Source organism: Oxyura jamaicensis, chromosome 3, assembly GCF_011077185.1.
Source record: "Oxyura jamaicensis isolate SHBP4307 breed ruddy duck chromosome 3, BPBGC_Ojam_1.0, whole genome shotgun sequence".
Classification (NCBI taxonomy): Eukaryota; Metazoa; Chordata; class Aves; order Anseriformes; family Anatidae; genus Oxyura; species Oxyura jamaicensis.
Window position 1 is genome coordinate 61,409,048 of NC_048895.1, and position 144,179 is coordinate 61,553,226.

General features: G+C 38.0%; 3 protein-coding genes across 14 annotated transcripts in view; 2 read left to right on the forward strand and 1 right to left on the reverse strand.

Annotated features, from left to right (window-relative positions):
• SAMD3 (sterile alpha motif domain containing 3) overlaps window positions 1-22,112 on the forward strand; it is a 31,072-nt gene extending 8,960 nt beyond the window's left edge. For both annotated transcript variants that reach the window (XM_035323222.1, XM_035323220.1), the window contains exons 5-11: window positions 874-1,059; window positions 1,374-1,458; window positions 7,156-7,323; window positions 19,946-20,149; window positions 20,536-20,707; window positions 21,361-21,443; window positions 21,722-22,112. In XM_035323222.1, the coding sequence (XP_035179113.1) occupies window positions 874-1,059; window positions 1,374-1,458; window positions 7,156-7,323; window positions 19,946-20,149; window positions 20,536-20,707; window positions 21,361-21,443; window positions 21,722-22,009 (1,186 nt within the window). In that variant the 3' untranslated portion in view covers window positions 22,010-22,112. The remainder of the gene's footprint in view (window positions 1-873; window positions 1,060-1,373; window positions 1,459-7,155; window positions 7,324-19,945; window positions 20,150-20,535; window positions 20,708-21,360; window positions 21,444-21,721) is intronic.
• Window positions 22,113-24,011: 1,899 nt separating this feature from the next.
• On the reverse strand, window positions 24,012-111,630 carry L3MBTL3 (L3MBTL histone methyl-lysine binding protein 3). Of its 11 annotated transcripts, none has more exons than XM_035322151.1 (23): window positions 110,998-111,106; window positions 102,496-102,556; window positions 101,026-101,137; window positions 87,805-87,916; window positions 85,658-85,817; window positions 84,518-84,656; window positions 82,460-82,544; window positions 80,111-80,202; window positions 75,922-76,026; window positions 74,085-74,220; window positions 69,537-69,628; window positions 68,840-68,991; window positions 60,560-60,636; window positions 58,205-58,290; window positions 55,771-55,881; window positions 54,157-54,271; window positions 49,546-49,648; window positions 41,806-41,952; window positions 40,092-40,262; window positions 36,419-36,510; window positions 29,784-29,947; window positions 28,719-28,781; window positions 24,012-25,937 (listed from the first exon to the last, which is right to left on the reverse strand). In XM_035322151.1, exons 3-23 carry the CDS (start codon window positions 101,125-101,127, stop codon window positions 25,794-25,796), a joined length of 2,448 nt encoding a protein of 815 aa, XP_035178042.1. In that variant the 5' UTR covers window positions 101,128-101,137; window positions 102,496-102,556; window positions 110,998-111,106; the 3' UTR covers window positions 24,012-25,793. The 11 variants fall into 11 exon arrangements, with proteins under 11 accessions (XP_035178042.1, XP_035178045.1, XP_035178046.1 ...); XM_035322154.1 differs by lacking the exon at window positions 110,998-111,106 and adding an exon at window positions 110,341-110,395; XM_035322155.1 differs by lacking the exon at window positions 110,998-111,106 and adding an exon at window positions 109,950-110,164.
• A 25,027-nt stretch (window positions 111,631-136,657) lies between these two features.
• The window catches only part of TMEM244 (transmembrane protein 244), an 11,939-nt gene continuing 4,417 nt past the window's right edge, over window positions 136,658-144,179 (forward strand). Inside the window, exons 1-3 of the mRNA XM_035320809.1 lie at window positions 136,658-136,690; window positions 142,811-142,896; window positions 143,428-143,501. Of these exons, the coding sequence (XP_035176700.1) occupies window positions 136,658-136,690; window positions 142,811-142,896; window positions 143,428-143,501 (193 nt within the window). The remainder of the gene's footprint in view (window positions 136,691-142,810; window positions 142,897-143,427; window positions 143,502-144,179) is intronic.

Below are 144,179 nucleotides of genomic sequence, written 5' to 3' on the forward strand. Positions count from 1 at the left end.
TATTTCTATAAGTCTCTTAGTTGTCTTCAAATTATTCTCTGCAATTTAAATTCAAGCAAACATGAATTGCAGTTATAACATAAAAGTCCTGTTATGTGTATGATATCTTTAGTACCTCCCATGTGAAATTTCTAATTGGTTCCAGGCTACTACAATCTGGAAAGCTGTCTGAGGATGCCACAACCACCTTTTAGTTGGCTCTTGATTGACTCCCAGCTCTGTTAGCCTCTACTTTACCTTGTGTTCCTCCAGCATTAGGGTTTGGCAGGTTCTTTCGAGGAGAGAATCACTTCAGATAGCTAGTGCTGATTTCCAGTCTCAGGCTCACACCGCCTGGGGTGTGACATCTGTAACTACTGCTGATGGCCCTACTTAGGGCTGTAGGTGTGGGTACTTACAGGCTGTTTGTGCTTTGTTTCCACTCTTTGAGTTGATTAACTGTCCTCATTCATTCACTGTTTTCCCCTTTGGGAGGGCAATCTTAGCTAATATCTTGTATAATAACTTATTCTATTAAACTGTTTGGTTTACTATCACTAGTAAATTAGCAGGACCACAGGAAACACTGCCAAAGGAAGATGCAATATTGCAATGGTAACAAGTCCCTCGTGACTTCTTCTGCTTGCAGTTATTGACCATTTTCTAGCATTTCATGCGATGTTTACTGACTATAACATTTCGTGTTTGCCATCCATTTTTAATTCCATATGTTTTGATCGCAGCTTTTGTAGGTAATTTTTATGTAGAAACCAAGAGAGCAAGCTTTGAATAAGTATAGCAATAAATTTGTATTGATTTTTTGTTTGTATTTGTCTTTCCTTCTTATTTGCTTTGCCATAGAGGAAGTGTTCATGATAATATAATATTTTTCAGAAGAAAGCCGAAATCACATTCTTCAGGATGTAAGATGTTGCACTGGACAAGTTCTTACATTTTGCCAGCTTTTCCTTATGATGTCAAGATTTTATTAGCAGAAAAAAAATGCCCTGATCACAGTATGAGAATAAGGATGATTGAATGTTTGCAAGCAGACATGACAAAATACCTAGCAGGATCGCTGTAAGTAAATATTGTTAGGTTTATTTTGGGGGCATTACCAATTGGCTGCAGAAGTAAATTTTCAAATCAATGTAATGCTTTTCTCCATTATATGCTTAATGAAATAGAGGAGGCTAAAGACTTTAAACTTGTTGATGCCAACAGTAAGATTTGCATGAAATCTTGAAGCTCTTGTTTGGATGGGAATTGATAATCTTAAAAATAATTTGGGAACATTCAGTTGGTTTAATATGTATCAGTGTGGCCTCTGTACACTCTTGAACACAATCAGTAACACCAATTATTTATTTTACATCCGCGTCTTGTTTGCACAGGTATCCGAACAGCCAGCAATACAACTTCGTTGTCAATGCTTTACTGCAGGCATATCCGTTTCTGGATGATGATGGGAATGGCTTTGTAAGTACTGTAAATAGTACTCCATCTTGAAAAATAATGAAATAACTTCCCCCACCCCCACCCCCCTACACATGATCAATTACAAGAAAATAACAGTTCAGAGCAAATAAATCAATATCAATTTTTTGTATGCTGTTTTCATTCAGAGCTGTAAGCTTCACTTTGACGTGCCTGCCAAATCACATTCTTATTTCATGGTATTAATTAAAGGTTCATTCAGCTGTATCCCACTCCTCAAAGCCACGCTGAGACTGAGGACCACACTTGAGGTCCCTGGTTGCTCACTGGTTACAGCTTCTTTTTGGCTTAATTTTGCCCAAAGGATAAATTAGAGTAAATGTGATTTTGTTTTTCTTTCTAAAAGCAAAGATAAGCCAAACCTCTTAAAAATAAACAAACAAAAATCCCTGTTTCTATGGGACTAACTTAAGACTTATCGTCTTGCAATGCTTTATAATCATTTGTGCATTAGATATGCAACTAAATCATATAGTGTTTCTACCATTCTAGGTACATCAGCAATCTAGTCATTGTTTAAAAATTATTATTATTATTGAAACTTTAAAAAACATTGATTGGGATCTTGGTAGGGACATATGTGAAAGCAGTGGAAGAAGATGACTAGTAAAACTGAACCACATTTTTTCCCCTACTCCTGTGACTTAGAATACATATCTTGGTCTCAAAGGACAACGTTCACCTTCTGACTTCACATCATTGCTTTGCCATGTGATACTTTTATAGCTTTTTGTAAAAGATTGTGAGACTCGGAGGGCATTGTTAGCTTGAAATGTACATAAACATATCTGTGCAGTTACTGCAGAAAGCAAAACAATTTTGAGAATTAAAAAGTATGAGGATTAAGTAGAGGTTATTCAGATGAGACTCTGAGGTCAAGCATTGTAAGAGGGAAGGGAGTAAAGAAAACAAACACTCCAAAAGGAGAGGGGGAGTGGAGGAACAAGAGCCGCAGCCCACCCTTGCTTCATTCAGAAGACCTCTCTGAATGTCCCAGTGGGAGTCCCCTGCCTGGGTCTTGGGTAATGTTAAGGCTTCATTTGGCATCCTTTGTGAAGGCTGGTTGGAACCTGCTTCTGGGTGTTTCCAAAGTCCTTTTCACAACCTTTAACTTTTTAAAAACTGTTTTTAAACAGGTTTGTAAGCTGGGCTTTCAAAGGGCTTTCACTGCAGCAAAAGCATAGGCTTACTGAAGCCACCTATAAACACATACTTCAGGAAACAGCTCGTCACTTTCCAGTTATCAGTCCCCAACGTGGTGCTGGCAGAAATTAACTGCACGGTATAGCAGAGATTTCAGAGTAGTTGTTCTATGTCTTTCGATATTTCTTTCACACTTACTAGAAAGTGAACCTGGAAGACACCACCGTTGGTAAGCCAGGCAGCTGGAATTGTTCTCAGTATCGTTAGCCTAATTCTTGTGGGCAAGCCTCTCTCCATTGCCTTGCTTGAGGTAGGGAAAACATACATTAGAGGTCTTTATAGCAAAGTTTGGAGGAGAGGGGAAGACAAATTACTTTTTTTTTTTTTTTCTCGACATACTGTTAGACACTTTTTCCACCTCTGCAGTCATGGAGACTATAAATACTTTTTTATTTATTGGAAATAGCAGCAAGGGCTTAAAACAAACCTTATCATATGCATAACTACTTAGTGTGAGATTTGCAACAAAACTGATTTGAAAATCCTGGATTCATAATACTTTTAAAGAAATAAATGAACAACAAAAATCCACTAGATAACCACCACTTGCGTATCAGAAGAGCTGTCTTCAGCTGCTCAGAAAGTGAAGTGTCTGTAGGTACTTCACTTAAAATTGCCTCAGGCTAATAAAGGAATGAAAGCATCTGAGAAAACCATCAATAAAATAATTAAGGGGTGAAGCATAAAGCATGTTATTTGAGGACTGATAGCTAGAAATAGAAAAAGAAAACTGTAAAATGCGAACAGAATTCTAGGCTAGAAACTTAGTTATGTATATGTTAGCTATGGTATTAAACTTCAGGAGATGCAACCTATATAATGTTTTAAGTTCCTACATTAGGAAGAGAGGAATCACACTGCAAGTTCTTGTTCTGAGGACTACAAAGGGAGCTGTGAATTGATGTCTGGGCTTGATAGGGCAAACCCCTCCTTTTGGGGTGTTGTAAGGCTGGATAAAGGGATACCAACCATAGCAATTCAGCCAGGCAGGTCTCTGGGAATACCTGTTTCCAGGGCCAGTAGATTAATGAAGTTCTTTGAGTTAATTCAGAATACTGACAAGCATGTTGTCAAGTATTGACTTATAATTTCTTGATAAAGTTGCAAGAGGGGGGTTGGGATTTGCATGTACTTTTTTTTTTTAAGAAACTGAACATACTCTGGAGTAATTACATTCTAGTGTTCCCTCACTGTATTGTTAATGAGGTTAATTTACTGTCCTTTATTTATTGCTGTGGTATGTCCCAGATCATAGATTCAGTTAAACTCTAAATTCATGTTAAGAGGAACCCTTTGGGCTGGAGGAAGTACTTCTGGAAACCAGGCTCTGTAAGCGTGGCTGCAGCATCTGCTGGGATGTGCAAGAGGCTGTGGTAGTTCTTAATGCCATACACTGAGAAAGTTTATTGGGGCAGGTTGTTATTTTTAATACTTAAATGGGACGGTTTGGAGCCCTTTACCAGAAATAGATGTGTCTCAGTTGCTGGAATGATGCAGTAGAAACTGTTCTGGGTTCCTCTTGGAGGATATGCACAATTATGTGCATATCTTCATGTCATGGATGAGCAGCAGCAGGCATGATTAGTCATGAGATTAGATTACTGGATTTGTGATCTATAATATAACCAAAGTAATATTTTCAAGTAGTTACAGGAAAAATAGGCTTTAATATACAAAACCAGGTTCATAGTTGCAGCAGTCAGAAGAAAATTGGTGTGATATTTTCTTGACCTTCTGCAAGATGATATTGTATTTATGTTATTCATTTTATAAGGATTACAGACAACAGTTTGGAAGGAGTCACTGACTTTATTTCATTCTGAAATTGTACAGTTTCTAGAACTGCTTTTATCATGAAGGCAAAAGGGGGCTAGTAAATCCTTGCTCCTGTATAAGACATTCCCTGGAGTTCAGCAGTGCTGTGATCCTGGTGAAACCCAGGATCACATTACTGACACGCTCGATTATGCAACTGCTGCATGCAAAATGATTATTCTCTAGTAAATTACTGTTTTTAATCTGCGTGTAATCCATTCCCTCCCATGTCAGATACACACAAACTAATCCTTGTACTCCCTTATAAGCATGGTAAACCTTCCTGTTACTTTTTTTTTTTTTTCCCTCTGGTATTCATAGAAAATAGTTATTGGCTCACAAATGCAACAAAAACATCCTTTTTAGAAGATGTTACCTGTTAGGGAAACCACATAAATATGTCTTGGCAGTCCTGCTCATGAAATAGGTATGTGAGAAGGGCCTTATGAGAATCCTATTACAGAAATAGATTTAGTTAAAACTCTTGACTTATCTGAGGACAGGAGGCTGAAACACCTGAATGTTTTGAACTTTGTGAGGTATTTAAAGCACTTATACGGAAGAACAAACTAAAATATCCCCCAGCTTAACAAAGGTTTTCAAAAGACAAAACGGCACAAACATCGCATAAGAGAATATTTAATTTGTCAGCTGTTAATGCCGTCTGAGATAAAGTTGTTAATGCAGTCTGAGATAATCATGTTTTAAACTATTTTAAAATATCATTGAATATTTCAGAGAAGCATTACACTAAGTTTTTGTTTGCTTTTAATCAGCCTTAAAATAAATACATTCCAAATAAATTTAGCTAGGTATATGATTTTGGTGTATTTGCATCAAATTGTAAATGCATAGGATCAGAATTAGAAGAGCATTCAAGAGCCTTAATGAATGGTTCAGGCCCACACCAAGTAGGGTTTCCAGGGCATGTAGACATCTTACTGGTTTTGAGAATAGTGCTGGGTCATAATACTCAACCTGAAGCTGCAAATGCATGTGGTGAGAAGACTGCTGTTGTGCTCCATTTCTAGTCATTAAGTTTCGGTTGGTGAGGACATGACTTCTGTTCTGCCAGATTCCCAAGTCAGAAGTTTCATAATATAAATACTGGTGGGTTTATTTGCTTTCTAGTTCTCAGATGTTTAATTGTGGCTGATGGTGAGAGGATACTTTCTGTGAAAGTCCACATGTGGGTGGCAGAAAACATCTTGTCAGAAATGGCACTTCTGCCTTGGTCTGCCAAAGAAAAGCTGAGGTAAAAAACACAGGGCTCAGATCCGATAGATGTGCTGCTGTGATTTTTTTCACCAGTCCATGGGAGAGAAAGGCTGGCATGTCAGACTCCTGCTGCAAAGAAAGATACTGTAGTACTTGGTGTAAAATAGAATTTAGTAGAAGTAGACTTATCCTTGCTTAATAAAAAACACCTATTTGGTAAGGAGCGTGGAGTACTTGTTTATTTTGTTTTTAGTGTGTCAGTAAGTATAGGTTCAACTTGGAGTCAATTTCAGAGAATGAAATGACTATCTGAATTTCTCTTGCCACATCCTATCACTTTTTTGTTGTTGTTTTGTTCCCTCTGTCTTTAAAAGAAAAACAAACAAACACCTCAATAATCCAAGTAATCAGTTGTTTTGCCAGATCCTTGGGACGTTTTCATTACTTGTGATTGCAGGCTTTGCTTGCAGAAATGTCTAACAGCCTTTGCTTTGTAACATCTTCCCTGCATGTCAGTAGTTAGCACTGCTGTGTCCTGCTGTGGGACACCCAGCTGGGCAGCTGTCTGTCCATAAGGAAGTCATGCAAGTTGCCAACCATCCAGCTATCACAAAGCTGCTTGCTGCTTCTTTTTCTGTTTCCAAGTGAAAAAGACACACGTGCAACAGAAGCAGGGAGCACATAGACTCCATCTTCAGCTGTTGGTTCTGATGAGTGGTTCCATTAGGCAGGAACTGCATCCACTTGAAGAACTGCCTTTAAGCTGGAATTTACACCCTTTAAGGCATCTCACAGACACTAGGACCTACTTAGCTGATCCTCTTACTTCAACAGCTCTAAGTTCAGTTTAATAATGTTTGATCCAGTGTTTTACTGTGACTCCCTTCAAAAGGAAGATTATTGCAGTCTTCCCCTATAGACTGTGTCTATATCTAACCCTTGTGCTAGGTATAATCATCACACAGCTGCACAACCAGTTAGGGGAAAATAAACTAGTCAAAAAGCAGTAGTTTTCTGTGGCATCTGTGGGCTAATCTGTTTCACCACGTAGTTTTTTGACCTGATGTCATGCAGGGAGTGTCCAAAAGTAAGAGGCAGAAAAGGAAAGTAAACTGTGGTTTTACTGACAACCCTGGTGCAATTGGATAAATCTAACCCTTAAACTGAATTACTGTGCTCCTTGAGGAACTGTGCAGGTGCCAGTAGCTGTGCTGTTTAGTAGCTATGGAGCCATGTAATCACAGGTGCTTGTTTCCTTCAGTCCTGAAGCCACCAGTATGCTGATGCCACTGTATGAGCTTTTTAAAATTTATTTAGTGAAAAACTATTTTTTAAAAATATAAAATAAAGTTAGATAAAACAAAGTAACCTGCTTTAGGAATTGACAAATTATTGGAATATACTGGGAATGACAGATTTTTATTAATTTCTTTAATTATGCAGTTGCTATGGAAACGGGCTCTTAAAGATCGTTTCAAATATGTGCGGAGAGCTATTGAAGATGATGAGCAAGTTCTAAGGAACAAATGCAAATTTGGCCACAGACGAGGACAGAGGAGGAAATCTTCATCTGCTGAGATAAAACCTTCAGACATCAAAGTGCAGAAAGAGGTAAGATTGGTGGTGCTTGTCTTCAGAGTCCTGGGCCATTTGGCTCCTGTGGTGCCCGTAAGGCTCCACCCAGCAAAGGAGAGGACACCGATGATCTCATCCTATTTAAATTATTCTCAGATGGTTTGTTTTGTAGCCAGACCCCAGATTTTTTCCTTTCTGGAGAGCTGAGTATCAACAATGGAGCTAAACCCAATCAATACCTGATGTTTTGGTGTTAGTTGTTGTTTATAGCTGTCACTAATTGGATATAAAACTGTTTTGTTTGTTTGTTAATGCAATATTCCCATTCTGCTTTAGGTTATATACCTCCAATTAGAGTGAAAAATGATAGAGGTTTACATGTAAGAGCTGAAACCTCTGTACAAATAAGAATGCAAAATGACGTTTGAGATTGCAGAAAATTGCCATATCACAGAATCACCGAACTGTAGGGGTTGGAAGGGACCTCGAAAGACCATTGGGTCCAACCCCCCTGCCAAAGCAAGTTCCTCAGAGCAGGCTGCCCAGGTAGGCGTCCAGAGAAGGAGACTCCACAACCTCTCTATCAGCCTGTTCCAGTGCTCCGTCACTCTCGCCGTGAAGAAGTTCTTTCACATGTCGGTGCGGAACTTCCTGCGTTCTATCCTACTGCCACATTGCACTTTGTTATGTAAGAGCTATTTGTGTTGATGCACAACATACACAGGGTTGCTTATGAATGTATTCGTGCAGATGCTGTATTTCCCTTTAGTCAGAGAAATCAGAAAGAGCTATCATTGCCCAGTAAGTTTTTGAAGCACCCTAATTAGTTTATATGCTTTCATAAATATCTTAAGGTTCCAGTTATGCTTTGCCAACACACCTCACGCTTCTATTAGAGCTGCAATTAAAACATGGTAAAACTTCACATATGTCCATACTGCTCTTTACAGTATTATAAGCCCCTGTCTTTAGGAGAAAAAGAGTGGTTTACTTCATACATTTCTGCATAAGTCATACCCTTGTGTTCTAATGTAGCTGTAGTTTTCTCCCTAAAAAGCATGTATATATTTAATAGAAGCTTCAGTAATTTCTGTTTATCCCTTCTTAAGTAATGTGTGCAGGAATAAACGGTTCACTCTTTTCGCCCCTTTCAGTTGAAAGGTTTACAGAATGTGTGATATAAGAAACCTTTATTTTTGGTGCAAAACAAACAGCCTTGCATGAGGTAAAAGAGAAGCAATAGGCTCCTATCATGTATGCATTAAGTCAGCCTTCATTAGTCTGCTAATGCTTGGAAAGGAAAAATGTAGGTTGTGGGTGGGTTTTGTTTGTTTGTTTCTTTTTGTCACACCCGCTGCTTGAGAAGGGCTTTGCTGTGATCCTGCAGGGACTACATGCTAGACTTCATTTTCCTATAGAGAAGGTATAACTGCAGTGCGCTGTGTCTGCACTGTAAACTGGGATTGCTGTTCCCTTTAAATGCTTTGCCTAAGGCCATTGCTGGCCACTCCTGGTTTGCTCTAGAAGTTGAAGAAGGAAGCACATTCCATCTCACATCTCACCTCCTTTTAGGCACTTCCTGCTGTCTGTAATGTCATAAGTGGATAAGGGTGAAACTGGAGGAAGGTGAGATGATGCTGAGCTCTCCCTGAACATCCTCAGCTTTTTTTTTTTTTTTTTTTTTTCCCCGTATCCCAGACAAGGAGGAATAAATGTAAGGATTAACACTTGTGGAATTCATTAAGGTTTAGGAATGAATCCCACATAACTGGGAATCGTAGCTTAGTTTTAAATACATTTCTACATAGAAACCAAGTACGCCTGGTTCTGAGAGACCAAGTTTTGTCACTACAAGTGGCAAATGTGCACACCTGAACAAGGTGGTTGCTTAGCATTCTTTTAAACAAATTCAGTGTGGAGTTTTTCATTTTGTATATTTAGGAACATATGTAAAGGTACCTTACTGCCAATCCTTGGCACTAAGTACTTGGTGATAAATTCAAAATGCTAAATAGAAAGTCTTAACCTCAAAAAATAAATATTTGGTCTAGAAGTCAGTACCACAGGCAAAAACAAATGACTTTCAGATTATCATTAGTCAGATCCCTTTGCCTTAGTCCCTTTTACAAGCCTGGAGAAACAGACCAGCCATATGCCGACGGGAAGGCAGCCCATCAGGACTATTTAAAGTAAAAGGGTGGGAAATGGATTCCAGGCTAAGGAGACCTTTGGAGAACAATTAGTCAAGGATTTATCACCTCAGCACTCTCCCTTAGATAGGCAGAGTAGGACACTTAGTGCATTATAAGTCAAAACCAACTGGCAAACAGTGCAGATAAAAGAGCACATCTGTTCCCAGTGGATGACCTGCTTACCAGCCACACGGCTTTACTTTCTGAATAGTCATAAAGTGCAACTCCATGCAGCGTGATTTGTGTGATAATCTTGAATCGTTAATAGTATGAAGGTGAATAAAAGATTCTTTACCAGTGAGGCATTTCTTATTAGTATAGCTGCCATTCTTTTTTACATAAAAAGTAATAATGCTACTAATAAATTTATCAACTGCTCTTATCTCATCATAAAAAAACAACAACAAAACATATTCAGTATATTCCTAGCTAGCATCACAAGAAATGTCTTGAGTAAGGGCAGTTCCTAGGTCATAAAATGGTGGTAAGTACAAACATAAGCTAGTGTTGGAGTTACCTGTCACTGTAGCCCTGAAGGAGGTTTTGCTTAGACTGATACTCCCCACAAGTGTTCATCAGGTTGAGCCACCATTAGAAAGAAACTTCAGTTGTGCCTGATACGGACATTAATATGAGTTTGCATGTTGGAAGGGAAAATTCTCCTGGATTTGGACAATCCTGAATAAGTTTTCTGGCTATGGAGTGAGAATCATCCACAGTCATTTTGCACAGTTGTGTGAATATCCTGGAGCTACAGTAAGCTAGGGGAGAGTACATTGTAATGCTAACAATCTTGATCTACTGCAAAAGGAAGGCACTTTTTATGAGGGGGTCATCACACTAAGAAAGGCAAGCCAGTCTCCTCTCTGCAGCCAGGGTGTGGATGCAGTTAAGACAGCCATACAGTGATTGACTTCCTTGTTCTCTTTTGACTGATCTCCTTGTTTGTTTTTTAGTATCAAATTGGCACCATGAACCCCTTCCCCTGCTCTAAGAAAAAAATTGGTTCATGGTTCTTCAGTCTATGAGAGAAACCACATCCTGCCAAATGTAACTGCAGGAGCCCTAGACTGGGGGGAGTCAGAAGGGTGAAGACAGAAGGAATAGGATAATAGGACGCGTGGTGTGCATGAATAACAGGTATGAATGTTTGGCCAGAAGATTTTCAAAAAGTAAAGGGTGATGGAGAGTGCGGTTAGAGCTGATGATTGGCCTCTACATGTTGAAGGCATGTGATTTGAACACTAACTTATTCATCACAAGGATGGAGAGCAAAGTGTCCCTTTCAAAACTTCCAAGTTTTGAAAACTTGTCAGTGTTGAACAGTGTTGTTCCTGGGATGTGCACTTTCACAAACGAACAAGTTAGCTAAGGCAGGCATAAAGACACCCACAGATATCCCACGTAGCAGTAAGCAGAAGGTGGGTCTCCCATAAGTCTGGTATCGTATCTCCTGCTTTCAGGGATTTCTGGGATACCCTTACAGCACATCACTGAATAGATATAACTATGCACCTGAATCAAGCTCCTTCAGTCCATCCCAGATGAAGTATTATAAGGCCTGTTAGCAAAGGGATTATACAACGATATCTTATTTTGCATGAATTTTAATGGGTTAACAGGCATAAAAAACCATGATCTTAAGCACAAGTGTAGGAGAGTACAGTCTGTATTCTAAGGCCTCCAACTTCCAACATCCTCCAGTAGCCTCTTTGTGAGGTCGGCAGGGGTCTCTGAAGCACACGTGTAAATGCCACGTTTACTCCCCTAAATTTGGATTTGGGTGTGAAAAGGAGAGCTAACTACCGACAAGAGGGATAAGATAGCAGTAGATGTTTGCAGGTACTGAGCATGTCTGCCACACCCAGCAGAGCTGGGAATAATATCATTAAAAAAATTATAAAGGGGGTACCAGCAGGCCATCTCCTTTCTGTGCCTGTGGGATAGTACAAGAAATATTTTGTACCTGACTATCTGGTACTTAAATTGGGAGAAGTGGAAGGATTCTGCAGAAACTTGAGCTTGTATAGTTGGGCATTTGCTAATATTATTCATGTACAGAGAAGATGAACATTAACATTGAAAGTGGTAAATATACAAATCCTATGCCAAGAGGAGCAGATGGAAAACCAGGCATTCAGGTGGAAGCTGAGACATGTGGCACCATAAGAGTTTTGGTGCTATCATGACGGGCTGCATGACGGGCATCCTGAGTTTTGTCCAAGTCCCTGGGTAACCAGAGACAGATTAACTGATGAGGCCTGGAAGCCTTAACTTGCATCAAGTATCTCGTTCAGGACAGATATAGGAAATGGTCCCTGAACCAGCCAGCATGGGGGAGCTGATCATTGAAGGAAGCCAACCATTTACAAGGGTGAAGGTCTTCCTCCTTCACCCTTCCTTAGTCTGTGTAATCTGTTGCCACTTGTCAGATTGATATTGAGGCTGGGTGTCTGCTTGAACTTCTGGGAGTGGTCATAGGGCTGATTGCAGGGAGACAAATGGTAACAGAAAAGTTTAAGGTTTTTGGGTGCCTCACAGAAGTTTACTCCATTCGCTTTAAATTCATCGCAAGCTAGAAATTGTCTTTTCTGATTAAAGAAGTAATCAGGAATGAGTGTTGCCAACTCTGAGATGGAGTTTCTTTTATCTCAGTGCAGTTTTATATTTGAAGCCCTTTTAGACATTTCATGGGGTAAGCTTTTCTTTGAGGTGATTAAGACAAATAACTTCATGTTTGTCAATGAGATTATGCTACTGCAAGAGGCAGTGAACTTGAAGCAAGTTTTCAAGGAATGCAGATAGAGTGGGAGTTGGTAGGAGATCCCTGGGGAAAAGGGAGAAGGTGTGTGTGTGTGTGTGTGTGAAGCATCAGCAAGTGAAAAAGGAAACCAAACAAATCAGATGTCTGTAAGTATCTCAAAGCATAGACTTGCTGTGCATGAGCTACAGAAAACTCTTTGCTCAGCCATGTGGCTGAGGTATGCTATTGGCAGCCACAGAATTAGGTGTCATCTATGCAGAGAATGCTGTACACAGGCAAAGCAAGTGATAGACCTTTTTTTCTAACACTAAAAACTCTAAATCATGTCTTTGGATGTTTGCATGGCCAGAATGTGAAACTGCGTATGCAAATGATTGTTTAAAGGTTGTGTTGACATAACGTGGTTTTACCACAGCAACTTTTATGTACATACATAGTGTGTGTCATTGCTTAGTCAATATTTTAAAATGCTTTAAGGGTCAAATGAGAAGCTTTGAATACAGATTCCTGGTGTATGTTATGCTTCACACTCTTCTTAACATCATTCAATATTCCCATTTTTCTGTGACTTAAAATGAAGGGTGAAGTATGGGTTGTCCCTTGACAGATGAAAATAAATTTAATCCCATGTTGCTTATGCTGTTTTTTCAGTTTGCAAATCAGAAAGCAGTTGTGGTCAGAAATAGACTGACTTATATGGCTTTGAAAGTTTGCAATTAATATTGGCATGTAAGTCTAGCTCTGAAAGTATCTGCCTGGCTCAAAAGGGTAATTATGTGTAATTAGAGCAGAGCTTGCTTTAATTAAACATCTCATTTGAGTAAAAGTCAGTGTGGATCCTGGAGTAGGTTATATGCTCATTTTGCATGAAAGCAGCCTGCCTGTGCTGCTTCATTAGTCTTTGTGTTCAGCTTTTGGACATGAAGGGTGGTGCGGTTGTGATGCCTTCTCAATTCTTTTTCACCCACTGGGGCAAGAAGATGGGTCCTGAGCTCTGCTCAATTTATTGCTTGCCTTTCAGAATCAGACACATTACAGCTTAGTTTGTTTTTCTTTTTTACTTGGTAATTCCTCCCCATATAAAAAGCCTCAGTATTCAGAAGATATGTCTTATATTAAACATCATTATGATGCACTTGAAAGTCACCACAGGGAAAAAGAAAAAAAAAAGACTGTTTTTACCACAATGGTGGTATTAAAAGCACAGAACACAGAAGAGTTTTTATGATGTCTTGTCAATATGTATTCCAGACAAAACAGCAAGACCCACTTTTCAGTATTTGAAGATCAAAGCACAGGATACAGGTTACAATCATGTAACTACTTATGAAAGTCATTTCTCATTCCAAAGAGGTTACAAAACCCACTTAGTGTAAAAGATTACTCCAGGCAATGGTCCCTCACAAGTGTGAGTATTCAAGCATCACATTCTTTGTTTAGGTAGAAAGAAGATCACTGAAACTGCTACTGTCAGGCTTGCTTGCATAAGTACTTTGAGCATTGATGCCAACTCTGATGCACATAGACTCAGCAGTCCAGAAGTGTTAAGCAGCAGCAATGCACTAAGCAATAACATGTCTTGGAGTATGCATTGGTATCTAGTGAGGAAATTTAAAAATGTATTTTCAAAGGAAATATAGCTGTGGCTGCTGGGACCTTACAAGATACTGAAAGCAGCATAAGGAAAGGCAATGCAATAACTATACCAACACTGCTACTTGTCAGCAAGCTGGTCCTAGCATAAAAGAATTGTGTAAAAGTGGAGCTCCCATTCAGTGCTGGCACCATGGAACCTGCCTGTGCAGTTCTCATTGCCATCTAATGGTTTATACCTTTTCCTGCAAGCAAATCAGTGGAGAACCTCAAATGAGTATTCCTAAAGCATCTCAAGTGTGGGGAGGGGAAAAAAAAAAAAAAAAAAAAAAAGATTTTGATCATTACATTTACCATTCAAGAAATGGTATAAGCCCTTATAAGGAGCAAGAGGTGCCTTCTGTCCTCACCAGAGTTTTCATCACTGATTAGGTAGCCATGTTACTTTGGAGTTGACATTAATGGCTTTTAGGATTTATTGTACTGGCTTTCTACAGTAACAGAAAATGTAGACATTGTGTTGTACTTCGTGCATTAGAATTGCTCCATTCTTCCCTGACACTGACTAATAAAGTGCTGCAGAGTAAGGGGAAACTTTGGGAAACTTTAAGAGGGATGGGATGGCAGGACCATTCCTCAGGCAATATCTAGGCTACACTGATGGACAAGTGCTAGATATCCTCTTATACCTCATTATATTTCTTTCTGCATACTTTTGACATCTTTCTCTATTCCACAGTATTTCTTGTGTTTATGATGAAATGGCAACTCATTTTTTTAAAGGTAGAGGTAATTTCTCATGTTTGTTCCAGAAAGATTTTTTTTTTAATTTCACTCTCAATATTTAAAAAGAAAGGAAATTATTCACATTATTCAGTATGCACATTGCCATTAAGACAAAATTCCGCGTAGAAAAAATAAAAATAAATTAAAGACCACCAACTATCATGCTTTTTATCACAGCAAGGGGAATGGATGTTACTGGTGACATGGCTGAAAATCTGTTCAGAGGAAGGATTCTTTATTCAATGGGATAACCTATTTTTTTAGTTTCCTACTGTAAACATACTGAACTGTTAGCCTTGCCTTTATTTTTTTTTAATTGTTATTTTTTGCAGACATTGAAATAATATATCTTTAATACAGATCTGGTTTCAGTCTAGATGGGAATGTTTTTCCACAATGTATTGAAATAACCAAGGATTAAAGTTATTGTTACAATTTTACTGTAATATTGTCATACTGCAATGAGCTTTTTTGCTTTGATAGTTAAAGTGGAGAAGATCTGGAGTCTTCCCAAAGTTTGAAAGTGATAGGCTGAAATACTAGTTCAGTAGCCAGCTTTGTAAATCCACTTTGTTCCTGCTCATACCACCAATGTCACAGTTAACTATAACAGATTTTATATTGCACTTGAAATAATTCTCCAATAAAATTTAAAATAGGTTGCAAAATGGTGTCTTACTGAGATAATTTCTTTTCCCCCAAAGGAAGCCACCTTTCAATTATCTTTCTGCTTCTCTTAAAAATCAAGTTGTCCACAAATTAAAAACTAAAAGGAAAAAATGAAACATTCTACGTGAATCCCACATTCAAGTTTCTCAGTTAATGTTCATTTATCACACTTTTCTAGAAAAAAAAAAAAAGCAAAATAGGAACAAGGTTCAAAGATGATGGGAGTTCAGTTATAAATCAATGTATGCATAGAACACATTTTGCTGCAAACATGGTATTTTAATCAAAACCCTCAGATTTTATTTGAATGAAACTGTGTTTAGAAATCATGAGCAACCTAAAGGAGAACACTTTCTCCCTTTAGATTTTCAGCTAGGCTGACTGTAAAAACAACCACTCATCCACAAACATCGAAGTTTGCTGTTCTCTAATTCCACATTGGTTCTACTAAAGACAGTCACTGCCATTAGGTTTAATGTACCTGTGAGGTCCGTTGCTCTGTTCCGTTCTTGACTGATAAACATGCATCGCTTGTACTAAATCAATTAGAATTAGAAATATGCAATGATGCAGTAAATCTATCCTCCCAATTACCAGCTAATTATAATTATGTAGCATTGTATACTTCATTATATTGTTTGTATAATTCCGTACTTGCAATGAAGTTGTCCAGAGGCAAAAATGAAATTAAGTGCTTAGATATAAAAGGCACAGACCTGTCACTGTATATAGAGGCCCCAAAGTCACAGCAATTTAGGTTGCTAATGCTGACCCACAACTCAGTATTCACTTGCTCTTTCACTGAAAGAAGCATTCTGCACCCAACAAGTGTTTTACTTCATACTTACTGTTGCACATCCTTTAGATACATAAAGTTTACTTGTTTTACTTCTACTGTACTTAACCAAGAAGTAATCTCTGAAATAGTGATGGCATTAAGGCTAGTAGAAAACTTATTAATTTGTATCCAAATGGTGCTAACACAGACTTGGTAGATTTCTGAAGCTCTATTATTTGACTGAAGTGTGCTGCTTTTTCTGGGTATGCATATCTATTATACAGTTTACTAGTTTAAGCAAGGTCTGTTAATGAGGTAAAGGTTAGAACCACCAATAGTTTTCTTCAGCCTAGGAGTGCAGCCTAAAAAGATGAAAAGATTACAAATGGTGATTGCTCTAAGCAGGCAGAACACTGGAAGAAAACCACTCAGCTCTGCTTGTGTTATTTGTAATAGAAGAATCACACAACAAAGTCTGGCTTTCCAACGTGCTTTTTCCTAGTAGGTAATGGTAGCAATTCTTCCTTAGACCACAGCCATATTTCTGTGTGTAGCTTACCACTGATGTCATATGGAATCATTTAGGTAGTTAATAATGTCATTGACTAAACTCAATCTCGTGGACTGAGCTGACTAGATGGAAAGTCCATCAACTCTGTTTGTTTTGACAAGGGGCGTGGAGATAAGCTGGAGTAAAGGTCAAAACTTGTTCTTCTTAGTGTTTGTTCCTGAGAAACAGGGTCCACTTGCCTATGGTTTGTTTTAGCACACGGGGTTGAGTTTGTGCTGCTCTCCTGCTGCTGCAAGCCAGTGTCTGAAGGTGACTGCTGCTCCAGAAATGATCTCTTTCTTGTGCTGAAGACCTGCAGCAGGCTTGGAAGCAGTAGTATCATAGAAGTATCAGTAGAAGTCAGTAGTATCAGAGCTGTTTGGAGTCAGAGACTTCAAAACAGCTCTTGTTCAGAGTAAAAACCATAAACATAATTCTGCATTTTCCAGGTACAGGAGTGCACACAGAATATACCGAATATAAGGGGGGGGGCCCCCCGGGGAGAAGGCTTTGCAAGGATTCTCAGAAGTGGAGTTCAGGAGATCACGTTACTGGGAGCACTCTTTTTAGGCAACTTCAAGGGATATATCTTAGATTGATATGTCAGTAAAGAGGTTACACAATAAGGCACTAAAATGAGCTGTAACAAATTCCCAGGACCAAAGGTTATTTGTGAAAAAACTTAGATTCGTACAAGGATAAAATAGCTAAACTTCCAACTAGGATGTGCAACCTCGCTCATGAAAAATGACACTGGAAAATTGGAGGTAGCTGATTTGATGCCTGTTTCCAGAGTTTCAGGGAAGACTGAAGGAACATATTGACCAATAAACTCGCTATCTTTACAGATCGGATTGGCAAAAACTGTAATGCAGACCAAGAGATGAATAAAATGGGAAAGAATCAATGAAGTTTCTGTAAATAGAAGTCATGCTTCATAAATTTACTAGCTTTCTGAAGTATTCAACTACCCTAAGGTCATCAGAAATCCAGCTGATAAAATTTATATTAACTTCAGAAGAGATTTCACCACATTTTTTTTTTCAAATGCTCTTAAAAGATATAATCTGAGGGAATAAGCAGGAGCTAGGCAGAAATAGTTTTTACAGTGGAAGAGAATGTTTATACTTAGTTTATGCAGTTCAATATATTTCTAAGTTATGTGGAAAAAGGACAATAGTTGGCTGACCAAATTTGCTGATGCAATTAAGGGTAGTAAAGACAAAGGCTGACTGAAGAGCATCGGAAAGACCCCATGTTACTGAGTTAACAGGGCAGAAAAACAGGAGAGAAAAGGTGCCAATAGAGCTACAACAAAGCACAAGGAGAAAACACGATTCTAACAACATCTACAGTGATGGGCTCTGAGCTTATTATTACCATTCACATGATATTTTTATATCATGCTAAACAAAATTTGGCACGATGCTAAGCAGCTATCTAAAGAAGTATATTGATTGCTCAGTGTTATTTAAGGAAGAAACAAAAGAGAGAGCATTATTCCACTGTATGCACCTGCGGTATCCCAGCAACTCAACTAGTATTTTAAGTTCTACTGTGCTCATCTTATAAAGACACTAGTGAAATTAGAAAATATGCAAAGATGCTAGCAGGGGTAGTTGAAAGTACAGAACAGCTTTTATATGTGGAATGATTAGATAACTTAGGGCAGTCTTTGCTTGAAAAGAGGTTACTGAGGATGGAATATCATATATCTACAAAATTACAGGTGAACAGATATTGAATCCAGTATGATAAGCAAGGAGTAGTCAGAGAAAAAAGGCATTTCTTCTGACAGTGCAATAGTTAAACTGCTGAGTATAATGCAGAATGCTGTGAAAGGTACAATTTTATCTGGATTGGAAAAGTGACTGGAAGAAATGATGGAAGAGAAAATTTACAGGAGGCTACGAAATATGACAACATTTCCACTGGAAGCCCAAGGGCCCCAGTTCAGTGGAGTCTTGACAGGACTCAGGGGAAGTGCCGCTACACTGCCATCCCCTCAGCCACTTAGAGGAGGGTACAGGACCAAATCATCTGACCTGCTACCTCTGTTCCTGGGCAGTGAGGAAGAGGACAGGAATGCCCAGTCAGTCTGCTCACAAACCAATGTTACTATGCAATTAAGTCTAAAATACACTATTAAGAAGAGAGCAGACTGGGCTGATACACCACCATCCTATCAAGGGCCAGGGGAGTAGCTGTAGGGGTTATGGTAGTTAACCCCACATTCAGGGGTGTTTTCTTCCCTGATAACAATGGCTATTGAAATGCATGGATGTATAGTTGGAGGGAGACAATTTTTTACTTGTATATCTTGTGCGTCCTATTTTTGGAATTCCACATGTCCAATTTAAAAAAAGGATGTTAACCAGAAAATTAAATTGCACATCGAAAGCAGTTTTGAATGCTGTATGTTTTGCAGTTCAGTCTTAAATGTTCTGGGAAACAAAATCAGGTGTCTCAACTTGTATTGGCTCTGGCCCACCAGCCACCACTGGCATAGATGACAGCTGCGTCAGTGACAATACTTTCGGGAAAAGCCAGTGTAAATGCAGCTTGAGAGTGGTAATCATACTAACAATGCAACTGTATGTTTTCTCAGCTTGTTTCAATGGACAAATTCACTGCTTCCTCTGATAGAAACTAAACAGCCCCAGGCTGCAGCCACAGATGCACTGCTTTGGATAGCCATCCCTCTTCTGAGTAATTACTGTTTGTGGAATTACAGCAGAGACAATATTGATAATTTTGAGGAAAATCATTAATTATATCTTCAAGTATGAAGTAACCCTGTCAAACTAATCAAATAATGCTTTCCATTACGGATTTTCTTTCTCTTAGTTCTTCTGGTCTCTGGTCTCCTTGGGTAAATACGTCAATTGCAGGAATGTGGAAGTTTGTTGACCTGCCTGTATGAGTAAGAAGAAAATACTTTTTCTCTTGGCAATATAGAGCTGATATTGCTAAAGGAGTAACACTGAGGCATCATTAGAAATGCCTTCTAATTTCCAATAAATCACAATTAGGCAAACCAAGCACAGGCACAGGAATCTCATGAATATCCTCTAATATGTAATTTGAGCTTGGGAGACCTGGCTGGTAGCTCTATTACTATATGAAAACAGATATTAATACAGCTATTAGAGCATCAGGGTGAATCTACAGAGCCAGTACTTAAGCCACTTTACAGGTCCTTTCTGCTGAGCCTTACAACACTTTTGTGTAGTCTCCAGTGTGGACTGACATCAAATCACACAGGTCCCACATCAGATAAAAAGGATAGCAGATTTGTTACAATTCTCTCCTTCATTTGTTGATAGGATGATCCTGCTTATCTCGAAGGTGATGCAATGTATGCAAACATTAACTGGCTGAAGCAAGAATATATGAAAACTCAGAGAAACTGGAAAGAAGTGAACGACAGAATGAATGCAACAATACAAATACGAAGGAAGATGATCAGTGATAAGGCACCTTTACAAGACATTCTTAGACTATTTCCTTTCTTAAGATGCCCTTATCAGGTAACAGATCCATACTTAATAATGGCATTGAGTTTAATATTATAGATGTGATACAACTGTGGGCGTGTATCTTAATGGATGTTTCTAGTGAAGTATTCATCAACATTCTTGTATTTAATCTATGGTATTTTTACTGCTAATACCGCTTTAAAAGACTCACCAGTTAAACATGCCACACAAAACAGCAGTGAGTTATTGGAAGTACTTTGTTGATACTTGATGTACTTCTTCCCTGTTTTGGAAAAAAATTAAACTATCACCTCATCCAGTTTATAGATCTTATTTTACTGAGCTAGTCTTACGTTGTCTTCAAAGCATGCATCTCATTTTGTTTTTAGTTTTGATTTTGAGGATTGCAATAATACTTTTTTTTTTTTCTTTTTTAGCTCTTTCGGGAGTTCCAAGTTCTTACACACATGAACGTTTATCAGAAAACAGTTGAGATTTTGGAGATTTATTCAGAAAACATATTATCTTTGTATCTGGTGAAGAATAATCCAATTACCATTATGCTCCAAGAAAATCTGAAGCAGCACACAGAGGAAGACACTCTAAAATGTCAGTACAAATCTTCTATGCTCTGAATATCTGTTCTGGTCTGGATGGGATGGAGTTAATTTTCTTCATAGCAGCTGGTATGGTGCTGTGTTTTAGGTCAGTGACCAAAACAACGCTGGTACCACATTGTAATGTTTTAGCTGTTGCTGAGCAGTTGCACAGCATCAAGGCCACCTCTGCTTTTCACTCTTCCCCCCAGTGAATAGGTTTGGGGGCTTATGCACAAGAGGCTGGGAAGGGACATGGCCAGGCAGACGACACAAATTAACCTTCTGAGTTGGAAGGCACCCGCAAGGATCATTGAGCCCAACTCCAACTGATAACTGGGTAGAGAGGAGTTTGGTGGTGAGCAGTGGTGGCCCAAGGATTATCCAGCTCACAAACTCCACAAGAAGCAAGGCCTAGCATAAGAGAAATTTAATAATAATATTGAGTTCATCAGTGTCATGAATGATTTAAATACTACTGCGCATTGCCAGCTGAGGCACCTAAACCTTTCCTGTGGCACAAAGTACTCTTCAAAAGGGACTAAGCAGCAGTTCCACTGCTGAGCTGTTAGCTATTTCATAAGCCACAATTTGTTTTTCCAGGATGATACCAGAGTGCCAGAATGTTTTCATTTGTAATTTAGTAGAAATCCTTGCCTTTGACAGACATGAAGATGACTGCTGCATGTTTACTTCTGCCAGATGTCTTTGGAGATGACTCAAGTCTGTTTGCTGCAGTAAACGAGGAGGTAGGAGACAGCACCACTGGTTGTGGTCTCTTGCTCATATGAGCTGCCTGGGCACATCCCTTGGCCTTTTGGTGGTTCAGCTTAGTTCCTGGAAAAGAGTGATGTTAGCCTGCCTTTTGGATAAAGAGCAGATACTAACAGAAATTCTAGCTAAATTCCAAGCAGTGCTATTAGGCTTACTGAATTCTCTGAGATGTTACGATTTACAATTCAGTTCACCAACATGATGCTGTGACATCATTTGAAATATCCTTTTTTTTTTTTTTTTTTTAATTTAGGTGAAGGTGTTGACACCAGTGTTGGAAGTTAAAAATCCCTTCAATGTGAATTCACGTGAGTTTGCTCTATATGTAGAAAAGCAAGAGGTAGCCCAGCTTGAGGACTGTACCACAGCCCTGGCAGCACTGGTGGCTGCATTTTACGTGTTTGATATCCCGTGTCCAAACAGAATCTATAGGACACTGAACTTCCTGGAGTCCCTGGTCTTTGAGACGAGGTGTCCAGCATTCCTCCCAGCTCAGGCAAAGAGAGGGCTGGAGACCCCTGTACATCCCAGTATTTGCTAGTGTGCACAGCACTTGTCTCAGGAACATTTTGTCAAAATAAATCCTTTTGTTGTGAAGATGAATCAGTGCCATTCTTTATGGTGGAAGTGTATGTATATTTGTAACAGTTGTGTTTAATACTGCCTTTTTTTTTTTTAAATTGTACTGGCTACTTTTATAAAAATAAAAATCTGAGCATTTTCTTTATTTTAAATGGCGACTCTAGAACAGGCGGGAAGTATTAGAGAAAATAAAATTTTCTAGGTTGCTACATGTGTTGTGTATTTTTTTTCCACAGAGGATTTTACAACCATCAGAATTTTAAAAATATACTTGTGAGTTAGTGAGCACTTTGCTGCTTTAGATGCTAATATATTTAATGTCCTGAAGCAACAGAAATTAGATTTACCTGTTACCACTCTCACTATATTATGATCATATGATCATTGAAAGGACTGAAATAGTTTTGTTTGTTTGTTTGTTTGTTTGTTTGTTTTGTTTTAAAATGCTGGGCCTGATTTACAGTTTTGCAGGATGATGAATTTTCTTTCTTTTCTCCATGCATGAAATGTTCTTTTCTTCTTTCTTTTAATATTAATCCTAAATTTGCTAAATAAGGATTCTGAGATGAGGTCTGAAAGTAGCAAAAAAAAACAAACTTATCTGGGATGCTGCCATGTGCATTTGTAACCACAGCTTTGGCAATGGGGAATGAATGCTTCATTTTCTTTCTGAGTTTGCTTTCCAGAATGGAGCAGCCTTTTCCACATGTACATGTCCCATCTGCCCACACAGAACAGAGGCCCTCTCCACTCCTTTTCCATAACCTCCTCTTCTCCCTTAACACCTCTTAACTCCTTAAGCCCCTTGCATGTCTGGAAATCTCAGAGGATTAGAACCTGATAGTAGGTGGCTTTAGACAGGCTCCTAGTGATGGAAAGAGCAGCTACCAGCAAACTTGACCGGTGCATTAATTAACATATACAGAATAGTAAATAGCATTTTATTAAAACACTACATTCTGCTGAAGAGCTCCATCTCTCACCAGTTCTAAAAGTGCCAATACAGGCAAAGCAGTATTTGTGGTCACCACTATTTTTCACGCCCAAACACAAAGCTTGGAATACTGCAGAAGTTTTCTTAACCCTTGGCTGTGCAAGAGTGCATCCAAATCAGAAATAACAATGGGAGACTGCAGTATGAGAGGAGAATACTGACTGCATTTAATGGCCAGACTCGCTAAAGTCTTTGGATATTCACTTGTCTTCCATGGAAATTGTGGGATATCCTTAGCCCATGTAACTGCTGGGTCACCTCCAATACAACACTGAAAACCATTGCAAATGCCATTTTAAAGATCCATTAGGTGTCCTGAGTATATTTAGTTTCCTAGTGCATTTGTTGGGTGTAGTCTTTGTAATAGAAGTTGCTATACCCTATTACCTCATCACATATTATACAAAAGTGAAGAATGTACTAAGTCCTCGTTAGTGAAGTGATAGCTATAGGAATAAAAAGTTGGGCTCTGCATCATTTAAGTGAGGTTTTCTTCTAGATCTTGTAAACAGTATTAATTTTAAATAATTTCTTTAAACCATAGTACTCTGTACTATGTAACTTAGGAAGTTTTACCATGTATTTAAGTATACAAAAATCTCAGGAAGTAATCTCTGTTGAGTGGCAAATCATTGGTTCTCACTGAAGGCTACAGAGCTGGCATATGAGAGAAAGATAATCACAGAAGGTGAGGGTTCAAGGAAATGAACTACACGAAAGGACAGAAGTAAAGAAAACATAACAATTTGGCATTTTACTATTCTGCATAGGCAACCTCAGCTGTTGGCAGTGACAAAACCCAGGTCAGGTCCATGAATCTCAGGTGACACTGGGTTTGGGGCAAGGTCAGACAGCAGCAGTTGAGCTTTCAAACTCATGGCCACACTGAGATACAATGCAGAACTACTCCATATCACCCTCTGGAACACTTGGGTTCATCTGAGAATCATGGGCACGCACAAATGTAACAGACGGCTCCAATTCAGGTTTTATTTATTGTAGTACAATGAGTGCAATTTGACTGTACAAATATTGAACAAAATGTAAAAATATTATTTATGCAATGCTATGGAAGGAAATTAACAGAGCAATGCAACTTACTTCATACTGACCCTGTTTTACCTCACATTATGGCAGGTACCAGTCCCCAAATGTGATCTGGAAGGGGCACAAAGAGTTCTTGAAATCTTGAGGAACTTCAGCCAAAGAACAGCCTAGCAAAATCTGTGTGAAGATTTAAAATTATCCAAGTTCTGTGCAACAGAAAAAATGTTTGTTCATAACTCTACAGACTGAGCAACTGCCCACCTCAGCGCTAAGGAGAGGGCTGCCAAAAGCTTGATCCAATTCTTCTCTCTCTCTCCTTGCAAAAGCAAACTTCTGGTACAGTCCTCAATATACTGGTAACTAGGCTTTCCTCAATTTAAAGTGCATCCGGCTTACATCTTACGTATATATACCATGTGCAACAACTTTCCCTGACAAATTGTTATAATAATCCTCCAAGAAAGACCGTTGCCTCACTTAAGTACCTGCTAGTGGAATCTGCAGCCTTGCTAATGACCTGCTGAAATCCATGCCTTTTACCTAGTTCATGCCTATGCACCATATGTGTTTAAGTAGCCTTTTCCTCCATGCTTTGGCTTTCTCCCTATGCCTCACTCACTTTTAAATCAGACTTTTGAACTAGAAATTGGTGGGTTAAGTAATTTTCCCACCAATTGTGAAAACAATCCTATGTTGAATATAAAGGAGTAGCAGTCCTAGCTTAGCACACTGTTTTTCTCCACTGTTGTGGTAAGTATACTGGAGACTAGCATGTGCAGACACAAATAAATAAGTTTTTTTTTTTTTTTTTTTTTTTTTTTTGATAATAGTATTACCTCAAAATACATTTATTTTCCTTCATGTGCTGAAGGACTGGAGCACGCTCCCATGTAAAAGGCTGGGGCTCTGTTGTGCAGCATAAATGAAAGTCTTCTATGAAGTCAAACTTTATTTTTCAGTTGCAGCCTTCTCTATACTGATCTTTTGGTAAAATACATTAAAGATGCTGGTGGAAAAACTCACATAACATTTTTGTAATCGTGCAAAAGTAAAAACATTCAGTTATCAAAAAAGCATTATAATTTCAACCCCAACAAGGTTTGTTTTGTTTTGTAACAAGCAAACAGACAGTTTTATAATCTGCAAAGTCATATGCTGTAGCATAAAGTGCCACATATGTAACATTAACTGTTTCATTTTTAAACTATGGCACAAATCTTATTAGCCATAACAGTCTCATCTGGCTACCTGTAGCCTAATTTTTGGCTAATCATTTTTTATTTTGATAGTACGGAGTAAATGCTACTGAAAAGTAAAATGGGTACATGAAGTAGAATTCAAGGATTCTTAGAAAATATTAACGTTCCCTTATATAATACAGCATAAATAATCAATGAAGGTTTTCTTGATGTCCAGAGAGAGTTAAGGATCCTAACCATCCATGGAGAATTAGCGCCATTAGTTTGGTAAATACGACTAGCTGACTCAGTTGTTACACAGTACCTTCTTAAAAGCTTGAGCACTTCCCAGAAGGATTCAGATGTGTACTGGCTCTAGGAGAATATAAATAGTCCACCAGTGCTGAGCATACTTTGCTTCCTTTCTGAGAGTCCTTACTCAACAATTCTAGTGAGTCTTTGTGCTTTGAATAAAACATGAGCTCCAGTGGAGAAAGCTGGCTTGTACACATTTTCCATTATCTTCAAAGTTCATTGTGTGAGTTTTTCTCTGCAGCTTTGAACATCAGAATGGAATTAAAGATTTTTAGGGCTGGTCCCAGTTTAATGCTCATTATTTTGACAATGTCTGATTGGGTCATTAGCAGAAATGCTTCTCCATCAATTTGCTTTAAAAGAAAAACACAAAAAGCTATTAATAGGTCTGACAGTGTGGCAGTATAGATGTTTCAGAAAACATGAAAAGAAATTTCCCAGACATCGTAAAGGAATGGCTGAATACAAAGGCTTTCAAACTTCAGGATAGCTTTGCTATAAACTTCTTAGACAGATTAGCTAGTCAAAAGGAACAGGATGATGACCCTCTTTCTGCCTGAAAATAACTCTGGCTAATTTTTAGCCAACCTGTTTTTATTTTCATACTGACAGTATAAAGTAAAAGCTACTGAAAAGTAAAATAGGTAAACGAGGTGAAATTCAGCAGTACTGTAGCACAGTAACTGTTTTTGCCATCTTAGCTGCTCCTTGTATGCAAGCCCTCATAGGAAAGCTTCTGGATTTTACTCCCAGCTAAAGAACTGGAATCCTCTTCAGGCCGCTCTTCTCTGTTCATTCAATAGCATATTAAGATGAATTTGGTCCTAGATTTTAATGTGGGCTAGAGTAGGTAAATCTGCTTCTGGTACAAATACAACACTTATTTTTTCCTCCTAGTTTAGTAGTATTGCTATTTTAATAAACATTACAAACATTCTCTGTAAGCAAATCATTCTGTCACCAGGGGTGCTAAATCTGAACATGAGGCAAGGCCCTCACTTCCCTGGGCTTCACTGGTGCAAACGCTTCCTTTTGCAAACTTTGGGTCATTTTGGTATCTGTAGCAACTTTTCAGTGTAACATAAGAAAGAACAGCTAGGCCTAAAAGCCAACTATGGTTAAATTAGGAGCACTGCTTAGACTTAGAGATACTAATTTGAGATAGGACTAGTGCAATTAATTTCCTGAAAAAACAGAATGAGCTTTCCAAATCAAGCATGCTGCTAAGACAAAGTGCAAGGTACACCACAGCATACACGGCAGCATTGCAAGCTGAGAAACTGCAGTGAGACCAGCACCACGTAGTTACAACTATTGCTGGTGATTCACGTTCTGCACAGAGCCCAACTGGGTGGGCTCAAAAACAGAACTGTGGCAATGTGGGGGTGCCCAGCTTTTTGCAGCATCTTCATAGAAGCAGGATGAGGGTTCATTTCCAAAGCAGAAGTTTGAACCAACACCTTCCACCTATTGAAAGACCTTCAGTTGCAAGCTGTACTGGGTCTGGCTGGGATGTTAACTTCCCCTGCAGCAGCCCATACAGTGCTGTGCTCTGCACTTGTAGCTAGAACAGCAGTGGTATCACACCAGTGTTGTGTCTGCTGCTGAGAAGTGCTGGCACAGCATCAGGACTCTCTCTGACCCTCCTAGGGGGTGAGCAAAAAGTGAGAAAGAAACATCAGCAGGGCAGCTGACCTAAACCAACCAAAGGGATATTCCATACCATATGATGTCACACTCAGCAATAAAAGGTGGAAAAAGGAAGAAGAGGGGAGGGGTGGGCTCTCGTTGAGAAAACGTCTGTCCTCCTCCCGAACACCGGCTACGTGCGTTGAGGCCCTGCTTCAAGGACGTGGTCAAGCATCACTCATTTGTGGGAAGTAGGGAGTAATTTCTTTCCTCTGCATTTCCACATAGCCTTTACTTGTTTTGTTTAGTTTTTCCCTTTCCCCCTCCCTTTTCCCCTTTCCCTTTTTTCCCTTTAGTTGAATTGTTTAATTAATAATAATATTTCCTTAATTAATTATATATATATATTTTTTCCCCTCTTTAATTAAATCATCCTTATCTCAACCCGTGAGTTGTTCTTTCCTTTACTTCTTCCCCTCCTCATCTGAGGAGGGGGAGTGAGAGAGCGGTTGTGGTGTTCAACTGCCTAGCACGGTAAAACCACCACACAAGCTTGAAAGGGTATTCCAGAATGAACTTCTTTCAGTCCCTTTTGTGAGAGCTAGAGTTAGTAGGTGCATGCAGTATGACTGCCCTGTAAACCATATGGATGCCAGCCAGTCCATGCTGGTTGGTCTCACTGGCAGGGAATGCTCCTGGAGAGATTTAATTTATTACTCACGGACAAATCTTTAGCATCTGAATCTTAAAGAGGGCATGTATTTTCTTACACCTCTGAGAATGAAAGTGTTTAGCATGCATCCATTTCTGTGGCACTTCTCATCTGCTGGCTCAATCAGCAGCGTGCCGGCTATTATTGATCTTTAAATTAATTGGAGAGACATCCTAAGTGACACAGAGGATGAGCTAAGCCTGCATACCTGCTACAACTGTAAAATGCCTAAAGTCTAAGCAAGTGCAAAATGCCTAGAGATGCCATGCATCACTCATTTCCCATGTAACTGTAACAGTAAAATCTACACCCTGAAAACTTCTAACGATGGAGAGGATGAGCAGGGCCATCTGTATACATTTGCCTCAGAAGGTGCATTTATGTTTTGAAGTTTAAGAAGTGATACAATTATTCTTCACTTGACTGTACGGCTCACTTGGGATATTACAGTATCATACTCTGCCCATTCAGGTGGTCTGGCTGAGATAAGCACCTGAACTATTCACTCTGGCACTTTGTGATCAAATAACCTTCTTGGAACTAAGCAGTTACAGAATAACAAACCTCTGACAGGAAAAGCAAGGGTCAATAAAGATTATAAACACCTATTGTGCCAAGAAGCCCTTTACTTCCTACTCCATGAGCTGCAAAATGACCTAATCTCCCATATATGTACTTCTGACTTCAAACATACACTTCATCCAAATAGTTTACATGTGCTTTTAGTGACAAAATAAAATTAATCTTTCCATTAAGCTCTGTACTGTGATTTTTTGAAATAAAATTCACCCACCTCATCTTTAAACACCTTGCCATGTTCCTCACAGCCTGGTAAACTCCGTATAAATTCAGAGACCTGCCACCGAAGAATACAATTACAGATTTAGTAAGACTGGGGTCTTCTCAAAGTAATCTTAAAGGTTGACAAACATTGAAGTAAAGGTTTCTAGCTGCTTTTGCATCCTCTAATTAGATACTTCACATTCTGTCAGTGTACAGAGTCATGCAGCTGGGTGTGTAAGGATGAGATTAATGGCTACTCCCTCACAGTCAGTCAGGTTACTCTACCTATGCACATCCAGAATCATGAATCCTCTCTTGGTGAATCCCTTTGCACAAACAAAAATGTCTGCTTCCTTCCTCTCCTTTTATTCTTTGCAGCAGAGGGACTAGCAAATCTTTTCTCAAATTTCCCTTTTTTCTTCTGAGTAGAGGAGATCCAACTGTTCCATCCACAGAAAAGTGCCTTAGTCATAGTCACTTCTAAAAGTAAAGCAGGGACTAGATCCTCTCTGTCCAAGCATTACTATACACCTGATCAGTGATGGGCGTTTGGTTTTGAAATTAAATATCATAGTTTGACCATAACCATACTATTCGTATACAGACTACACTCTCACCCTCCATAACAGCATGCTAAATCTAAACTAAGTATAAGGAATAGTTCTTGGTCCATGACCCCTAGACCGTTCCCACAAAATGTTTGTGAGGGTGCTAGATGTCATTAGTGTGGACCTTGTGCACATGCTGGGCCACACACTTAGTATTGCTCTTTTCCTCTTTAACCCCAGTGAATATTTATATATACATATACATTTATTTGTGCATCTGTATCATGCCTATACCTGTATGAGTATATGAGTATACCTGTATACATGTATGAGTGAATACTTACTGCTTTTAGGGCTTAATGGCAGCTGAATGAGCATTTTGAGGACCTGTTACATTAGGTCTGGCTGTCTCTAATCTTCTGAGTACTAACGCATTATCAGTAATTTATGGAGTTAATCTATAGCTCTGAATAAACCAAGAAGTCGAGGGTGTTGGCAGTGAGACAAAAGATACAGGGAAAACCTACCTCATCTGTACTCCACTTAGAAACTTTACTGGCTGGGATCCCAGCTACACTTGGAAGGAGCTTGCTGTGCTGTTCCCAGCGCAAGGGTAGGCCAGGGATTTGCAGTTTTGAAGACACAACAACGGGTTGAGAAAGAAGCTTCTGGGTGGTGGGTTCTTCAGTATCTTCAACAGAAAGTAATAAATAAGCATTAAATCCCTCAGTTGGTGATGAGATCAGTCACAGTAAATCACATTCATTTCTATTAATATACATGGGCCTCCCTACAAAAACTGTACAATTTTGCTTACACCAGAATTAGAGTACGATGAGTATTCTTCCACTAGTATGACTGTGATTAGATTGGCTCTGTATAAATGTAACTACTCTTGCAGGGAAAAAAACTCCTTTAACATAACACAATGCTATGCTAAAACAACTGTTGGCATATCACACCATAGGTCACATAATTTTAAATATTTTGATACAATAATTAACACCCACTTTTAACAGTTATACAGTACTACAAGAACTAGCTTAATGCCAGGGTTGAGCTGTAAAACTTCATAAAAACCAGCACGGCACTGCTATAAAATTCCAAGTGAATCAGTTGAACAGTTCCAGCCCACACAACATTTATGCCTCATCCACAACAAAATGTTTTTCAGTTCTTCTGAGAAAAAAACACAAATGTCTGCAAATTCCCTGCTCCCACTTTAACTGAATGTTTTATTTGGAAAATAACATTTAACTCCTTCATGATGCCTTTTTTTTTTTTTTTTTTTTCCCTTTTTATTTTTTGCAAGGTCATTTCCTTTTTTTAACTCACTCATCCATTATGGAAGGAAGGAGGCTCCCACTCCACCTGCCTCAAAGCTAACGTACAGGTGGGAGGGTGGCTTCAGCCACATGCTGCTGTTGCTGCTGCTGTTTGGAGAGCAGCAGTAGTTGCAGATGTGTGTAGGAGGAGAGTGAAGAGTCATGCCTTGAATGATGTCAAACTGCATATGACATCTATATTCATTTAGAGCCATTGCAAATGCAAAAGCAACAAGCCTGCTATGAGCTCAGGCCTGAATGCCTCCCAGTTGCAGAGTAAAACTGTGGACAACCTCTGGAATTCATTTCTGAATGAAACAGTCAAAGAATCTATATCTAATATACAGTCCCTCACAAATCTCTATGCTATTCTTGTTTGGATTGTTCACTTCTATTAAAGCTCCATTCTATTTTCAATGTTGGGGAAGTTGCTATTATTCATAGATCTCTCCGTTCTTACCGTTCTAGTTTTCATACATTTGTGCCCAACAACTAGGGCACAAATTCCTATTAAAGATTTCTGCCATCACAGTGGGACATGTTTGGAATATATAATGTGGCCAACACAGGAAGTGATTACGTTAGTGTTTTAGTTCAGGTTAGGACCGTGTATTTGAAGTAAAACTCCTCATCTCTACTTACCTCACCTTGACTCACAGCATGAAACAGGATCAATTTATTTTGGATGAAACTAAACTAGAAGGTTAAGTTCTAGGAGCACACCTATAGTGCGCTCCAGTCACTAATGGGCAGGTAGTGCACGAGAGGAGTAAAGCCCAAGAAATAATCCACCTGAAACTGGGCTACTGTACATACTATATCTTCACTACCATGATTCATTTTATAAATCTGCTTCTACTGGGTCATATTACTCGCTAATTAATGTAGAAGCAGCAATAGCTGTATTGACCTAACAAACTGCTATGGTAGACTCAGGTACAGGAGTAAAACTGCTTTGAGAACAGTTTCTTTTGGGTTGGGAGAGGGCAGAGGAAGAGAAAGAGATGCTATATTAGTAAAAACATTAGCTCTGCAGACATAGCAGGTACTAACTTGGAAAGTACCCTGCTACTACACTATGTAGGGTATTATTTGCTGGAAAAACAAACTGAAACTAACTCCAACCTTCTAATTCCAGCATCTGCACACCTGCTGCCATTGCTCCTACTTGTAAAGATAAGAAATGTCTCTGCAGAAATGCTGCAACAAATCCAACTTTTTTCACTACGAATTTGGTCTCTTCCACATCAGTTGTCATTTTCTGATCTTAACCAAACTACATTTTAAGCTCACATACTCAGACTGCAGCATGCCTTTTTCACTTCTTAAAACTCCCTTATCCTCTTCTCTCTAGACAATCTTGCAGATTCTCCCAAGAGAAAAAAGAAGGGGGGGGGGGGGGGGGCAGGGGGCGGGAAGGGGGAGGAGAGAGAGAAGTAATTCTCCCTCAGCTGGACCTGCCCTTTCCTTTCACTACATTAACCTAATATTTCTCCTCTGCTCTCCCTGATGCATGCAATTTTTGTGCTCACCTTTTCCCTCAACCTTGCTTCAATGATCCCATTCTACCAAACTCCTTATAACTGCTTTTAATTCTCACTCCCTCTTCCTCCTTCCCTCAAATATTTCCCACCACTATCATGTTGGAAACCTCAACCTATAACCTCAGCATCATCTCAATTCAGACCTTACTGAAGGTGATTTCCAAGCTCCTCCCAGTCTCTTCCACTGGTCTCTCCAAAACACTGCACTATAGTTCTTATCAAACCCAGCAACTCCCCTTCTTTTGTGTTCTTCTGCTCCTCCAACTTAATTCTGGTTATTTTCAAGACCTACCCTCACTTTATATCCATTATTCCAAAGTTTACTTTTAAACCATTTAGTCAGTATTGTCAGTCCACTCATTATATTTTTGCAGTCTTCATTTTTTTCTAACATCATATACTTACTCCTGGAAGTGATATCCTTAAACGTCTGTCTACACTTAGAGATTATTTCTAAAAATCTCAGTGACAACAAAATAGTCTCGCAAGGCAGCAAACATATTGAATGGGAAGCTTGTTTTACCCAGCAATATGTTTCTCATTGCTCCTTGAATCATTTCCCTATTCCTAGCTCAGTATATTTTTTTCTTTCTAAAAAAGTATCTTAAGAGTTGAGAATAAAATTATATTAGGGTATTTTTTTATTTTGCTTTTCATTTGGCAAGCATGTAATACATTATTATGGTAAAATAAGTAACAGACAACAATACTGTGCCAAGAATATTCCAATCAAATTGCAAATATTTATGTATACGTAAGAACGTATAGGTTCAGATGTAGTGAGTGGTAGTAATGTCAGTTAAGGTTACCTATCTATCCCATATGTACCTTATTTTCTGTAGTTTACAGCAGTGTCATATCCTAATAATGCCAGATAAAAATCCTCTATTGTTCATCTGTCCCATGCTATACAGTTGTTGTTTGTTTTTGTTTTTTTTTTTTTTTTAAAGAAACTACAGCAAACACAGTTCAATGAGTTATGAATGACATTAGCAGAAAATAAGTTCACTGATGTGACACTGCATAATGGAATTGATGGAATACAAGGTTTACTCACTCAAAAGCTCTGGTTAGTGAAATTAAAAAGAATTCTGTACCTAATGCCTTTCAGGATGTGGGCAAAAAATGCCTCTGCTTATCAGCCTGTGTCTTATCTCCCTCACACATAAGTTGCACTGCAAAAGAGGAGCATGAAAAGTGCCAATCTATCAACTAGATGTAGGAAAAAAAAAATCCTTCAACCCTGCAGTGGGTATAGTCACATTGCTGGCAAAAAGAAGTTGAGGCTTAGCTGGGGTAACTTCTTGTTCAAGACACTGCAGAGACAGTATTTTGGCTACAATTCCTGTGTTTAAAACCAGACTTCTGAGTTTCTTCATCTAAAAGCTCTACGCACTTCGTGCTCTGATCTTCCTTGTTTTGTAAGCCCTGCTTTCCAGGAAGAGGAAAGTCGAGTTTGTGGGACAGATAAAAGACATGATGTACTCGAAATAAAGTCCCAGTGTGAGGTCCCAATTTGGAGATTTAGGAGAACAGGATCTTGGAGTGCACCGTGTGTTAACCAGTTTCACCTGTAGAGGATTCCTTGCATTGGGTAAGTGAAGAAACAAAATCTGCTTGCCAGCAAGATATTAGAAACACTTTTAATCCTGACCACTGATCTTCTCTGATGACATTCTGCTTGGCATCAATCCACCTGCCCCTACCTTCTTCATTCTTAAGAGGGCCTTGTTACCTTTCTCTCTGAAATGTCTTCCTTACTTCATCTTTATCTTCTTAGTTTGTTCCCTTCCAATAAAATAACCTAAAATTTCCAAGAAGCTAAGTGGCAACTGCTTTTTTTGCATTTATGAGAGACCCCTAACACTGTTCATGCATGTTCTAGCTCCAAGTCTATATCAGTGTTTTAAACACAAGAATTGTATCCACGAATACAAATTAGTATAAAGGGGCTCTGATTTCAGTGGTGCTCTTTAGCTCCAAATAATCCTTTTCCAAAAAAAAAAAAAAAAAAAAAAAAAAGGACGAAAGAATAGTACACATTTTATAAAGTATTAGTAGAGATCTGGTCAAGTGAAGATGGCAAAAATAGGCTGAAGAATAATAATGTAAGTGACATGTAGAAAAATTATGGCAACAAGCGCAGATGCCAGTAGTCACAGTCCACACACATCTGTACTGTTGAAGTCCCTTTAGCTTGGGCTTTCTGTGACTATGATAGCAAGTGCTCACTGATTTATTTCTTCTAAAGAATCTAAAGATTAAGTATTACAGCACATTTACACCAATAATGCCACAAAATTATGTGTTCAGAAAGTAAAGAATCACGTTGTTAAACAATAATACAAGAAATTGTTCTAGTTTTACAAATCTAGTCATGTAGGACCCTCCACAGAAATGCATACTAAGTAGTAAGCAGAGTGAAATTACTCAAATAGTCAATGCTGCCAAAATCAAAATGCTTCATAAAATCAGACCATTTTTCTTAGAATACATAAAGAATTGCATACAATTTAAAACATTCAGATTTTTTTTTTGTTACTGCATTATATAATGCAACATCAGAACAGTATGTTTCTATTCTGCTGAAGCAAAGTACTTCAAATGACCAAAAACTTTTTCATCTGCTTTAGAAAGTCTTCTTTTAATTCTTCATTTTCTCCAGAATTGTGCACTACATCATGTTTCAAAACACTGTAACAACTTGGATTTTTACACCTCTAGACAGAATCTTTCATATTTCACACACTCTTCAGAGTGCCTCTTAGATCCATTTGAAAAGTGCTGCCAGACAAACAAACTTTTAAGGTAAAAGAAATGTATCAGAGGTTAATAATTAAAAATCAAACACTGCCATAAGTTTTATTCTTATGTGATGCTCAGCTAGTCTAGAATAATTTTCAGGTTTTTATGAGGATGAGCTCACTTAAAAGGTAAGAAATGTAGCCCTTAAAGAACCACAGTTACTCAAGTCTTAATTAAGATTTCTGGACAAAGGCCTTACAAATTTTGTGTTGCACAACAAACTGCTGAAAAAAAAATCTAAAAAGTTATGGAATTAAAATACCAAATGAAGAGCATATAGCTTCTCATTGAACTTGTATGAGTTGACATTATTACTGCAGCAAAAGCTGCTCTGAAACAATATGCCATTTCAGTTCAGGAACTAAATAGCCTACTAAGTCTCACTCACAACAAATAAGCGTAAAACTGTAATGTTCTGGTTTTGTACTCCGTTCTTTCTGATGAGGATAAAAATGAGTAATGTACAGCCACCTCAATCTGTCCAGCTGGATCTGTACAGCCAAGAGTTCTGACACAGTGGTAAATGAAACCTTACAGAATCAAAAAATATGTCTGGTCTGTGGACATTTCTACATTCTAGCATAGGGACCTCTGGAGACCCTATGATGGAATGTTCTGTTGATAACAAAGCATTAGACTAGGTTATCCAGGGTCTTGTCAAGCCAAGTCCTAAATATTTCCAGCAAAAGAGATTCCACCTCTTTTCTGGGCAGCCTATTCCAGTTGTTCTCATGGTGGAAAATTTCTTCCTTATATCCAGACAGAACTTCCCCTGAAGCAACTCATGCCCATTGCCTCTTTACCCCACCACTGCGTATCCTGAAGCAGAGGGTTAATTTATCTTCTCTGTAATACCTTTTAGTTACTGGAAGACTCTGACTGAACAAGCCAATTCCTTCAACATTTCTTTATATGTCAAGTCCTTCAACCACCTAATAATCTTGGTGGCCCTTCACTGGACCATTTCCAGTTTTTCAATGAAGTAAAAATCTTAGTCTTCCCTCTCTAATTCATATGAAAAGTGCCCATTCTGGATATGTGAGGCTCAAAACAATCAGAGTGCACCAAAAACTGAGATGGAGCTGAATCGGTCACTTTAACATTGCATTGGAGCTAATATGTAAATGCGGAGCTTTGCATCTTCAACTTTCTTCCAATACATTTTTTAAGCAATAAATGAACATAGCAACTTTAAAACACTGACTGATTTAATTATCTATTTGTAAAAGTCAGTGAAAGGAAACATTTTATACCAGCATTCTGTTTGCACTCAGCTTTACAACTTCAATAGTGTTCTTAGCAAACCCTCTGTTGATTACAAGATAAACACAGCATTGAAAGTGCTGTTGTCAAAAAACTTTTGGACACAAATAGCAAATATGTAAACTAAGTTGTAATGCAGTTTCATGAAGAATTACAAGGATTGCCACACTTCAGTTCTGCAGATTTTTATATCAAGTGTAAATATCAGAAGTACTGCCAGGTTACCTTTAATTTCATTTGAAATGAGCAGCTTGTTTTCTGTCTCCTCTTCCTCACACTCTTTGTTCTTAATGGAGTCCTTTGTCTGTAGTACTCCACTGAGGAAAACAGACATTCATTTTTATTTATAAATAATAAAAATCACTAAGCATGATGAAATTGCTTGCTAACAATGCTAGATCATTAACACACCAGGATACCCACACAAGGGACATTGTATCATCATAAAATATAAAAGGGGAGGATCAAATTTCTGACTTACACAGATGGCGACACTAATGCCTACCAACATGAGTTTTGCAATTAAGGCTTAAGAGTAGTGTAAACTAAAATTCTGCAAATCAGATAAACGTACTTGACTTCATAACTGAAGCTAGAAAATACACAAATGAAGTCAGTGGATGTGTTCATGGCAGAAGATGAGAAGAGTGAAAAAGACATACATACAGCTGCATATCCCACAAAGCCTTACTGGTTATCCAGGCCATTCTCAGGAGCTGTCTTAAACATCAACTTCTTTTTCTCTAACCAACCCTCATCTCCAACCCAACACCTGTGCTGTACTGACACATTGTTATCCAGGTGTTAATGATCCCACTGGAAATATTTTTACTCTTCTGTTATTTCTTACAGAAATGAAGTTTAGATGAGCTTGCTGACATTACGTGTGTATTTGTTTCCTTCCTTTTTCAGTAACATGAGAACACTAGCCAGTTCTTACAAAATCATCACAGAAATAGAGCTCTCAGAGATACTAAGTACATAATGAATATTTTGTTAAAATAGCTGACAGACAGGACGACCTTAAAGTCAAGACCGTAAGAAAGCCCATTACATAAATTCAGGCTTTACTAAGTACAAGAAAAGTAATCAACAAGAAAATAAGAACAACTTTACCAACATTCCACAGATTAAAAACAACAACAACAAAACAACACACAACTAGAGCTAAGAACCCGTTAGGCATCAAGATTAGCTAACTTTAAAATACAAACCCATGGAAGAAACAGACCTGTTTAATTCCATTACTTAAATTTACACCTACTTAATGCAAGTAAGCTTTTGGAATAAATCAGGTAGGACCTGCAAGTTCACTGACATAGAAAGAAATGTATTTAACACACTATAAATGGTGCAAAAAAACACAACAGATCAGAAAATCTAGCCTTTGTAACTACAAAGAACACACATAATAATGGTTTGACAGGCAATGCCAGTAGTACAGAGGTAGCAGTTAGGCCTTCTTATGCCACAATGGACTTCTCCACAGCATCTTTCTCAGAAATATCACCTCTACTTATTTACTGATTTTTTTTTTTCCCTAACTTCCATAAACGCAGAAAACTTCTAAAGAATGATGCTACAAAGTAGTGCAATTAATTCAGAAGTCAAAGTAAGACCAGTGTAACTCAACATAAGGAATAGAGATCTCCATAACCTGTGAGGAAATACCTATCTTCCTATTTTCTCAAGGACAATTTTCACGGAGATATACATCCAGAAATTTTATCACATTAGTTAAATACAAGGATAAATTAAATCTTTTTATGAGGTAGTAGCATTTGATTCCCAAGCCTGAGTACTCATCTTCCTTAACTATAAATACTTCCAGAGTAGAATTTCTATTACAATGAAATTCAATTTCAACTTAAAAGTGAATATGCTGTAGGCATACCGTTTCTATCTTGAATTTTCAGGAACATTCCAGAGGACATACTCTGGCTTTTACACACTTAATTTTGCAAACAAATATTTTCTGGTATAAATAATCATTTGCACACACAAATACCTCTTATTAGTGGGAAAAAATGCAAAAAAACAAACAAAAAAACCAAACAAGCAAAAAAAAAAAAACGAAAACAAAAACAAAACAAAACAAAAAAAACAGAAAAGGAAAGCAAAGGAGGAGATGAGGAGATAGAACTGGAAATAAGCTGAGCACCACTTAGGTTTACCATGAAATAAATCTCATGGTTGGTTGTGTATGTGGTTGGTTTCTCAACCAAGTACTTCTACAAAACAAAATATTGGCTAAAACATGAAGACATACACAACTGTACTGAAGTCAAGCAAAATTAAATCCACACAAGCTCAGCAGCTTAAGAGCACAGAAGTATGCATATCTATGTCTTCAATTATACATGTGTACTTTGAATACACATCTAAAAAGATCCACTGAGCATTGCAATAACCAGATGCTCAATATTTTATAACTCTAGTAGTTCATATATACCTAATTTTCTGAAGATCATTTTTCATACCTTTTAAAAAGGAAGTTTATTCAATTGAAAGTCCTCTCTGACTATGCTGACTACATAAAGAATGTGGAAAGCTAAATGATAAAATGCAAAAAGTCATCAGTGTATTCAAACAGTTAAACAACCTGCAGAGCCTCTGGGCAGTTCAAAGTTCACAGAAGGCTGTTATTCTCTGAATGAAAATGACTCAATGCAGTGAACAGATAGCACACATATCTGCTATTTTAGGGCTTCATAAAAATAACACCCTCTAAAAAAATGAAAGACTAAATAAAGTGTTCTTCAATTAATTTTAAGAGATATTCTGTGAAGCCAATGTTTATTTACAGAAAAAGGTAAATTTACTACAAATATGATTGAAATGATGAACAAGAACTGTTATTTAACACAGGTCATTTCAGAAATACACATGGGAATGTCATTCTGTCTTTTTTTGCTGTTTAAATTCACTGGAGTATGACTAATGAATTATATATATTTGTGATATGGATATATCAAAACTGCTTGTTGATCCTAATAGGTCTTTTTCAATATAGCTTTAATAATAATAGTATCTTGGTTGAAATAATGTGACAGAACATTCTAAAGAAAAGTTGACAGATTTTAAAATACATAAAAAGCTACACGTTCAAAAAAAAAGTTTAATTTTATACTTACTACAGGATTTTTTGGCATAAAGGTGAGTGCATACTAGTTCAAGAAAGAAAGAAAAAAAAAAGCTAATACAGAAGCTTCAGGGCATTTAATTGTGTCTTAATAAAACAGTGAAGTTTCGGTCATCAGCTTTACCATGAGGCATTCACCATATAAAACTAACTCTCCAGTCTCTGAAGACACTATTATTATGAGCATTTACAGTTCATATGTGATGAACACAAGATAGTGTCATTAATGTAAATATATAACAAATAACAATTTTGTTCCAGGGTGTCTTACTTCTATTTCTGTAAGAAAATAGCCAATAAATAATGCACCAATACTGTTACTAATGAAAAACATAGGGAACCCTATTGCCTCACATATCCCCATGCAAACACAGAAGTGCATGACCTTTTTAGTTTCAAAAATAGCCTTCATATACCATAAATATTATTTTCTAATATATTATCCCATGTCATTCTTTGTCAAAAACACATTCCAAAACCTGAGAGTTAAAGAATTGCTTCCAGTAATTCTTCTGTCTTGTAGTATTTTTCCTATCCTTTCTGATATGCATTACTTACTTCTTAAATACATTGTGACACTCCATTCCTCCCCGTTTCTAATAAAGACAACTACTTTCTTCTAAGAAGAAAAACTTTATTCTTCCTCCCACTCCTTCCAAGAGCTCCATGGGTAAAATGCACTGCATTGTATAGTAAGCTACATTTTAGATTGACAGTCTTCAAACAACCCTCACTTTGGAAGGAACTTATAGTTACCTAGGTGGCTTCTTTTCTTTCACGTCACATAACAGGGGTGTCTTCTTGCAAGGAGATGTACTTTCTCCATCTTCCTGCTTAGTTGTTTCTGATACAGTTTTCCCAGATGATCGATTATGAACTGAAGATTTTGCACTTATGTGACATGGGCTGGGACATTTCCTGTCACTGCTGAGAAGAAATTATCAAAACATTTAAAACTGATAGAGTTATTCATTTTATTTTCTTTATGGATAAAGAATCAGTGTAATTGAAGAAATCTATGTGGTTTTCTTTGTTTGTTTTCTTTTTGTTTTTGTTTTTAAGAAATACAAAAGTTTCTCAATTGATAAATTAAAATTGCATACCTGGGACATTCAAAAATCACGATACTCTCTTTCTCATGCAAAGATAAAGCTTACAGACAATTCAACAGGAACAGAACTTGCCTAATGTTATTTTTGTTAATAAACTCCACTTCAAATACTTGTAACACAAAAAAACTTTCAAATATATTTTCCTCCAACCCCAGCTCTTGCAATATACAGCTATGCATTTAAGACCATATAAAATGTTAATCAATCTATCTATTGGGACAGTTAAAAAAGTAGCACTTAATACTGTCCCCATCACAGAGAACACTGGTGAAACTTTCACTGCCTTCACTGGGGCCTTATTTAGGCTAGCTGTCAGAGGGCAATTAGGTCGCTTCAGATTTCTGCAATCCTACACTTTCAAGAAGAATTGAACCAGACAGAGCTCTGTGACAGCTGAATATTTTGTTTTTAAAGCATGAAGCTGAAACTGTTTCCGAGAATCTCATTTGAAACATCATCTATTGAAAATATGTGGTAATTACAGAGAAAACTTGGAAGAAATCTTCACTATATCCATTGACATTTTCATTAATGTACCCCTTGTAAAAGGAATTAAAAGCTTCTCTTTTCCTTCTTAAATTCTCTGTGTATCTCTCTAACATAAAACAAGCACAAGAATCAGTGTCCACAATTTCTGATGGAAAATCATCATCTGAAGAGGCTCTTCGTGTCACATCCATTTGTCTTTTCACAGTATTCCCACAAGAAGCTTCAGCTACAGAATTATCATTCTTGCAGAACTCACTCCCAGTAATTCAATTCTCCACTCCCACAATAACGACAGAATTTATAGCGGCTATTCAAAGAGCAACATTAATTTACAGTCACATCCATAAGGCCACCCCAGCAAACAACAGAAACACAAATGAGAAGCTGTGGATGCCCCATTCCTGGAAGTGTTCAAGGCCAGGTTGAATGGGGCTTTGAGCAACCTGGTCAAGTGGGAGGTGTCCCTGCCCACAGCAGGGAGAGTGGAAATAGATGGTCTTTAAGGTCCCTTCTAGTCCAAACCATAGAATTATGGTTCTATGATTCTATGAAATAAATATTTTTCTTCAGTGAAACTAACAGGCAAACATTTATTTCCAATTAATCACCTAGTAGCCTGCATAGTTAGATTGAACGTGAAACTGAACTCTTGTTAAATCATACACAGTAAAATCAGTATCAGTCTTTGACAGTTCAGTGACCTTTTCAATAAGCATTGATGAAACCATTCCTTCCCCTTAAAAGAAAATGCAGAAAAATAGACAGGCCTTCCTGAAACTTTTCAGCCATTACACAACTACAGATTATGCTACGGAACATTGAAATAAAGCATTGCAGTTAGTCAGAGTCATGATTCTGATCATAATTACTTGATTACAGGAGAGGGGGATCTTTCCCTTGCTTCCACTCTTCTGTTTCTTGGGACAGGAGTGGCTGCAGGCATCTCCCCACTCAGACGATCAGGTAAGAGGCTTTCTTTGTTCAAGTTCATCTCAGAGTAAGGGCAGCTGACTGCACTAGAAGTAGAAGAAATGTCCGCTTATTTCCAGTCACTTTACAGACTTCACTCAGTTCAAATGAAATGACCTCAGAGACCAATTTTCTAGAAGTAGATGGAATCAATTTGCATAGAAAAGATTAGAAAAAATGCAACAAGTAGTCAGGCTTTAAAATGTTAATAAATACACTGACTGAAAACTTCAACCTGAATGTTTTTCGTATTTCATTTCCACAGCATGTAACACAGATTATATTAATTTATATTACACCACACATTCTTGCAAACTGATTGATGAATGTTTAGCCTGCTCTGGCATTCCTCTAATGGTATTTTATATATAATACACAGGATGCCTTTGACTACCCCCATCTCACTCCCAATAACACAATTGTATTCCTATGGTTATTTTTCCTGCAAAGAAAGATATTTTTATTATGCTGTGTCTACAAAGAGACTGCATCGCAAGGGCACAGTATGAGGTATGGCACACTTCCTCACTGCAGCAAATGCCTCAGCTTTGCAACGGAGACTTTTACTCCACTAGAAGTGTACTTCTCACACACCTTCTTGTCATTCAGCGCTCCCCATTTCACTGCACTCCTGTTAGTGACATAATTTGACACAGTGCTTTGATAATGACTTGTAAATATTACTCTAACAAGTGTGAAAGTCATACCTCCCAACATCAGAAAACACTTGTTTGCTCAAGGTGTAGGAAAGGGAGCAACAGCAACACAGAACACACTGGACTGCACTCGGATCTTGTCTTTGAAGTATACATAAATGTATATTATGTATTTGGGATATTATACTTGTTGACTGACTAAGTAGCTGAACATTGCCTCGTGTTCTTCCAAAGATAATCTAGCAAATTCTGAAAGATATATATGCCATGACAGTGAACAACAAAATACTCAGTTTGCAAATCTCTATTTAAGATAAACATGCTTTCTTTGGGGTTAATGAGCTACTACACTAACTATAATCTAAAATGATGCTTTCCTACTCATCTGTATTATTACAAGGAATTCCATAATGTTAAAGTGTTTTAAAAAAATAATAATGTGAGGATTTTATTTGTTTTCTTTCAAGAATACAGCTACCTGTCTTTCCATAAATCACTGCAATGTTTTATTTGTTTCACTGATTTCCAAACAGAACTGATATAAAAAAGTCTACCTCGCCAGCAATATGCCTTGCCACCTCCAAATTACAAAAAATAAACAGAAAAACAACAGCTTTAACTATCATGTTCATTCTACAAAGGACAGAATAAAACAAAAGGCCTTTTATTCAGAATATGCTGTACATCCTCCTTCTCCTTTATCCATGAGGCCTTGGATTCACAGTGAGCATGAATCAACTCTTATCATGAGCTTGGTCCAATATTAGCAATCTAATTTTGGTCTTACCAACATAAACAAAAAGTTGGTGGCAATTTACATTTCTCTCAGCACTAGCATAAAAGGAGAAAATTTCTTAAGGTTACACAGGCCAAGTGAATCAGTCTTTTCTGGGGTTATCAAAACAAGAGTCAAACAGAAAGTCTATTTTTGTTTTTCAGATGGTTCATTTGAACAAGACAATATCAACATTTTTAAAATCCTTGCATAGCTGTTCTGGACTTGAATTATGGAGGAAAAACACATCAGCAGAATGTGATTTCTGCTTTTCTAATCAAGATCCCCACATAATGCCATTCTAAGCAGATGGCGGTCTACCAACACCTTGCACCGTGTTTATAAGGGACACCCATCCATCCCCAGGTGAAATAATGAAACGCACCCAAGTTCCTTCTTTAAAGGAACTGGGTGATAGTCCCAGCACTTCCTCTGAGATAAGGGCATTGAAGTGTTTTGGCATGAAAACTTTCACACCAGAAGTTTATACAGCAGAATGAGCTATAGCCAAATGGGTGGCTAAAGCACTCCCCTTGAAAGAGGGTATTCTTGTTTATGAATTTGTTTTAAAGACTTTGAGCAGCATATACAAAGAAAAAATTAACTTAGAGCATTTGAATTCTATTTCTAATTTCTCTTAAACAGAATTTAGCATTTCACTTTACATTTGTTTATATACTTCTACTTACTTTTATTTTCGTACCTTCTATTTTTTTTAAAAATCTGTTTCAGGACTAGCATCTGTCAGATGTCTTAAAAGAACTAAAAGCCAGGAACTGAAGCATGGGGAAGAAAAGAGGAAGACTAGGGAAGTGGGGAATTTGTTTTATATTCTTAATCCTTTATATTGCTGCATATATCACAATGACATCTTTTTTCCTTTTCAAATGAAGTACAAGCTGAAATATACAGGTTCCTATTCAGAAAACAGTTTAAGGAGCCAATGCCAACAGGATTTGAGTACTGGCTGTGCAAACTCATGCCACTGTGATAAAATATAGTTATGCAAAACTGAGCAATATAATGGTCCATCTCAGTTCTGCTACTGCAGCAAGGTAAAGCATCTTCCTTTGACTCACTGTGCTCACAGGGATGTTTTAAGGCTTAGCATTTTCAAGCAGTTGGAGGGTGTTCCAAGGAAACACTAAACACAAACAAATTGGTATTTAACTTCAGGTATGTATCGTTAAACAAGCCTTACATCACAATGAAATCTGACACTGCAACTTCATCTCCAGCAGATCTTCTGTTTGCCAACATCATTAATATGTTTTAAAATAAAAAGTAAGCAGAAGCCTCAAAATTTAGTTCTCCATTGGAATTTGCATGTTTTGTTGTGCTTTTCCCTTTAGTAGTTTCCAGAAAAGCAGGTGCTGAATGACAATTTCAGTCAACAGAATTTATAATATTAATGAAGTTTTAGAGCACTAAATTTAGATGAGTTTTTCTTTGTAATTAATCCTTGCAGTTGCTGTAACATGTTAAAAAAAAACTCCATGACATTCCTTTGATGTTTCTGTTACTTGAGGCAACAAAAAGAACCCTCATGATTTCCACTGTCAGTTTTGTTTCAACAAAACACAGCATGAATGAACCTGTGTAATGAATTAGGTGGCTTTAGATCAATCAGTACATCCTCCTGAATCTCAATGCCTCCAGCTTTCAGTTCAACATAACTAGCACGCTATAAAGACTAAAAAACTAATCTTGTTACTCATGCATAAAAGAAGTATTTGATTTATGTATGACTAAGTTTTAGAGACAACTCATCTTAAGAGCTCAAAAGTCTTGATCATTAGGTTATTAAAAAAATAAATAAATTAGGATTTTTAACTCTTCTCTCAACTTAAACATGAATTTCTGCTCCAGCTTTTGCTTTGCCCTAACACACTACTTATCCCTTTCCAGAACTGTCCAATGGAACAAATGTGTAGAGGTAGCATATCCCATTTGTGGTTATTCTGCAACTGCTCTTCAATCACTCGCAGGATATATCTCTATGTATAGCTTAACACATATCTTGCTTTTCAAAAGTTCAAGGGTAGTAGGATAAAACTGGGCCACCAATGGGGTGCTTGAAACGTAATTTTCTCCAGGTATCTGGAGATGCTCCAGTCTTCAAGACAGCAGTATGCAAAGTTTCTGAAACACAGAACACAGTCTCAGCTACGTATAATATTGCAAGGGAACTTAGGCCATCATTCTCCCTTATCCTAAAGAAGAAGAGTAAAGTGTTACTCTGACAAAGGAAAGTTAATACTGAATTATTTTTTAATTACATGTATTCTTAGCCTTTATGATTGCTTGGAAGATTTGGCAAAGCTAGGTGAAGCCAGAGACAGCTGTCCTGGTTTATCTGTACTGGTTGCAAATGTCGCCAATTGCAGTCCATGATGCAACTTCCAGGTGCAGGTTATTGCCAAGCACTGTCAAGAGATGAGGTTGTATGGCAGCTCCAGGAAAATTCACACAGATTTGACTGAACTATCTTCCTTGATGGGTCAAACAAGTAGATTGGACTAACTGACAGGTTAGACTTTTTCTAGAGCAGATCAGGCTACACTCAAATGACTGCATCTGCTGGTAGCGATATGCGAGCAGTAAGACATCTTCAGTAATAATGTGATGACAAATTCCTGGGGGATGTATTCTGTAGCCTCAGTGCAAACTCAGTACTCCACTTGGTACTCCAGGACAGATTTGTACAATGTATGCTTTGCAAAGCAGAATAATCCTGAGAAGTATCATGTACTGTTTGACCTGTTGACTGCCCAAAAAGCACAGAAAGCAGCAGAGCAAAACTGTGTTCTTACATTTCACCTGTAGAACTTCTAAGTATTGCTAACATTTTTATGAAATAGCTGTAAAATTATCCCTGAATATTGTCTTTACTTCAGTTGACTTCATGAAAATATTGTTAACTATTCTGCAGAAAATGATACAAGTGTTCTCTATCACAATTTACAACGTATGTTTGTCATTGATGCATTCTTTTTTAGAAAAAGTTCCTTCAGCAGTATAAATCTGAGTCAACAATAGCTTATAATCTATTTCGCTTGGGATAATAACCTTAACATAAAAGAAAATGAAACTGGAGACTGGCATCAGTATCAGATGCGATTTATTTCAGCAGGTGCTAAACAGATAGATAGAACATCCTGCTGAGCTGAGGCTTCCAGTGCTTCTGCACCACAGTTCTCTGAGAACATAGCCTCTATCACAGCACATTCAGTTCACATCCACATAATGGATGTGAAGTTTCTGATAAAATGCTCTCCAAGATTACATTTTGGTCCCTAAACATTTCAAAATATTGTTTATTTCTTGCCATGTTTATTTGATGGTTGGAGCAGGCTTCTAGTTAATACAAGAAGTAGAGTCACTAGTATGAAAGTGGTACCATGCAAATTTTCACTTGTGTTCTTTAACAATGTTTATGCCATTAGTTATGAATTACAAATCTATATTTTTCCCCATTCTAACTCTTGGAAACCATGACAATTAAGAACTGCTGGCTAAAGAAGATTTGATCTTTAGTCATGGAGAGTTGACCCAAAACACTAATGACCTGTTTACAACTGAGTGTTCTTCATTGCAGTTTGGACTTGAAAATTATTGCATGCATTAAACATTAGAAAGCATACAATTCACAATCTATCATAAATATGCAGGTAATCTGCATGATGCTACCAACTTACACATCAGTCTCAGTATCAAGGGCCCAGCACAAAATTCTAGATCAAATGGTGATAGATAGCAAGTCCTTATCATCGACTTTTCCAAAAAGTAAATGCTTTAGCCCCACCACATAATTAATTACCAAGCCTTTCATCTGGTTCCTAAGAAACAAGCTCTCAAAATGCTTTCAGAACTATTTAGCATTTTAAATTATCATCTTTTCTGCACACAGGCATTTATGCTGTAGATAGATGTTGCACCTCATAACGAAAAAAAAGAGATAAGCATGGTTAAATACATTTCAAGGCTGCCAAGATAAAAGAGCCAAGGGACTGCAACCTGATGTGGATAATTATACCAATTTCAAAATGTCTTTGTTAATTCAGGAAAAAAGTAATGGTACCATTGTAGATTTTGGGGGGTGACCTGGACCCTCAAATCTAGACTCCAGATAAACAACAAATTAATGTTTTTCCTCAGAAATGTTCAAGGAAAAAAAAAAAACAAAACACCACCACTAATAAAGTTACAGAAAAAGATATTTATAGTGCTAATTTATTTTCTATTTAACAGCAAATTTCTCTGTCTTATGATCAAAAAAATACCTTAGATTATATTTTTATCCCTTAGAACTACCAGTTAAGATGTAAATAACAGGATTGCTAAGACTATAGTAAAAATAAAGCACAATACATTGCCATGAGTTTATTACTTTTCTCAGTATTCAGTATGAGTAAGTATAATAACTTTAAATAGCACAGAAAGATCTAGTTATAAAAGCAAAGAATACATGAACTAACTAGATATACCTCTTACTCATCCTTTCCCTGTGAAACATTAGAAGTTTTAATGCCAAAGTTTATTTAGAGGGAATCTCACAAATGAAAAACTTTTCTGACACATTCACATACAGTTTCTTTTCTTTTTCTTTTAAGTTTCAGCCTTGGGCTGACTGGTTATGTTCACATGATTTTAAGTAATTGAGATAGCACATGTTAAGGAAGATAATACCCTGAATTTGAAGTTATTGCTTTACATATCAGATGTATTAATAAATCATACAAGACTCAGTCTACTGGAATATGAAATAAAACAAGTTTCAGTTAAGCAACCAGGAACCTTTTTCAGCAACTCTAAAAAAAGAACAAGTACCTCTTAAGCACCGACTAGATTATTTAAGTCTACTGATTAAGATCAACAAAGCTTCTCAAAAGGGAAGGCAGAAAAAATGAAATAATAATAATAATAAAAGAACACGGACAGAAAAAGACAGAAGCAAAAAGGTGAGAATAATCTTCAAGGCAGATATGGTCTGTATCATGATTGAAAGATCAACAACACAGTTCATACTGCAGCCAGTTTTTTTACCAGAGCTATCCTAGCCACATCCCTTCTTGTAGATAAAGGCTGTTCTGCCTCTTAATACACAAGCACAATGCCTCTGCTGTACATAGGAAAGAGCTTCTTACAAGACAAGATGCCCTTTGCAAATTAAACTTGCATACATGCAGGGGATTTTTCTGTCAGTTATCTTAGTTAGGGATGAGTAATGACTTGAACCAGTGGTGATATGCTATCAAAACCTTGTAACCTAATTCTGGCCAGCAGGACATAATTCTGCCACCAAAAATGCAAAAAAGATTGCAGCGCTCTCTCCTGAATCATGGTAATTTGATAATATTATTGAAAATCATAAACAGATACATTAGCAAAGAACAATCCTCTAGCCATATGACAGCAGAAAGCACAAAATGGCATGACATTAGAGGCTCCTATGACCATTTAATGGAAAAAAAAAAAATCCAAGAAAATGTTTGGAAACTGATTTGCTAAAAGGTTCTAGGATGCTATTTATGATATTTAATTTCCAACATGTTGTACTAATTGTATTTCATGTACAGAAATATTCCGTATTCATCTCATATTGTAAATATTTAAAAAATAGTAGCATTTGGACTTTGTAAATATTCCCATTTATTCTGTCCCTCTCTGTCTATGTCCCAATCTATTCTCCCATGCAACTGTGCACTTTGTGTCAACTCTCCTCCAGGAGAGCCTGGGATGTTCACGTTTCTATATTATATTTCAGAAGGTGCTCAACAAAAGGATCTTAAAAAAAAGTAGGTATAAAAAGCAAGTTGTTCAGGCTGTAATTTGGGAACATTAGTTGGAATTTTTATTTTCAGCATTTTTCCAACCCAACAAGCAAATCCTCACCCCTACCAACCGAAGAGAACAAAAACATCCGAGCCATAAAAAAAAAAAAAAAAAAAAAAAAAAGCTGAATCTATCAATTGTGACAAAACCAATGTTTGACAAATCTTATCTTGGCACACCCTGGTGAAATGAAGTTACAGATTGCTAATGTTTATTTCAGCAGGCTCACCATGGCAACTGAAATCATTGCATATTTAGGTTTACAAAATTTAGTACTTTTTTCCAGCTTGAATCTGTTTTCTTGTGATCAGCAATTAGAAAAAAATGTGTGCACACATTACTAAATCGAATAAAATCAGTTTCACAGCACATACCTATGATGGCCGATATGTCTTGCTCTTTTAATGTGCCCAACTCCTTTACATCCTGCTGTGGGACACCCTCCATGCTCTAAAGCTTCCACTAACTCCAAGGGACCTGTATGTCAGGGGAAATTACATATGAAATTACAGAAGTTATCTAGTTTTTAGAAGTTATATTAAATATGCAGGGATATTAGAGTATCATATTAAACATGAAGAAGAAGTAAGTAAACAAAACTGAAAGTAACTAAAAATGCATTTTGCAAAAGCATGATGGAGATTCAAACAATCTATTCCACTGGAGAAACAAAATTACTCCAAATAAGTTTCTACAGGAGAGCTGTATCTGTATAAAGAATGTAGTTATTAAAGGAACTGTAAGACTTCAAATTTATCTTCTATTAACTACCTGGAGCTGGAACCAGGTTGTTTTGCAAGAGCACAGACACTCCATTGTTCTTGAAGACTGTTTTTGAACTGTTCATAATGAGTACCGACCTCCATTTTTAGCTCGATTTTTCCAGTAAGCAAGAGGTGAAAACAAAGGCTGAAAATAATACTAAAAATACCATCACTTGTCACTTGAGAAAAGAGACCAACACCCTCCTCACTGTAAACTTCTTTCAGGTAGTTATAGAAAGCAATGAGGTCTTCCCTCAGGCTCCTCCATGCCAAACAACCCCAATTTCCTCAGCCATTCCTCTTAAGTCTTGTTTTCAAGTCCCTTCACCAGCTTCATTAGTCTCTGCACACACTGAGCAACTCAACATCTTTCTTGGAGTGAGGGGCCCAAAACTGAACACAATATTCATGGAATCATAGAATAGTCTGAGCTGGAAGGGACCTTAAAGACCATCTAATTCCAATCCCCCTGCCATGGGCAGGGACACCTCCTTCTAGATCAGGTTGGGATGTGTTCTCACCACTGCTGAGTACAGGGGGACCATCACTTCCCTAGTCCTGAGGGCCATACTATTTCTGATACAGGCCAGGATGGGACTGGCCTTCTCAGCCATCCAGGCACACTGTTGGCTCATGTTCAGCTGTCTGTCGATCAGCAACTCCAGGTCATTTTCTTCTGGGCAACTTTCTAGCTACTCTTCCCCAGGCCTATACCACTGCATAGAGCTGTTATGACCCACGGTTATGATCCGGCACTTAGGCTTGTTGAATGTCACATAACTGGATTCGGCCCATTGATCCAGCCTATCTAGACCCCTCTGCAGAGCACCTACAGTCAAGCAGATCCACAATCCCACCTAACTTGATGTTGTCTACAAACTTACTGAGGGTGGACTCAATCCCCTCATCCAGGTCACCAATAAAAATGTTAAATAAAACTGGCCCCAGTACTGAGCCCTGGGGAACAACACTGGTGTCCAGTCTCCAAGTGGCTTGAATTCCATTCACTATGACTCTTTGAGCTTGGCTATTCTGCCAGTTCTTCACCCAGTGACCTGTACACTTGTCCAAACCTTGAGCAGCAGCCAGTTTCTGCAGAATACTGTGAGAGATGGTGTCAAACGGTTTACTAAAGCACAGGTAAACAGCATCTACTGAATCCTTCCCTCATCTACTAAGCAGGTCATCTTGTCATAGCAGACCAGGTTAGTAAGGCAGGACCTGCCCTTCATAAACCCATGCTGGCTGCTTCTGATCGCTTGATTGTCCCATGTGTGCCATGTGATGGCACTCAGGATGATCTGCTTCATAACTTTCCTTGTGTCCAAGGTCAAACTGACAGGCCTGTAATTGCCTGGATCCTCCTTCCTGTCCTTCTTGTATACTGTATATTCACTAACCTCCAGACAACTGGAACCTCCAGGTAGCCAGAACTGCTGGCAAATTATCAAAAACAGTTTGTTAAGCAGAACTGCCAATCTTTTTGTCCATGTTGACCTTCTCTCAGCCCAGATATGAAGTAACCTCCTTACAACGAATGACTAAGTAAGGTAAAACACTTCCAACCAGAAACAAAGTAGATAAACAGGAAAATTCTGGAAGAATGGGTAGGTTCAGACAACCAAGCTACCACATGTAGCTTGAAGATATGCAGTCTTGTCAATAATGAGACATAATGTGGTATCACATTTATGTGTTGCTTGTTTACTGGCAGACAGACTGACAATTAGATCAGTTGGGATCCTGTAGAAATAAGTGAAATTGGACAAAAAAGAAAGAAAGAAAGAAAGAAAAAAGCAGTATCCTTATTTGAAAATTCATCTTATCACTTACTGCAGAATTGGAAAATGCATCTGCTGAGTGTTCAAAAAATATTACAGTAACTTCTCCATTCCTATTTGCACATCCAAATACAAAGAATCTGAGCTTCTACAAGGAACTTCTTTAGGACCTGGCTTGTCAAGCCATACTGTCTCCAGATCTTCAAGAAAACTGATCCAAACCACCAAAATATTCCTTCACACAGTCCAGTACTCCCTCATACAATTTTCATAGCAAGACAAAATAGTTCTTCATATAATTCAGAAGTACTCAAAATCAGGCAAGATAAAATTTAGGTGAAAGCAGGAAAAAAGCTTTTTTTTTTTTTTTTTCTTTTCTTTTTCTTAAGAAATCAGTATTATATTAATTTTCCATTTGCTTGTAACCAATGATAATGTTATGCACTCATTCTATGCACAACATAGAAAAAACATGTCCCAAAATACAGAAAAGCTTACTGGAACAAAATCAAAACTTCTGAATATAAAGTACATTCCTCTGTTCTGTTCAATAACTGCACTTAAAGCTGATTTTTTTGGTAAAGAGTCATTGAAGCATAAGAATAATGTAATTAGAAGGCATGTGCTAGAAACAAAATTTCCTTGGAAACAATATTAATATTCTTATGTTATTCTACATTCTATACTATATCGTACAGTAGTAACACAAAGTCATACTGTTGAAAGAATATAGTATTCAGTAATCATCCAAGTCTACTTTGGAAGAATGTATTATTCAGTAATCACTCAATTTTAATAGTATTTCTGCAGTGAACTACTCTTTTTCTGTTTAAAGAATGGTTACTTCCCTTTCTGTCATATTGCCCATCTTCCTTTCTCTTACTAACCTAATATCAAAATACCACTTCCTACAATTGCATACTAGAAGAGATGAACAGTGGCCTCTATTTGACCACCCAGAGGAAACGACATACTTTATGTGAAGGACATTTGCAGTTTTGTTTCTTTTAAAACCTCCAACAAAATGAAGTTATGTGTTTTACACTCTCACCTAGGTTAAAACAATTTTTCTTCAATCACAGGTAATTGAAATGTCACAACCTTATTCATTTTTTTTTGTTGTATGATAGAACTTTTATTTATGTGGCCACATACTACGTTTTCCCTCTGGACTCTTCCTTCATTGAGTATACAGGATGCACATCCCAATCTAAGAAGCAGAGATGCAGCATCCTATTTTCCCCTCATTATTCACTTTGTGTTTTGGCACTTACAGCGCTCTATTCAGACTCTGCTTTGAAGGCAGAATGATTAACTTCCTAACAGGCAGTCATCACTGCACCACTGGAGTGCTCAGAAAACTAATGAATATACTCTGATCGCACTCTTGATAGGAAACATTTCTTCTTGACGTTTTAGAAATGCTGAACTGAGGTACAGAGATTTTCAGGTAATACATTCACACTTTTTGTGTGTGCCTTATCCCTGTTATTTTGCATTCAACTTTTCAAAGTACTTAGCGCCGTTCAGCATTTCTTATTTTCCAAGCACAGCTCTTTCCAATCTCAGTTACAGCTGTGAACACTCAGCACTTATGCAAGCCATACCTCAGAGTCACAAGTCAAGTACCTATAATGTAAGTCCAGAAAAGAGAACTTGGTTTAAAATCATCTGTTCAAAAGTTTGTCTAAAGTGTTTTCACTAACTCTATCTAGAAACACAGTGGCACAGGCTGGATTATCTTTACCACCAAAGTGTCTTCTCCCTGTAACCTCCAGTCTCATTTACTACAGACCGCCCACTTCTTCAACAAGCAAAACAAAATCCACAGAGAGGGCAAGCTGATAAGACAGTATTATTATTGGTACTATGCTTCTGTTTGATTCATCTTCTACATGGGCAGCATTTTGTCTCTTTGCTCTGCTGAAGACGAAAAGGAAGGTAGCTATTTTTGAGAATTTAACACAGCACTTGAAAAGAGCACCCTCTGGACTCATCTGTGCTAAAATCCAGACTGCTAAAAAGTGCAGTCTGGACTCATCTGTGCTAAAAAGCACACTAAGTTTCAAGAGGACACAGACAGAAGATTTTAAGAATAATCCCCTGGCCCTACTGAAGTGCCACAACATTCTCATCACTGGATTCAAGAGGGTCTGGATTTCACACAACAGATCTTTATTAATGCTTCAGGTTTTGACTCTAGTTCTTATACACGCAGACAAACACTGTATTTCGATTATAGTAAGGGCCAGTAAAATATCTATGAAACAGTGATTAATTAGTGACATTTCAAATTATGTTGGTTTTGCACTAAATGTCACATTTACATTACTTTGCATATGCTAGTTGTTACTCTTCCTTGGACAACACTGGCAGAGAAAACATTAGCATGGTACACAGGCCTTTTAACATCTCTACATTATAATATGATTTCTCTTACTAAGTGGGGGCTGAAGAGGGTGTCCCGTTTTTGTACACCAGCCTGCAGGATGGATATCAGGGCTATCTACATCAGTCCAATAATCATAAATATTATCCCAGCCATCAAAATGGACCTAAAATTAAAAAAGAGAACAATGCATTTTAGATGAGAAAGCTGTACAATCAGTTTCTCTGAGTAATCTCTAGAAATGCTAACTCTGTTAGACAAGTTAATTTAAGAAAATTATGGGTGTTACAGAGAAGATACATAGATATTACATTCTAGACTCAGATACACTTTCAGTGAAGTAAAGAGAAAGGTGTCATTTGGTTATTTACCATGTCTTACATCATCAGGCTCAAATCCTTAGAGTAAAGCAAGACAAGTTTAGTTCTCACATCAATACTTAAATTAAACATGAAATTCTGCCTTTTTTCTCTCAATGGCATTTATCCATTTTAAAAATAAATAAATAAATGAACAGCACACAAGTAACAATCTTATTAAAATCAGACCATACAAGACAAGGAGTTGAAGCTGAAGAGAAAACAAAGTGTGTGACATCACAGAAAATCACCAGTACGTGGTATATATCTTTTTCAGATTAAAGCTAAATGTATTCAGCTCTTAACCTCTGTACTCCTAAAAAAATCTGTCACGCATGTGCATATACATGTACACACACTCATTCTCTAACAGAAGTCTTTCAACGTATGCTCTAGAGACAATTAAAAAAAAAAAAACAACACTCAAGATGCTACAAATCCTATCATATGAATAAGCTAGACTTGAGAGAGTTCCCCCCCATTTTTTTTAATGGCCAACTTAATGCTTAGATAGAAAGTGACTTCTGATGACTCCCTACCACTGACTAATTTATGTTCAAAATGGAATGTCAGCTGCATTTCCCGCTTGAAATACAGATATGCCTAATAAACCTCTAGCAACTGCAAACACAAATATCCTTCATCTCCATCTAATTGGGTATCTGGCGTATGCCAGTCCTAACAGACAAGGGCTTCACTGAGTAAACTGCTTTTATACAATAAAACAAAAAATAATTCAAGCATATAACTTCTGGAAAATTGTAGTTTCTTAAAAATACATTATCTGAAATGAATCCAGTCTAAAGTCCATAATTACTATAAACTTCAGAATTTCAGAAGTTACAGACAAGGCACAAGAGATCAGGGTTCATTTTTTATATCTCCCTTGTATTATCTCTCTCCTCTCTCTGGAATTTTACAGAGACAGGTTCAGTTAAACCAGGCCAAATATTTTACCAGTCCTAATACAAATATCATAGCAGCCCTTCAACATTTGTTTATTAAATCATAATTTCTCTCAATAAAATAGATAACTATTTTATATTAACTGTTCCCTAAACAATTTCCCAACATATTCATTTCCTCTCTATTATTACCTATGTCAGCAAATGTAACTTAGAGGATAACAAAACAATCTCTTCCAAAGGAGTTATGTGCATATTAATAAGTGAAAACAATGAACAAAAGCTTAGAAGGACACAGCTAAACCACTCTTTTGCTTAATTTTACAACTATAGGATTTTTTTTTTTCTAAGTACTCATCAGAAACTCAAGCAGGATGGTATAGTAAGACAGAGAAACTTACTTTTATTCTATAGTCATCAGTATCTACAATAGTTGCTACTCTGATAAATACTGGATTTCTCTTGTCAACCACTTCAAGTTTCATATTTTTCTGAAAGCCATGAGAAGGTTTCTAGAAAAAAAAAAAAAAAGAATGATGTGAAACAGAAGAAAAAACTCAACACCCTGATACAATTGTACAGTATGCAAAATCCATAGAAAACTTCCTGCATTCACTTTCTCAAATCTGCCCTTCTCCAACAAATCCAAATATAAAATGATAATTCAAACCAATTTTATTAAACTAGAAAAACAATGACTACTTCAGGATAGCAGACTCTTCATTCAAACCTTCCAATTTTATTTTAAACCAGTTTGTTTGTTTTCCTTAAACCCTCCAGAAAAATTATTCCAGAGATTTTGGTCTTTTGCCATCAGTCTCAGTGCAGTATTGCATGAAACATTACATAACAGCAGACCGAAACTTCTGTGTAATTGTCTACAGGAAACATATTTGTCTTTTTAGTGTGTGTTTTCTTGTCATGGATCACATGCCCTTTTTCAGTCTCCTAGTGAAAACAAAAGTAACCCATAGTATGACAGTAAACATTTTACTCAGAACAAACAGGACCAATACCCATTTCATAATACTATTTTGGCAAAATAGCTGGCTATGCTAGGAGTATCACATTTTATCTTTCTTATATACAGCTATGAAATCTAAAGCAAAATTTATTTCTGTTTTAAAGGAACATATGCACAAGACATGTCAAGGTTTTTATTTTAGATTCCCAGGAAAATAACATCTCTGTCCCTCTAAGACTTTCTATCATGACATTCCAGAACATCAATGCTTTTTTCACAGCTGAAGGACAGAAACTGTTTTCTCCTATAATACAGTACAAAATATGGTGACTGTCTCAGAAAGACTTCACCCAAATTCCAAGCCAATTACCATTCTATTCCCATTAAATCTGCTTTCTTACTTTTATCATAATTTGCATTTATATTAGTACAGGAAGCAGAGAAGGGATTTCCTCTGGCTCTGAAACCAAAAGGCAGAGTATAGCTGATTCCCATACAGTCAAGATCTCCTTCCTCTCCATCCTCAAAGTCAGATGGATAGCCTCATCTGAACTATTTTCTGCAGCTGGTCCTGGAACCATGCTAATCCTCTAAACAATACCCAGTCACTGTCTGTTAGTACAGTTTCTGGATCAGTTTTGAGCCATACCAGCTAGCACTCTCCCAGTTAAATGCTACCAATCCCTGCACACCTGTGTCATGTCCCTGCTTAGTTTCCCAGTGCAGACACAGCCAGCTGGATCCTACTGCATGGAGGAATCTTTGGGCCAGCTAGTGAGGCATTCCCATCCCTGAGCCCTGTGGGGTGAAAATTCCCTGATTGGAAAAGGGGGAAGTTAAAATATGGGTGTTTGGAGAGAAAATTAACAGATTTGCTTTTGGCATGACGTACTCAAGGTCACAGCCCTCCATTGTTTTGCCAAGGACTATTCCTCTCAGATATAATCAAATACCTCCTTAATTCTTGCTGAGAATGTAGTATTGAAACATGTTAATAAGAAGAAAGGATGTGCAGGGACAAACTGCACAAAAAAAAAAATAAGTTTTTGTGAGCTACTGACCCCTGGAACTGCTATAAGCATCACTTTTCCTGCTGTTGCTACTTCAGTCCTTAGCAAAGTGTTATTCAGAATTTGTGTTTAATCTGAAAAAAAAAGCTCAGGGAAACCAACTTCAGAGTGCTCTGAAGCAAGGGGCTCGGGGCTACCAACTACCTGATGCTGGCTCCTATCAGTGATGCCTTCCGCATCCTCACTGAAAATCCTAAGAGCTCACTACTGACAGGGAAGATAGGTGTCACTGAAAGAAAATAGCAAATCCTAGCCTAAAATAAATGAACAGACTTCACAAAAAACATAGTTAAGCTTGGGAGCTGTATCTGGATGCTGACCACATGCCCCGTTCACAAGCTCACAGAAGCTCACAGAAGAAATCTAATAAACATAATAAACTGCCCCATGGCTACTGTGGCAGAGAATGGACTAGATGGCCAACCAGCCTGACCTCCTACAGTCATTTTTATGTTCTCATTGTATTACACCACTTAAAATGTAGGGATAGAAATATGTATGTTCAAGATACAATATGATGACTCAGTAGCTAACTCATTATTTCTAATAGCTAGACAGTAATTTCCCATTGCAAATTACAGTTGAATTAGTAGTATTTTGTAGCATGTAATTCCATTTATAACAATTAAAATAATAAACTAATAGTAATTATTAATAATAATTACCTGATTTCAGCAAGCTTGCATAGAAATAAACCTCCTATAATGCAACTAATTAACATAAAAACATCATATATGTATTCTCTTCTTTAATTAACCATATGCACTTAAAAGCATGAGAAAAAATTAAGTATTTTCTCACCACTTTAAAAGCCCTTGCAGGTGCAGGTAATGAACTGGTTTCCTCCAAATACTTCTCCCAAGAAAAATGCTTTGCATGTGGATAGTCTGGCACAAAAGAAATATTAGCAAAATAAAACATTGCCTTATAAAAAATAATGCATAATGTACAGAATGCCTAGCACTTACCTTTAAAATACTGTTTTGACTTATGCTTCAGATTCATAAAATAATTATAAGAAAGGCTATTCTAAACCGTCTCTGATGCATACACCATGTACATTAAAAAAAAACACACCATCTTCTCCTACACAATACTGAGTGGCTAGCAGAAAGAACAATCACAATTGCTTTGGATTTGAGAATATAAGTAACGTGAACTGATAAAATCTGGCCACCTTATTCAAGAAATTTATTCAAGTATTATAACCCTAATCCTGTATTTTACAAATAATAGTTTACTGGCAAACACAATCTAGTCAGTGATGGCTTTGTACACACATTAGAGCACATCTGACTACTTGCTATGCTTTTAGCAATTTTGTTTTAACAAAATTTCTAAAAAATAGCTGGGACATTTACTATACTAACAATTTATAGGCATCAAAGAAAATGTTGCCCTTCTCAGAAAATGTCATGTTTACAAACACTTTATGCAAGTAAAACACAGAGAGCTTTCCTTTCACAGAACAGGCAGTGCCTGTCCTTCACTAGAAGTTTAATGTGAAGTTTTAACATTCAGATTTATCATCTGGAACAGAACAAAACCAATTCTCATTTGTTTTAAAAGGGATTTCGCTGAGTAATAGGCTGTAATTAACCTTCTGACAGACAGACTGCTTATGACTTTTTAAGATTGCTGGGCATTAGAATTTCTCTCTAAGCTTATTTTAACCAATTAAAATTTTCCATGTCAGACCATGGATGGCAGTTTCTGCTATAGATCCAGAATGTTCAGCTTTCTTCCCCTAAGTCTTCAACTTCATCAGCAAGCTATTGAACTACTTGGTCCAACTCTACAGTTGACCAAGTTCCATTTTGCGGACTAAAAAGGCTTCTTACAGAGTTCAAAGATGGATTGTGGATTGTTCTCTGAAATTCTTTGTTGATATCAGCAGCATGAAAATTCTGAAGACTTTGAATATGATCTTCAGCTTGCCCATCAAGTTAATCATCAAGTTAATGCTTTTTTTTTTTTTAATTTCAACAAAACACTATTTTTTTCTAACTAACCTACTCCAATTAGATAAGAAAAATAACAAGAGAATAAATAAAACAGCTATTTATAATTTCATAAGTATCCAAGCCAGTATAAGTCACCATTTCTAAGAGAAATGGTTCTATTTCCCAACTAATCCTTCCAGCTCACTGTGATAGAAGTTTTATTTGAGTGATCATAGAGTGATTCAGTCGGGAACAGATCTAGCTCAAAATTAATCTAGAAAAAAAAACACAAAGCGTACAAAATTTTTGGTATGAGTGTTGGCCTACATCTTCTTAAACCTGAATTAAATCTTATCAAGCTGTCTGGGGACAAAATGGTGTAAACTTCAGCATACAAATGTTCTGATTTGACAGGCATACAATTGCTACAGCAGTGCTATGACAGCTAGCCTAACCACTGTCAGGTGGGACGGGTGCTGTATCACTTTCCCAGGTTCCAGGTACTAGGCTGTCAGCTGGTTATATTGCTTTTTAAAATCCTTTATGTCTGAAAGCTGTACAGGCACCAAAGGCTAAAGAGATATAAATTGGATAGCAGATATTTTTATAATTCTGCGGTCTGTACTACTACCCACATACCCATCTTCATTTTCCCATGGCAGGGAGAGCATTTAGTTAAATCAGCTACATGCAACAGCCCTGAAAAACAGGGGATTTCTTGTATTTAGGAGTAATTAGTATACTTTCATTCCTCAGAACTTTCTCACTGTTTTCCTCTCTTCCAAAGAGTCCTTCAAAGTTTGACTCCTTGATCAGACAAGGCAATCTTCTCATCCATGCATTATCATACATATTTAGTTCACATTGTTTTTCATACAAAACAATCTCACACACCTAGAATTCTCACAATGTAAGCCTTACAATAAGTGAATACATTCAGCCACTAATACAAACCTGTTCAGATTTCAATGAGTATCTTTTTCTGGATAGATTTATCTATTAAAGCAACATACATGTGCATACTTAATAACAAAAGTCTATTGTACCTCTGTTCTGAGTAAATTATGTCCTGTAAAAACTGAACTAGCAATACCAATTCTTAATTACAGAAAGAAAAATTCAGGAGAGGTAGCAATAAGCTTATTGGAAGACATAATTCTGCTAGGTGGCTGTAACTACCTTAAATCCTTCAGATGTGTAGTATGATACAGACCTGGTGGGGTGATGAGAGTTCTTTTATGCTCTTTACACCATCCAACAGGATGAATATGGGGGCTAGCTGCCTCACACCTGGGGGAGAAAAAACAACACAGTTCTTCAGACATTCTATTATGCTTGTAAACAACATATACTAAAAAGAATTAACAAATTCTAAATAACCTATGATATTCAACTTAAACTGCAAACAGTGAAGACATGAACACATTTAACACAGACTTTGTTACTAACTAAACAAGCATAAAGCTTTATTTAAAATTTCACTGAAAGATCAATAAATCAAGTCTAAGTCAGTGGTAGACCTCTATTGGGAAACTATAACGCTAGACCTGAAAATTTCCAACTCTTGGTAGAAACATTTTGCTTGGTTACAAGTTTTGCAATGCCAAGACCCAAACTTTAAACCAAAATTTGAAAGACCTTGATTAATGATCTGAGTGCACCTAGAAGAAGATTCGAAAATCATGCACAACTGCAATAGACTGACAATAGCAAGTAAAAATTCAATACAAGATTCTAAGTGGTTTAAATGGAGCTATGAACGTGTTATTACAACCCAGCAGCACACAAGAGAAGTAGAAGTCTGAGAGAAACTGTCAGCAAAAGAGAATAAAATAGCATTTTAGACCTCAATCTGCCTGAAAGAATCCAGGACTAATCAGTGAACCTAAATTGCCTTAAGAAGGCTGACCAAATTCTTTCAGTCAAGAGACTAACAAATTTCTGTATTTTCTGTTATGTACATCAAATTTTGCACAAATGCCATTGCCTCTGGTGCGACACAAGAACCACAGAAGTCTAACAGGCAGGGCAAACTACAGCTGATGTGCTGGTGATACCAAGTCAGAAGTTCTCTCCTTGATAGGATAATAGAACCAAATTTGCAATATTTTACTGTGCTTAGTTAGATAGAATGAAGACTAGAAACTTTATATGTCTGATGCTATATTACTCACTAATTAGTCAGCCTTATCTGTAAGACCATCCAGAATTCTATCCCAGGCTGGGGGAGAGGGGCAAGAAAATGTAGGCCTGGAGGATGTGCTGTAAAAAATAGGTGAGGAACTCATGGCATGCACGCGTCTTTGGATGTGTAAATTACTTAGTTTAGTATGCATGGTTAAATTGGAATAACAAGATAAAAAAGAAAGAGATGGTCTAAGCATGCTCAAGAAATGAATTAAAGCAGCAAACATAGTGAGGAAGACTACCGTAATATCCAATATTACAGAGCACTGTATACTTAAGTGTAACTTCCACTATTGCCTAACTTTCACTATTGCCTATCCCTAAAGGTCAGCTTCTGTAGCTGACACTATATACTCCTAGAAATGTACCTATCCCCTTTTAGGGGATCCTGGAAGCATTTATATCTCACAGTGGCTGCAAGCCCTGAGACTCAACTCACTCTACGGCCAACAAACCTTGTTCTGAGCAGTGATGCTGTGACCTGCCCAGGAGACCAAGGTGCCATACAACATATCATGATGGACATTGCACACAACACAGCCAAATGGAGAGGTAGCTGCACCACTCTGCATGCTTGTCTGTGGAAGTTAAAGTAGTTAAGGATTTCATTCCTCATTCCCCAAAGGTGGGCTCAGGAAATAGGCTTTAGACTGGGCTGAAGCAGTCTAAATAGAAACATTGTCTCTCCCTGCTACTGAAGGAATGCTGCGTTCCAAGTACTTTGCAAAGCAAATATTTACTGCGAAAAGAAGCCATGCAAAGAGCATCCATGCATGAAGGCATCTACTTAGTATATACGATGATCTTTGCATAAAATATTGCAACAGTCATTGTGATTCAGTTTCTATTTAATCTCTCTTTGAAGTCAATGTTTCAACCACTAGGCTGGAGATTAACAGATATTCTTGCCTTTTTCCCTCCAGCCCAGGAGTTACTAATGCAAAATACACGAACAGTGGCTCTGTTCTCACTAGCTGTTGTAACTGAATCACTATCTGTATCTACCTTGAAAGTATTGGCTGGAAGTTCATATACCGTTCTCTCCCTTCATTAGCAGGGAGCTAATTAGCTAATAGCTAATTAATATTTTTAAAAACACTGCATATTAATAATCTGTAATATCTAAGAGAGTACAAAGAACTGTGTATGAAACAAAACGATGATGAAGGTAAATTAGCAAGAACCCTAATGTCTTTACGCATAGGTCAAATGGTAGTTCTGCAGTCCATGAACACAAGCATGTTGTAAGGACTGCAGAAGGAAGCAGCACAGAAAAGACTGCAGAATGAACCCTGGGCAATTATCATGTTGTAATTTTGAGCCTGTGCTGCATAAAAGAAAAATGAAGGAGCATGCCATATTTAGAATACACAAAATGTTAAACTTTTAAATAAAAATCTGAAAAGCAATTTTACACAACAATGTCTAAAATTCAGTACAGATGTATTTCAACAACAGAAATGCAAGCTGGGTGTCTCAAAACCAGTCTCACAACAAGCACTCCTCTAGCCTTGTACCTAAAAAGAGCATACTAATGCTGAAAAATATTAGCCAACCAACTACAGCTATCTTGTGGCTTTATGTTTGAAGCTGTTGTGCTCATATTTCTTTGTAATAATGCCAAATGAATCACCTTCCAGCAGATAAATCCTACCTTTGATAGACTCTGTGATGGCTCTGACAATAGCCAACAATTCAACACACATCAAGAATACCAGCCTTTTGTCCTACTACAATATACAAAGCTATACTGTATCTATATAGTATTTATAGTATTGCACCAAATACTTTCTAAATAACAGAAAGTACCGTTAATAAAAGGAATGAAAAGGACTTTTATGATTATTTTGCATTGTTGAAACTTGGCACTCACTCTGACTCTTAGAAATGCTTTGCCCTGAACAAACCAGAAAACAAGTGAATGCTTCATGCTCCCTCTTTCTTCTTCCCTTCTCTTTACAGTAACTGTGAAGAGAGGCCAAAGAGCAAGGGGGACAGCATTTCTCTATTCTATCTTTTTCAAAATGAGAGTATTTCATGGAAGTATTTACCCAGACAGGGCATCCTTCCACACTGGAAGGGTGTACCTGTATTACTTTATGAAACGTTTTGGAGTAAAGGCCACAAATTACTTTCAAATTCTCCAGAGTTAAACTTGGGATCAAGACCCAAGCTCACAAGCCACTATGGTATTACCAGCATTTGCTTACAGCAATGGATTAAATGTGTCAAAACACTTGTCAGGACTTCCTGAATGCATTTCTTCTGTTTTGCTTCTTCAAGCATACAGTTTGAACACACATGCTCACAAAATTATGCATAGCAAATGCCACTTCACACACTTCTTGCCTTGAAGACTGAAGAAGGTCTGTCACAATGGAAGATGCACTACTGGAACATGCTCTGACAGTGCAGCAATAGGAGTGAACACAGAATGTGTAGCAACGAAGGCCAGACAGAAGAGCACAGCAAAATAGCATTATAAAATATTTGTAACATTTTGATTTGCTTTACCAGAAAACACGGTCATTACAGATGAGCCTATAAGAAGCTTCTGTAACCAAGGTGGCCTCATGAAAAAAAAAACAAAAACAAACAAACAAACAAAAAGTGGCACAGTTCCAGCAAAAACAGTTCATACAGCCCATCTTTGCATACTGATTTCACACAGCCTTTCAGCTTCTAACAGTCCATTTAACAATACAAACTAGAGATCAGTAAAAATCACACACAATTTAAAGCAAAGCTATCATGCTTTAATGTGTGTTATTTCATGGACATATGCATCTAGTTTGGAAGAGCAGCTACGGCCTGTCAGCCTAAGCCCATGACTTGTCAGCTGGAACACCCAAGGCTATTCTGACTTTTCACAATCAATTTGCCGTGTCCCACAGATTTTTAGCTCCCTTACTCCGAAACAGATCACAGAACACCCAGCTCACATGCTTCATAAAACACAATGATCCCTGAATTTTGACGGTGCCCACTAGGCCCAGAAGGCCGCCATCACTGGCAGGAGCTGCAGAACTTTGTACCTCCACAGCCACCTCTGTCTGGACTGCAGCAGCAGAGCTGTGACACAGGCACATAGAGCAAGATTATAAAGTTCACACAGTTTATAACACTAACAACCAACTCCTTCTGTCTTGTGGGAGCAGGCAGACAGAAGATATCTATTATCTATACTGGAAATGAAGCTAATCCAGGCAACTGAAGAGGAGCCAAAAGCAGCAGCGAGTCAGCTGAACCACACAGGGTTCACACAGAACAGGCAGCAACTTGGCTAGGTTATGGACGGCCTAACGACATCCTACAAAAGAGGTCAACACAGAAAAGAGCTACGTGATGTAAAAAGACAGGAAGAATCTCCACTGTTCACAGCTTCCCACAATAAAACAGCTGAGGGCAGTTTTACTGCGAGCCCCTGGCGTGTTCAGTCCTCTACACAAAAGGAACGTGTCTGCAGTGGTACGATCCCTAACTCATGGCAGGAGAGCACCTCCAGACGATAGACTCAGCTATGGAAGAAGAATTAGTGTTTCTCTATTGCTCACTTTCAGCTGTTCTGTTACTTTTCCCCAGAAATCCGTTTCATATATATAGCTCATTAAATTCAGATCAAGAAAGACAGATGATTATGCTGGCTGTTAAAAAGAAGAATATTCAATACTTTCAGGAAAACATCTTTCCACATGGGTCTCCACCTGACGATTTGAACAGAATTCTTATTTAGTAATCAACATTTTATTTAAAACAAGCTGTATGTGTTATACCCATTTTCTGTTTTGAAATAATTTCTGATTTTTCCTTTTGGTGAAACAAATCTTTTGGTATTTTAATTTTCATTTTATTAAACATACATAGAATCTGTAATGGAAAATGTTATCTACCAAAAAATATTCATAAACACATGCATTGCACCCATAAATATTATTATGCCCTCAGGAATATTACTTATGCAACTTCTTGACTGTGAGATTTCAGTCCATCTAACTATGTAGAAAAAAAAAAAAAAAAAAGAAAGAAAAAAAAATGCAGAAATCATCCTGCAGCCCCATCTAGTGCATAAGTGAGAATACTTCATCATTACCAATATAAAGCAGGTATCATTTTAGGTCAGGACTTCCCAAAATGTGAACCATGAGGTTATTGCATACATACATAGGTGGTCTACCAAACCACATTATCATGTTATCCATTGAAAATCTGATGATAAGACAACGGCATGGTGATTTGCAAGAAATTTTACAGCTCTAGAATCATGCACTATCCATTTAAATAGTTAAAATCATGTAGTATAACTCACAACTCTTGAAGATTTTTTTATCTTCTTTTTGGTTTATTATAACCCCATCAAAAAGACCAATCCTTTCAAAGAAAGCGTGCGGCAAAGTTAATTATCTCAAAAAAGAAACAAACAGAGCACAACTTTCAAGGACTTTACTATTAGCAAAGTAGCAGATGGTGGTGGAGAGCTGAACTGGCCTCTTACTTAGTCTTGTACCAAAGATCCAGCCTGTTCCAAAACTCACCCAGATAAGACAATGATTCAGATAAAAGTAATTCAAAACTTCCTGAGGGGAAGACTGATGGAAGAGAACAGTGAGTGAAGCACAGGATGCTGTATTTTCCCACATGCCTGATAAACTGATCCCAAAAGATGACCCAAAGCACCTCTTCTGCAGGGGATGCTCAGACCAGGCAGTGTATTAGGGCAGCTAAAGCCCTCTGACCCTGCAAGTGTGGGCTGCAGCATGCTCAGCATAGCCACTGCTCGATCTCTCCTGAGGTCCAGCAGCAACAAGCTAGTACAGCTTCTCCTCCTGCTAAGGCTCTGACTGCTTCAGGTTTTGTCACCAAAGTATTAGGGAGCTTAGGGTTCATATAGGTATGTAAACAGAGATGTAAGAGATTGAGGACTGAAAGCCAGTGAGGACCTACAGTTAATTCATAGAGATACCCAAAGACTATTTTGGGTAGATATCCAAGTGCTACTTCCAGATTTAGTCCAACCTTAAGAGCATTTGAAAACTCCCCTTGGAGTGAATGTATTTGGCTGTCAAAGAAGCATTATTTGTTTCATCAAAAAAGAGCACAAATGGAAAGAACCAGAAGACTTGTGGAATACAGACAGACACAAGTTCTCCTTCCTGAATGTAAGGCTTAAATCTGTCCATTTTGTCCACTATTCTTCCCTCTAAAATCCACTGCCAAAGGTAATTCAGTGGAATTTATAGTACACTGGAAGTATCACCATAATACATTAAAGAGCTGTAGCAATGGCTAGTTCTAGCTAGTGTGCTTATTTTCAACCATTAACATGTTTTCTAATGTTCAGGGAAAATTCAGGCAAACTATCTTCAGGCTGAAAGCCTCAAATCTAAAAAGCTTAGGCTATGGTAATATATTTCTGTTTCCTGAAATCCAGTAAAATTAAGTAATTAAGTTTTTTCACTTATTCAAGAAAAGTAAAGAATTCATATAGTTAATGAAAAAGTTCAATTTACCCAAACTAACCCACAGAAAGTATATAGGAAAGAAAGGAGCTTGTTTGAAAATAACCCAGAAAATAAAGGTACTTGCTTGAAAATCCTCAGCTACATGACATATATAATTTTTTGTTACTGAAATCATTACAATTCTGAGATAAAAATTAACATGCAGGTGCAGGAAGATTGTGAGGCCCTCCACTCTGGGTAATCCCAACATGACCTTCAATTTTTAGTTAGAGACACTAATTCATAGATGTGAAGTTCATGCACCCAAGATATTTTAAGGCCTCTATAAACCTGGTATCTAAGATTCAAAATATAAGTGGGATGCATTCAGGATACATTTACAGGTTCTCGTTCGGTCAGATGTTCCAGTGCTATTTTCTTTCACTATTCTTTCATAATATTTTCTTTCCTTCCTCCTCTATTCACTTCTGTTCTCAATTGCAACAACGCTAATGGAGGCCTGCTGACATGAGAATATTACTGTGCCTGAAATTCAGTGTATGTCTGCAACGCTTTATAGATACCTATGCTACCTCTGAACAAACTGTGTTATATTACACTGAGTTTGTTTGCCTTAAAAGCCTTGCCCAAATGCTGTTTTCATTATTGATTAATGGCATAACTGTTATTCATGAGCATTGACATATCTGGAAATTCAGTACAGCTATTACCACCCCCCAGTCTCCTGCTACTTTGTAGAGGAAATTTATGCACTGTGTTACTTTGTTATGGAGATAATCACTAATCTTTCCAGTCTTTGAGTGGTATGGCCTATCATCTTGTTACTTGGTTCTTGACTTACCTGAAATGCTGGCTCGCTGCTGTTTTAATAATTTAATTCTCCTACAGCTTATTTGTCATGTAGCCCATACAATTATTATTTCAAGAGACAGACTCACAAAGTTTAGAAGTTAGAGAACACTTTCACATCATTCTCACTGACACAGTACCCAAGTTGTCATCAAGTACAGAGGAAAAAAAAGCTTTCTTCATTCATTTTTACAAGCTATACCATTAAATTGCCACTGCAGAAGCCAAGATGCAGCCTTACAATGATCTACCAGTTCTGTAGTAATTTACTCTTAAAAGAATGTAAGATACACTACTTTGCTCTAGATGACCTACCACAAGACCCTGCAAGTGTAAGTAAAAACCTGTGCTGTGACAGCCTAAGTCTGAATTTCTTTCAGGATCTCTATGGTTATAACATGTCCTGCTGCTTCCACTGACTTTATGAAAAGTCCCTCCACCGTACAACATGCAGAAATGTCATCTCCAATACATGGCAGGATATCAGTGGCCCAGTTTTCAGAGGAACACAAAACACAAAAGACAAAAACCAGATTTTGCTAACATCCTGATACATTACAGTAATGTCTAAGGTTCAGGCTGAACAACATAATGGACCAAGAACATCATGAGGTTCAGCCTTTCTTTCTATTTACAATTATGCATAAATTTAATTCTAAGTACAGTCACATTATCATGATGCGTATTCTTCACTAAAGACATTAACCTCAGCTATACTATGTAATTGAAATGAGAAATTAATCTGCAACTCCAGATGTAGCACCACGTACAAACAGACACTCAGTACAATCTCTGAAAATTTTTCATGTGCAACCTGACAAGGAAATTTGATTCATCTGGTCTACCAGTGAGACACACTCTGGTGGCCATGATTACAAATCTAGCAAAAGTTGGTATGGTAACTGTATGCACAGTCTGGAAACTATCACAGAAAACACTGCTTAAAGCTAACACATTTCTGATACATCTCACTAGGATACAAAACAAAAACATCATACCAGTAGTCGTAACTCTCATCCCAGTTGTCAAAATGAACCAGAAAACGATTGTCCACCATGTCTGTTACCGTAGCAACACAAATGAATGTAGGGTTCTTTTTGTCTACGGCTTCCAGCTTCATCCCTACTCGAAATCCCGATGGAATCACTGTCTACATAGAGAAAGACATTTAATTAAAGATAAATACTGTAAATCCAGAAATCTCCCCAGTGTCCACAATCAATATATTCATGTCATTTCTAAGTTTCCCAATTAGCTTCTCCAACAGAGTGGCAGCAGCTTAATTAGTTGACATGAGACATGCTCAAACACAGAGACACTCCTGGTTTATGAAATAAGAAAGTACTGAACATGCTGCTAAAATAAAACATGTTGCTTTTGACTCTGTTTCAGACACTCTCTCTGAAGGATTGCTTGTTCCACAACAGTATGATGTAAGATACAGTAGTAACAATAATTATTGAGATTCATTTAATATACCATTTCTGAATATATCAGATATTTAAACGGATTCATAAAAGAAAATAATGGATGAGCATTGCAGAGGTGAACTGAAATGAAGATTACTACTGCATTTGTTTAAATTTAAGTATTTACAGGTCTCAAGTCAGCCATCACTGAAATGTGCCGTAAGTCTACCACACACGCGAACCCACTAACAACTTTCCATACTACCAGTAACAAACAAGTACTTACGGTATTCTGGTTTTCAAACAGAGATTTAGGAGCTGCTTGAGCCTTGCATGCCTTTAGATACGAGGGCCAGTTGAATTCTTCTTCCTTATATCCTAAATAAGGGCCATAAAGGAATGTCAGGAAATAAGATGGGCATGATACGAAAGGTGTAGAAATTATTTTTCCGTCCAGTTCTAGACTGTTTCTTACAATTTTAAAACTAAAAAGCTTATTCACCGTTAATTACTTGTTTTATTTTTATATAAACTACATAAGAAAAATTTAGATTGAAACTAATTATTAATTTTACCCCAATATGAACTCAATGAGTCTCTAAAGGTTCACTCTTTTGGATTACTAGAAGCTGAAGAAGCTGGACACACTGTAGAGTAGTTTACAGAGTTCAAAAGAAAATTGATGAAGTTCCTCTATTCTTATTTGTACATCTGGTATTACAAAGAGGAATCAAGTTCTTTATTTAGTGCTGGTTGAGCTTCCTTACAAAAATGTCAAGTTTTCTTTACGCTAACTGAACAAAATACTGCTTCACATTATTAGTTTCCTGTAGTTGGCTAGGACTGACATTTAAACTGTTCCTAATCTTGATCTAGGAGGAAGAGTAGACATATAAATGAAGCACTAGGCCACGACTCAGGAGACTTCAGCTCAGTTTCAATTTAACCTTCAAAACAATGCAGGGAACGTTTCTTAAAAAAATTACTGCTCTGTCCCTGATCTCTGACCTCAGAGTCCTGACTGGCAAAGGACATGGAGGTCCTTGAGGTACAGAACAATATTTAAGGGAAGCCTAGAAACTAAAATGTACAATTCTACCAGGTATCAAAAATCACAATCTCGGTAAGATAACAGTTTCATACTGTAATCTCCCTCCCATCCAACAAAACTCTACAAGCAGCACAGGCTACTAGCCACCTCTCTTTCCCCATGAAAACCACACCTCACCACCTCTCTTCTTTCTGCCCTGCAGCTATCCTCTAACTTTCCTCTGACGGTCTGGCTGACACACACACAATCAACAAGCTCAGGGCAAGTGCTCACTCCTGTGGCTTTTCAGTCTGTGTCTTGGATTTCAGAACCAACAAAGGCCCCAGAGCTTTTCCAGCTATGCCAGTCAGTCTAACAAAAGGACCTTCCACTTCCAACAGACTTTACCCTACTAAATTGTCAGGTTAAAACTGAAACAGCATGACCACGAGTAGCTTTAAAACAAACTCCTCAGGTTATATCGAAACAGCTGCTTATACCATCGATGCCACAGAACCCTGTATGCAGTTACACTGTAAACAGTCTCCTACATGCGTTTTCCATATTTTTTTATTCTATGAATAGAATAAAAGGAAAGAAATCTGGGAAAGAAATCTAAACTTCTGTCGATAGTTCGCCTCTTCTAATATTTTCTTATGGAAAAAGTAAAATAATTAATAATATATAGAACTGCATAAGTAATTCACATTAAACTGCATGTACATCTGATCACTAAAGCAACAATAAAGAGCTGTAAGCACACAGAGCCTCCTTCCTTTATTCTGTTCAATATGCTTTAGGAACATCTATTTTAGTTCATATATTATAATTCAGTAAAACAAGACCCGAAACGCCACCAATTTCAGTGAGTGATTGCTTTAACAAGTGAAATGTGTCACCTTTTGACTATTTAAAGTGTTATTCAAATATGCCACAGACTACAATAGCTCCATGTAACCTTCTGAGAATCTCGTATTTTCCAAGACACCACAAGTAATGAATCCTTTCCTTCAGTCTCTCCACATTGGCCTTTTTTAATTTTAAATATTAGCTAACAGAAATTAATCTCCAAGTACAAATAATGATACTTTTCGTTATATTATCCCTGCCTCTTGTTTTAATGCACTATAGCTGTAGACCAGCCAAAACCATTCTTAAAGCAATATGGTTGGTATAAAGCCTTTAATTCTTCCTTGGCAATTCTAGAGAAAATTCAGACCTAACTCAAAGCTCACAGTAGACAACTCCCAACTCACAGTAGACAAAACTCCCATCTACTGCATCTGCAATAGGATCAGGTACTGCTATTGCGCCAAAGCTCATGGAAAATTAATTTGTGTTGGTAGACAGTTTCTGGACAGCATGGGTCTTCTAGTCACCATGTCAGAAAGGAATTCCTCTACCTCCTACACTATCTATCACTCAAGAAAGGACTGAAGGTCAATTTGATCAAGCCGCTGTAGATATATAGAACAGTATTCACTGATTAAAACCACAGGCTTCATTAATTCCCAGTCAATTCAAAAGCACAAAATATGATTGCTAAGTGGCATTACATAATTTCTTAACTAGGTAACAGTCTTGGTTTTTTTTTTGTAATACAGCAATACATTTTCATCTGCTGTGAATCTGAAAATTCTTCTCACTTTGATCACTCTCTTAATCATTTGTCAGTGAAATTTTATTTTCAAGAATCTATGAAACTACATCATTATTAGGACTACATATGTTTCTGGAAACGTTTGAGCTCTTTTGTGAAGTAGTATTTTATATACAATGCAGTGCCCCAAGCAAAATGCTGTAACTGGTATCAGCTTTAGTGTCAGTACAATTTGCAATGGGCACCAAATAGAAAGCACTGTTAAAATGTAATACCACAGCAAAATATAAGCAATCTGTCCACCTATCTGTTGATCCACTAGATATAAGAAGTTTCAGAGGACAGAAAAATGTACTATACATGAAAAAAAAATCTGGTTTTCTTCAAAACCCAATAAAAATGCACAAAAAACTCCAACAACCTCAAATTGAACTCCCTTTGCTTGGAATAACAGAACTCCACAAATGTCAGTAAAACATAAGCAATGAAAGACCTCCTGCTGCAAAACTAGAAAAATATCTTTAACTGATGAACGGCCAATTCCTCCCACCTCCTTCCAATGTACAGTACTGCTTGTTCTCTCCCATTCCTCTTCCATCCCACATGCAAGCTAAGCTTGCACTGGGACAACAGAAGAAGTCCCACAAGTACAAGAGCAGGTTTCAGGAAACGCACCTCATCAATAATCAAAGAGTTTGTTGCTGAGGTGAAGCAAAGGAGCCAAGCTACACAAAGGGCAACATACTTTGCTGGTCTTGAATAAAAATACCAGAGAATGATCTTGTTATTTAAAAGTAATAATATGTTCTTGGGGGTAGCAGCATTACATAGCTGTGCAGGATGACAACCAGATTCCTGGCATGTACTTCCACATTTCCTTATCACCCACAATACCTCTGATAGGCTCCACGACTTTCCCAAGTAAAAAGAGCTGTCCACTGGTTCAGTGTGGTGAAAAACTAAACTAAACTTAAACTTACAAAGCTTGCTTTCATAACATCAATCACTGTAACTCATTTGCTACATAACACTACAGTGAAGGCCAACCTTCTGAGAAAATCTGATTTATGTTCAAGAAATTGCTATTTCTTCATAGCTAGTTATGCAGAACTATGATCCAAAGAAAGGTCATGTACTCAAGTGGCTGCATGGAACACTCTTGCCCTGGAGCCAGTGAGAGGTTTGTGGAGTTCTCAAAGGAGCTGCAGTCCATGCTCCGTCCTACAAGGCGTGCAGAAATGCCATCTTCTCCCACACTGGTAAGCCCTCATCCCATGTATTTTCAGTTGCTTTACTCTCACTTTTCACACCTGAGCACTTGCATCCACAGTTTTATAATTCTCTAGAACGCATCTTCTGACTCTGTGTAATCATCATTCTGCAGACTTTCTAAACCTACCTAATCCTACCCTCTGTATGTCAAAACATCCCATTAACTTCTTATGCTCCTGTGTTCAGGACATGCTCCCTTTAACCCCATTTACTCCATTCCCTCCAAAAAGGGAGTCTATTTGTCCATTTTGTCATGGTACTGTTCAGTGCAGATGCCCTCTATCCACCAAAAGAAAATAGTTATATAACCTTAAATGAAATATTTAAAGAAGCAAGTTCCAAATATTTCAACAGACGTATGCTTATTTATATAAGCTTATTTATATAAGCTATGTACAAATTTGTTTTCAGGTTGTAATCTTCACACTGTTTTCTCCATCCTAATCTGTTCATTACTCTGTCTCCCGAAGCTTAACCTTTGAGGCAAAAGCACACAATCATCATTAATCTATGCCGAAGTATGTTTGTTGTTAATATGTAATAATGAAAATCTCCTGAGACCTTCTGCTAAAGGATTCTCAGTTGCCTGCGAGACCTCTCTTTAAGCATACATGTCACCAGGATGCTGCTAGTTTACGTTCAATAAACATTCATTTGGGAAATACTTCTGTTGCTTAACTTTCTTTCCTAATGCTTTATGAATTACTTTTCTGGTTTGTTTTATTTCTTGTGTTCTCTGAATTTTCACTGAATAAAAAAGGTAGGTTATCGACCTCAAGGCTTAAGGCAGAGTTTAATTTGCCCTTTTCCAATATTCTGACCAAAAGAACAAAAACATTTCTGATTAAAATAAACCACAACACTACAGCATTACATTGATAGTCTCAATCAGAGAGCTATGGAAAATGCACACATTTCAAACTAAACAATACCTTTAGGTGGGTGAAGCTTGTGACCTGTTTTTTCACACCATCCAACAGGATGAATGTCTGAAGAATCAGCATTCACCCAGAAATCGTAACAATCTGGGTATCCATCAAAATGGAGTCGTATTCTGTAGCCACAAACCTAAAAGCAAGAATGTACAACATACAAGCATAAGGTTTAAGATATCTGCCCTACGCATAACAGCTTCTGTTCAGTATGAAGTATATGAATATATTGTTAGCAGCCTTTTACTTCTGCTCAGGCAAACACTGAATGAATAAACTCACTTGATAAGAAAGAAAGCTTGACAAAAAGCAAAGTATTCGAGTGCCTCCTCTTCTGGTAAAAAGCATTAACTATGAGCCGAATACTTCTATTATTGTTCAAAAAAATGAAAACTGTTCCAGCCCAACAGCAGAATAAAATAGAAATCCTAGAGAAGACCATGGATACAGCTGATATGATCATGGAGAAAGTGCCGATAATGATGCTTTGAAAGTATCCTGATTAATCAATATTCAAGAGAGCACTGCTAGAATGCCAACAATGACTATGTTAAACATGGTCTCGTCTCCAGAACTGTTGTGACAGATATGCCCCAGAACTTCATTATTCCTTAGAGTAATAAGTTAATCACCAAGTCAAAGGGAAAACCAGGAGATACAATCCCTCTTTTCTGCACTGAAGTTCTCTGTATCTTCCTGAGTGCCAAATGCCATAACTTTCCTGCAGTCATCAGTGGAATTCTCTTAACATCACAGCCACTCTATTTTATTTTTAATTTACACTCTGACATAACTTTCAGTTTGTCACCTTGGAATTTATGACAGGTCATCCTGCCATAAAATATGACCTGTCACTAACTGCTAAGCACCAGGTGCACAGGAAATACTCATCTACTGACATACCATCCACAAGAAATTAGAAAAGATCCACATAAATGGGATATGACCATGGGCCATGAAGAGATTCAGAAACAGGAAAGAAAAAACCTATGTTATTAAAATATAAATTATGACATTAAAGCTGTCTAGAATACCAGTGACAGAAAGCAGAATACCTACATATTCCTTTTTCCCCATGTCAATACATTGAAAAACAAACAAACAAACAAAAACACAACAAAAGGAACCTTAAAACTGTGCAAAAACTCATGTAAGGTATGTTTAATACACATACAACCTATTAATGAGAGGCTGGATCTCATCTATATTATTAAAAGCAAAGAAACTTCCCATGAAAAAAAGAAACAACACTTCATAAGCCAGCAAAAAGGCAAACGAATTTGCATTGTATACTAACTTGTAGAGGCTGCCAATACAGGCAATTTCTGAGGCAATAAGCCTGAAAAAAAAATTAGCATAATTGCAACACAAAAAAGAAAAGTTAGTTATTTGTATCAGTGAATGCACCAACAGCAGTACTATCAAACCTCTATAAAATTTCTAAAAATAAGTTGTTTTACATAAGTTTTTTTAACTTATTTTCTCTTTTAAGTATAGATTTAACCAAAACTATATAAATACAGGAAAAAAAAAAAAAACAAACAAACAAACAAAAAAAAACATTGTCCAATAATAATAATGTAACACTGTTTTCTCTAGCTGCATATGTTAAAGGTATGCAGATAGCCCCTGCTGCATGGTACTGGACATAATCTTCATGTTTGTCAGGCAGATTTAATACAGCTTATTAGTTTAAAAGCTGTCTTCTTACATACAGTTTCTGACTGCCTGTTAGAAGATGAAAAAGCATTTCCAGCTGCTGCTGTTCAAGTTGAGTTTCTCCTGTGATCTTGCACCAAGGCTGCTCTCAGCATCCTTTCACTGTCTGGGAACTTACCTCAGCCACTGTGAGAACACAGTAGATTGACTGGTGCTCCGGATCCACACCCTCCAGCTTCATCCCTACTCTGAATCCATTTTTGTTGTATGGGAAAGACTGATACTGGAATGGAAAAGGACAGTTTCAATATTTTTGAAAGTATACCAAAGACAGACAGAATATCTTCATGAGGAAAAGAACAGTGATTATTTATTACTCATGTTTAAGAAGGAACTCATAAATCACTTTAAAGTAAGTTTTGCACTTTAAAAAACACAACCAAGGAAAAGAGAAATGGATTGATTGAAAAATGCATTGATACTAGAATGACTTAAGGTTTTGGAGTACTTAAGAAAATTACAGGGAATCAGCAAAAACGTTACCTAAGAGAAAAAAAGAAAAGATGATTTGCCCTCAACTTTCCACTAATTGACAATAAAACATTTTAACAATGTAATTATTTATTTTTTTCAGCCTGTACAGTGACACTTCAACACCTTTCTAGTGGTCATCACTCCTATAAAAAACAGAACAGTGAAATTCTATTTTGCCTTTTCTATATCTCAGGTCACCAATGATGAATGGCAAAACAGAAATACAAATCATCATTTCTACGTAGGGATGGCCTCTTTAATGTCATTTCTCATTTATGAGCTCATTTTCCAGGAATATTTTTGCATCAGTGGAACATGATTGCCCTTACATCACTACAATGAACCCAGGAAAACTTTTTTTTTTTTTTCAAAAAGGGAGAATGGATGTTTTCAAGTGGAAGGCATCAGCTTCCCTGTATCATGATCCCTGTCCTCTGTTATAGAAGGAAACTAGCAGCTTTAAGGTTAAATTAAAGGGAGGGAAGGGGGAAAAAAAAGAAGATCATCAGAAAAATAGCTGAATAAAACCAAAGAGGATTTTCCAGAGGTTACCAACTTTACTGCCAGTTTCTATGTCCCAAACAGTTACTGATAAAACAGTGGTGAAGCATCACATGTGCTCCCTCTCCCTTTTGTTTCTGCCTTTGATTAGTGAGATACAGGATATTGGTCTTACCCTAAGGGGCAACTCTTGTTTATTTATACAGAGAGTTAAATATTGAAACCATTTTTGTTTGCTTCTGATACCACTACACACCATGATTTAGTCAAAAATTCTCCTTAAATTTAGACAGAACATTAACAATGTTTTATACAAAAAGAACATATGCATTACCAAGTAAAAATCAAACATATTTATAGTTATATCAATATACAGTCCATTCACTCAAAATGTTTAGAAGGGAAGGGAGACATACATAGGAATAAGAAAGGAAATAAAAATACAGAATATACTTGTGCCAAAATATCCAAAACTCTGCTAGGAAATAAATACAGAAAAACACAGAGAGGATTCATTTTACCTAACTTAAAGTTACACATGCTATCCAGCCATCTACAGTACCTCTGCAGACAATGGAAAGGAAGGGAACTTGAAAGGAAGGGAATCCTCTCTTTGATGGCTTTGGCTGTAACTCATCTGAATAATAAATCCAGGAGAAAAAGAAGTAGTGCATGGCACAAGGGCAGGAATACGCAGTCAAAGGGAAAGGAAATGGAGAACTAGACCGGTTGAAATCATTCTACAGGGGCCAGCTAAGACATGTGTAACCACAGCTCTAAGACTCTACCTAAAAATAGGTTAGATCATTCTGTAGAGCTCAGTTTAAGAGATCAGAGTGGCTGACTGCAGTACATGGATTTGAAAAGTTATTTCATCTTAACAGCACCATGTTTAATGTATTTCTTATAAAAGAAAGTTTAAAGAAATTACACTATGCATAATTCTGGATACTTCCTCAAGATGAAAGTAAAAGCAAAGCATTTTTTAAAAATCAATAAATTGAATTTTTCAAGCTTATCTTGGTGCACACCGTTGCAGTTAATGCTACCTACATCATAAATACCTTTACAGATAAATTATCTTGGTGTGAAATTGTAATGTTGGAAATACTAACATGCGGCCAAAAAGGTAACTGAGATTTTTCAAAAGCAAGTACAAAGAAATGTACAAAGAAAATAAACAATTAAAAAGGAATGGATCTGTTTATTCTTTCATCATTATAATAAACAATGAAAACTTCAAATTCTACAAACAATACACCAAAAATTATGCAATTATCACATAGGTATTTCTTGAAATATGAGACATGAGTTGTTCACTATTCTTTCCATTGTCAAATTTAAAACTTGCAAGGCAACACAATATTTCTGTCAAAAAATAACACAACTTTTAGAACACTAATAACTTTAATACTACTTAAGATTTCAATTTTGTGGATAATTCTCACAGCATACATCACCCAAGGTAAAGTCTGTAACAAACCTAGTTATCACACACTGCCTTCATAACAAACATTTAAAGTTACATTGTTAAGGAGGGGTACAAGAAGAAAACAAGAGTAAAGGTAAAAGGAGTAAGCAAATAAGCAGATGACAGACTGAGGATTAGAAATGTTTTTGTATGGTGCAGGAACATAGACCAAAAACAGAAGATTGTGTCAGGGGAGTTGGACACTGAAGAAAAACAAAACTCGAGGGTCAATAATTTCAGTTTCCCAGAACAATAACATCTTGTCAGTCACAGCATAGAAATGAGTCTAAGATTTAAGTAATGGGGGAGTGCCAAGCTCCCCATCATCCTAATCATTCCTGACAAACTGTACAAAAAAAACTGTTGAAAAGTACTGCTTCTGATCTGAGAAAAATAAATAAATAAATAAAGCAGTTCTCATAATCTGAATAGAAATCGAGGATTCAGAATTGTTATTGCTGTTTTTTTTGGCTTTGTTTTTAACGTTACTGTTTTTCTGATTTGCTTGGAGTAATATTAGCTGGCCACTTCTGAGTGCTATTAAGAATGCTCTCTCTGCTACAGGGTTTATATACCAAACAAAAAGCTAGAGTTACCCAGGAGATAAAGGCCTTAAAAGTAAATATAAATAAGATGCATCAAATGAGGAAGGTACTCTGTGAGGAAAATGAAAGAGAACGGTACGTCATCATGTCACTCAAGGCTTTATCACTATGCACAGTGCCCAGAAAGGCTGGTACGTGCCTGGGTGCTGCGACAGCAGTATTTCATGGAACTTCAGCCAGGCAGAGCAACACTTTTAAATCTACATTTCAGTTAGAGACACTACTTACCAGGATTTTTTTCTTGTCAATTTTTCAACCAGTGTATAGCACAGGGGGATACAACAAATGATGGTCAGGTAACTGTTGTTCTTGCACTTACATATTTTTGTTTTCTGTACATTGAAATCTTAGTTCTTTAATTACCTTTGTATCTCAGTAATGCTTAGAAGAACCAATTAGAGATCAGCACCACACACACATGTAAACTGAAAAGCTGATCTCTGCATGAAAGATTCAATAGCTGAAGTATAAAGCCAACAAAAACAAATGGATGCAAGAAACAGACTCCAAGTTAAGGGCAGAATTATCAAAAAGTAGTATCATAACTGTTAGAATTAGACATTGCAGAAGTATAGCAGCTGAGACGTGTTCACATGTTTTGCCATCTTTTGCAAAAGAAGAGAAAAGCATGGAAGCTTCGGTGATTTGCATACAGAGCTCTCATCCAAGCAAGAGAGAAAGCACACGGGAAAGAGCACTGAAATGACACATGACAAAGACTACGACAGCAGACAAAGGACAAGCAAGAGATAATAATGTGATGTCCAATCAGATGACAGGCAAAATGGGAACACAGCAAACTAGTATCAGATGTAATAAAAAAAATGTAACATCAGCAAGAGCTGCAAAAAGACAGGTAATATAATCCAAGCAACAAGCTCTGACGATCTTTGTACCACCTTTCTAAACGTATTTAAAGAGAACAAGACAGCATGGAAAAATGAGGATACGTATCAGATTTTTAGCCTCAGAAATTAGAAGTAAAGGCTAGAACTTGCAGATTTTTGAAAAGCATCTGCTTTCTATAGTCTTAGCTGACAGCATTCATCTAAAACCACAGATTTCTTTGAAAAGGCAGAAAAAGATAACTAATTTTACACATATTCTGAATATTATATCTGATGGATGGCATTACCTTAATCACATAGGTCTACCTCTACAGAAGTGTAAAACCTTCAATTTTTTTTTAAAGTTGATTTTCCTAGAAATGTCATGGTCTTAGGTGGTTGACTGATTTCAACTCCAGAAGGTCATACCTCTTTAAAAAGCTTAGTAGGTACTGCAACAGCCTTTTCTTCCTCCAGATAGGATGCCCAACACCACGCTTGCTTTCCTTTAGCGTGTACAGCTGCAAAGAAGGATAGAACAGCAAGAGAAGTCTCTAACTTAATTTCTCAAGAAAGCAAAACAGACATTTTGAAGTGTATACTATACCTATCTCAAATCTATGTTTTGTTAAATGCATTCATGGTGTTTCTCTGGATTAATTTCAGGAAGACTGGTTCTGTAAGTTTAATGGCACTAGGAGCATGAAGATCTGTACAGAATCATTTCCATCATTTCAAATCTTGACTAGTACCAAGAAAAAGCTGTTTTACATGATGAGAACAGCTTGTGTAATCCTGACCTCTGCACGTTTTCCCTTATTCCTCCTAAGAAAGCATTAAGACGTACAATTTGCAAACAATTTGCAAAAATCTTAAATGAAGACCAATGCAAATCACATTAAGTAGGTCCGTATTTTTAAAAATCTCAACAGAAAAAAAAATCCAATTCAGGAAAGCATTTTCAATTGGATAGCAGCAATGACATGTTTTTTTAAATCTTAGTTGAAATACGTTATTCTGTGACAGTATTCATCACTTTGTAGTTTGATGGTTTTGGGTAGAAAGGCAGTGATTTGACAATAATTTTTTCAAACCATCCAAACTGTCACCAGAGATTTTTTCCCCCTGTCCTTTCCTTAGCATAAGATGGAAAGCTACAGTTTCAGGTTTGTTCATATAGTATGAACACTTGCATATACTCACATATGCAATATTGGCTATAGTTCATCTTAAGGAAACAGTAGTGAGTAGCAGTTTTTAGGCCTTGAAAATAAGGCACTAGCAAAAGCCAGGAACTTCAAAAACAGATGGTTTGTGAGGCTGGCCATGCATGTATCTATTTTCATACACTTCCACTCTTTTCTACTGATCTTTGCCTAAATGCCTCCTTCTGCACATGTAGCATAGCATTTCAGACTATAAACTCATGCCATCAGGAGGATTCCTCGCAGTCCACAGTATGATTCCAGCCTGATCCTGACTGCAGGCTACTCACAATACAAATAAACCTCTTAAGTAGCTGTCTGGCTAAGTGTTTTTAAAATTAAAATGTTCACCATAACAATAGTAATGCCAAACTCTCCTGAAGAAAGCCAGTAATTTAACCAAAAGATGACACATTTCAGAACCACAGCAATTGCTCAACACTACTAAAGCACACTCATTTTATTTGTGATTTACCCAGCTGATTTTCTCTATTCAAGAAATGTGTCACTTGCCACAATAATACAGTGTTATGCGTTTGGTTCTGAATATACAGTGTTCCATAACACCACAGCTCATGTGCTGAGCTGACGTTTTCCCTAATAAACAAAGGAAATCCATACAAATCATTCTGTCACCGGACAGCAGAGATTTCAAGATTTTCAAGTTTTGTGCTTGTATCTCACATACTTCTTACAGTCTCAGCTTTGGAAACAACTGTGGTAATGATATTTGTATTTCAGGAGTAATTCTATCTCAGGAGGGGGATCTTCTGTGACTTTTTACATGTTGCATCTTCATATCATCTACCTAGAGCGCAGCAGAGCTACTTGGAGCTCTGTGCTGAAGGCAACTTCTGGTAATGGCTCCCAGTATATCAAAAGAAATACCCTGGAGGGTAAGATGCAGCTTTCTGGTTGGTGTGTCAGTGAGGTGTAAGAGCTGATGATTCTCTGAATCTTCCTAAAAGTATCCATCATGTGAACAGCTTGAAAAAAACAGCACTCATTTAAAATATGTTTTATTATGCTACTTCATGCAGCATATTTCCCTATGGACTGATTATAGCAATTATTCCTAAACAGTTCCATAAATGTGTCTATTTCCAGCCATACCATAGATACAAAATTGATCCCCAAGGAAACAAAAGTAAACTTTCACTTCTGCTTAATACACGTCTTTCAACATCTGGGAACTCAATGGGCTTGATTCCCTTTAATACCAGCACTCTTTAAAGGGATGAAAGAAAAAAAACATCAAATGTGCATGAGTTACATTTACACTTACTCCCTGCTTCTCCACACTGCCAGACATATAAAAACTAGCTCTTTGTAAAAGGCAATCAATCTCCAAGTGATGCTTTTTTCCCCTGAAGTTTCCATTTGGTTCCCTCAGTTCTTCAATCCTTAAAGCTTAATTACTATAAATAACACTGGCACTGTATTTTTACAGACTGACAAAAATATATTCAGGAACTAATAAAAATACAGTGATATAATGCTGACAATTCACAGTATGAGATAAATATCACAAAAATAAGTAATACGTGAGATTTTGTTTCATAATCTAACTTACTTTGTTTCAAAATTGTTATTTCCCCTTTTCTTTTTCTCCTGGCTCTCTGTGAGACTCTCAAGATCCTTCCTTCAGGTTTGTCCTCCTATATTAAAAGAGCACAATAATCATCACATTAGTTCAGAAGTCTAATAGCAAAAAATGGAGACACCCAAGGTTTAACTCAGACTTCATTGGAAAGGCTCATAAGCACATAGCTCTCCACTATCTCAAACCAACCTGTAGATATCTAAATACAAACAAAGCAAGCAACCAGTGACAAACTTCAGCACACACAGTGGAAATGACAGACAGAAGGACTCCAGCACCTGGCACTCAGCCAATGAGTCCTGTTTAAGGCAAGGACAGATCACCAACCCTTTAGCAGGGCTGGCAGAGCTGGAAATAAATTACAGTATCTTTGATATGTTTGCGCTTCCAAAATAACTTAAAGGAAAACTCACAGCTTTAATTTTTTTTTTTTCTTTCTAAATGTATAATTGGTTGACTAAACATAAACTGGCACTGATTGTTTTTTTTGTTGTTTGCTTTTTTTGTTTTGTTTTGTTTTGTTTTGTTTTTTTCTTAGTAATAGTTTTCTTGGCACCTGAAAGGATGAACAGAGTAACTATTCATTTGGGAGGGCAGGCTTACAATGGCAAAGAAGCTGTCCCCTAACTATTCCCTAAGACACTGTAAGACACAGGGACTTGGATTCCCTTCAGACACGTCTGGTGTTTTCTGCTTTTTCACAATTTAACAAATGCAGTGCCCTCCTCTTTTCCCTCTAAACTGTGCTCCTCCCAGTAATGCCACAGCTATTGAGAGGAAAACAAACATTATGGGAAGGTACTGCAACAGGTTTATTTGTTGGTCTCAAATGAAGGCTAATTCCAAAAGGAAAAAACAAATGGTGTCCCAAAGTTAATTACACTGCAACATAAAACAAAACCAAATCCCAGTCCATTTTTCTTTTTTTTTCATTTTTCACTTTAACTCCTTCAAGGAATACTCCGCAGCCACCTAGCACAGTGAGAGATTTTGCATGTATGTCCTCCAACAGGCACAAGACAACACACATGTAAACTGGCAGCCACCTTGAGGTTTATAGTGGACAAAAAACACCTAGAATATTCTATTAAAAAACAAAACAAAACAAAACAAAACAAAACAAAAAAAACCAAAGCTGTTAAGACTGTGCATGCTGCTTCTTCTGGATCTCTCTCCATATATATATGCATATATATTGTGCAGGGCTCCAGCAAAGATGTCTCAAGTACAGATGAAATGTTTCTCCTAAATTCCATCAAATAGTGTTAAGTAGTAACTGTCACCACAAACCAGAATCCACCAAAATCCACCAACAAGCAGGGCAATGCAGCAAGAGCCACGTGGATTTGCTCATGGTGAGAAAGCCTTGAAAGTTGGATTACTCATCTTGGTAAATACATTCAACACTGGACCTGGATACTTTGTTTGCTTCATGTGTTTTTTATATCTTTATAATTACCCACAGAGAATGTGGTAACCACTGCTAACTGTGTGTTGGAAGAAATCAGACAATTTGCATACAGTCAAAAAAAAATTCAAAAAAAAAAGTCCTGTTAACTGAAAGGATGAACATCAATGCTGATCTTTGGCTATGATTTTCTAAGTCAAATTACATTACAAAAGTCAAAAGTATACTCCCCTTAACTGTAACAGAGCTTTCTTTACAAATAAATTATTTGTCTATAATCATTTACTCATGTGAAGAGTGACAAAGTAACAGATGTTTAGTCTTGTTTTTCTACCCTAGTCATAGCAAGTCTTAGCATTATTTTTCCCTTAAATTCTTTTTGTTCTGTTCTAAAAAAAGGAAGGAAGAACAAAAAAGCAGTTCCTATCAGCTTACTGTCAACAATTGGAATTTACTGATTAGGCATACTTAAACCAGAAGGGGAACCAACTACTTATTGTGATTTTAACAGAGACATACAGTCACTTCTCTTTGTAGAGTGATGAAGTTACTGACACTGCAATATAAGGCAAAAATCCCACTAAAATGTTTGCAGGAATGGGTTTATGATGTATACTAACAGTTTCATTGGGATTCTCTTTCTTCTCCCCATTATCCCTGGACTCTTCTTTGAGAGGTAATTTTGCTTTTCTTTTCCGAATGCCTTTGGAATCATCTTCCCCATTGCATTCCACGTTGGGCTTTTCCTCCTTTGGTTCTCTATTATAAGAGCAACACAATGACACAAAGCCAATATTATTTTACTTCTCATACTCATGACACAAGTAAAATGCAAGTAAATCTAACAGTCAAGTGTTTGTAGATCCCAGGGTATTATGCATAATATATTCTTTGAAAAACTACTGAAAATTACATCTGTCAAAAATTAAGCTGAAAGACCACAATAGCAACTGCAAAAGGAAAGCTGTCAGCCTGCAACAAACAGGTTCTGCATGTTTTAAGCAGTGTGTCTTTTCTCATGTACCATCAAATCTCACAGATTAACAAACTGAAATGTTTAGGACAAGGCAGTTCACAGAAAGGAAAGAAAAGGTAATTATTAAGACTGACAAATCCAATTGGAGAAAGCTGGTATGTGACTGTACAAATTGCAAAACAAGCAATCAGAACAGAAAATGTTGAAGCAATTACCTAAAAATAAGGAAAATGCACAAAATCATAGATGTTAACAATGGCCATAAAGTAGAATACAACATAGAATGGACCTACTAACACAGGTCTTTCTTTCTGATGAGATGAACTGCACTAGCTGAAAGAAAAGGAATTGAGAAACTACACTATGTTCATGTTTTCACTCACTGTCATCTATAATACAGCTCTTGAACTTAATTACAATTAACTTACCACACCAACCATCTCATTACTGATTATCTTAATTCCAATGATTATGAAACAGGGTGGGAGTCTGACAGTGATTCATACATCCCATAGACTGTATCACTGTTTGCATCTGACAGCAGAACACAGAATTCTCTGAGCAGAAAAGATTGCCTTCAACATCAGTGTTAGACAAAAAGCAAGTTTCATAATGCACTGAGTCCAAAAACAGTGAAAGAACGTTATAAACTGCTGGAAACTCACCAAAATATGGCTGTTTAATGTATCTCTATGCCCCACCATTAATGTTTTATCCCACCACTTTTATCTCATGCTACATTTATGCCAAATTATTTGTATCTATGCTTTATAATAGCACCTACTTGTTTTTCACTTGCTGGGCACATTTCTGGCTGCAAAATTTTCCTTCAGGAGCAAATTCTTCCATGGTACCATAGCGATAACAGTTTTCACAGAAAACAAGTCCATCCATTTTTGCAGTTTCCTTCAACTTTGTGGGGATCCCTGTCTTTTCTGAAAACGCTGCACAATGAAAAAAGTAACTTCACTTAGGTAGAGGTGATACATTTTCAACCATACTTGCAGCTCTTGCCAAAAAAACAGAATACCAAAGTCATGCCACTCTTGTTAAAATGAAGAAATGAGAATTAGTGTCTATATGGGGTCTGTATTCCTAACAAGTAAGTTGGGTTTTCATATTGCACTACACTACACTACAGAGAAGATTCTACTAATTTCATGCTTCTGTTATCACTGGCACATTGACTCTGCTGGCATTGCTACTCACGGAAGGAGTGAATTTTGTGATACACACACACACTGCTGACCATCCAGAGTCATCCCTGCATGGAGTTCATCACCTCATGTCCTGCTGACATGCCTAATGTTTGACCTGTAGGGTCACCTGGGGAGGAGATATCCTCTGATAGGTCATTAATAACTTATCCTGGAAGTAAATTGCTCATTACATGTTACAGTCTTTTACTACAGCAGCTATTGCTCAACCCTCCTGAGCTGAGCAGTAGTAAAAAATAAAAAATAAAATACAAAAAAAAAAAACAAACAAAAATCTAATTTGTAACAAATAGATTTTCAAATATTGAGTTACTCACGATCCTAAGCTATGATTTTCACACAAGAAGTATGCAGCCTAGGAAAGGATGTTGTTTCTTTTACTCACAGGCAAGTATGCAGCATTCTAAACTTCCCCAGTTACTAAAGCAGGCTGTTGACTTTGCACCCGCAAAAGGCAAATTTCAAGTCACCATTTCTTTTGCTTGAGCACTGAACTGTTTTTAAAAATGGAGTCAAATGAACTCTTGTGTGCAGACTATCTCCACCAGAGTAATACATTATTTATGGGATATATTTACACTCCAGTGTCATTAGAGGTTCAAAACAACCATTTCCTCTCATAATTGAAAATATTAGCAATATTACATCTTTGGGGAGCAATAAATTAATCAAGATATTTGTGATGATTACTTAATATGTTTACATGCCCATAAACACACTTTAATTCAGTAGTGAGATTTTTTTTAGGTTTACCAGACTGTAGGGGATGAAATTCCATTTTTATTATAGGTAACTGTGATCTCTCAGCCTACAGATACAATCTGCTGTGCTACTATATTATCACATTTTTGTCAGTCTCATCACAGATTTGCATATTGAATATTTGAAAAATTATCACTGACTTGGAAAACCTATCAAACAAAATTATCTGTGGTCTGAAGCTTTGGACCTCGTGGCTGAGGTCCGAAGTACTTTCCCACTGGTATAAATCTTTCAATTATTCACAAAAGTGGAGCTGTAAGTAATCACAAAAACGGCTGTGATATTCCCTTTCATGATATTCCATCACTGTCTCAAATTTTTTGGAATTCTGATCATGTAAACCAACTTTATTTGCACAATAAAAGTATTTACTTACATCAGTACTTTAAATCAAGGAAACACAGTATCTCATTTAGCACCTTATTTTGTAGACAGATACTACATACATTGAGATTGGTGGTAGGAGTTGAGTAGCAACCAATATTACATGAAGGCACTTTACAGACCTCAGTCACAAACTGTAGGAGGTTAGTAAAGTCTGTGGGCAAGCTGGAAAACCAGCTTAATAAAAATAACATCTAAAAAAAATTATGAATAATTTAGAGTAAGAAGTTGACCTCTTTTCAAATTAAATAAAATGTAATAGAAAAATATCTGTTCTAAACTTAGAAAAAAATACTGTTAGAAAAAAAAATGTGGCTGTAGTTCAACTTTAGATGTTTAACTTAAACATCTGAAAATTAAATCTTTTTTTGAATTTAAATTAAACCTTTTAATTTAAAATACATTTATTTTCATAACTATTAACACCCCAGGAAACAAGTAAGATCATCAGAGATACTCTGTGCATTAAGTGAATAAGTTTATTTTATTTTGGGGGGCAATCTTTTCGAAAAACTAGTGTATTAAACAAAATACAATCACAGAAAGCCTCAGTGACCTCTTAGCTGACCTTCTTGAGCAGTTGGAACCATCCAAGTTGTGGTAGCAGTGGCCTTTTTAACACTTTCCATCTCAGTTTCATCCGTAATCACCTCCAGGGCTCCGAATTCATTCACTCTAAACTGGTAAAACAAAACAAATGGCATAAAGTACAGCAAAAAATTACTAATGCTTTCTTGCAGCATCTTCTTCTATTCACCTAGAGTTTTCACACAGTATCCTCACCATATTTTAAGTGTTCCAATATCTAAGTGTTTCTGCTTATCCCCAAGTAATCATAAACAAGCATTGTTTCTGTAAAGCAAAACACAAACTCAATTTGTTATTTAAAATTTTAATTTACTGTAAATATCAATACAGATGCACCTACACGTATCTATATCAATTAGTTTGATATGTAACTGAAACAAAAAAATCAAAAAATCAGTAGTAGAAATTCATGGGAAAATCACCAAGCCATATGTATGTACTTCATTGCCAGCAAAATAATGAGCTCTGGTCACTGAGTATTTTCGTCAAAGAAAAGGGAACTGAATATCAAATACAAATGCTTCATTGAGCACAGAAATTTCAGCATCCTGCAAAACACCATACTTCTCTGCTGTAAAGTGCCCATAAACAAACATCTCAAGGCAGTTTATGAACTGTTTAATTACACGCTGAATGTGATATTACTGTCAGCCAGAAGCAAGGCTCAACAATATCCCACATGCTGGGCTTACACAGGATCACTGTGAGTTATACTATCCTGCCTCCAGCAGAAAAGCATCTTTCAAATGCCGTAATAATTACAGTGCTACCAGACGAAAATAAACCTCCAGCTTCCCAGTCACTACTTGGTTTGCAGGCCCAGCTGGTTGTATAGGTTGAACTAAAGGCAGTATTTTGTCTGTGACAGTCTACTTAAAATAGCAATGGGGTGTAACTCTTACAGCTTTATCACAGGTCTCCATTAGTGAGGTGCTGTGACCAAAGGAGATCAACAAGAAAAATTAGGTCCAAGAGAGACTTTGAAAGCTCCCCTGCCCCCACCTGCTGGAATACTTCTTCAGGGGAGTATTACAAAGCATATTTCTATTTCTCTAATTAGACAATTTAACATTGAGAAAATGAGAAGGGGGACAATTGCAGGCATTACATCCACCTCTTCCATGCCTCAGGAGGGTCCAGGGTGAACCATGTCCACTTGAGCTGGGCCCTGCTGTGGTCTGGTACTGAAAGAAAGCCATTCTGACTGGAAGCAAGGGTGAGCTTCATGACTTACATACCATACTGAATGACTATGACTTCAGCTTTGAAAGGCCACCAAATGCAGTAACACCACACACTAATACTCAAGTTTGTAGACAGACATTTATGCTGCTCCAACAGAAGAGAAGAAATGGAGTTACCATTTGGAAGAGGATCCCTGTGTCTCACAGCTGACTTCAGTACCCCACCTTGTTCCTATTTTTACTAAGCTACTTTTTGCTATTTCTGCTTTGTCTGCTGCCTCATAAATAGGTGGATGCTACAGGGAAAACCTGGATTGTTTCTGCAAGCTGCAGTACTACTACCCCAGCCACCTCAGCAGGCAGGTGAGGTACAGACCCAAACGCCATGCTGCACCACAGCAACCAGCAGGCTGCACCCAGGTTAGTGACCAACTTCTGTGAACCCCCATGCCTTTACACATCAGCTACAACACATGCACACCACAGGTATTTTTGAAGAGTTCAGTTAATACCCGGAGCATTTCTGCACGGCCTGATCAGCATTAAGCCCTGACAGCACACTCGCATTTCTTCACCACTAGGGCCTTCTGCAGTACACCAGGGCAAAACCCTTGTCACGCTGCCACCACATGGCCTTTCGGGACTTCAGTGGGCTGATTGACACTTTTCAAATGCCTAAAGACAGACAACTTGAGAGAAGGCTGCTCCTGCCTACCCTATGACGTGTTCAAAGCAGAGATAGCCTAACAGCTGGGCCATTACACCAAGCTGGCCTTAGCAAGGGAGTGTGACAACTACTGCCTCCTGTCTCAATGGGCAGGACAGTACAACACTGCCTGTAGGCCCTGTCTGGTTCCTGCAAAATTTCTGTGTACAGCCTTGCCTCTATAGGTGTCAGGGACCTCTCATTCAACCCCTCTAAGTGTTCAGCCACTAACTTGTAGCAGACAATGACTGCTTTTGCTCGCTGTTTCCCAAACTACAACTTCAACACGAGTTCTCAATAGCTGACCAGAAAAGTGCCTTGGATCTGGGGAGTCGTGCTCTGATTTTAGTTGGGGAAGAACAGCAATGGAAAACTTGTGACAAAGGTTAACTGCTAAAAAACAGGACAAATATATGTACAGAGCAAATACACTGCATGAAGCCCTTACAGCATAAGAGCTGCCAGAACAATGTGCCAACTAACATCTACTATTGGAAGCGTGACAGAAAAAAAAAAAAAAAAAGAAAAAAAAAAAGCTCTCTCAGAACATTTCCTATATTTCGTTGATTCAAGATGAAATATAACATGGTATAACATGGGCACTCCTTCCTATATAATATTCATGTATTTCTTCAGGTGTCTTGACAGTCTGCAGACCCAAGCTGGTGATACGGAGAAAGAAATAGTGGCATTGAGCAAACCTCTGGGGAACTACCAATAGCTTTCTAAGAAGTAAAAATGTTTTTCTTAGTCACAAAACTCCTTAAGTAAATATATAAATTCGCATTAGATGACAGGATTTTCCTGAAACCTCTCTTCATTAAAGCACAGTAAAATGGATGGAAACAGTCAGGCCATTATCAGGTACTTTTAAATAATCTCACAAAGAAGCCTAATTTTTGTCACTTCAGTGTTTAAAAGAAAATAAATTATAAAGGTTGTTGGGTGTGAATTTAATCCTGTTAAATCCAGTCTTTTTTTTTTTTAAATATCTATTTGCAAATGTTAAGTAACCTTTTAACAAGACAATCCTCTATCACACCCAATGGAAAGAAAGGTCTTAGACAAAGAAGAAGAAATTTCAACAGGTTTCATGTAAAAATAAAACACAAATAAAATAAGAACAGTAAAATAAACACAAATAAAAGTAACAATTAGATAGGGAATTTAACTTGCCTCCTACAGGTGAGCTACAAGGGTAAGTATACACATTTTAAAGCTACTGCAATTCTTTTCATTTAACACAAACGTGTCAGAAGCTGAGTTGGCAGAATGAGTCCAATTGTTAGTGGTTAAGTATGCAACACAAAGCTTACTTAACTACACTGTTTAGCAGTTTCTACTGCTAAAGGATCAAAAAGAAATTAAACAGCAACTTCCATCTAAACATCCATAAAGATTCCTTCCACTGAGACACATTTTCACATCCTCAGGAAATGATGCCCTGATATACCAGCACTTCAGCTTCTATGTGTCAATTTAACACAGGAACATTTTAATATTCATACAGCAAATAAAGAATACATTGAGGGAAATCAAGGTTTAAATAAATATTGTTCAAGCACAATAAATAGTTTCAAAACATTTCTGGCTGTCCACACATTAACTTCTTCTACAGGGTTCAAAAATTACTATCTATAAATATTTTTTTAAAATTAAAATTTCATTAAAATTTACACAGAACTGGAACAAGTATCGTAAGTCACTGAAATGAAACCTTTGTTTTCTGCAGGCAATTGTAGCAGCCAAAGTATTTCATAAACAGTTCAGCTGCAAAGGCAGAATTGCCCAATTTTTTTGTAAACTCTACTTAAAGTCTTCAATGTTCTTTCACGCAACATTTCTTTAATGTTCTTTCTCAAAAAAACAACAACAAAAAGAAGAACAGCTTTCCAAAAGCTCTTTCTCAAAAAACCTTCTTCTAACTTTCCATTTACTTTATTCACAGTCAGTGTATGCCCACTTGTTCCTAACACAACATTACTCTATGGATTAAACACCCCTTCCTTCTTCACAGGGCTTACTCTCTGGGTATATATCTGAAGTTAGGAATTACGCACCCCCAAGCTTCATTTTGCCAGGCTAAACACAAGCTGCTTCTCGTGTGTCTCAAGCTGCTTCACGTGTTCCTCGTGTGAAAATGCTACTCCAGCCTCTCAATTAGCCTTGCCCACCATGTGCTGCACTCAACTGGGAAATTCACTTTTTCTCAGTAAAAGGGGTCCAGAACCTGATAATGCATAATTCTACAGATGGATTTCATCTGTACCTTTTCCAGAGGCTTTAGGACCTTTTTACTTCTAATAGAAGTTATCTGTTTTATCATGCGGGCTGGGAGGCATTCTGTAGCTTTATTTAGGGTAATTATATGTTGAAAGGGCTTTTAGTTATCTTGTTCCAGATTTCATAAAAATACTCAGTATATCTATCATTCAATGTGAGATGAAAATAACTTTGCAAACAATTACAACAGTCTACCATATTCCAGATTAGTTCTTAGAAACTCAAACCTATTGGGAAAAAATATATACAACCCATTCTAAATTAATTCCCTGCTACCGTATATGTCTACTTCAGAGCAAGAAAGATCAGATTAACTCAACATACTGTTACTTCTGCCCTTTTAGGAATGTGTGAGATCTCATCAGTACACAGAGACATCAAACCAGAATAAAGACTACTATGGTTTTCTTAAAAAAAAAAAAAAAAAAAAGCAGAAGACAAGAAAAATATGCATTTTAATACACTTTAAAATAAATTACAAAACATGGCCAACAGTACCATCTACTGGGCAAGATTAGGACAAAGAATTCATAGCAAAAATACAATTGACAGTAACTTCAAGAATAAAACTTATCCTGACCACAAAGTAGTGTGATTGTGGACTAGCTCAGATGAAACCTGCAAATTTTATGTTATCCAAAACAAATAGGTTGGGTAAATGCTCATCATGTCTATGAAATAACTGGGCTTAAGTAATGGAATTATACAACACTCTGTAAAGAGTGCCCTGGTACACCAGGAATACAAAAAACTATGCTCTGATCTCCACCTAGTAAACATTCTTGATTTCAATCCTGAACATCCCCAGTTACTTCAGTAAGACTGCTCATACAAATTAAGGCCTTTCTACAGAGCTTTCTACAGCTCTTCCTCTCTTCAGAGCAAAGGAATCACCTATAGACATTGTATGTCCAACCATCTCCTATTACATGCCAAACTTTTAAAAAATATCATTTAATCTGAATAAGTTAGCAAATGTCAGAACTTGTCTATTCAACCATACCCCTTTTTCCGTGTGTGTGTGTATGTGTGATAAAGTCTTCACATGAATGATCGCATACTATTTTTTCCACAGAACCCCTGCCTCAGGCACGGGCTGGATAGTATTCAGAAAATGAGGCAGCTGTCGGGTATTTTTATACTCTTTCTTCAACTAGTGATGTCAGTCTTATTTACTCTCCATTGTTTGAAAGCAGAATGACTGCTTATTTTCTTAAAAAAAAAAAAAAAAAACTGAAATAACAAGGAGTATGTATTTAAAAAGCTTGAGGCACTCTATCAATTACTGTTACAATGCATTGCAAAGTTACTCCTGAAACAGTATGTCTGTTCTCATCCACTCACAAAAAGAAACAGGAATGCCTCTTCCTACCTCTCCATCAGTCTGAGAACCCTGCTCCCAGCTTGTTTCAAAGTCCTTGTCAAGCACCTGACTTCTGGAGCTTGCCTGGTCACAAAATTTTGATTCTTTCACGTATACAGAAAGTTAGGGAAATGAGTCCCAGCACCTGGCTATTCCCCTCATTTAGAGATGAGGACAGATCCAGCCTGCACGCTCCAACATGGCAAAAGACAAACAAGCTAAGCAGGATCCTGGGCTATTTAGAGCTCCCTAAATCATCATCAGCAAAGATTAAATTCCACACCACGATCAACAGGCAGTGATTTTGATCCACGACCCCCACACTGGAATCACTCATTTCCGTCATGATGCTGTCAGCAAGGAAGTCAGGTACTTCAAGCAATCCTCAATTGATTTTAAGATGCTTCAGTACCACTGCAATACACAAATCCTGAAGTAATAAAGAAGAGCTAACAATTTGTTTCCAAAAGCAACCTTTCTCTCCTATCCTGTCAGGCACAAACAGGAAACAGTTGAAAGGATTACTATCAAATTACAATGTTCACCCCCCCCCCAAATAATAAAAGGAACATTCTCTTTATCACTCTCAGCTGAAAGCCTAGGTACCATCAGCAAACATACTTTTAGTAAGAGAGAGTGACATATGTATACCTCTAGCAAGAGACTGACATTTCCCCAAACCTCAGTCTTGTCTGGAAGAAACTTAGCTATTAGCTACTTTATTCTTAGACATTTTCAGTCTCTTCAAACTTTTCCCTCCAGATTGCTCAAGAATTATCTTAGCACCAGAGGGCTTCTCAGTGATGTCTCTCCACTGCAAACTCAGTCTGTCTTATCTCCACTTGCCTAAGAAATTGCAACCAAAGAGGTTTTCTTAAGGTAACAAATAAATCCATGCCAGAGCCAGAAGTCAAGGCTCTGTTGGACATATTTATGCTCCTGACTGCCAAGATGCTTATTGATCCAGAACTTGACCTATAGAGCACCCCTGGCTCCAAATTATTGCAGCCAGAACATTTCTAAATACCAGATGTTAATATCTCCCAGGGAAACCAAACAAATGACAAATGGCTACCTGCCAAAATTTTGGTTTCAGTGAGTCGTTCAGCACCACATAGGAAGGCTGTGGTATGAGCAAATGCAGCACCAAGCCTTTCTGTGTGGTGTTGACCTGCACCAATCACAAAACTATTCCTTTTTCTTCCTGAAATCCTCTGCCTGGATATTTACAAGTCTCCGAGCACATACAGCAAACAATGCAGTAGAAAATCACTAATCACTATTTACTAAATAACCATGCTTCATTCCCATTTCTTCAGTGTAGTAGATTTTGTGGTAAAATAGCATGTGATCCAATAAGGCAATATCATGACTACTCATGGGGAAGCCCAATTAAAGATCCAAAGGCAAATTTAATTCTGGCATTTCTTGACTTTGGAGTTTTAGCAATTTTAATAGTGAAATTTCCTGGCTGGTCTTTCTTTTTTTTTTTTACAAAGGCAAAGGTAACATCACATTTTATCACAATGCACAGAGTTAACCAAAAATCCATGGCAATGAAACACAGCACGGTCTGAGTAATTAAATTAGAAAGCAAGAGAAGAAAAGAATTTCCACGTGGCAAAAGACCACTAGGTACATCTGCTGGGGCTCACATGTGATCTGAGAAAAGTCAATCCTGCCTTGCTTTCTCCTCCCTATACTACTCCTTCCCAGCCTCCCTGAAGAGAATCCAGCACCTCTCTTAAATGTGCCTTCCTGTAGGGCAGCGATTTAGCTGGTGCCCAATAGTTGACGTTTTCTGCAGAAACCCTTAGCCTGATGGAGAACTGGCTCTTCTGATTTGAAGTGTAGCTCATGCTACTGCAGGAGAAGAGAACTGGCCGTACACAAAGAAAGCACTGCAGTTAGTCACTGCCGGTATTTCTGCCATATAATCACACGAGAAAAAAGTAACTTGTTTTCAAAACGTTAATGATCTCACTACAAAGTGAATGTATTTTAGAACAGGCAGGTGGAAAGATGCATGCTACTGTCTTGAGCTGTTGCACCTGTGAAGCCCAAAACATGGTGCTCTGAATCACAGCTACCTTCCTTACTTTCTTGGCTGGAAACACCCAGCACTTGTCCTTAGCTGACCATTATTCTACCATTCATGTTTGCTATTATAGCTGGTTTTCTGCAATATTAGCTACCCAGGTCTATCTACATGTTAATTTCTTCACCATTAAATTTATTTTTATCTCTTTTTTCAGTGCAATCACAATTTGCAAATTGGAAATAATGACCAAAACTCTGTCCATGCGGTATGTAACAGTATATTTTCAAAGCACAAGCACTGGAAATCAAAATCATTATGAAGTACTTCATAAACTTCTGACACCATGATAGGAAGTAATTATAAATTATTACAGCTTTTCCAATTTAATGAGTACATTTAAATCTTGAAGTGATGGTGTTACTGCCTGCACTCAGCACACGGATTTCAAGAAAAAAAAAAAAAAGTATTTCACATTCACACCATGCAGAGTAACTGGTGAGCACTGACATTTTTCAGAAGAGCATATATTACTTAGCCTGCCACATGAAGGCATTCTGTGATTTGTAAACTATTTAAAACTGGAATTCACTATTTCTGTTTTATTTACACATAATAATATACAATGCTAAAATTTTTCTTCCTGGTCTACAGTGCATCATGCTCTATAATTTTTAATTCTCCTTTTCCCCTGTATAATTTGAAATTCTAGCATTTTCCACAAATATTCACTACTCATCTGTCATAGAGAATGCTCAAAGCAGCGTTCAAGAAATATTAACAATTTTAAGCCTATTTTTACTAACAAGTTTTAAGGAAATGTGTTATGAGAATGTGCTTCTACAGCCTCCTCCAATTATGGATGACAAAAATCTAACAATTAACACAGCATAAAATCATGGGAAGAGAACATTTTCAGCATTTTACTGATTTTGGTGCAGACATATACATAAGAGACATATACATAAGATGGCTGAGAACAGAGGCTTGACACGGCTCCCTCATTTTCATTAAGCTGGGAAACGACTGCCCCCTGGTGCAGTCTATCTCACTGAAGTCTAGTAGGCATGAAACTGGCCACAGGATTTTATAACAAAAAGAAAAAAAAAGAAGAATAATTACCTATATCTGGTTGTTCTTCTGCATCATAAAAAAAAGTTAAATATGAACAAAATCTAGAGAACATTGAGAAAAGTTATTTGTAAATATTTCAAGTGTTTGACATTACTTAAAATGGTTTTCAACAGGTTTCATTTACGGAGGAACTTGTATTCACAAAAATGAAGTGTTTCTTAAAAAAAATGGTTCCTCTTGCTAGCTACATACAGCTATATCAGCTATGCTTGCCTGATAACCTCTGTTGATGAGGCTGGGTATGTGAGCAATACATTACTCACTACAGAGTTCAGCTATCGCATATTATTTATTGCATAAAAAACAGGAACTCCAATCTATTACCAATCAAGAAAAATACAATCTTTGGATTTTTGCACATGGCTACTACAGGGTTTTCACTGCATTTTTCAATTGTATTTCAATGTAAATACATGGCAATTGTTCAATGTCTTTAGTAGAACAAGGATATTCAATTTTTTTTAAAGACATATAGAAGTTTTCAAGAAGTAACTGCTACATAAGGCCATTTTCTTGTGGTCTAGAACACAGTATTAAAATAGGTTTTAAACAGGAAAATTCAGATAGACCATTCAAATCAACCCTATTCTCAGAATTCCACAAAGAGCATAATCTATTTTCTATGAGCATGTTTACGGCTTCAAGAGATTAGTCACCCTTTTCACTGTCATTGTTTAGAAGCAACCCTGAAAAATAAGTTGTTGCAATTCTTTTGAAAGCTTAAAATCCTTACTATTCTAAAACCCTTAATTGTTTTGTTATTTACATGAATGCCTAGTCTTCACTGAGTCTTGATATTCTCTGGTCCACCGAGCTCCTCAGGGTAATTTTGCATTGTTGGAAAATATTCTTCCTTAAGTCAGTTTTAGAATGGCTTCATTTCAGTTTCCTTGAGTATCTCCTTGCTCTTGCATTACTAAAAAAAAAAGCAAACAAACAAAAATGCTACCTGGCCTGTCGTCTCTGAAAAATAATCTTTCATTATTCTATGTACATCACCGTCTCACCTCTCGTTTCTCTAATGCCTGGACTAAAGAATGAACCTCTGTCCAAAAATCTAGTATCTTGTTTGTGCCCTAATAATCAGCTGGCTATCAGAAAAACCTTTAAATGAAGTCCAGGCTTTCCTCTAGGATGTGAAGAATCTTACATGATTTCTTGAAATTACACTCAGCTACACCTCCATAGTTCTTTTACTTGTTTTGTGCTTAGTAGAGCTTTCCCATTCCTCTACTAATTAATGACCCAACCTTTTCCTCTGTTATGTTTCTTTTGACACAGGGCAACCAGAACTGAACAAAGTAAGTACTAGTGATTTATATATTTTCTTGCTTTATACTCTCTTGTTCCTTCTTCCAACTTTTCAGTATTATGCTTGTCTTTAACACAATTTCTCTTATTAAAATATAAAGGTATTTTAAAATTCTGAACTTATTAAAAATATAGAACTGGTTAGGGGCATGAAGGCTGATGTCAGCAGTGACCACAAGATGGTGGAGTCTGAAATCCTGAGAGGAGTGAGCAAAATAAACAATTAAATAACAGCACTGAATTTCAGGAGAGCAGATTTTGAAAGGCCAAATGGGCCCAGGCAAGCTAGGTATTTCCAGCGTCAACCTTTTCACACCACAGGATATATGCCAACGTGCAAGAAGTTAAGGGAATGTGGATGAGGGTCAGCATGAATGAACTGGGAACTCCTGACTTAGTTTAAATGGATAGGGAAGTAGGCTGAAGATAACACTGGGGAAACATTTTACAGAGAAGGTGTACAGAGATATTGCCCAAGAGTACAACGATGGAATTAGGAAACCCAAAGCTCAGCAGAAGAAGAAAACAGCAAAGTCAACAAGAAAGGCTTCTATATGTGTATAGGCAGCAAAAGCAAATTACCGAATTGGAGAGTGTCGTTGGTACACTGGAAGGCTGGGGTGCTGCTGTTCAGAAAAAAAAAAAAAAAAAAAAAGACAAAAAACAAAAACAACAACAACAACAACAACAACAAAAAACTCTATACACTGAAGAAATGGGCTAACAAGATCTCATGAAGTTCTGCAGAAGCAAACGCAAGGCCTTGCACCTGGGATGGAATAAAATCATTCAGCAGTACAGCCCGAGACTGGCTGTGTGAAAGCAGTTTTGCAGAAACAGGCCTGTGGATCCCAGAGGGCAAGCTGAACACAAGACAACACACCATGGCAGCAATGAATCACAGAATATCCTGAGTTGGAAGGGACCCACAAGGACCATTGACTCCAACTCCTGGCTCCACACAGGACCACCCAAAATTCAGACCATGTGTCTGAGAGCGTTGTCCAAAGGCTTCTTGAACTCTGGCAGGCTCAGGGCCATGACCACTTCCCTGGAGAGACTGTTCCAGTGTCCGACCACCCTCTGAGCGAAGAACCTTTTCCTAACACCCAGCCTGACCCTCCCCTGTTTCAGCTTCATGCCATTCCTTCAGGCAATGAAGGCCAAAAGCATCTGGGGCTGTTTAACAAGAGGGTAGCCATCTGGTCAAAGCATCTGACTATTCACCTCAACTCAGTTCTGGTGAGACCAGATACAGACTGCTGTGTCCAGTACAAGAAAGACATTGATATATGGGAGCAAGTCCCACAGATGCCCACCAGAGCAAACAGAGGTGGCATCAGATGACAGGTTAGGAGATGCTGAGGAAACTTGCTTGCTCCATCTTAAGAACAAAAGGAGAGATTTAACTGTTGTCTTCAAGTACACAATGCGAGGATATAAAGAGAATGGATCCAGGCAACAGGCACAAGCTCCTAAAGGGGAAAGTTTTTCTGGAGGATAATCTTCTGGAGGATAAGGGAGGATAATCTCCCTTATACCAAGACAGTATCAACAAAAGGAATCAGTACTTTTGGGTGTTTGCCTAATGTAATGTTAAAAATAATTTTGTTTTACTAAATCTTGCCTTCAGTGCATGGGATGCCATGTGCATTGGCACAATATGCAAATCTCATCTCTGGTGACCTGTGATAGGACCCAAGGGAACGGTATTTTGCTCTGACAGAGGAAGTTCTGGCTGGGTATTAGGGAAAGGTTCTTCACTGAGAGGGTGGCTCGTCACTGGAACAGGCTCTCCAGGCAAGTGGTAATGGCACTGAACCTGCTGGAGTTCAAGAAGCATTTGGAAAATGCTCCCAGACACAGGGTCTGAATTTTGGATAGTCCTGTGCGGACCCAGGAGTTGATGATTCTTGTAAGTTCCTTTCAACTCAGGATTTTCTATCATGCATCCTATTAGTGAACGGAAAAAACAAACAAACAAAACAAAACAAAACAAAAACAAAACAAAACAACAACAACAACAAAAAACACCATGAGAGTAGTCAAATACTGGAACAGTTTGCCCAGAGGTGGTGGAATTTCCAGCCCTAGAGGCAGTCAGACCTGTCCTGGAGAAGGCGTGGAGCAGCCTGATCTAGATGGGCCCTGTTTTGAATGAGGTGTCAGACTTGAAAGTCTTGAGCTTCTTCCCAAAGAACATTAATCTGTGATTTTTTTCTATGATTCTGTTTTCTAAAACCAAACCAAACCAACCAACCAAACAAAAAAAACACCATGCACAACACATGTATCCCAAATTTCACATTTTTAACTTTTCAACACAATAAATTGTATTAGGCACCAAGGGATAAAAAGTTCCTTTAAAAACTCACATTTTCTAACAAATTTGTGAGATTCCAGTTAAAAAGAAGACTGTGAGAAAACCTCATCAATGTTAGTCTAAATGGGATTATAGGAAAATATCAACTACAATCAATAGGAAAAATAGTGCAAGAAATCTCTAACACCAAAGCTGTATTTTTAGCTAATGTAGATGAGGACATGGTAAAAAGTATTAGATAAAAAAAGAGTAATACATAAAATATTTTGAAAATAGAATTGTTATAATTTACTTGGGTAAATGCATGTGGTGTGAAAAATTTAATTAAAAGTACTATTCCAATGCTATTCTAATTTCTAAACTATATGAACCTTAGAAGCACTCACTTTATTCATTTTGCTAGGCACCCACATGACAAAAGCACAGAAAAACAAAAAACAAGCAACAACAAAAACAACAACAACAACAACAAAAAACTATTTTTAGAAATAAAAAGAACTAAGACTATGAGACCATGAAAGTCACTGACAGTACAGGGATTCTTAGTGAGACAGCAATGTAAGTGGACTGAGTTTTCATACTTAAATTCTGAGATTTCTTGTGCACTTGATTACTTCTGTCTGTATAGTGAGGCAGTGCTAATTTATGCCTTCATACAGGGATGACTGTTGTCTTTGCCAGCACCAGAAACTGAATCAAGAAACTCCAGAGCTAAAAGCTAACAGGCTACAGTCTCTTAGCTCTGAGCTGCAGATTCATGTTTTATTCATAAAAGGAGATACCTACACACCAGCTTGTGAAATACACTCCTCTGGCATTTAAAATGTGTATATTTCTTATTAAAAATTACAAATCTTACCTTTAAGTCACTTCCCGGCAAAGTACCTATGCCATCCTTCCAGTCCATAGCACTAAATACATCAAACTCTTGACCATTTCCACTAGCGGCAGATTCATTCATGATGCATGCACTAAAAAAAAAAAAAAAAAAAAAAAAAAAGGAAAAAAAGAAAAAAGAAAAGAAGAAAAAATCTGAAAATGCTAAAAATGGTTTAATAATCATTTCACTGGACATTTCTTCAAAAGCACTCCATGGATTAGTATTAAACACTTCTCAGTACACTGACAACGTGGACAAGTGATGACAATGATAAACAAGGGAAAATCTTTGGAAAACCGTAAAATGTAATCCCTGCTTTATACACTAGGAGGCTAGCAATGAGAACTGGAGAGAAATGAGAAATTTCCAACTGCAAATAAATTGACATGGGGAAAACGCATGTTAAGTACACCTAAGAAAAACATTTGTTCTGGGGAACATGAGACAGAAATATATTAAGAACTGATTTAAAGAACTTATTAAGTATAGAAGATATTAAGGTTTTACTGAATATCTCATAACACGCTGATGGGAAAGATTTACCCAAGTTCAAATTAAAATTGCAAAATTAATTTGAAACTGTCTGTCATTTTCATTGTGTGACTCAGGAGACCCAGATATTCCTTGCCTGTCTCCATACAGTTTCACCAAATATTTGGTTTGTATTTGTAAAATTCATTTAGACATAGACAAGTACATATGCAGGACAGAACGCTTCGGCTTTGTAAGACCTTATTTTACCAGATCCCTCTGCTTCAGTACAGTAGAAACAGAAGAGAAAATATTTATCTTCAGAAAGAGTGGACTTGGACACCCCATCCTGTGGTAAGAGTTTATCTCCAACAATCTGCACAAGCAACACTTGCATTGCACATGCCACTGGCCCTTGCCTTTGGCCCAGCATTTCTCACTATCACAAAGATGACATCAATTGCACTGAATAGCAAATGATTTTAGCAGCCATTTGGGACTAGCACCAAATTCTTCCTTTCTGCTTCTTAGAAACCCACTGATCTTAAAATTTGTGTCCTGACATGTAATTTAATATTTTCTTGATGTGAAATCTGATTCATTCATTTTCTTTCTGAGGGACTTCTGTGCTGTGCCTAGCAGCTGAAGCAATCTGTTGCAAAATGAGTTCTGTCTTCAGTTTGTGAACTGTCAGCAAACGCTTCTCTCTTTTCAAACTTATACTCTCTAAACTCTTTAACAAACACTTCCTAAACCTCATACTCTGTCTGCAGACTGCCTGCAAACTTTCCCTGCAAGGATCGGTATTTGAAATTCAAATAGGTAGACAAGTTTCCTTGGTTGCTTGACCTTGTTTTTTAATTTCTTTTAATTTTTAACTTAGGTCCCTCTCCCAAAATCAAGTTTCCACGAATGTCTATTAACACCCTCTAAAATTCTGAAATTTCCACAAAAAAAGCATAACATTTGTTCACTCACAGATAACAGAAGAAGATGCAAACCAAGCAGAAGTAAACTCAGGTCTTCCAGAAGTTTTCAACTGAAAGTTTTAGGAGAAAAATGCTTAGCTAATTAAATTTGATGTGTGAAAAATATTCAAATTCACATTTTTATTCATTAGGAAAATTGCACCAACCAACGGAACACCACTACTACAGACAGGTACTACTCCGGCATTGTGTCTGTGATGTGATCTCTCTTTTGTTTCTCCTTGGTTTCTTCCTCATGTGCAGCAGGACTGTGCAGTCCTTACCACCCTGAGCAACACCTCACACCATCAGCACTTTCACTGCGCTACAGCCAGCAATAACTGCTCCGAAGCAGGACCTCAGTCAGGTCCCATGGTGAAAGTGTCTGCTCCCCTTCGCTCTACACGGGCTCAGCGATAGGGTCAACAGCTCTCTGTGCCTACAGAAGGCTTTCTGACAAAAGGACACTCGCTTCACATGACACATTTGAAGTAAGAAGTACATCAATTAAAGTGTCTTTTCGATCCCTCATTTTAGTACTCCTCTATGAGAAAATACTGAAAAACATATTGTCAATGCACAAAAACTCATTTAAAATTCATCAATAAACTCACACAAATTCAGCACAAACTGAGACATTCCCTAAATCCCTAGACCTTGTCTTTTAATACCTCTCCCAGGTAAAATGCACCACCCTACCTTAGGGCAGCTCCCACAACACAACCTGGGCAGTCTATCTGAGCCTAGGCACGGGGCGTTGTAGAGCTGAAGCCCACCAGGAATCCAGTCTTCAGCACCACAGCAGAGCAACTCAGGTGGGCTGGCACCAAACTCAACAGCAGCATGGTTACAGGGACACAGACATTCTCACAAAAACACAAGACCTAAACTGCTAAGAAATAGCTGAAAATTCGGTCTACCCAGCAATACATGAAGGGGGACATAAAGCACACTGTTCCAGGGATGCTGGTGTGATTAGCTACCCGCAGCTAGGTGGGCTAAGCACAGACAAAGTTGATTTCTGTATTAACTGAAGTTTCTAAGTAATCCTAAATTACCATCCTATTTAGCGGACACTGCACTCAACCCCTCCATGACTTACTATGGCAAATATGTTCCAAAGGTTTCTGCAGAAGGAATAATGAAAAATGGGAAGAGGCTTGGGAGTTGGTGGGGAGCTGTTTCCTTGCAGCAGTGGCTCTCCTGAAGAGAGGAGCAACAGTGAGCCGCTGCATCATGTCCTGGCATCTCTGATGGTGCCACTCATGTTACAGACACGCTTTGTAATAGAATCAATTGGAAAAAAAAAAAAAAAAAAAGACAGGGAAAAAGCCTTGCAGCCTAGCCTGCTGATGCAGGATGTAAAACTGCCTGAAAAAGTCAAAGTAAAATCTTGGTAATAGAAAGGTACAGGGCATATTTATCTTAAGAGAACACACAAATGGTAACAATCAACAATAAGGATGTATTCTATTGTTTGATAAGGTATTCATTATTGTTTTCCTCTTAAAATTAAAATCAAAGGTACAACTTGTACTTTCACATAATGGTCCTTTTCTGCAGCTTTCAGAAATGTTCTTGTTGGGGATGAAAAGGTCACAGGGCGATGCAGATAGAAATAAATTTACCAAAAGGAATTACATTTAACAAAACATCTGTTTCCAGCTTTCCAGAGTTTGAACAGATAAAAGATCAGTCTACATCCCTCTACTAACGATAATAAGAAGGGAGAAAAAGACCTATTACATTATTACAGCAATGTGAAACTAAAAAAAGGACAAAATCATTGCAATATATACATCTAAATCACAGGAGAAAGAAAACTACTGAATGTCTTATCTACTCATTTTCATTTTTAAAGCTCTGATGTAGCTCTTTGAACTAGTATAACTCCTTCCATAATAATTTCATTTGCTATCATTTCCAGATATGAAAAGTGTTTTCCAACACTTCCAGAAAGTAGTAAAAATGCTAGATGGATATGGGGCCAAGCAACTACAGTTCTGTTCTGACGCCTGTCACTGAGTGCCATCTGATGTGAAGGTAAGGCCATCACAGTAAGAACTTGAAACAGTCACCTTCCAAAAACATCTCTAAAATCCACTATTAGGGATGCAACTGTGTTTCAGTCTTCACAGCTGTAAGATGCAACGTCTATAGCGGAGTGTGCTGCATTTTAATATTTTAGCACAAACGTTGATTTAGACATATACAGTAAATTCGTTAAACTAAGCATGCATATGAAATAAGATTAGAAAAACCTTTGTTTTTACCAATTGGTTCAGCAATAAATGAGTACTTCACAGAGCTGACACTTAACGAGAATAAGAGCACTAAAAATGAGATGGATTCACCTGGTGAAAGATTCTCTATTTAAAGATTTAAACCAAAGAAATAGGCGAGGATATGCCAGTTAAACTTGTAAGTAGTTTCTGAAGTAATTATAGAGTTTTGTACTGAGTACGTCAAAAAGTAATAATAGAAGGGTTTTTTCTTTCAGTTAGTGCTTAAAAAATTAATCGACACCTACCCAAATTTTGAAAGTCTCAGATGCCACCTTTGAGAAGCACGAGGTAGCACCACACACGATTTCTGACCCCTGGGCCCAATTCAACACAAGTCAACAGGCAGCAGAGAGAGGAGGTTTTAACAGTAAAGCTAGTCGTCAGCACCACCAGATGGGCATAACCTGTCCTTTCTGGTGTGCCTATTTGTTTTATGCATTTCTGTGTGTTTTTAGTTTTACTTTGGAGGACTTGTACAAGTACCTCACCAGGAAAGCCAAGCAGCCTTGCTCAAGGAGAGGAGGCTGGTGTCTGCTCCCATCCCAGGCTATCAGCTCTTGCTCGGAGAGGTAAAACCCATGACATGGAGACAGAGGAGGTGGAAGCAATCACTGGGAAGGGTGAGGTCCAAGGGACAAAGAGGGAGAAGGTGATGTCCTGATAATCACAGCAATCTCCCCTCTGCCTTCAAAGCGCCCATGGAGCTGGAGACACCAATCCTGGTAGACGTTTGTGGAAACAGGGGCACCATTTTTTTGTCCTAACAATGCAGATGATTATTTTGGTCATCTCCAAGGAGAAGGCTGCTTAGCATAGCGTCCACAGGCTGAAGGGACACAGAAGGGATGTGGTTTTCCTGCACACAGGGGAAATCAGGAGGATCAGCAGAAGACAATGCCACGTACCAGAGCTGCGAACACATCAACCAACCTCTGACAGCAGGGGACGAGTGGATACATCGTTATCTACTTTAGTGTGTAAGGGTGGGAAAGTGACCAGGGTTGAATCATCACCCTGCCCAAGGCAAACGCAGAACTACCTCACACAGCACAAGCTCCCTTTTTGTTTTAGACAGACTTGGTTTAAAGCTAGCTTCACAACAACAGCAACAGTAAAGGAAAGCCAACGGTCACACACAGCTACAGTACAGAGCAGAGAGCAGTACTTCCTACTCGGTGTAAGGGGGTGAGCCCGGCTTTCCTTCTCACGATCATCTGCTCCATCAGGGTACACCACACACTCGTCTCTTTCTCACCCTTCATCTTTTTGCACCTGATTCTTTACTTAAAGAAAAACAACCACAACAGGAACAGAGCAGGAAATGGTAAAATGCTTTGAGGCTATCCACCGCGTTTTAATATTTGCTTTTAAAATATCTATTTAAGGTTTTAATTCTTTTAATGTTTCATTAAAAGAAGTATCTGCAGATTACACATTTCATTCAAAGTCTCATTTTTCAAGTAGCTTTCAAAAACTAGTTTTCACCAGTTCTGCCATTCTTCTGTTCTGTGTGTTGAAGAGCTGTTTGAGTCAATTTCACTATTTTGCCTGTTGCTCATGAAATTTATTACAAACAAATTATCTTTAAGATGAGCTATATAGGTGGGAATGGCATTCACAGAGGGACCTAAGCTTAGAATTCTTTGTCCTTCTTAGCACTTGTAACAGAAATCAGATCAGATTTCCTGTTGATGATGCCCCCTTAGTATTATTTCCTCTTATTTTACCTATTGCTACTTTTCTGCCTGCCAGGTTCTCCAGGAACTGTGTGTGTTTGGTTTTGCTTCCCAGCAGGTAGGCTCAAAGTCTGTTTCCTCACAGAAGGAACCTGGCCACACACAATACAAACTGCAGGCCGTGCTCTCTGATAAAAGCGAGCCTGCACCAGTGCTAAGGAAGGTTTACGATGCCTCCACCTGAACCTGGTCTCTGCCAACACAGGTACCAGAGGTAGAAACTGTGTAACATTTACAGTTACACACAGCCTTTGGCTACTGCATCACTTTCAAATACCCACAGAGTACTGTAGTACCAGTATTTACCCAATGCCAAAACTATCCCATTGGCTAATGAAATTTACCACCCACAGCTTTCAACTCATTCAGAGAGCCCACACCTCGATCTGAGGAAGTGTATCCTCTGCTTGTTACAGGCTGTGCCATCCTGAACAGAGGTGTAATCTACTCGGACTGTAAGGCTTGAAGCACAACAGCTCTGAAATCCCATTTGTGAATTTCTCTTAATTCCCTGAACCAGGCACAGGGTGAGAGAACACTTCTGCCTTTGCCTGCGTATGTCTCCTTCCTTCCCCTGTGCAGACATCTCAAAAACTGTGACGCACCAAACCCTGACATTGCATATCACCTGACCTATTTCAAATTGTCACCAAGAGAAGTTAGCTGCCCAGTTAACTCACTCTGCCTCTGCACACTCCTTTTCTCTGACTTGTGCCCTTCTCCTCCGCTTCTGCCTGCTCTTTCCAGCTTCCACGAGGTCTGCAGTCCCTAAACGATTAACGCACTTTCTTCCAGCTCCTAAATACTGGTTACTGCATTTATCCTTGCCTCCTTCCTTGTATTTCCCACTGCGCTGAGAAGTCCTACTACCGATGCAACATAAGCTGTGGCTACATACACGCTATCACTTTCCTCGATAAATCTGGTGTCACGTAATCACTGGTTCCTCACACCCATCACTTAGATTCGATAATGCTACTTGCCAGCAGTATGAAAAAAGCTGAAGAGTAAAAGGAATAACCCACAAACGTCAGCCCAAGTGATGCACAACAGAACTGAACAAGTCAAAGGAAAAGGATTCATTGTGTTATCGTTTTCTTGAAAGCTGTAACTTTAAAAAGCAACAATATAGAAAAAAATAATGAAACCGAATTTGTATGAAATGTACTCAACAACAAATAAAAACAAAGTTCGCTACAATTGCCCAGTTGACAACAAAAACCCATCCAATAAGACGGCTGCTTCAGCCACCGTCATTAGCACGCCACGTTCATTAGAAGACCAACCAGACCATAGCCAAAAGCCGCTGAAGTCACGCTGGGAAAAAACGACTACCCGGCACCACCAGGACCTAAACAGAGTGCTTTACTGCCTTCCGCCGCTAGTTTCCCTGAGTTTCTCCCTTACAGATGTTAATCATCTGAACTGCTGGGAATGAGATAACTTCCTTGGTAAAAAGAACCGCTCGCCTGAAGAGGCTTTAAATTTGCGGCACGAAAATTCTGTGACGAGTCTCAATGCAGACAATTTCCTAAAACAATGTAAAGTGGAGTTTGCATCTCTCGAGTTTCATTTACGCTTTCCACCTGACTTTTGGGACTCCCTACAAAGCCTCGCTTCACGACTAGAAACAAAAAGCAAAACCGCTCTGCCTGATGCCACTCCGCCGCACCGGGGAAAGAAGGAACCGAACAGGAGGCAAACTGCAAATGCAACTTTTGTTACATTTCACCTTGCAGCCCGCCTAATTCGGCGCGGGTAATTACAAAATAACACACATTATAACCCTCACTGCCCGAGCAGGGGCCTGGTGGCCGGGGAGCGTTTCCCATACGGGCTCAGCCCCGCGCCCGAGCGGGGCAAGCGGCGAAACGGCGCCGAGAGCCGCCGGCCGGATCCGGATTCGGAGCCGCTCCGGAGCCGCTCGCCCGGAGCCGGCGGCAGCGGAGCGCACCCGGAACGGCGCGGCCCGGCCCGGCTGCCCGGGGCCTACCGCCAGAGGTCCCTCCTTGGCCAGTTTTTGCGGCGTGTTTTTGCTGCACTTGAAACTTTCTGGAGAAAAAAAAAAAAAAAAAAAAAAAAAAAAAAAAAAAAAAAAAAAAAAAGCTTAGGTCCGCGTCTCGCCCCGGAGCGCGGAGACAAAAGCGGCCGCTCCGCTCCGCACCGCTCCGCTCCGCACCCTGCAGGCGGGCAGCGGGCACGGGGAGCGCTTCTCACGTCGTTCCGCTCCTCTCCCAAATCCCCCCCGACCCCCCCGCAATGAAACCGAGCGGGGGCAGCCTGACCCCCCCCCCCGCCGCACCGCAACGCAGCGCAGGGCCGGGGGGCGGCGGCGGGGGTGGGAGAGGAACCGGGTGCCGGGCGTTCCTGAGGAAGTTGCACAACTGGAGAGGGACTCCGCTTGTTTACCGGGTCCTTTTCTCCCCCCACCCCACCCCGAGACGGGGATCCGGGAAAGGGAGGCTGTCTCCGAGTGGAAGGGAAAAAAGGCTTCACCTTCTCCTCCCTCCTCCCCTCCCCCAGCGAGGAGGAGGAGGAAGAGGAGGAAGAGGAGGAGGAGGAGGGGGGCGAGCTCTTTTTTTCTAAGGGGTTGCGGGGATTTGCTCCTCGGCCGCTGGCAGCCAATCTCCGGGCATCCCTCGGCGGAGAAGTCACCCCTTCCCGCGGGAGGGAGGGAAGGGAAGGGAAAGAGGGGAAGAGAAGGGAAGGAGGAGAAGGGAAGGGAAGGAGGGGAAGGGGCACTTCGCCCCCCCGGGGGGCTGCCCCCCCCCCGCCCCCCGCCGCCCCGCCGGCCCCCCCCCCCCCCCCCCCCCCGGGGGGCCGCTCCGCGGGGGCGCCCCCCCCCCCCCCCCCCCGCCCCAAAATCTTTCTCCCCCTCCCCCCGCCGCGAAAACAGCGCCTCGCGCACACACACACGTTAGCGAGAAACAAGTGTGCCGATATCCTGTTGTTACGTGCACCGGCTGCACAAAACAGGAGGGGAGACGAGAGGCGGCCGACTGCGGCCCCCCCCGCCCCCCTTCCCCAGCCGGACCCCGGCACGCAACTTGGCCAGCAGCCCCCGCCGCCGCCCCCCGCCGTCCCCCGGCCCTTCGGGGCCCCCCGGGTGCGGGCAGCGCCGCACACCCCCGGCAGCCCGGGGCCGGCCGGCAGGGACCCCCCCGAGCAGTCAGCGGCGGTGACAAGCGGGGACCCCCCCGCAGCCCCCAGCCCGCAGCGGGCAGGGGTCGTCGCCGTTCCCCGGCCGCCCGGCCGCCGTGCCTGCCGCAGCCAGCGAGGCGCACACACCGCACGGAGGCAGGAACTGAGCACTCAAGCAAAAGACTTTTTTTTTTTTTTTTTTCTTAAATCGCTACGAGCTTTTTTTTTTTTTCGCTATGTGCATGTGTGTGCAAACTTTCCCCAAAATGGCGGAAATTGGGAGATGATTATATTTTAAATACCTCTCGCGCACGACCAGACAAAGTGCGGAGGAGCGACGGAAAATACAAACTCTCTCCGCTGCGCGCTGAGCAGGCCTTCGCGCAGGGGGGGGGGGGGGACGGACCCACGGCACATTCAACCGGTATCTCCCGGCAGCCGCCGCCGCCTGCCGCCTCCGACCGAAAAAAACGGGGCTTTCTCACACCCCTCCCGGCCGCGCGTTGCCCCCCCCCCGGCGCCCGCGCTTCGCCCCGTCCTCCCGTGCGTGTGAACAAAGAGCCGAGCCCGGGGGGGCGCGGAGCGCAGGGCCCCCCCTTCCTCCTCCCGCCCTCCCCGAGCACCCCCGCAAGCCGCAGCCCCCCCTTTTTCCCGATCCCCCAGCCCCCCTTTTCCCGAGCCCGGCGGCTGCACCCGCATCACATTGTTCCCCGCGGCACGGCGGTGCCCCGTAAGTGGCATTAAATGGAGCCAACTGACAAGCTCATTGGTGGGGCAAGTCTGCAAAATGTCTCTCCCCTTCCCTTCCCCCTCCCTTCGGAGCCCCCTCCCCCCCAAAAAAGCCTCCCCCCCCCCCGTCCCCGACGCATTTCAGCGGCTCCCTCCCCCATATACATAGATATGCACATCCACATACGTGCGTGCGTGCCTGTGTGTGCATATAAACGCGAGCATATATATCCCCGTGTACTCCCTGCGTGTGTTTGGGAAGGGAAAAAGAAATGCGAGGCACCTCTCTCTTTCTTTTGTTCCTCTTTCACACTCACACACTTATTATTTCGGGAGACACCCGGCGCCCCGGCCGCTCCCCAGCCACTTGGGAGCCACTTGCCCACTTTCCCCGGCATTAACTTCCATCCCTGCCGCTCGAGGTGCTGGGGGAGAAGCCCCCTCCCCTTCCCCGGCTCCGTTTCGTAAGGGAGGGAGAGGAGGTGCGCCTCTCCCTTTATCTCTCGCGCTCTCTCCAACTTTCATCCTCACCTAGGGCCGAAACCAAAACCCATCACCGGCCTCCGCCAGCGCCGCTCCCTGCGCGGCTGGCGGACCGGCTCGGAACCCGCCGCTCCTTACCCCCCCAAATTCTCTCTCTCTCTTTCTCCGGCTCTCGAGCAGTCCTGACAAATATGGTCCAGGGCTGCGGGCACAAGTGAGCATGCGCCCGCCGAGCCAGGGCTGGGGAAAGGGGAAACTGCCGCCGCCGCCGCTCGCTCTTCCTCCCGCGGCCGCGGCTCCGGCGCGGCGGCAGCGCGGGGCACCCGGCGAGGCCGGCGGCGGCGGCCCCCGGCCCCAAAGCCGGCCCCGAAGCCCGGCCCCGAGCAGGGGCTCCGCCGGAGGTGCGGCATCTCCCCCGAGCGCCGACGCCGGGGGAATAATAAGGAGGCTTCGCGCGGCCGCCTGGCGCTATTTTGGGCCCTTTCGGCAGGGATGCGCTGCGCTTTTTTATAAAATTCTTTTTCTTATTAATTATCCTTATTATTTTGTTGGCGGCTCCCCCTCCCCAAGCCTTCCGATGCCAGCCGCGCCGCCCCGGTGCGGGGCGTGCCGTGCCGTGCCGGGTGGGCGGCGGGGAGCCCGGCGCTGGCCGGGGGCGAGCGGAGCTCCTCAACTTTCCCCGCGGTCCCCCTGCGGGGCAGGGACCCCCTCACGCTGGGCCTCGTCCCATTCCCAGCCTCGTCGCTTTACCAAAGAAAAGTGCTTCCAAGCGTGCCACCTGCCTACGTCCTTGCCACCGGTCCGTTCCCCTGTGGTCCCAGAGCAAAGCGGTCTCCGGAGGTTATTTTCTGTCACTTGGCATTGTTCAGAAAACCCCGAAATCTGGAGGCCCATCTTATTGTATGGCACCGGCTAGGGCGGACTTCCTTCACCTAGAAGGAGGTCTGTTATGCAAAAGAGCATTGAACAAAATAGACCTACACGAGGCCTAACTAGGCTGGGGAAGAGGGAGGAAGAAGGATTGCAATCTGTTGTATGCACGATACTTGAAATATATATATACATATATATACAGATACACACTTTCAGGCAAAGCCTAAACCAACACAGAATACCACCCTAATTATTCCAATCATATATACATATATATATTTTCACACCACAGAATACCTCTGTGAGATGGCTCTATCCTGAAGGCAAGAAGTGGCAAAGTGAATTTTACATTTTTAATAGTTTGGCGAGTTATTGTATCTCTTTTAAAACAGCCCTCGGGTCTCAATATAACTTCTGTTAATCCCAGTAATTATCGACATCCAGACTTTCCCTTGGTTTTACACACGCTTCCTTCTACAATTACAGGGACAGCTGTGGCCCAAATTACTAGATTGGGAGTTGTAACAATAAATTACCGGGAATAAATGTTAGGATTCAGTATCAGCAGAAATAAATACATGACAAAAATGCTCACCTACGAAATCAGAATAACAAAAAGTGGTTTACACCCAACCAAATGAAACCTTTTTGCCATTTTGGATACAGGCTGTGTTACAGTAGCACGCTGATGACTAGGGCAGCCTCGCACTGGACTCAGGACAGAGGTGCTCCTTCTCTGACATGAGGACTTCCCAATCCCAGCTTCCATTCACTGAAGTATTTACTTAAGAACTTGTGCTAAAATATTTAAGGATCAAATCTGACCACTCTCATTCCTTAAACTATGCCCATGCTCAAATAATTTAAACGTGACATTACTTAGACTTGCAGCATACTATCTGGAGAGCTCCTATTTATCTAAGTTTATTTTTCTCACAGCAGTAAAATGGAGCTCGTGACTAAGTGTTTGCAGGATTGGTGCCTAAGCGCAATACATAATAGTTATTTTATGATTAACATTTCTCGCACCCATTCAGCTCAAATGGCATCGCATATAGGCTGCAGTTTTCATCAATGAACATATGTTCATTAGAAACTAATTACAGAAAACAGTATTAACCTAATTGTAATAATTAGTGATAACACGCATTTAAACTCTTCTAAAACATGGACCAGGGAAAAAAAAAAAAAAAAAAAAAAAAAAAAGATGAGAAAATTCCTATTTCCCTACAGTGAACTTGCAGTTGAGGAAATTTATGGGTTAGAAACAAAGAATAAACTGTAAATGAAGTCATTCAATGCCTTTCTGAAAATCATTTCCTAATGTTATTGAAATGTTTCTATGCAGATAGTTGCCAAACAACTAGATTATTCTATTGTAGCCTTAAATTAACTGGGTTCTGCAGAAGACATTTAAAGAATGATAGAATTTGGTACTATTTAAAACGCTTGGACGCTTTAGGACGCTTGACCTGTACTGATTATTTCTCCAGATGACAGCGAGATTTCGGTGGATAGTGTGCCATACCCTGTTAGCAAGACGCATTTCTGAGTAATCTATGCAAAGAACACTCATTTTGAGTTATCCACAGCTATTTTTTTTATGCTTGAAAAATTTTGTCCCTTTTTCTTTCAAAATCTTACAGTGAGACACAGCATTTGTAAAACCCTGTTACATTCTAATCCATCTGATCAATTTGCAGAAGTCGTAGTCCCTTCCAGAAAATGACTACACAGAGGAAAAAGCTTCTTGAAGGATATATGTTGGAGGTCAGAAGCAAAACCAGGTATTTGAACCAGAGCAAAGCTGTTTTATTGGGTAAGTCATTTAAAATGGAGAGCTCTTTGATTAAAGTAAAAGGACCTGGGAAATTAATACAGATTCCTTCCATTAGCTGTCTCTTCTTTGATTCTTGCCCTAATCGTTTTCTGGCAGCTCATGATGTGTACTAAACCCATTATTTTGTCAATAACAATTTATTGAGTAAAAATAGATTGAACATTATTTAAATATGCTCTTTAAGCATTTCTGTTGCCATTTTATTGAACACTAGACTTCCATCTGTATTCCAAAGATTGAGGATTTTGAACACTTGTTTTCTATATGTAAATATGGCGTTTAATATGATTTTGGCAGTATGTTTAATGACATATTTTGGAGTAGCTAAATTTGGTCTCTCTGTGAGTATTCTTGCAACTAGCTGAATAGGTGTTTGTGCTGTAGCCAAATACTGATTATTTTTATTACAGCGTGTGCATGAGCATCCATATACATAGTTTCCAAATCCCAAATCGTGAATACCATTTAAGAAGGTGAGAGGAAAGAAATGTACGTTATTGATTCATTTTGCATATTGGGTTGATACCATCATGCAATCTAATGGCTCTTCTTCAAATACCAAAAAATTAAACTGAGAAAAAGAGAGCCAGTATTTACATTATACCAAATTACTTAGCACTTCTGGTGTCTTGATTTTTGGAATACAGACTAAGACACCTCAAAGATGGCTGTATTTTTTAAAAGTAGCCTGCACGTGACATTTTATCATCCTTCTTCTAGCAACCTGTGCAGCTCATTGTGTGACCTTTCTGACCTGTGACAATTACCTGTCGGCCACATGATCCTTCCCCAAGCCAAACCAGGAGGACAAGACAGATAGCTTGAGGGAAATCACTAGCAAAAAAGAAGATGTTGTATATGATACTATGTTAAATGTTAAGCCAGAAAGATAGAAGTGTAGAGATTTGAGAAACTGGGGGTGAGGAGAGATGGTGTATATGCCAGTCTAGAAAGAAAGACAAGTGAGTTGCAGTCCATGGTGATTCCAATTCCACATTAGAGTGCTCTCTTCTTCTCCAGGGACTTGGTGTCCCCACAAATGTGAAGAAATGAAGACTGACTCATTATCAATAGAATCTTCCTTGTGGAAGATTGAAAGGCAGCTGTGGTTTTTGTTTGTTTGTTTGTTTGTTATTGTTTCTTTTTTTTTTTTTTTTTTTTTCCTACTAATAGTCCTAAAATAATTATCAAAGTTTATTCAGACACCACACTAAACTGGAGAACCAGTAGTATTTCCTATCTTTCAAATCCAGGTGTGTGCCCTGGCCACATCTTAACCCTGTATCCTGGGAAGGAAATTTGAGTATGAGCTCTTGAAAGAAACTGCAGTGTTCTCCATACAGGTTTCAGCCCAGTACGCACCTGGACACACTCTAGATGCAGCCTTGGAGAGCTTCTTTCTAGAGAGCAGCAGTTTCAAGGCACTGCAAAGTAGGTGTTCCAAGGATGTCACTGAAGTTGCAAGACTGCAGAAATTTCTAGAAGTTGTCTTCACTCTGCAGGAAATACGAAGGCAGATATGGAAGCTATGGGATTCTGACTGCAGAAATGAATCTGGGGGAATATTGCCTATGAAAACTTTGGGACCTGGTTAACAAGATATAAAAGCAGAAAAAATCATTTGTAAGACTGGGTCAAATGGAAATTTGGACCTATAATGGGAATAATGATGTGGAATCTTGAGTCAGGAGAAGGCTGAAGATGGAAGCCTGGGCTTGCGGATTGCACATTAGGGCTTGAAACACTGACAAAAGCTTGAATCAGTTGAAGGAATCAGGAAAGAGCAGGAGAGTCCAGAGTGGTAAGGAGGAGGGGTACAAAGGTAGAGCTGAGACTGGGCCATCTAGAATGGATGATGGGCCAAAAATAAAAACGGTAAAAATAAAAGTCCTGTGGAAAGGGAAAGGCATGGAGTACTAAAGAGAAAACATAGTGTATGACAACGTGAAAAGGGGCAGAATGTGAGGGGGCAAGGGAGGAAAAAGGGAAAGAAGGGAAGGAACTTGTGTTAGACACAGCTGGAGCAGTACAAGAATTATAGTCTTTAAAAATGGGAGTTTCATGGTGAGATTTTCAAGGAGCAGTAATGAGCGATGTCTTGCTTATGGCTCAAGAAGAAGGCAACTACCACAGGGATCTTCTTGACATGGAGTTCTGTTTCTGCATCCTATTTTCTGAGGAGAGGGGGCACACGATGCATGTAAGGGCCACTATTATTTCCCTTAGCAAAAGGCTTTGGCTTCAGCTGTGCCTATGATTACAACAGCCTCTCAGCAGAGCACTGTGCTGGAAAGTCTGTTCAAGCTGGGTAGTCAAGACCTGCCATCCCAAAGCTGGTAGTCACTCCGAGAGCTAAGACTGTGTTTTTAAATATGCACAAAGAAGGAAAGTTGATGAGGCAGCACAAGAACAAACCTCATTCTTAGGAACAGAAGCTGAATGAGAAAGGATTGCAGCCTTACACAGAGAACAATTGGGTTGAAATAGGCAACAAATGAAGGGTTTATTTGGTTGGTAAATTTTCTAGATCTATAAATGCTTCTGAAAAATAACTGGAAGTTAATCAATAGCTCGTGCTGTAGGTCTGATTGGACAGCAAAGCCTGCCAGCATAGGGAAAGAAGGAAGACATCCTATCCGAAGTCCTTAAGACACAATAGCAGGGTGAAAGCTAGCTCTAACTTGCTCTCCCTGGAGAGCAATAAAACATTTTTTAGAGTAACATGTGTTAGACTTAGTGACTCACAGCCACATGTGGATGTTCCTAGCAAAGCAGAAATAGATCCAGCAGGAGATGAAGAGGAAAGAATCCTAAATTTTGCATCTAATAGCTCTAAGATCAGATGACCCTAAGAATGCATGTAGACGCATCTTCCTTTATTTTCAGTCCTTTTAATCTAAAGGTTGTTCTAACAGTTAAATAAAATACTTTGTTCTAAAAAGTTATTGATGATGTGAGACAGATGACACTTACCAGGCAATACATGCTTGATGTATGTGAGGTAATGCACAGGGTTTACTCCAAACAAACAGGTTTCACCTTGAAATGGCTAATGCAAGAGCCTGGCCTCAATGGTTAATGACAGCAGAAGGAAAACAGAAATGCAGCTAGGCTCTAGCAAACATTGAATTAAGCCTTTCTGGACACTAATAAGAGGTCTTCCTTATTGGAGTGTTCAGAGTTAGGATTGTAACAAAACAGGCCTACCAAATATGATTGCAAGCAAGGCAATAGGCAGAGCATCTCCTGTTAGCTTCTAGACCCAACCTCCCATGTAGAACAACAAGTGCAGCCTTTATAACATTTTTCCAGTGATGTCATGTCACATGGATATGGAGCAATAGCATTCCACCCTTTGACAAGCAATAGCAAATATTAATAGGGCCTGTTTCTGAGCCTGACAACAAATGGTTTGTTCAGAATCTGAGAAATTCATATTCCATTGTCACCAATCCTGAGTCATCAGGCTCTGAAGAGCTGACTCTTGCAGTTGCTTGGCTGGAGTAGCGGGCATTGTTGCTATATACTTGCTGTCGTGGATTGAGGTACATAAATGGAAATAGTGGCCTCATTTAAGTAAAATAGAGTTTTGATTCTGGACTCTTATGTTATGCTCTAACCCCGCATACTAGGAAAATAATCTGCCAAAATCTCATTTATTATCTAGAAAATAACGAGGAGTGTGCACGAGTATTAGAAAAACAATGACGCACAATAGTAAGAGAAGGGAGTACCTGCCTACCATAGATTTCAAGGTTCAACAAACATGTTTTAATGGAGAATGCAGTCTCCTGGCTACCACAACAAAGCAGACAGGATATTCTTTTTGCTTTGAGTACAAAACTGCATATGTTAGTAGTCTGTACAGGCTGATGCCTGTTCATGGACGAATCTGCTCATGCCGGTTTATATTTACAGTTTACCACAAAATGATTTGATTTCACTATCGAATGACGACAGAACTGATGTATATATGTGTATACCAAGCATTCAAGAATGCAACTTCCAAAAATATGCTTTTATTTAAACTAGTTCATGTGCAAGTGTTCAAAGGCAAGCTTTACGGAATACTTAAGTCCTCCTGACTTCCTACCCCCAAGGAAATCTTTGCAAACTGAAAATCTTCTGTGGCTTAAATTTTAGAAAGAGGATGTTGTGGCATATGAACACGAACCATATAATCGTTATAACAATTATAGTACTGTATGGTGAAGCATATCTACCCTATTTTACCTAACTTCCAAGTATTGAAACTAATAAAATTAAGTTAAAACTGAAAGACTTCTAGGCTTGCAGTGCATAAATACTGCATTTAGGGGTGCCAGCAAATTTCCAGGAAACACTTAAAAATTTGCAAGCATCCAAGAAAGAATTTTGAGATTGTTGCCTAAAAACCTATGATGGACTTTTCTGGCTCCAAGGAGAAAATGTCTTCCCCTCTCATCACTCATCTGGGCAAGCAGGGATGTAACTAGTAATTTCATAAACATTTGATCATCCTGAAAGCTCCATGCATATTCTTTGCTTTACTCACAGAAATAATCACAGCGATGATAATGTGCAAGGATACTGTTAGTGCACAAACCCCACCTAAGGGCTATATGCAATGGCTAACGCGTAATGCACAACGTTCTGTCACTCTGTTACCTGCTGGGCTTGGAACTAAAGCTTTCTGGAAAACCAATGGAGTGAAGGATGTTCCTTAGAGTGGGATTTAAACATACATATATTAGAAGTTTATTGCTTATAATTAACCAATAAGTGAGTTAAGATATATGCATAACATTACTATGTAGATATTGGAATTGCAGTTCTCAGTCCAGAAATGATTGGCAAAAGCTGTCTCCTACAACATGATGATGATCCCTTTACATTCATAATATTTCTGACTTCACCTGCCAGGATGTGGTATCTCTGACCATCCATCCAATGTAAAAGAGTTATTACCTAAATATATCCAAATGAGCAATAAGAGTTTAAAATTACAGTGCTATAATTGCATATTATATGTACACATACATTTCTATATATACGTATATTTATTTATAATAAAACACTTAATCTATTTGCAAGTAACAGGGTTGCTCTCCTCTGTGGAAAGTAAGCCAAATTTCAGCTGGGAACAAATAATTGAGTTACATAAGCACACATAAAAATAGACTGACCCACATCTATAACAACAAGATCACATTAGAATAAAATAGTATTTGTTATATAATTTCCTGAAATCAGAAAGCACCTATGTAAGTGGATTTATACAAATATAATGTATCATATGTGGTCTACAATGGGCATCCAAGGAGCTCTGCAATATGATGGTTTACATGCATGTGAGCAAAAACATGAACAGTTTTGTCTTTCTGGTGCAGTGTCCTTCTGCAGGGAAGATGGATATCCAGTTCTGCGTAACACGCTCTGCATTTGTATCAGAAGATTGATGTAGGATGACATGGCCTGAGAAAAAGTAGCTGCATACAAAAATCGTTTAAGCGAAATTAAGATTTTTTCATTTCTCAAATAGGCCACAATACTGTACAGTTTTGTCTACATTACTACAACCTATCAGAGCAGAGCTTTAGTGAGCACAGTTCTGCACACATCAGGGAATCTGCAGCTGCAGATTTGAATAGGCTAGGAAACATTATATAAACTTATTGCACATGCTGCTACTCCTGCTGTAATAGCCAATATGTTGAGACATGCTTATAGCAATAGATGCATGCATACGCGCGTTGCAGACAAGGTAGATGCTCAGCTGGAATTCAAACCAATGTGTATTTACAACTGCTGTCCCCACCTCTCTTTTGCACAGCTTGCAAATTCACAAGCTGCCACGGTATATTCCAAATAATGTAAGTTGTAGTTCTCTTTAAAGCTAAAAGCCAGCAGTATAATATGGTAACTGTGAATATTTAATATTCCACAACACAAACAGGCTAGTCTTACCAAGAAAATCTGTTCCTAAACCAATAGTATATGTGCAATAAGAACACCTTTCTTTAACTAGACCTACCATTACTGGTGCTCAAAGTCAACTTATGAATCCGTAAAGCTTAGTTAAATCAGAATTAATTTCCCTCACAATAAGAGCGTGATGTACTCTGAAGTAATGAATATTTCCATGCCAATTTCTATTTTAAATTCTTAGCTATATTGTTGATTAAATTATTTATTTAATTATTTTTAATGAGGCAAGAATTCTTTCAGAACAGGTTTTTTTTCTCCCTAATATTCTAATAGGTGAAAAAATAAATGTTGGCTGGGGCTAAGCATGCAAAATTTCAGCCTAAAATATTTCTGTAAGTAACGAATGACTGAAAATAGGACATTAAAATGAAAATCATTTCATCTAAACTTTACATTTGCCACCTTTTAGCTCTAAGTAGTTTATAGCATACGGGGGGTGTTTCTGAAGAAGAGGCATGCATAGATTTGGTTGCTTAACCAACAAAGTAGAAATATAACAGATCAAATACAGCATAGAAAGGGCAAAAAGGTTAGTTTTATTTTTATTTTTATTTTTATTTTTCCATACTAGTTAGCCACTCTGCCTTAACGCAGATGCAAAGTAGCTACTTGAGCAAATTTAGGCTGCAGTTGCCACTTGAGGTTGGCTCTAGTTCAGCACACAATGACTCAAAACTATCTCAACTGAGTCTGTCAATGACAGCTAAAACTAAGCATTCTCCATGATGTAGAGCTCCATTCTCTGAAAACTAATCAAGGCGACAAGGTCGTATTGCACTGGTTGTTGAAGAACCATCAAAATAATTTTTCTTACTTCTATTCCAACATGGACTGAATTCAAAACCAAATCTACAGTAGAAATTTACAGTAGATGAAGAAGGTAAATAGAATGTGCAGTACATCAAATCTGCACAGTAACTGGTGATATCTCCAGCTAGCACATTTAATCAGATAGTCCATATATCCCAGTAAATCACACCTGTATTTCAAGTGCTTAGAGTGTCAGATAACACCTGGATGTTTTGAAATAAGGGCCACACAACAGACAAGAGGGTACCAATCTCTCAGTGTAATTGTTTTATGCTCTACATATTCTTGTGAGATTGTAACAGTGTGGTCATTATATATTAGTCTGAAATGAGGTAAAATCAAAAATCAGAGAATAAAATGTACTTCTAAATCAGTTCAGTGAATGGTCAACCAAAAGCCCATAGAAATCAATGAAATTAATTCCCAGTGGGAACTGTGCTCAAAAACATTTTAGACTGTTTTGAAACCTTTGCCCACATCTAAAAACAATCTGTTTCTGGATCCAAAACCTCTTGAGTTTAGTGTATTTTGTGTTCATACACTGTGAGCTGAGGCTGTGCAAGCACCTCTAATATTATGATTGTTAAGAAAAAGTAAAAATGTTCATTGTATTTTAATACATACTTGGCAACTTTTCATTAGGAAAGACTGATACATATGACCAAAAGTAATCCACACAACTTAAAGCAACTGAAAAAAGCTACAGTAATATTATATCAAACTGCTGAGTGTAGCCCTGTCTGTTGAAAGGCTTCCAATGACCAGTACATATTCTCCAAACTCATGTACTTCTTTCTTGTTGGGCTCAAAGGTTTTGTGAATTCTGAATTTACAGCTTTCCAAAAGGAAACATTTCAAAACTGAACTATAAAGAAAGTAAGAACTATACTGACAGTTTCAATTTAACAGGGTATACCATTCACTATACTAATTGAAAATTTACCTGCAATCAATCCCATACTTGGCAACTGGAAAACAGCAGATTTTGTTTCAGAGTGCCGTTTTCAAAATGCATAATAGAGGAACAGAGTTGCTCAAACCTTAATCAAATTCTCAAATAGGTGTTTGCAATTTTATTATTATTATTATTTTTTAAGGATGGCCATTTAATGGGAGAGACATTAGGCTGCAGATCACATAACAAAAAATTAATTTCCTCAACCCTATATTTTCTCAGCTTCCAGGGCTCTGTGTCAGCTCAAATGTTCATTTGCTTGTCATCCCTAAAAGCACACCCAGTGCAATATAGCAATATACCAGCCCAGGGAAGTGAACTCGCCGTGACTTTGCACAACTGTGCAGCATGTACGAGCAGCTGAGGCTCATCCATGTCTGGAATGCACAGCTGGGAGATTTCCTGAGCTCCAACAACAGCTCCTGTCCCTGGTCACCCACCCCATTCACTCCAGTCCCAACATAACTTGAAGAGAACCTCTAGACTTGGATGTCAAATTGAAGAGGTCTCTGTCATCCATATATAAAAGCCTCTGTGGGCCACAAATAGCTCCTTGGAGATGAGGAAATAAGGAACTCATTCAAATATTTCCCTTTTTGACTTCTGAACATAGCTTTTGCACTGCAGTTCATCTGCTAAGTAATTATGCCCAGCAAGCAGAGTCACTGACATGAAAATAGTTTTTGACAAATAAGTTTGCAAAAAATTATTGCTTCCTGACAGAACAGGGCATTTCCCCTGCCCCTCTGGCAAGCCAAACCCATGCTGTGTTGGCTGTGAGGATATGAATCAGATGGTCTTTTATCAGCAAGAAAAACAACAACAACAACAACAAAAGACAACATGCAACACCCCTCCCCCTCCAAATATTAATGTCTGTAGACCCCAGCTACAGGAATTCTTGGTGCTCCTGAACTCAAGAGACCTCAATTAGTGAGCCCTTCCTGAGGAGCATCCAGCCAGCTCTAGCAGTGGCACCATGAAAAAAGGTGTCAAAGGAGTCATATGGGATGCTTTACAGTAATAACCACTGCATGTAGGAGTCCTTAGCTCCTTTGAAAAATTTAATTATATTGTTCAGATATATTGAGTAAAATAAAAGTCCTACTGAGTCCTGCTTATAAATTGTCAGTTCCAGTCTTCAAGGTGAGGAAACATACAATTTTTTCTATATGATAACTTCTCATTCCTATGTCTAGAAGATGACTGGATACACATGCATAAACAAATGTGGCCTGCTGGAACTGGGTAAGTACTAAGGGGCCTGGAGCTGGGTCAGTGAGGAATATTCTAAATTAAAATATATAGGAGCATAACCTTGTAATTATTATGCATTATCTCATATAATTATTATGCATTATATACTATCTATATGAGAATATATAATACAATTTTCCTATATACTTTACACAATTTGTAATTTTAAAAACCGCTGGAAAAGTGGCCCTTAGACTTTAGTAATTCCATCAGGATGATAATACATTTTTGAAAGCACATTTTTATGCATACATTTTTGTTTGAATATTCTTCATCGTTATAAACACAAAGCTTGAAGTTGCTTCAATATTTGGCACCTTGGAAGCTATTCCACTGGAGCCAGTACACAGTGTTTATAACTGTATGTATTATGATTGGATCTGATACTGCCATCTGCATGAAGCTGTCCCCAACATTTCTCACTCCATGACCCTTCTTCTAATTACTTATAACTTTGCCAAATGTGTTTTGGACTGAAATTTTTCTTCCCACGTGTTTTCTTCATTTGATTAAATTATTGTTTGTTTTTCAATTTACAGATAAAAGCCTGTATGAGAACAAGGCCAGACAAAAATATGTTATGTTGACCATATTAAAAATGCTGTATTTTTTTCCTTTTCTTTTTTTTTTTCTTTTTCTTTTCTCTTCTCTTCTTTTCTCTTCTCTTCTCTTCTCTGTCTTTTCTTGCCCTTTTTTCTTTTTTATTTTCTTTAATTTACTTTCATTTTTTTCCTTTTCTTTTCCCTTTTTTCCTTTTTTCTTTTTCCTTTCTTCTTTTTTTCTTTCTTTTTTTTTTTTTTTTCCTTCTCCTTATTTTTCTCTTCTTTTCAATAGTAAAAACACTAAGTTTGTCAGGAAAGGAAGAGCTTTGTGCTACAGAAATATTCCTGCTGCTCCTCTGAAAATCTATCCGCATTTGAAAATTTCCATTTTGCAAATGTTTGGAAAAGACTTGCTAGAGATTTATCTGAAAACTGAAGAGTCTGTCTGCTATGGACATACTCAGGGCTGCACAAACATAATTCTTCCTATGACTAGAGCCAAGCACCACAAAATGTGTTTCTAGTGTCCCTCAGGGACCTTTCTGTTGACAAAGTGCAGAGGAGATTAATTTGAATGTAGTGTGGACAAAAACAGAATTTAGCAGTTGGTGAGTATATACAGGGAGAAAGAAATTGAAGGAGTATGATGAGCAGAGAGTGGGACCATGACTTGCCATGTGTGGCGGGAGATGGGCACTGAGAGCTTGTGTGGAAGAGGCTTAGAGGATGACAAACAACCAAGGTAGGCAAAGGAAGTGAACTGAAATTAGCTGAGCAAAGAGACCAGAACAAACAGGTGTGTGGAGAGAAAGAGGAAGTATAGACAAGGATTTCAGGGAATGGGGTTGAAAAGCATCACTAACTAAAACAGGGATTAGATAGTGCAGGAGGGCTAATTAGAAGTTTGGGAGCTGGTCAGTGGAAGCTGAAATATTCAGTTAGGTAAGAAGACATAAATGTATAACGCATAAAGAAGGCTGGGAATAAGAATCAGACAGAACATTAAGCCATGATTTTAAAGGTGCAATGCAAGGTTAAATGCAAGCAGGTCACACATGGAAAATACTAATGCCAGTAATGTTTTTGAACCCTTAATTTGAATCCTTGGGCACAAGCATGATGATATACTATTGTGGCATGATGATACACCACTTCTTCTACAGAAAACCAGCCTTACTCAGTGAACCCCATTATAAGAAATCTCATCTGGTTTTCCACAAGGTTATAAATTGAAAGAAATTACCAAACTACTGCTTCATCAGCTCTAGCAGTCAGAGGGTGTGAAAGGTATTAAGCAGTGGATTGCCAGAAGGAAAGCTACCTGAATGGAGATGCTGAAAATTATGATGCTTTGCAGAGGCAAAGATAGAACTTCTGACAGAGGTCTCATATGACATTAAAATAATTTTAATCTAACTTTTCCAGGTGGTCACTAATTGCATATTTCCAGAGCCACCCAGAGATCTGAGATCTAGTTTGAAATAGTGTTGGCTAGTCAGAGCTGCACTTGAATTCCACTGGAACAACACTTCAGACATAATGAATTCAAAAGTCAGGTCCTTGGCACCTTGAATTGGACACTGAATATTACAAACCAGTTTTGACTTTAAGCTCTCAGTTTCCCATTCTACAACAGACAGTGCTTCTCACCTTGAACTGTTCCTTTGGTCCAGATGTGTCTCCGAATAGAGAAACGTAATTGAATTTGGTTATTCCACAATTCATTTCAAGCCGAATACCTCAATAAACAACTCTCTTAGTTATGCAAAACGGCACTGATTTGTTTGTTTCAACTTGAACATTTAGTTCAATCCTACAGGGCTTTTGGCACTTTTTTGGTTAGACTGTGATTCATCTCACACAAGGGGTCAACTAGGTTCTTGAATTAAATACATAAGGAGAAAAACAAAAACAAAAACAAAACAATAGTTCTGGAATGAGAAAAGCATTGTAGTTTGCATTTACTGAAGAAAAAACTACGTAGTTAAGCTTTGTAACTAAAATAGTACCTCTACTTTTGGATAGAAACCAGAGAACAGTTTGGAGTTACAGTAAAATATCGTGTAGACCAATTAATTCCAGTGGAACAATAGCTTTAAGCGTTGCATTCATTTAATCTTAAAATTCAGGAAATCCAGACTGTGATTCTTTCATACCCAAGCAGTTTATTAAATGACAGTTAATGTAGGAAGATATAGAGCCAGAAACCTGAGGTAGAAAAGAAAGATTTTGTAGTAGTGTGGGAGGATGAAGCTCAGAAGAGCTCTTTATATCTTTTAGTGATTCAGGTATTGCATACTCATCTGAGTACCTAACAGCAGAACACCTTGGTTGCAACTTCTCAGGCCACAAGACTGAAAGCAAAGTGTTACACAAGGGAAAACATAAAAATACTTGGTTCAGCTGAAGTCAAACTCAGAGGATGCTCCTCATCCTGGAGTGATGTTTGCAATTCATGATGTTGTAATTAAAAATAAACAAACAAACAACAACAACACAATAACATCAGAATTGCAGATAGTAAAGTTTAAATGTAGTTAGGCAGTTTGGCATCTTGCATTAGCAGGTCTAATTTCACCTCTGCATGAACCAAATATCTAAATAAATTTATAGTAGAGGAAATATTATTCTCCAGTGTAACTGAAGACTACTGACATGCACAGGAAGGTTGAGGCCTCCTAAATTTCACAAATAAAGTCTATGGGAAGAACAAGCAAACTCATGATAACTTTTTTTTTTTTTTTTTTTTTTTTGTTAATGCAACTTTTAAAACAACAGAGATATTTTTTGTCTTTTCTAAGAAAGTCACTCAAAAATAAGGAGTGATTTTTGCTATTTTAATCACAGATGAGGAATTATGCACACTGTCTCAAAACAAAAACAAAAACATTCCTTTGTCATAGGAAGAGTTAACAATCTGTTACAGAAAAATGACTTCAGCCTTCTAGGCTGTGAGAGTGTTGTGGAATTTGAATTACATATCTAAAATATTGCAGGTGTTTTCTCTAAGCAATTTTCCTTTGAGAAGACAATGTCTTGCATTGAAAAAAGTTCATGAAATATTACAATCTAAGATACTGAATACTTTTTAATCATTCATTTCATTATATTTAAAAGAGCCCCTTGAAACCATAAAAGAGTTACTTCATGTAACTGGACCCCCTTACCTTCTACATGTGAGAAAAGTTATAGAAAGTCTAAGGTTTCAAGGAAAAAGTGTATACAGATCAGTGTATACAGATCAATGGTCCAGCATTTTGGCTAAAAATCTGAAAACATTGTTTTTGACATTCTAATGAGGTAAACTTGCAAGTTTCAGCAGGTGTGATATCTGTTTTCACTGTCTACAGCCAGAAGGAACCGTTAGCTGCTGTAGTCTTACCTCCTGTATAATACAAACTATCAGGTTTAAGCCAGATTTTTTACTGTATTACATTCAAAATTAAGATTTAAAGTTAGATGAAGGTTCAAAGCCCAGAAAAGTAAGAGATTCTTTAGCTGTAGCCAGAAAACAGGACACATAAGGTTGTGACACCTGTTCCCCAGGTCACAGTGAGAGCAGAAGGCTCCATAAGCGATGTGATCTCAGAAAACAAACCACACTTCACATTACAGAAGTAGGAGAAGTCCTCTAAAGTACTTTGCAAATCTAATGTTAAGCAGGAATCTAAAATCCAAGATCCTCTGCACATCGAAAAAGCATTAATTCATTCTGTGTGAGGTCCCCTGTTCAGATGTGGTTGACCTCTGGTACTTCAGACGAAAAGTGCATGTTGCTCATTGTTCATGAGGCAGAAAAATGCCTTACTGATTCTTACTGGTGAATAACTAATGGCTGCATGCATGAGATCTAATTGTAGTGATTGTTTTCCTGCATAGCTGTTATTTAACAAACACGCTAAGGGCATTGCCTACAATATCTTTGAGGTCCATGAAGGGTGGAGATAAACATCACAGTTCACTAGAAGCAAACTTAGTAAAACCAAAAGGAGATGCACACCTATTGAGTCTACATTTTTACAATGAATCTTGACTGAGATTCTGACATGTGTCCTAAACTCCCTGCGTATTGTTAAATACTGACAGTTTGCAACAACAATAGAAATTATATCAGTGTCAGAACCCCAATTTTATTTGTGATAGCATAGCACCAGTAAGCCAAAACTAATATTAAAAATAAATCTTGGGTCAGAATTGCCAGCCTATATCCTTAAGACAGCACAACTGCTGATCCTTTGCCTTTAAGAATGGCTTAATCTCAAATATGCTAATTCAGATAATAATGTGGACTATAACTCCTGTGAAAACTCTAATTCCAGATAAAAACTAATAAAAGATGGATACTAGCATCAGTTAATGGCAAAGTAGAGATGAGATATTTATATGTGTCTGCTAATGTAAGAAAGTAAAATATGGTAAACAAGATTGATTTTGTCTAACTCCTGCTTTTGAAAGAGATCTCTGATTGTTTCTGGCTGGTGCTGTCAGGCCAACACACAATAGAAAAGTATACTACCAGACATAAAGCCTCTGCCAATTAGATTTAATATGGGATCATAAAATATTTTCTTGCATATTGATAGCAACGGTAAAGTAGCATTGGTGTGAAACTGAAAAAAAACAACATCTTGAGTAGGTTATTGTGTTTTTATAAGTGACTGCAAATAGCACTCACGAATGGAAATGTGCAGCTGCTGTGTAGAAAAGCCATTAATTATTGCAATATTTTAGGAAAAAGAAAAGGATATCATAAGAGGTCCTGACTCTAGCTGAGGCTGAGTGTGAACTGATGGATGTAAAAGTCTCTACATCAGAGATTTGTGGCAGTTGAAGGATTGGGCCTTGTAAAATGTGAGCATTTACATGTGTCATGTACAGCTGAGTACATGTAAGAGGGGATTTTGATCGTCAGGTCTCTTTTGTCGCTGTCAGGATGTGCCACTCACTACCTCTTAAGTATCATAGAACATAGCTGGTACCTAAAACAGAACGATGGGCCTGAACTCTTGCATTTTGGCTGTGTGATGTAAAGTTAAAAGATGTAGTATAACAGACTTGATTTAGACAAGCAAACCGAAGCAAATATGATATTTACTTACTGTAGGCGCTTTCAGTACCTGAGGTTAAAGAGCCGTCTCTTTCTCTGGTATAATTCCACTGGTTCAAGGGAATCGTGGAAGGATAAATTTGATGCAATACGTTCACCTGGTCACCTAGCAAACAGCAGATACGTTCCCTTTGTGTGGAAGTCTGCATACAATCAGTTTGCCATCTAGTGGCAAATATTTTGAACACAGTACTTTATATGCTATTTTAAATACCAGGGTGTGTTAAATCATCTGAGGTGTATGAAAACATGTATTATTAGGTGCAAATTATTTTAAAGCCTTAAAGAGTAACTTCATATGTTTACCCAGCACTGTACACTCAGATAGGAAAAATTTCTGACTCAAGCTGGATATCTAATGAAAAAATACTTAAAATTGCAGTAACACTTTCTGTGCAGTGTGGCTAGATATGTATCACCTACGCATAGAAGAAGATGAAACAAAATACTGACCATCAGACACCTTTCAATTCACACATCTCCCCCTCCTGTCCATCCCTCTGGGAATACCAGAAATGTACTATTGTTGAAAATTTTTACATAGCAAAACTCAAGCCCTACCTGAGTAGTCTCAGTAACTGGAACAGCAGCTGCTCATGTGGGAAAAGCAAAGACATAGCCAAGTCAGATTGTTTGTATTAAGGTTATGAGTTACTAATAGAAAGAATAGTCACCACTAGCAGCCACATTCCATACCTCCTAACCCAAAGCAGCTACTAGAATCTGCTCAGGAAATGCAAAAAAGATGTAATTTTAGTGGTGGATGGCCTGGTAGCACTTATGCACTTATATAAGTGGCTTTATTTTCCCTACTTCTAGTGCTAATTTGGCTATTCATAAGCATAACTGGACATTTATCTGCTTGTAGTACTTAAATGGTCTTTGTTACTATACTATTCATTGCTTTACTATTATTACCATATGCATCATGTCAGCAAATGTACCTGACTTGGAAAAATGCTGTTACCTGTTCTACAGATAAATGTCTCACTGATTCAAATACCAAGTGGAAAGGCTTCTGCCCTTCCTCCTGCTCAAGTGATTCCATAGATTTCATAGTAAGTATAAAAACCATTCAAACCAGTGTCAGAAAACAATGTCCCCAAAACCTAATTTAAAAAGAATAAAAAGGTATGAGTTCTGCATATCTAAATTCTACTGGGAGCCAATTCCTTAGCCATGGAGATGAAATACCTGAGGGCCAATTGGCATCTGCCAGTCTAGAACACATGCCAAAGAGCAGCTAACCACAGTGAGTGACAGGAAACAAGGGGTGGAAAAAGGTCAGAGAGCAGCACAGGTCCTCCAATTTTAGCATATCCAGAATTGGCATGGCAAACCCTGGAACACTGAAAACTTGAGCAATCTGATGCGAGAAATTGGATTTAAAGAAGATTTAGGCTGCTGAAATTCATATTAGGATGTCATTAGCTATTATCCAGCAGAAAACCATTTAATAATGAATTCTATTAAACTGGAGCTGTGCTCAAGAGCTGTTGAAATATATTTTGGAGATGTCATAAATACAATTCCTTGTTGTTGTTTTCTGACAAATATCAGCTGGATTTAATGTCAGAGGAGCAGTAAAATTGAGTAAAAATTTTTTAGATGAGAGAATTTATCAGGTTTCTGAGCTTAATGGTATGTCTGCTTACACTGCAGTAGTCAAAAATATAAATATATATAGATGTTCCATTGAGTTACTAAATACATCTGTATTCAACCTCCTATTCAGTGATCACAGACAAATGCTTTATGCATCAAAAGTATACTTTTAGTCCCAGTTGCCAACCTAGCTAGGATAAAGTGACTTGCATTCTGTTATGGGCCATGAATCATGGTTACAAGAGTTAATTAAAGTTCTAATGGCAGGGTCAGCAAGGTCAAGTGAATGAGTTTGTATATATGTAATTAGTGAAGAACAGAAGATAATGGAGTTCATCAGGTGTAACTGAGAGCAGAAACCATCTGTTGTATTAGGGTTCTTGACTTTAAGATTCCTAATTGCATTTGGAATGAGAAGTTGGAAAAATACCTTTTTACTTGTCAATGAAGGAAACTTTTCTGTAGAAATTACAGGTCTGAAAATCAGCAATGCCCCAGCACCATCTTCACAATAAATTCAAAACCTACTGAACTCAAGAATGTGAATAAACAGGATTGCTTCAACAACATGCATTTTTATTTTCTAGGTAAAAGCAGTGCACCCATAAATGCAGAAAAATAAATACAAATGATAAACTTTTGTAGATGGATATCTGTATGTGGCTTATTCTTCATCAGTTCAGTTTTAGAATTTCTCTGTTTTCTCACACTAAAGAAATGAGTTCAAACTAAAGATTGCAAATAGCAATAATCATTAATTTGTGGCACTTTTCAATCGAATAAGACAATATGCACTTTATCCAGACTCCTATACAGAGACATTTCTGGCTCACAGGCTTTTTTTTTTTTTTTTTTTTTTTTTTTTTTAATACAATCACTTTCTTCATATCAGCAAAAGTGTACTACATGAACAGGACAAAATACATGCACAATGATTTACTACATAAACTTAAGAACGATGTGAAAGAACAGATTTAGGTTAATTTAAATTCCCTCTTAGGAGAGCAAAGGGAAACTGGTAAGCATTGAATTGTTTCAGTGCTCTTAACCAGTAGTCCTTCCCCAGCTGTGTGTTAGCATGTTTAGGTTGGCTATTTGCACTGCATTTATTTCTATTACCTTGCCAGTACTTGAACCAGCCCTTCAGTCAGAAGATAAACTTGTGCAAATGACAAATCCCAATAAGTTCTGTTATCTCTCCTCAGAGCACCAGAAAGAGATGGTTAATTAGTGCAATGCATTACTGTGCTGGGAACACCGCCCTGCAGTGAATAAAAAATAGACCATTAGGTCATTTCTCATAGACTCCATAGTTACATCTACCCCAGTAAATCAAAGTATGACTGGGAACGTTCTTGGGCACAGAAATGGGATTGCACATAAAATCAAATGGTGGCTGGAGAGGTTCCTGCCCATGCCAACTAGCATACCCAATTACAAAATGGAGTCCCAAAAAATGTTCAACCATTCCAAAATCACTCACTGAGTCCTGTCAGATAGGTTTTGGCTTTTCCAAATGGTGGAGAAACAGGTTTGTTAGCTGTAAGGCTATGTGATAATGGCTCATCTGCATACTCATAGAGGAGCACAGTGAGGCAATGTCGGAGGTGGAGCCCACATAACCATGCTGGGCTACTACCAGGCCCATCACAGGCCCATCTCATGCCCAGAGGAGCACAAGAACACAATGGCATGTAGGAACCCAAGCTACCAACTCTCCAGGAGCAAACATCTTGTCTGGACACTTCCCAGGGCTGTCCCAGGAGACCCTCAGCCCCATTGTCTAGGTGTGAGGCCCATCACAACCCATCTGGAGTGGCTCTCCAGATCTCCTTTTAGAAGGATGCTGCCTACGGTGTAGGACACATTATGGGGAAGAACATTTGGGCATTGTCTAGGATTTATTACAGGATGATCAGGGGAGGAACTAAAGCTTGAAAAAGAGTGATTTAGGTGTTCTGGGGAGGAACAAATGTGAGGAAGTAGAGGGGTAAGGGGATAAAAAGGCCAGTCTCAAATGGATGTTTTTCCAGTCAGCATGCAGACAAGCCATGGCTCCTGATCAGCATGGTTTGACCCATTTTCTTCTTAAATTCCTTTCAAACTATCTTGGGTGAGGGACTATCTACACCATGCGATGTGCACGTCTGTGGTGCCAGCAGCTGTAGTCAGACCATGGGTCAGAGGGTCCTTGTGTCTGTGCTGCCAACAACCAGAGCGAGTGCACGTGTGCAAGGAAGCCTCATCCCTCTCAGGCCATCTGATCCAGCATGATACATATTCCTCTAACAGCAACAACAAGTTTCCATGGGCCTAATTTCTAAAGAGATTTTTCAGAGCTTCACTATACTCATCAGAAATTCCCACTAACACTAGTGGAGATGCCAGAATATCTTCCAAAGTTGGGCTTGTGGCAATAAACACATTAAGCTTCTCAGCAAAAAGGCTAAATATTGATTTTTTTTAAAAAATACAGACAATTAAACTTGGTTCTTAGACATATAGTAGGGCCAGGGTAGAAAGTTTACATTGCTGCAATCATGTAAGAATGTCTCTCTAGATAAATAAAAGACTTCATTTTCAGTTCTATTACTCCCACACCATTTACAAACAATAAAATTAATTTCTAGTTTGAATAAATAAAGCCTATTAAATTGGTTCATTTACCAACACTATAAAGTTCTATACTGAACTTGTTTTCAAAACCAGCAATGTCAGTTAACAAAACAAAAAATGTCATTTACTGTTTTTGCAGGTAAGCCAGTACAAGTAGCTCATTGGGGTTAAGTATCTCAAAAGGAATTTAATTCATTTGCTGTTTGCAAATCATAAAGAATTATGCCAATTTTTGAGTTAAACAATTCGTTTAGTACAATTAACATTTTAGAGTTTGTGACCTTTTACACTGAAATGCAAGGAGACAACTTTTCAGGAGCTAAAAGTTCATTTATATGATATTATCAGGAATGAAGGCATCGTTAAAGACAATCTGACAAAATTTGAAACTAGTAATAGACTGGTCCATCTGAAGTACCTTTCTACTTCCACTGAATTCCCAGATTTCCCAACCCTCAAAATTTATCCATCTGCAGCCAAGGTGAAAGAAGGAAAGAACCTAATTGTTTGGATCCTCAAAGAGGTAGAGCCTAGAACTCACAGAATTCTCTCTGCTTCCAAGCTTGGACACCAAGCTGTCATATTAAGGCTGTATAGTACATATATGATCAGCATTAACCTCTGCGTGGGTTTTGTCTTTCTCAAGATACAATGAAGTTATATTTACAACAGTTGTAACACAATGTAAGTCAATAAATGTAAGTGCCTTTTTTTTTGTTTTGTTTTAAAATGTGTATTTTCATCAAGTTGTCTTCACTTTATCAACAGTCTTGCAATCACTACTGTAAAAGAATAAATGTAGTGGCCACTTTTTATTTCCAAAGCTCTTCCTCCTACACAATTAAGAAAAGTTCCTCCCATCAGCAGATGGAGACAGAGTACACATGTTTTGATGTCATCTCTCACCACAGCATCCATTTGGTTGATGTCTGCATTTTCTTTAGGATTGCAGGGTAACGAAGCAACATACTTTGGATTTCAGTAATTTCCCCAATTCTAAGGTTTTTAGTTGTTTCAAATTACCTAAGAATTGTGTTTCTGTGTCTGGCTATGTATCTTAAGGCACATTGTGTTGTAGAGCCCACAATCGGCATAACAGCAACATAAATCACCTGTTAACTTCCATGAGAGATATTCATGCAATATTGCTGTATGATATATTTATTCAAATTTTTGTTAATTATTTTTTGCAATTACATTTGCATTATAAATTGTGGATTTCCATGGGAACATTTATTTTTTATTTTTTATTTTTGATGTAAATAGTGAGCTTAGACAGCAAACTAAGCACTAAGCATTTATAAATTTTCTCACAGTTCATTATTACAAAATATATTTTGTTTTGCCCCAGGTAACAGATAGAAAGTAGGTAGTGCCTGGGTAATATGAAGTGTCATTATCAGTTACTTGAAAGAGATACTGCCTTATAGAAGTATACTTTCAAAAGCTCTCTGCAAGTATTCTCTGTTCTGCAATTGTCTGCAGTTATGCTTTGATCACTATTTGTTAAGTCAAGTCCATATTCATATGAAGGAAGTACATGGGTACAGCCAAATCCCAAATAACAGTGTTTATTAATGATTCTCAAACATGTGAGAAATAGTGTGACCAGCAGGGCTAGGGAGGTGATCGTCCCCCTGTACTCGGCTCTGGTGAGGCCGTACCTCGAGTACTGTGTTCAGTTTTGGGCCCCTCGCTACAAGAAGGACATCGAGGTGCTTGAGCGGGTCCAAAGAAGGGCGACGAAGCTGGTGAGGGGCCTGGAGAACAAGTCCTACGAGGAGCGGCTGAAGGAGCTGGGCTTATTCAGCCTGGAGAAGAGGAGGCTCAGGGGCGACCTTATCGCTCTCTACAGATACCTTAAAGGAGGCTGTAGAGAGGTGGGGGTTGGCCTGTTCTCCCACGTGCCTGGTGACAGGACGAGGGGGAATGGGCTAAAGTTGCGCCAGGGGAGTTTTAGGTCAGATGTTAGGAAGAGCTTCTTTACTGAAAGGGTTGTGAGGCATTGGAACAGGCTGCCCAGGGAGGTGGTGGAGTCACCATCCCTGGAAGTCTTCAAAAGACGTTTAGATGTAGAGCTTAGGGATATGGTTTAGTGGGGACTGTTAGTGTTAGGTTAGAGGTTGGACTCGATGATCTTGAGGTCTCTTCCAACCTAGAAATTCTGTGATTCTGTGATTCTGTGATAAGCTATCAACATGCTACTGAAGTAACTGTTTCCTGGGTGTTTCCATAACACACAACAGCACAAACTCCAGGGGTTAAAAATGAATGCCATACTATTTTTCCTCATATCCTGAATTACAATCTGCACTGCAATGCTTCAGAAAACAGTCTGTAATTAAAAATAAAAATAAAAATAGGGCTAGTTGAAACCAAAATAGATAATTTATTTTGTGTTAAAACTTGTCTTCTGTCTCCCTGTGCTGAATAGGAATTGTCATATTTCCTATAGCTGACTTAGTAAAAAAGAAGATAAGAAAAAATAAAAAATAAAAAATTATTCCATTATCTCAACATTTTGCAAACAGCAACACAATATCTCTTCCATTGCCATTCACTACTGACTTTCTAGTCAGTATTTGGATCACACAGTTTCTGCCACTCCCAGTTTTGATTTGCTGCGGTTCGTTGTTACCACAATTCAGTTGTTTCCATGCTTGGAAGCAAAGTGGCAACAGAAATCCTATCCTCTCTCTCAGAGTATTTAAAATGTTCAGCTTCACAATAGGAATGGGAAGAAGCACTCAATCTCCTCAGTAAATCAATGCCTATAACTTCCATTACATTTCAGTCAAACTCACTGATTTTGGTTCTATCCTCAAACTTTGATTAAATTGACTCTTTGTGAACAAGTCAGTGAAATATTATATTTAACAATGGTCTTAGATTAATGCAATCCATTACTTTTTCAATTAGCTTGCTACTCATGGTTACTGCAAAAGTTTATGCAGAATTTAGGTCACAGATGTTTTCAGCTGATCTTTTTGGATAGCCATGATGCTCTTTGAATGGAATCTTTTGTTCATTTTCAAACATTTTTTAATTAATAAAAATTGCTAACATATCTCTTCATGAATTTGCTACTCGTGACTATTGCAACAATTTAAGGAAATTAATTTTGTTGTTATTGTTGTTTCATTGTATTCCTTTGACATCACTTCAGCTCTCAAAATACTGTTTAACTGATGCACAGATTTTTGTACTACCATTTTGCACAGGAAGGAATTTCACACAATACTACCTGTAATTTCCCTGACAGTATTCATAATTTGGAACTATCCAATCCATAAGCAAAAGCTCTTGTTTGCTGACTACAGATAACAGCTTAAAGCAGGTAACATTAATTTTGTACAATTAAAAAGACAAAAAAAAAACAACAACAAAACAAACAAACAAACAAAAAAACTTGCTCAGATTATGTTGGTGATAGCAAAATAAATAAATAAATCATTCTGCATTCAGTTTCAGAAGTATTCCCTTACATTATCTCCTTTTCTATGTAATGAAGCATAGTCGATCATAATGTGTCTGTAAAAAGTCAAATCCAAATCCATTAAGGAGCTGTTCAGTAGAAGGTGGATCTGATTTAGAGCATGCTAAATTTCATTCTACTGAAGGAAAAAATAATGATTCAGGAAAAGGAGAAGAGTCATAACATAAGTCTGTCATTTCTTAACCTAATTATACCTAATTTAATGTGAATTATACATGATGTAATAAAGTGATAGTCAGAATAAAAATGCTAACAGGAACAATGTGAAGAATGCACTGTTCTACATGTACAGTCAGCAGAATTAATGTTAGAAATTATAAAACTAATTGAATGTAGGAAGGTATAATAAACCAAAGGAATGGTGATCAAATGAATGCTGGAAAACAAACAAACAAACAAACAAACAAACAAACAAAAGAAGGTAGAAAATAGTATTCAGAATTTTGTCTCTAAATGGCCAACTTGTATTATAGATATGCTTTAGCTGACCATAGGTACAAAAGTATGAACATTACATGAGTGAGTAGGATTTTCTGTTTGGTCTTCAGCCGCTTACAGTTAGCTCACAGATGGCTTCTGTCTCAATTCAGTTTAATCCAATCAACCTACCTCACTCTGTCCTATACTCACCTATAAGAATGTTTTTTGGGGTGAAAAACAGCTGCTTCTTCTGGCTGATATTGACATAAGGAATATAGCAACATCACTTCCTCTCACTCATCATGTGTCCATGGCTCTCAAGGTCAAAACTGCTGAAACCAAGGTAAAAGGAATTGAGTTTGTATAATGCCACTGGGTAGTTTGTATAATGTCACTGGGTAGTATTTAGAGTATTAGGTAGCTACTGCAGGTCTTGAAAAAGCAATTGCTTTCATTCTTATGGAGTATTATTCAATGTTTGCTTCCTAAAAAGCAAAAAGAACGGGAGAGCTTATTATTGGGCTGGTAGTAAGTACTGCAAAGTATACCTTACAAGAAGGATTTCAAATTATGTGCTGTAGCTGCATTTATGAGATCTAATTCTTGAAATTGTCTAATAAAATCCAAAATTTAATGGCACCAGAGTATTCCTAATACTCTTTCTTTAAATTGTTTTAGCATATAATAAATGAGGTATTATTTTTAACTTGTGTTTTTCACTTTTAAATATTTGAGGGGTTAAAAAGGAAAAAAAAGTTTGAAAATAAAATAAATTTTGAGTTTTAAATATATATATAAATTTCAGTGTAAAGGGTAAAGGAAAAGGAGTTGAATGTGATAGAAATGGAAAATTTTCAAAGAGTTTCTATTTTTGTGTTATTAAATTAAGAGTATATTCTTAGCACTGCACTGCATGCCTTTCTTTAGCTGTACTCAAGTGAGCAAAGCAAGCTAATACCTCACTACATTAGACAAGGACTAAGAATGTTCTGGGTACAAAGAGAAAAATCCTGGGCCTTTGAAGGCAATGCAAGTTTGTCCCTGACTTCAAGAGAGGCCAGGAATTCACCTACTGTAATTAGAGGTCAACAGGCCATCAGTTCATAGCCTTCCTTCAGCTCTGTTATTTTCCCTTCAGTTCTGTCTCACCACTTTTATGACAGTACAAATCTGCATCTGGAGCAGATAAGGCTTAAAGGAGGCAGATGAAGGAGAATTCCAGGAAATGTGTGTCTGCTAAGAGAAATGGGATAAAAATGATTTCCCCCCCCAAAAAAGGGCCCAAGATTCAACTTCCAAAGTTTAGGGATACTTTCAGGGGATGAGGTGCAGCACAGCTACTAAACTTGCATGCAACTTTGCAGTCAATGAACATTACATGGCCATGGGGTACCCCATGATCCAAAAGAATGAATGATACAGTTTATCTGGCCAATTGTCATTTATGACGAAATTAAAGATACTGGAAAAAAGGAGAGCTGTATTTTCTCCTTATATAAAACTGGTTGACAAGAGATTAAATGTTCTCAGTTTTTGTTTTGGTTTCTTTTGATGTAGAGAAATAAAAATAGAATAAGATTGTCAAATATCAGTTTGTACAGGCACGATGGGTTTGTCTTCTGTTGCATTAGAAATAGAATATTGCCTCCTTGCAACTGTGAGAGATAAATGCAGTGATGTACTTTCACTTCTCAATATCTAGCAAAATAAAAGTAATATAAATGGTTAGTAAATTTGCGGTATCCATACTTCTGTAAGTGTCAGATGGTTCTGTAAATATATCTACCACACAACCATTCAAAGACCTACGGCCAGAAGTGAACAATAGAGCTGTCTGAGTGAAGCTTCATCCAGAGAGGCACCTGGTTTTGCTTTGAAGAATACATTGTTTCCAAAGGCAGTTTGTTCCATTGGCTAATTGCCTTTACAGCTGAAAATGTCTTGCATGCATCTTTTGAATTTGTCCAGCTGTAACTTGAAGTTGTTTACTTCATGTGGCTTTTCTGACGGATTAGAGCCCCTAATACCTAGTATTTTCCACCTGCAAAGGAACTTATCCATCATAATCAAATCAGCCCTCAGAGCTAAACAGATTGACCTCTTTAGAGCTGTAGTCCTAATGAATAAATAAATGAATAAATAATTTTCTAGCCATCAGCTCTCTTTTGTGGCTCTTCTCTGCACCTTCTTCATTTTTAACATGTTTTTTTAAAAATGCTGGCACCGAACTGGTTGTCACTTTGTCTTCCTAAGTGCTGTGTTTAAGGGTAATACCTCTTCCTTATTTCTCTTCATATTCTCCCAGCTTAAATCCCAAAGCCTTGAGGGCTTGTTTTCTGTCAGAGTATGGCAAAAGAAGCTCATAAAACTGAGTTAGTATGAGCTAACGTTCATTTATAGCTCTTTTCAGAGTCCCTGCCTCCTTGAATAAGTTCTCCTTTTTCAACAGCTTTTACCAACATAAAACAAGTAAAATCAAAATGAAAATTACATTTCCAAGTTGGCTACATTTTACATTTTTCTCTGAAACCTTGGCTTGACTTTTATTTAAAAATGAGGATTTCAAAAATATTCTTTTTTTTTTTTCTTTATTATTTGTGAATCACTTGTCAAGAACATTTTCCAACTTTATCCTCAAAATCCATAAAAAGGACGAGGGCATAGAACTATTCAATAACCAATTTTGATGAAAATTATTGAATAAAAGCAAATAAATAAAAGGAACAAGTCTCTTTCAAACACTGCAAAATGGAAATGATTTGTGAAACTTTGCAGCATCTTATAATTTCTTTATGTTTGGTTTGCTTTTAATTTTTCATCTTACTCCTCCAAATAATTCATTTTCCTTTTTAGTTATAAATATGCAATTATTTTCCCTACCTCAGTCCCTGTAGCCAAACTGCACACATGATTTCTTTTACCTTTCTTCAAAAAAGGACTTCTATTACCCTATTAGTTCTTACCTAGCCTTTCTTAAATACAGTCCCATTGTGTCACATATCAAAGATAGAAACACTGGCTTCTTTTGCTTTGAAACAGTGCTTTACTATACTCAGTTTGTAATCTCTGCTTGCCATTCTGATACACTGAAAAATTATGAACAGTTCACTATGGTCTATTTAATTTATACAGGGTTACTTTTCAAGAATTTACTTCTGAATGAATATCTGTATTTGCAATTTTTCATCATAGTCTTCATTTTTCTATTTTAAAATTGTTTTTGATTAGTATGGACAAGAATTTCTGTAAAACATAAAAACTTTCAGACTTGATATCAGATTAAAAAAATTAGATCTTTGGGGAAATTCAGCAGGAAATCTTGAATGGCACAAACATAAATTTGCAGGCTTAGGACCCATATTTACGTGTCCAAATGTATGTACTTAATAATGGAATCTCTTTAGTAATTACATTCCCCTTAGATGACTATTGCAGTACGACATTGCTCTCAGGCAATGAAAACTGCCACTGCTACTTTCAAACTAAATCACTTGATGTAACTTGACAAAATTTAAAACCTGTTAATAGAAGAGGAAGTTGAAAGTTGATCTAGTTACATCTTTTCACAAAGAGAATATAGCACTAGAAAAAGTGCAAAGAAAGACAACAATGCCCCCCACCCCCCCGGTGTTTTCTCGCAACACCCAGAATCAAATTGTGGTACTTTTCTCAAAAAGTATTCTGGAAAATGAAAGCAAGTTGAAAAGGTAGGGGAAGAAAGACCCATCAAGGTCTTCAAAATGCTGTGATGTGTATGCAATCTCTGTTTTTAAAAGGTTTTAAGGTTTTAAAACATCTGTCCCTGGAAATAAATATTACTTGTACTTCCCATGTCCTTATACTACTTCCCCCAGTTTACATATTTGGCTATTGTAAAGTATAGAATATGGCCTAAATGGAATTTTGGACCAGAATGGTACATTTTTTTGATGTGCCTAGAAATATTTTATGTAACACCATCTTTCTGTGGCAGTGTTCTCTTTTTAAATATCTAGACCATGATTAAAATGTCCACTGCAGAACTAAGACTGTAAAGGCTGTAATTTCTATTTCTGTTGAAGGGGAAAAAATACTATGTCTAGTTAGTCACTGTGAAATCTACTAGTATATATCCATGCAGAAGTGGGATACAGCTTTTTTCTTGAAAGTGTAAGTTTGAATTCTTTTAGGTAGGACAGGCCATCAAACACAGGGTACAGACATCTTGAGTAAGTGCTATCCAAATCAAGCTAATGCATTCTTAAGAATGCATTTTATGAAGAATGCATTTTATTAAGAATGCATTCTTAAGAATGCATTTTCTGCCACTCAACTCTTACTTTGAAGTGGAAAATGATGGAGAGACACTTAAAAACTGAAATGAAATACAGATTTAGCTTCTGCAAAATAATTATTGGCAACTGAGGCACCAGAGTGACTAGGTAAGAGATCAGAATGACCACAATGATCTTATTATGGGTCATCACTACAGTTTTGCTGTGTGGAGTGTTGCTGTTAACAATGTCCATGTTCAGTTTTTCACGAAAGAACAGGATTACCAGAAAGAGAAATGATACTCTGTTGTCTGTATGCTTCAAAAAAAAAAAAAAAAAAAAAAAATGCAATGAAAGAGGGTTTATCACTACATGTTAAGTAGCTGAACCTCAAGAATATGAAAAGATGAAAGAATAACTAATAAGAGAGTACTGCTGTGGGACAAAGAACCAGGATTTCATCACGTCTTCAAATTTCATAAGGGAAAGTTCAGTTAAAGTGAGAATATACAGGATCATAAAAAATATAGTATGAAATAGGACATAATAGCAGCACCAAATAAAGAAACATGAAGTGAGTAGGTGAACAAAATGTAAGCTTGAGAATAAAGTTAAATAATGGAAGATTAAAAAAAGTAATAGAGGAAAAATGGAACACATATGGAAGATGACGCAAAACCACAAATACTGATGAAAAGGATAAGCTGCAACAGATACAGAACTTTACATAGGAAGAAGCATTTTGCAGTGGTTTCCTCACCCTTAAGAGTACAGGAAGCAATTCAAAGATAAATTTCCTATAGTATTCATAATCCAAGTGGAATAGGTAAAACAACACAAAAGGCTAGATGGCTAGATGGCTGAGGCTAGATGGTCAAAATCTATATGTAAAATTTATTGCTGGAATAACAGTCAACACTGCATTTTCAATAAAACTTAAAATGCTTCATATGTCGGAGATCTATGGAGATCTTACCAGATAGTCAGGTAAACACACATTGCTAGTTTCAACAATTTGGTAGCCAAACTGGAGAATGGGCAAGAAAATTTTTAACTCATTATATGTGTTCATTATATGTGCTATTTCCCTAGGGGAAAACAAAACAAAAGAAACAAAAAACAAAAACAAACAACCAAACCAAACCAAACCAAACAAACAAAGAAACCAACCCACCAGCAACAGAAGCACAAATAAACACCTGGAATGTCATTTTATCATCAGAGAAAACAAAAATGCCATTGTTATGCATTAGGAAGTCTCTGTGGTTATTACCAAAGTATATTAAACTTAAAAACGTAATTTTACATGATACCTGGAGGAATTAATACAACTCCTTGGGCCTGCATAATTCAGGAAGCCAGCTTAGATGAGCACAGATGTGAATTATGTTTCACTTGAAAAGAAAGGATCTGAAGGCATTTTAGGAACATTATCAGGTGAAGGCTCACAATTTTTGCTCTGGATGCGTTACGTCTGAAACTTCAGGTCAGAAGTGAAGACACTTCAATAGAATGAAAGAAAAAACAATGCCATGATACACATGGAAACACAAATTATTTTATAATTCTTTTTATAATGTTTGTTATTTTAAAGACCCAATGCTTGATAATAAGATAGTGGTACTTTCTGAAACTCATAGTTTTATGTACATTTTTAAAATTTGGACTTGGAGTTTGTTTAAAATAAATTCAAAAATAATTGAGTTTTGAAAGGTGTTTAACAGCTATCCCTCATTACTCATTTAAGTTGCCTACATCCCTACCTTTGGATGTAAACACTGGAATGACATACTTTCTAGAGGATGGAAAATATAACAATCACACCTTTACAATTTTCTACATTTTATTTTTATACAGTTTCAACAAAATTACAAGGATGGCATTTCTTTTAAGTTAAAAATCAAGCTAGTTACACATCTGAATGATCTGAAACTCTCAAATGTGCTTCTCATTCCCTGAATTCTTAAAATTCTGTAGCTAAGTAGTAGACTTACAAATAAAACAAAAAACTGTGCATTATAACAATGCATTAGGAGCTAAAGTTTACTAGAAAGCCTTTAACAACCTTTTTGTAATCAGCAACAGCAAATTTTCTAAATATTACATTTTCTAAATTATTAAAATTAATAGACATCTGGAATTATTTTTGTCAATTATGTACCTAATGTAAACACGCAGCGTTGGTTTTATTCTCATTTTCCCTTTTGCAGGTTGTTCTGCTGAACCTGTTGATATGCATGGCAGTTTTCTACACTGTGTATTATGTTGTCCTTTCCATTGGCTTTGCAGTATTCAAGTAAGATTTCCATGTCTTTACTATGACTGCATGTTACAGATGGATATAGTGGGTAGAACCGTGACTCTGTAGAGGAGGCATCCAGACTGGAGGCATCCAGCCCATTATTCTGTGAACACATTTTTCAAATTCAGTTAAATTTTTATACCTGAACCTTCATTTAAATGCATGAAGTAAATAATACTCAAAGTAAATATAAAATGCTGGCTCTAATATACTTCCTTGCACTTGTAAATAAATAAACTTAAAAGAAAAGATGACATGAAAAATTAAAAAGGAATGATTTTATAGTCAATAAGAAATATAAATTATTTTCCCTTAGGAAGCTATTGACTAGCATGTATAGTGTCAGGCATTTTAAATAAAAAGATGGAGAGGAGATCACAGAAACTGTGTGCAAGGGCAAAACCATAACCTGAATGAAATGTAGAATATTCCATTTGGAATCTTATTTAAAAGTACCTATAATATGTTATGCAATCACTAAGGCATTATTGAAAATTTATGGTTAAATTTATTCTATTTCCACAGGATTCAAATGTTGGATGGTTTGGCACCTTTTGATTTTAAGACAAACCCATCATGGTTTAATCCACATTATTTAGGTAATTTACTTTGTTGTTGTTGTTGTTGTTGTTTTTTCCCCAGCCAAGAAAATAGATTATATCTGGATGTAAACTCATTTTCCTTATCGGCAATATTTTAGAACCCTTTTAGTAATATAGTGGGCATTAAAATTTCAGAGTTTGATTATAATTCAGTCCCTAAACATATCTTTATATATCCTAATACAAATTCTTGCAGTATCATCTGAAGCCTTCAAAATAATTTCACTTTCCTAAACTGTCATTCTTAAATTACATGCACAGGTGAAATTTTTCTCAGACTTGTGATCTATTTTACAAAGGCAAACCACATCACCTGTAATTAGAACTGCTCAAAAGTAATTTGTTCAGTTGATAATGTTAAAAAGAGTGATAAAAATTTATGTATATTTGTACATTGACAATACAGATTTCAGATGAAAGAAACATGTCATTTGTAGCAATGGAAAAAGAAAATTTTAATCATATTCCATTAAAATTACTTTTTAAGGCTCTAATGTAATTACTGTATCTCAATATGATTTTTCTGTTCCAGAATTGTATCAGATAATTTGATGCAGCATGCTTATAAGGTGCCAAAGATAGTTGGCACATCATGCAACTTGGTAATATTCAATCACACTTTTTGTCCACCCTATGAAGTAACATGGAGTAGCAAAACCTAGCAGGATCTGTTTA

Coding starts and splice junctions, on each gene's coding strand:
- L3MBTL3 (XM_035322149.1), bottom strand. CDS start 110,930: ATGGGTTTTGGTTTCGGCCCTAG. Junction 58,291..60,559: donor AACTCTCATCACCCCACCAG/GTCTGTATCATA, acceptor CTTTTGTGCCAG/ACTATCCACATGCAAAGCAT. Junction 29,948..36,418: donor CATTTCAAATGAAATTAAAG/GTAACCTGGCAG, acceptor TTTCTGTTGAAG/ATACTGAAGAACCCACCACC.